General features: G+C 36.8%; 7 protein-coding genes and 3 long non-coding RNA genes across 12 annotated transcripts in view; 5 read left to right on the forward strand and 5 right to left on the reverse strand.

The window, feature by feature from the left end:
* Positions 1-2,802: 2,802 nt before the first annotated feature.
* LOC135078134 (uncharacterized) lies at positions 2,803-9,830 on the reverse strand. The gene is made up of 5 exons (XM_063972720.1): positions 9,558-9,830; positions 7,926-8,020; positions 7,119-7,292; positions 4,312-4,465; positions 2,803-3,663 (listed from the first exon to the last, which is right to left on the reverse strand). The coding sequence occupies exons 1-5, from the start codon at positions 9,592-9,594 to the stop codon at positions 3,548-3,550; spliced, it is 576 nt and encodes a 191-aa protein (XP_063828790.1). The 5' UTR covers positions 9,595-9,830; the 3' UTR covers positions 2,803-3,547.
* A 369-nt stretch (positions 9,831-10,199) lies between these two features.
* On the reverse strand, positions 10,200-11,755 carry LOC135077871 (tetra-peptide repeat homeobox protein 1-like). Its single transcript, XM_063972411.1, has 2 exons — positions 11,698-11,755; positions 10,200-11,482 (listed from the first exon to the last, which is right to left on the reverse strand). The coding sequence occupies exons 1-2, from the start codon at positions 11,713-11,715 to the stop codon at positions 10,781-10,783; spliced, it is 720 nt and encodes a 239-aa protein (XP_063828481.1). The 5' UTR covers positions 11,716-11,755; the 3' UTR covers positions 10,200-10,780.
* Positions 11,756-23,776: 12,021 nt separating this feature from the next.
* Positions 23,777-28,328, forward strand: LOC135078133 (tetra-peptide repeat homeobox protein 1-like). Its single transcript, XM_063972719.1, has 4 exons — positions 23,777-23,876; positions 26,313-26,609; positions 26,889-27,038; positions 27,380-28,328. The coding sequence occupies exons 1-4, from the start codon at positions 23,865-23,867 to the stop codon at positions 27,596-27,598; spliced, it is 678 nt and encodes a 225-aa protein (XP_063828789.1). The 5' UTR covers positions 23,777-23,864; the 3' UTR covers positions 27,599-28,328.
* Positions 28,329-56,241: 27,913 nt separating this feature from the next.
* LOC135078167 (uncharacterized) lies at positions 56,242-58,270 on the forward strand. Its single transcript, XR_010258576.1, has 3 exons — positions 56,242-56,345; positions 57,550-57,618; positions 58,164-58,270. It is a non-coding gene; the product is annotated as an uncharacterized LOC135078167 (long non-coding RNA).
* Positions 58,271-58,357: 87 nt separating this feature from the next.
* On the forward strand, positions 58,358-59,617 carry LOC135078168 (uncharacterized). The gene is made up of 2 exons (XR_010258577.1): positions 58,358-58,434; positions 59,311-59,617. It is a non-coding gene; the product is annotated as an uncharacterized LOC135078168 (long non-coding RNA).
* A 930-nt stretch (positions 59,618-60,547) lies between these two features.
* Positions 60,548-71,016, forward strand: LOC135078145 (neprilysin-4). The gene is made up of 15 exons (XM_063972729.1): positions 60,548-60,807; positions 62,547-62,643; positions 63,034-63,128; positions 63,480-63,601; positions 64,013-64,196; positions 64,372-64,633; positions 64,710-65,004; positions 65,708-66,004; positions 66,430-66,630; positions 66,809-67,145; positions 67,498-67,546; positions 67,618-67,685; positions 68,205-68,335; positions 69,957-70,121; positions 70,680-71,016. Exons 1-15 carry the CDS (start codon positions 60,756-60,758, stop codon positions 70,851-70,853), a joined length of 2,529 nt encoding a protein of 842 aa, XP_063828799.1. The 5' UTR covers positions 60,548-60,755; the 3' UTR covers positions 70,854-71,016.
* Positions 71,017-71,239: 223 nt separating this feature from the next.
* On the reverse strand, positions 71,240-78,844 carry LOC135078144 (tetra-peptide repeat homeobox protein 1-like). Its single transcript, XM_063972728.1, has 2 exons — positions 78,709-78,844; positions 71,240-72,616 (listed from the first exon to the last, which is right to left on the reverse strand). The coding sequence occupies exons 1-2, from the start codon at positions 78,730-78,732 to the stop codon at positions 71,432-71,434; spliced, it is 1,209 nt and encodes a 402-aa protein (XP_063828798.1). The 5' UTR covers positions 78,733-78,844; the 3' UTR covers positions 71,240-71,431.
* Positions 78,845-83,642: 4,798 nt separating this feature from the next.
* LOC135077872 (neurogenic locus protein delta-like) lies at positions 83,643-93,837 on the reverse strand. 2 transcript variants are annotated; one of them, XM_063972413.1, is made up of 6 exons: positions 93,590-93,837; positions 91,167-91,317; positions 89,857-90,015; positions 89,281-89,472; positions 85,897-86,088; positions 83,643-84,151 (listed from the first exon to the last, which is right to left on the reverse strand). In XM_063972413.1, the coding sequence occupies exons 1-6, from the start codon at positions 93,674-93,676 to the stop codon at positions 83,892-83,894; spliced, it is 1,041 nt and encodes a 346-aa protein (XP_063828483.1). In that variant the 5' UTR covers positions 93,677-93,837; the 3' UTR covers positions 83,643-83,891. The 2 variants fall into 2 exon arrangements, with proteins under 2 accessions (XP_063828483.1, XP_063828484.1); XM_063972414.1 differs by having other exon boundaries at positions 83,646-84,151; positions 91,167-91,305; positions 93,590-93,836.
* Positions 93,838-99,749: 5,912 nt separating this feature from the next.
* Positions 99,750-136,593, reverse strand: LOC135078165 (alpha-(1,6)-fucosyltransferase). The gene is made up of 13 exons (XM_063972750.1): positions 136,329-136,593; positions 135,061-135,246; positions 133,473-133,592; positions 131,022-131,237; positions 120,436-120,601; positions 114,929-115,115; positions 114,582-114,681; positions 113,877-114,014; positions 112,092-112,245; positions 110,976-111,149; positions 109,761-109,922; positions 102,958-103,032; positions 99,750-101,203 (listed from the first exon to the last, which is right to left on the reverse strand). Exons 2-13 carry the CDS (start codon positions 135,195-135,197, stop codon positions 101,096-101,098), a joined length of 1,737 nt encoding a protein of 578 aa, XP_063828820.1. The 5' UTR covers positions 135,198-135,246; positions 136,329-136,593; the 3' UTR covers positions 99,750-101,095.
* Positions 136,594-143,933: 7,340 nt separating this feature from the next.
* The window catches only part of LOC135077874 (uncharacterized), a 6,846-nt gene continuing 6,600 nt past the window's right edge, over positions 143,934-144,179 (forward strand). Inside the window, exon 1 of one of the 2 annotated variants that reach the window (XR_010258529.1) lies at positions 143,934-144,179. This exon is cut by the window's right edge and continues 144 nt beyond it. This is a non-coding gene — a long non-coding RNA (uncharacterized LOC135077874). The other variant, XR_010258530.1, reaches the window with a different exon arrangement.

Genomic DNA, 144,179 nt, shown 5'->3' on the forward strand with positions numbered 1-144,179 from the left:
GATATTAGCCAAATATCACTTTGGTTAAAATTGTTAATTACTCTTAAACTAATAATGATGTATTAAACTTTCTTAGAAGAAAATATAGCTAAATAATGTAGCTTAAGATACAATTAATAAAAAATAGCGATTTGTAAGTATATAAATATTTATGAGCACTTTAGTGGAAAGCGGGTAAACTCTCCCGGACTCCCCCTACCTACTCTTTATAGTAGCAAGTTCTTAAGCGCTAGCTAACAGTAACCAGTCTTTTATGTGGTGCCGAGATGTAGTTACTTTTCACTGAAAAGTTGCACAGAGGGCAAAAAGAGCCGAAACTGCAAAGTGTAACAACAACAATTGCCTTTGCCAGTCACAATGATTGTTACTTATATTATTTTACAGATATTTAATTAAACATGTGGAGATATCGTACTTGTTAACAGGTATGATTCACCAGTGAAGCGCTGAAAACTTGCTAGATAAGAGTTCGTACATAGATTTAAATACTAATAGGATTAAGTCAAGAAATGTAGAGTCATGTCAAATGCCGTATACCTAGTTGTGATGAGTAGGACCATTTACTAACACACATTTTATTCATAACTAGCGGCCGCCCGCGACTTTGTACGCGTGGATCCCGTTTTACCCCCTTAGGGGTTGTATTTTGCAAAATTCCGTCTTAGTGAGCACCTACGTTCTAAAAGGAATCCCCATGCAAAATTTGAGACTCCTAGCACTTGTAGTTTCTGAGATTTCGTGATGAGTGAGTCAGTCAATAAGTGACCTTTCGCTATTATAGATATTGTAGATTGCACCTATTGATATTTGCTTCGTTTCCCAATTCCAGAAACATGTGCTACTGATGAAGGTGTACCTCTACTTCGAGATCGTGTACTCGGTGATCGGGTTCATCTACGGGATCGCCTTCATCACCAGCGAGTCTGCCAGCGAGCTGTTCCTAATACTCTTCCAGCTAAGTGAGTATTGCGTCTTCTCAATTGGAACAATTTTCAGTCGACTCTACAGAAAAGATTACACTTTGTTGAACGTTGAACAAAAGAATGTCTGTATTTGCTTACTCCTCCAAATAGCACAGGGAGAGCCAAAAAACTAAGTGTAACTAATAGTGTAGATAGACCGATGAGACAGCAAATTCTAGAGTGGAGGCCACATAACAGAAAGCGTAGGACGGTCACTCGCATCGCAAGGTGGACCGACGGCATCATAAAGGTAGCAGGAAGGCGCTGAATGCAGGCTGCTAACCAACCGGTCATTATGGAAATCATGGGGGAGGCCTATGTTCAGCAGTGGACGTCCTATGGCTGAAATGATGAACCAATAGTTACAAACTAATGTGTGATAAACTGATGATACTCCTCTAGTCATGGATGCTCGCTCATTATTGGATATCTACTTAATTATCTACTTTTTACTAGCATATTAATTCATTGACGTTGGAGATAAAATAAAAACAGCCAAGATTGCTGTTAATTATTCGAATGGTTTATTCGATTTGCTGCTCTATTAATTATTTAGTTTAATAACATGGCATTAGTTAGTTTTTATTTTATCCGTTCTCGATGTCCTAATTGGAATGAATTAAAAATAGGCCTACAATAATCATCTAAAGACGCGTTTTATTGACTTTATTAGGAACTCTATATTCCTAAAGAAGTTCTCAACAGACTAGTTGTAACTAACGCCCGTATTCACAAACGATGCTTGCCTAAGTGAAGCAGCAAATCGAACGCACAGCGTTAAATAGAGCTCTGTGATTGGTTCATGTGTCACCCTGTGCGTTCACGCGCACTGTGAGACCTCATAGTAATGTTTGTGAATACAGGCGTAAGTTTGTTTTAGAAACTTTTTGATTAGCCAACCAAGAGGCTTCAAGCCAGGCTTTTTAGTTTAAAATTTGGCAGATGATTGGATGTGATTTTTTAATTGATAGGTAATTTGTTTTTATTTAATTTCTTTTTTTTTTCATTTCAGTGTGGCAAATCTACCTCGCCGTCTTAATTTGGAGTTCCGTCACAAAGATGGAAAGGGACGATACGGTCAAATACGTGCGCGAAAGGGATCCCGTATAGTTTATACGGATCTTGTTTGTACGAAAAAGTAGTATTAATTATGGACAATTTATTAAAGTTATTGTGCGCAATTTGTTAGAGGAAATCTCTTACATGAAAGGAGGCTGGAAGGTTTCTTCTGTGAAACTTGGAATTGATCAACAAAATCTACACTATTATTACAAAGATGAGGTAAAACTTGTTTCAAATGTATGTTTGAGTTATCTGCTATATGTTAAAATATAAGTACTTCAAATTTTCAACATACTACCTACCTAGAAACAAGTAGGTAATGAACAAAGTAAAAAAATCGTTTTAGAGGAGACGTGATGACAACTTACCAATATTTGTTTATGAATTAAAATATTTATCAATCGACACGATAGGTTAGGTAAGTTTTTACCTTAGTTATCTATCGAAACCATTAATGTTAACTTTAAAGATATATTTTAGAAAGTATTTCCGTGATATCGTATGATTGTGAAATGCGCGTAGAATTAAATTGAACGTGTAGACTGAGATTAAAAGTGACTGCAACATATTTTTTCATAAAATTACTAAATTAACTTTTAATACCAACTTTTTTCACCTGTCCAATGTCCATTAATATTGTACAGACATTAATAAACAGATATACAATTTTATATTAATTAATATGAGTAGTGAGTGCCTTATTCCAGTGAGATTTTGTTAAAATAAGATGAGTGGAGTGATAGATCTTATTATAGCACTATGAAAGTTACCGTACATATATTTTTGGAAAACATTTATTAAAGTAAAAACATAATGTTATGTAATTAAAATTGTGCATATTGTATTTAAGTGTAGAGAACTTGTATTGTCCAAGAGTACCAATTAAAACCTAGTTGTAAGTACCAGTTATATATTTTACGACTTTTATGCCAAATAAATATATTTTAATTGTAGAAATATTTTATTACTATACAACTTTATACAATAAATACATTGCAATTTTAGTAACAGCTGTACTGAATATAAAAAAAATCTCTAATCCTTATAAAGAACTTCATTATAACTTACACTTTCTAAGAAAGCTTAAATATTATTTACAACTAACAAAAGATTTAGCCTACAAACTTTATGTCAGCCGATAGTTGGGTAGGGCTGTTAATCAGTATGGACATAGATGAAAGTGCGCACATCGGAATTGGCCGATTCTTCATACAAATTAGAATCGGGCCCAACTATGAAATATCCACGAAGACGCGCCCCACTTTGGTGTGCTTTGGTCGAGGGAAGCGCGGGGTGCGGGAGGTTTGATCCGAGAAATCCGAGCGTCATTATTGTAGTGTGCGTGTGCACTCATGGATTGCGAGTGTCAATTTAGCGTGTACCGATAACACTCAAACATTAGCGGAAGAATGGTGGGGCGCGTTTTCGTGGATGTAATGATCTATATCAGCTGACTAAAAGTCTGTAGCCCATGAAGAGTCTTATATCACATGGTTGTCTCTCAAAGCAGTCGGTGCCAGTGGTCAGGCGTTGTACCAGTCGCTGTTCATGAGCTTGACCAGTCGCTCGGACTCCCCGTGCTCCTCGACTAGCTGCCTGTAGTAGTTGCCCACCGTCATCAGCATGTAGATGCGAACCACTGGAATTTAGATTAATTTATAAGCACACAACATAATTGTATTATGTATGTTTATATCAATTTTCTGGTATCCATTACATAGTGCAAGTTTAGCTTAGTTTAGGAGAAATTGCGCAGTGTAAAATGCATAAGGATGAAAAGAAATCGTTGTAATGAAATGTACTTAGTAAGTGTGTCATTCAGCATTCATGATGAGAAAGATGATCTTTGTTATGAAAGCTACATGTTTATAATAAAAGAAAACTTTGAGAATATGCCACTTTGTGTTCAAGTTAGGGATGAACATCATTTTGTTCAGGCGCCGTAAATGCGCGTTTCATATAATCGTAACTATGTTATCGCAATTTATACAAATTCACGCCACAGGCACAGTGACCCAAAAAGTGCCTAAGCACAGAAATTTAAAACAATTATAACTCGAAAACTATCAAAAATAGCGAAACATACATGGGGGTGATTTGGATAGCCCTAGTGATGCTCTACCTCTGGGCTTCTTGACTTGACACTACTTTTTGGGACACCCTGTATAAAAGTGAAGTAGACATATTATGCCCTTTCATAAAATTGTAATCTAATTGTTTAATTTTATTGTCCATGATAAATAAGTACAAGTATAATAATGTATTATACTACAAGTATAATACTTACGGAGAATAAGGAACTCAATGATGTATATCAAAGGCGTGCTATCCTGGAAGTGGTTGATCATGTTCATGGTGCTGTAGAACACGAACAGCAGGATGGACACCATGACCTGCACCGACATCCACATCACCCACGGCCTGATGAGGTACGCCCGGTCCTGGAATAAATGGGATTGATCTATCGTGAATATCTTATAAAAGGTTCACTCGAATTAGGGCAAGTGACCCGGTTGTGGCCACCGACCCCTTTGTGGCCATTTAGAACTTCAAATCGTTATAACTAAGGCAAAGACTAATATATTACTCTATGGTTTACGGGAATAAAAATATCTAATATTAGCAACACTGATAGCGTTAACAGCTTTGATGTGTCAAGCTTCACTTCAATCCAACAAGTCATTATTTTTTGAGAAGCGTTAATTGTTTTAATTCTTAGCAAAAAGGCTAAGGCGAGCGGGTGAGTAAACAATCATTATTTTCTAAATCCTTCTTATTTTTTTAAATGTTTATGTTAAACCTTAATAAAGAATACACTGTCTAAGTGGTACTAATGATATTTTATCGCTATTTGTTTATTAAGGGGTTTATGAGAGGTGGCCACTAATGGAGCCAGAATGAATGAATTTTCCCATCTTTGGCCACATGAATGGCCAAAAGCGGTGCACGAAGAACCCCACTTTTGGCCATTTAGTTTTTATCGTGATTTTTCAATTTAATTACTTAGCTATTTTGATATAAGTAATCGATTCATTTTCAGAGTTACGATTATAATGCCTCCATCGAAACCAAATTAATACTAAAAAAATCGGTGTTGTGAAAAGAAAATTGTTCCAGTATTAGTACTGTTGGTATTAGTTCCCGTTCCCGTGGGAATTTCGGGAATTCCCGTTCCCGTGGGAATTTCGGAAATTCCTTGTAACTTAGCTTTAAGTTTACTAAGGTACCTACCTACATACCAAATTTCAAGCGTCTAAGTTAAGCAGTTTAGATTTTTCATACAAAAGGATTTTCCCGATAATTCCCATTCCCGTGGGAATTTCGGGAATTCCCGTACCCGTGGGAAATTTGGGAATTCCTTGTTGTAACTAAGCTTTAAGTTTACTAAGGTACCTACATACCAAATTTCAAGCGTCTAACTTAAGCAGTTTAGATTTTTCATACAAAAGGATTTTCCCGCTAATTCCCGTTCCCGTGGGAATTTCGGGAATTCCTTGTAACTAAGTTCTAAGTTTACTAAGGTACCTACGTACCAAATTTCAAGCATCTAACTTAAGCAGTTTAGATTTTTCATACAAAAGGATTTTCCTGCGAATTCCCGTTCCCGTGGGAATTTCAGGAATTCCCGTTCCCGTGAGATTTTCGGGAATTCCCGTTGTGGGAATTTCAGGAATTCCCGTTCCCGTGAGATTTTCGGGAATTCCCGTTGTTGTGGGAATTTCGGGAATTTCCGTTCCCGTGGGAATTTAGGGAATTCCTTGTAACTAAGCTTAAGCTTTAAGTTTACTAGGCTACCTACATACCAAATTTCAAGCATCTAACTTAAGCAGTTTAGATTTTTCATACAAAAGGATTTTGCCGCGAATTCCGGTTCCCGTGGGAATTTCGGGAATTCCCGTTCCCGTGGGAATTTCGAAAATTCCTTGTTGTAACTAAGCTTTAAGTTTACTAAGGTACCTACCTACCTACATACCAAATTTCAAGCGTCTAACTTAAGCAGTTTAGATTTTTTATACAAAAGGATTTTCCCGCTAATTCCCGTTCCCGTGGGAATTTCGGGAATTCCTTGTTGTAACTAAGCTTTAAGTTTACTAAGGTACCTACATGCCAAATTTCAAGCGTCTAACTTAAGCAGTTTAGATTTTTAATACAAAAGGATTTTCCCGCTAATTCCTGTTCCCGTGGGAATCCCTAAGTATACTATAACCTGCCCAGGAGTATGAAAAATAATTGTACCAAGTTTCGTTAAAATCCGTCGAGTAGTTTTTGTTTTTTTTTATGAATTTTGATGGCCAGAACTGGCACATGACTGTGGCCAGAAATGGGGTAAAGCTGGCCAAAAATGGCACAAATTCCCATTTCTTTTTCTTTTCTACAGGATTATTTTTCCATTGAATCATTATGAAAAAAAAATGTATCCTTAGGCTAGATCTAAATATATTTAATCACTCTTTACAAGAAATAAGTCCGTGATAACAAAAACTGTACAATGATATAGCCTCAAAGTCTAAAAAATTCTTAAAATGGCCAAAACCGGGTCACCTGCCCTACTGCTTTCATTTCAGCTCTACAGGGTCCATTGTTTTTTAATCTACGGGGAAGCTCATTTAATAGTAGATTAGGCCGAAGAAGGAAACCAGCATCACCTTCCATACCATTTGTAATCCTTCGATACATAGGAATTACCGTACCTCCAACGTCGAAACACATCAATGCTGTTCGGTTGTTTCGGTCACAGTTTAGTTTAATATTCTGGTAGATACCAGAATGATACCTGGCTAGAAGCCAGGTGAATTTAAAACAACCCCGCCACTCAAACCGAGAGAAATTTTATCCACCACTGGGAATCGAACCCGGGATCTCTAGTTTCAATCAACGGCATAAACTTCTTAGAAGCGCCTAAAATAACTTATACGGTATTACGACTTGGGAGTAGGTTTAACATACGTATTCAAAGTTGCTTGCAAATCGAACGCACAGCGTAGAATTGAGCTCTGTGATTGGTTCGTGTGTCACCCTTTGCGACCACGCGCCCTGTGAGACTTCATAGTAATGTTTGTGAATACATAACGTAGGCGTAAGATGTTTACTTACACACAAAGCTCCAACCAGCATGACAGCGCTCAGGAACAGCGTGACGGCGTGGGTGATGGTGATGACGATGATGATGCCAAACATCGCCATGCTGGCCACGTTCTCTGCCTCCAGCTGGTTGGGCAGCATGCCCAGCGCTGCGGCGCATTGTGCTAAAGCTAGTACTGAGTATAGCTGGAACAAGAAAAAATGTTGTGGATAACCCCCTCTTGGCAAAGCCGTCTTTAACCTACTAGGGGCTCTGGGTATTTCAGGATCAACGGGGCCCTCATAATCTTGAAAAAGGTTTTCTTTGAGAGTAGTCGGGGGCCCTCTAGTTCGCAGGGCCCTGGGCACGTGCTCAGAGTGCCCAGTGGTATAAAAGTGCCTCTTGGACTTTTTAATGCATGTCAAACTTTGTTCCAAAATGAATCAGGATGTTAGGAACTATTACCAATATCGGCTCCAGGATCAAGCTGGGAAAAACCGTTAAACACATTATAGAAAAATCTGCCACAGTTGAGAATTTAAGCCTGCAGCTTGAATCAACTTATTTGCCCAAAAATTAATATGGTTAAGACTTTGTGATCCGATTGAGTTATGGCAAAAGCTTGGTTCTTAAGCCTGAAACTAGAGTTGTAATCACAATACTGTACTATAGACGACGAAAACTAATATTTCTAAATACTAGAATCACGTTACTTTCCGAATCTAAACGCAAAGCTAAGTCTGCAATGCCGCGAATAAAGGCCACAGCAGCGATATGAGTCATTTTGCAATATTAAAACTAAGAACTGATTATTGCCTGTAATACGTAAAGATACTCACTATAACAGTTAACGCTGCAAAAATACTGCCAAACTTGAGAGAGAGACAGACAAACTTCTTCTGCCGTGGTAAGCTTTCCATTGAGAATGGGAACTCTGAAATATACAAAAAATATCTTAATTAATGGATGAATGGTACGAAATATTACTGCTTGAAATGCGTCATCATCTAGATAGATTGATTTTCTGACAATAATTAATGTAGAGTACATTGAAGTTACGGGGGAATAACCGTAAGCTTAAAGGAGATCACCCCTTGTTTTGTTGAAATATGTTATTCGATGACTTTGTAATATATTGCAATTTCAGCAAAGCTGGAGGTACAGTTGGAGTCTGGTGGGGCACTGACACAAGGATAAGGTAATCCAGACAAAATGATTATAAAGATTCTTACCTACCTGCATCATCATTTTACCTAACGATTACTCGGTCCAGTGCAGTGCTGGCTTACAAGTGACAGCCAGTAGACTGTTTTCAGTCTACTATGAAGATGAGTCAAGGGTTATCTCTCCATATCAAGTACATGAACCCGACTGCATAACACGAGTGTTGATTAACTCGAGTATTAACTATAACCGTAATCTATAGTAATTTATTTAGATAAAAGCAGATGTCAGCTAACAGCTCTCTAGTGTGAATAACTCTACTAGTGTTAAAAGGAACTCGAGTCTTGGAGTCTCAATAAAACTTTAGCTAAGCTTATTTTTGAAGATTCGAGTTTCTTAAAACACTAGTATAGTCTCTACTTTTTATATTTTTTTTTTGTGTTGAGCGGCTATTCTAGTTCATAAAGTCCTAGCATCACTGCGACCGGTACCGATCTATTGTGATCACCGCTATTTTCCTTACAGTTCGCCTCCGAGTCCTGTATCATTAGGAAGTGCAGTATCTTTTGGGAGGCGAAATGTTTTTCAAGTACTTAAGCAAATTATCATTGTACACTTAGGGAGGAGACAATTACAATCAGAATACCGATCGATATTCAGAATAGGCAGTGTTGTACTTCGCAAAGATCTCCCTAACATCGAGGGCACATCAAGGTAACCACTATGGCACCTTATGTTGTTGTGTTTAGGTGTTATTTTACAACAACAATTAACGCATAATTACATGGTAATTGCCAATTACGGCAAGGCACAAACTAGTAGATAAAGAAGTACATAAATGTAATTGGTATGATAATTCAATTAGTACTCTTAACGACGGGCGTACTATACCTACAATAACGCCCGTATTCACAAACGATGCCTTGCTTATGTGAAGCAGCAATTCGAACGCACAGCGTTAAATAGAGCTCTGTGATTGGTTTATATGTCACCCTGAGCGTCCACGCGCACTGTGAGACCTGATAGTAATGTTTGTGAATACGAGTGTAAGTTATTTTTGCGATAAAATTTTAACGACCTACAATAATTGTTATAATATCTACGTTTAAAACAGTTCAAAGTTCAAACGCCTGGTGCAACCGAAATTGTAAAACATACAACATCAAACTGTCTCCCTAATTCTATACAGGCGTTTAGCTCTACAGAAGCATCGCGTTCATAGATTAGAGTACTTAGGTACTAATTTGTCACCGGCAGAAAGAATAATAAAACCCTTATCAAGCCAACCTAATAAAATCCAAACTCACTTGACGTCATTTTTGTGTCGACCTTATTGTACTCCATGGTGTATCTCACAGTTAACACTTTCTTAACTCCGAATTTTTAATTAAATGCACTGTGGAGTTATTTTTTAGCTTTAAAAATCACCAATATACAACCAGCGGATGTCTAGAACGCACTGATACTGTTTATCAGGGATCACGTTTCAGATAGCGCGGATCTTATCACAGTATCAAAAATTACAAATGGACGGTCTGATAGCCGAGGTAAACACGATTATCCTCGACCGATATGTTTTTGTAACTGATTTGTTTTACCAATTTAATTGGACTCGATTCTGTAAGATTTTTTGAGTGTTTGCGTAGTAGAAGATGTCTACCAAGAAATAATTTGCTATCGTATCTGTACCAAGTGTTACGCAAGTCGTTAAAAATAATGATATCTAAAAGTGTAAAATTAAATAATCCTCCTTCTGGTGCAGTGGGGTAAAAATATAGATATTTATTATTAAGAGATATCTGTCTTTATCTATGTTTCTTTTCGTCTTTGTTTCAAACATTATCTTTCAGCTGAAAAACGATGGTTTCAGGAGGGCTTACTAAGAAGTTTCGTAGGTTAAAAAAAATCCCAATTAAACCTAGTCTTGATATTAATTAAAACACGCCATGTATTTTCTTATTATTTATTTTTAATTAACAGGTTACAAAAATTAATTACGAGTATCTATTAAATATTTACAGGTAATTTGGTGGTATGATTAACTAGGGCACTAAGTTTAATTTTCAAAACTTCTTAAATATATTAAATCAGGCTTTAAAATAAATTAAAGTAAAAGATATGCGTAAATAAAAGCTACAAAAATAACTTAGCTGATATTACTAGATGTTTATGTTTGTGCAGCACATCAGTCTTCACATGTTTGTTGCAATATAGCACTTATTACAACTTGTATAAGATGCTACAGCGTTTAGCTTGATATGCCTTCGTGCATATAATCGAACGTCTTTCTGGCTAAACTGATTAAAATTTTCGACAACAACAACATGGTTGCACTTGGACAAAATAAGATAAGCAAATATATGTATTTTCAGTAACTTTAGACACAGCGTATCAAGTGAATAGCAGATAAATATTAACATCTAAATTATGGCTTATTTTGAATAACTAACTACCTTCTATTGGCACCGGTGATTTTGTACTAACTCATAACAAAAATAAATACTAAATTACCCCCGAACCTCTAGTATAGTTAATAAGGATGTTGGATGGCATGGCCATGGGAAGCTACTACTGTATGACCATAACTACTAGCAGAAGAACCGTGGACTACGGCAGACGAGCCCACCACTCCTGCCGTTGCCACTCCCGGTGACGCTATAACGGCCTGACCCACGACGGCTGAAGGCCCGACTACAGCTGACGGCCCGACTACGGCTGACGGCCCGACTACGGCTGAAGGTCCCACTACGGCTGGACCGACTACGCCTCCACCACCGACCACCCCAGGCCCCCCTACTAACACAGGGGAAACCGGCACAGGGACCGGTTGTGGCACCCCCACTGGTACCGGAGCAGGTATACTAACTGCATACGGCTGGGGAACCGGTATCGCGACTCCCTGAGTAATAGTGACCGGTACGGGCTGAGCTACCGGATACGGGAACGGCCGGTCGACCGGCACTGCTACCGGTCGGTGGATGATGTGAGCCACGGGGTGTGGTACCGGGACTAGTACTGGACGAGGCTGGTCAACCGGTACGCCTACCGGTACGGTGTAGGGGACCGGTCGCGGGACGCTGATCGGTATCGGTTGCGGGACCGGAACGGCTACGCGGGTGTGATGCTCAGAGTACGTGTGACGGACAGGGTAACCAGACGCGATCGCTCCGGCTACTTCTCGCTTCTCTTGTGACGCGCTTTGGACATGGTGGAAGCACAGGAATAGTAGTATCTGTAATAAGAGAAGGCGTTTTGTTATTAAAATTTGTTGATCATAAAATCTGACTCAAACTTTGTTTGATAATGTGAGACACTTTAGTTCACGGGCGAGTTTATTGCCCACTTCTGGCACTCTATATTTTTAACACGTTCGCGGCGCGTACATAAAATACTTGCATGGCAATTTTGTTAAATCAATAATCTTTTGCTAGGTTTATTGACACTCACATAAGTTAATCGGATCATTCTCCGTATCGAGTGGACCAGCCCGATGGAGGCGAGGAAGGAAAGTGGAGAGGCGAGGAAAGTAAATGTATTTATAAACGTCACACATGCTACACATTGGCGGAGCATGTGCGGAACCCAGTTCAGCTTACACCCTGCACCAGAAGAAAGCTGAACGGATTTGTATGGAGTTGATAAAACCATAGAAGTCTACATAGATTAGTCTGAGTATTAGTTCCAATTACAGCTGCGTTTACAATAGTACGAACGTTTATAGCATTACGTCATCCCTCTGACATACCTAATATCAGGAGAATTTGTATTAAGTACCACCTTTATTCGTGGAAAAAACATAATATACAGATAAGAAGTAATGTATTTGGTACTTCAGCGTCTCTACTCGTCATAGTTCATATGCTTAGTTTTTAAAGAGGACGACTAGTGAGTAACGAGGGTGGAAAACAAAGAAAAAAATATAACAGATACTTATTTAAATTTTAAGTAGGTATATTTTACTTACCAAAAGTCATTTATAGACTGTTTGATAAACCTAGTGAAAATATAAATTTTATCATCGCGATATAGCAGTCTTACAAGGTCTTAACAGCTCTCAGTATTTACTTTCTACAATAAAGGCTCAATCGAATGAACTAGTAGGGTGTGCACTTAGTACTAATGCATAGAACTAGATCTGGACTAGACCTCTACGTAATCTGCCGACAAACCGCTGTTACGCAACGACTTATAGAATCGCTAAGGTTTAGTACAGGATTACCTCTGAATTTATGTGTGGTTACGAAAGAATTGAAAAAAGGCCTTTTCATTTTAAAGTATAATTTGAATAGGTCTGCTATACTGCAATCATAAGGTACCAGGTAATGACTTATGTTCTTGTACGCATTTTCTCAGCTTAAAAAGTTCTACTTATCCATAAACAAAAAAACAAAAATCCGTTCCCTATGCAATTAGTGTACAAACCATTTTCTTCAAATTTTTCATTTCACATTTAAGTAATTTAGTTAGCCTAGCTAGGTAAGCTATTTTAATGCAAGCTCTTTTCACAAGCCGCTCAATTAAAACAAATATGTGATTTTTGAAAAAGCGACGCCCTAAAGAAGCTATGTTACGCGACAGAATATCCGCGGAGGAATGTGACGTGTGCGCACTAATAAGACGGAGTTATTTTCCTCGTGAGATTTTCCAAGTTAAGCTCAATGTTGTTTCAGGCGATAATCGCTGCGAGCATTAAAAGTTTGTTTATGCTTAGACTCAAATGCTCAATATTTGTACGAAAATAAACGGTAGGGTGACGGCACCAGTAATGGACACGGCACCAATTATGGTCATTTTTTCGTTGATCGAATTAAGCAACTTTCTCAACATTTTGAACTGGCAACACTAAAATCACAATCAATAGACGTTTGGGCTATCATTTTGACACACGTCACCAAATATCTTTGGACAAATATCTTTAACCAAACCAAAATCGGCCACTTTGTTTTAAGATAGCTGCGAAGTGAAATCTCGTTCCACGCGGTGGTCATGAAAATCCGTTTATCTATTGAAATCGTTAAGGAGGTGAGTACATTTGTGCATGGTGTTATCTTGTGTTGTGTTATAATGAGACTTTATGTTATTTTTACTGAATAATAATAAATAGCATAATAAATAATATTTTTTTATTGTAAACTGTTTTTCACCATCCTGATTTATTACAAATCTTCTCATGGAAGAATTAGATTAAAAAGATCATGTAGCAATTAAAAACAAGGTTTATTATACAATATTTTTTGAAGGTGGGCCTATTTTGTCCATAATTTTATTCTTTTAAGAATCTGGGGGCACGGCAGTGCCCCCACCAAGTCGAGCAAAAAAGCGGCACGGCCGTACCATCCTTTTCTCGAAGCAATTCAGGCCATTTTCGACTGCCTGTAACTTCTTTGTGGATAAAACTAGAAGGCTGAATTTTCATTAGCTATGCAGGCATTGTAAAGACACGGTATATTTAAAATTTCATTCAATTTGAACCAGTAGTTTAAGAATTATAACGGGTCAAAGTTACTTAATTTTGTCACTCACTGACTCACTGACTCACTGACTCACCGATCATCAAAACTCTAAGGCACTTCTAGCAGACCTAGAAGCTTCAAATTTGGAATATAAGTAGTGTTTGGTGTATGAATCAAGGAAAAACTAAAATATTTGGGGGCACGGTAGTGCAACCGCCAAGTCGAGTAAAATTTTTCAATTTCGGTCCAGTTTTCTAAATACATAACTGCTGTCTACAAAATACAAAAAAATCAGATTTGGGGGCACGGTAGTGCAACCGCCAAGTCGAGTAAAATTTTTCAATTTCGGTCCAGTTTTCTACACTCGGCATCAAATAAATCGCACCTCCCGCGACAAGCACTTATCAAACGTATGCATCCCCACTTCCCAACAACGTTGGTACCATTTGAAAGCCTAGTTCTAAACTTCATTTCATTAAAGGAAAGGTGTTTACCCCAAAAATGTGTGTTTACAAGGATCCAGAGTCACTTCTTCAAAAAATAGGTAGTTACGCTATAGCCATTTTTTATGACTATAAAACTGTTAAGTTGGGATTAATCGCTATCCATCTGTTAAAGAGGATACGTGAGATCTTTATTTGGTTTAATAACCATAAAAATTGGTCTAATTGATCCCAGAGGTGAGCCCAAAGTGAGGTCTATTTTCAAGTCACATTTATGGTATATGTTAATCATTTATTTACAAATAAAATGTATTTTTCTTAAAGGATATTTATTGGGCTTTCAAATAACACCAATATTGTTGGGGTACCATGATTGTGTCAGAAGAAAATCTTTAAAGTTCGCGTCGCGGAAGGTGCGGTTTATTTGATGTTGAGTGTAGATACATAACTGTTGTCTACAAAATACAAAAAGAAATGAGATCCCATCAAAAACAATACTTGTCAAAAAAACCAAGTCTCGCAACTCAGTTGTTCTACGGTAAAAAGTTGTGAGATCCATGTAATACCAAGTCCAGGCCAGGAAATCTTTAACGTTTTACATAAATATATTGACTTGGCCATCGCATGAAAACACGTGTAAATTAAATTATTTAGTGCGATGGCCAAGTCAATATATTTATGTAAAACGTTAAAGATTTCCTGGCCTGGACTTGGTATTACATGGATCTCACAACTTTTTACCGTAGAACAACTGAGTTGCGAGACTTGGTTTTTTTGACAAGTATTGTTTTTGATGGGATTAATTTTACATATTGAGAATTGGGAAACGATACGATTTGCGTTTCAAACAACATTGCACTTTACGATTTAAGTTAAGCTACTAAGTCCGATTTATTGCTTGTCACAAATCTAAACAATGCGTAAGAGTTGAAGCCGCCTGTTTCATAACAACCTGTACATGTGAAGACTTTTTATAAAATCTTAAAGGCTAAATGATAGTTAATTGGGTAGGTTACTTAAAATTACGTCCTTAAACATTATGAGATGGGTTTGCCCCCAATATCTTTCCGTTTTAAGTTCGTTCGTTCGTTTTAGCCGAAAGACGTCCACTGCTGGACAAAGGCCTCCCCCAAAGATTTCCACGAAGACCGATCCTGCGCCGCTCGCACCCAGGCACCTCCCGCGACCTTCACCAGATCGTCGGTCCACCTAATGGGAGGCCTGCCCACGCTACGTCTTCCGTCTCGTGGTCGCCACTCAAGAACTTTCCTGCCCCAGCGGCCATCAGCTCTACGAGCTATGTAGTAGAAAGTATGTGTAGAAAGAAGTGTGTAAGAATCCAAGATATTATCTCAAGAGATGTCTCGGATTTGTAGTAAGTACGTAATCTTAGTAGGTCAATGTTTTAAAATTTTGTTATCAGCTTAAACGCACAAGAGTTAGGGACGGAAGTGCTCTACTTAATTATCAGTCTTTCAACTGTCTTTACATAAAATTATCTACGCGCTATTACAGCGCCTTGACCTGTCGTGAAAAAAATTTATTCTACCTTTCAAAATTCTTTCAGGAAAATAACTTTAGCTATTGAATACATTAGTTACCTACTTAGGCTGAAAATTCTGAAAAAATACTTTTTTTTCTAAAAACTTCATCCATCTCTGATTCAGTTCAGTACTTAATATGTAGAGTCAAAAAATTAAACATATTTTTATTCAGAAAGTAGGTCAAAATTTTAATATCTTCAAACATTGCTATAAAGTGCAAAAGTTTCCAAGGAAGTAAGGAAGGATTTTAAGCGGATTCCAAATAGCGCTTTACACTTTTATTTATCCTGTCCGCTGACGCAACGGACAATCATGTAACTTTATCTGGCACGTCCGATAAATACTTCGCTAATCTGTTTTATAAATCCTACGAGTATAATCGTAAAATTCTTAGAAATGTCTAGGATGTAAAGAAAAAGTGCGAAAAGATTTCCTCCGCTTTAATTTATAGCATCAAAGAATGAGCTGTTTAGAGCAGTTTCGCTTTAAGGCGGATTTTAAAAAGCATGGGCACCTTTTAAAAAGCTTTTTAAATTCGATACTAAATTGTTGTCATATTAGGTAGAGTTCCAAAATAATGGTGTGAAAAACATTGTCCTTATTTTCAAAGTTTGCCACTGGTTTCAACGGTTGTTATGGGTAGTTTTTACCCATAAGAACCGTTGCAAAATTTGCAAAAGCAGATAATTGGGGGAAAATATATAGTGTGACTTAAAAATACTGAATCATCGCCTTTTCAAAGCGAGAGTGAATAGGAACTTACAGTGCAGAAAATATCATCCTAGACTGCATCCCACTTACACCACCAGGTGTGATTGTGGTCAAATACCTGCCTTATTATGCGTAAAAAAAAGAATTTGCAGAAGCAGATGTTGAGTGTGACTTGTTAAAAACCCATCTCATTCGAATGCAGTGTCATCATGTGACATGCTCCAGTGAAGTGTGGACAAACGTGACGGGTATCTCCGTAACATGCCGGGCAGTTTGTAATATGCAGTTGTGAATAACGCGACTTAGCATACCGACCGCGTTGCGATTGACCCAGCACTTATTGGAATACAGATTTATGACCTGGATTAAGACCTGCACTTGCTACACGGTAGTACTCTGTAATTGATTTGGCAATTTATTCCCAATTTAGCCTTTCTGTGGCGTCAATCGTTCTCAATATCAAGTCAAGATATACGATGCTTTATAGCCCATAGCGGTCACCTATTCTATTCTCTAGATTAGTATTTTGGAAACACAAATTATTTGTATGCACTTACCTATGTGGTTTTAAAGTTGATTATTTATTAATTAACAAATAATAATATTTTATAATCATAGTGTCTTTGATAATTCTATGTTGAGCAGAAAAGCGTTCCTCTAAAAATAGGTAGGTAATCAATTATCTGTTCAAAAGATAATATAAATAAGTATTTAACATAGTCTATTTACGATATTTATAATAAACGTACCCACTTAATTAAATAATTAGCTAACTAATTATACATAGCTAATTATACATTCTAATTAAGCTCCACGCACGTAAAAACGTTATGAGGACGTCTCTATTGCACCGAACCAAATACGAGAGCTGTTGGTATGATCGGATTATGTCATTCGCCGGTGAAAATGTAATAAAAACGATATGAAGAGCCGCACCTAGCCGTCTGCAGTTTGACAAACTTAACCATGCAGCTAGCTGCACCCTAAAGTTGGAAGCATAAGGTTTGCATTAGAGATTGGGATGGTAAAGTTATTGTGGGAGGTTATCTGATTATTATGTGTGTAGGAAAACTTCTGGACATTCTAGGAAAGTCCTAATCCAGTAGCCTACAGTGTGATCGTGAGGCGAGCGGCATTTTTGTCTGGCCCACTCGTCACTGATGTAATGCGCGTGCCCATAACGTCGGCATAGACGTGTTGATTGATGGCATTCGGATTTTCGCATGGCTAAACACTTGATTGAATGATGCAATTTATATTGTGGTGGCATCTACCTACATGGAAGGACTTTTTCACTAAATTCGTTTAGTGTATTGAAATGTAGGACACACACAATTACATTATCTGATGCTGATAAATAATTGTATGCGTCTGATGCAGCTGACGTCTTTACTACTAATCGTAAGAACGAATAGTCCTTATTACATGAAAAAATGTATTGTTAGAAATTATTTATTTAGTTAATTACTATACGAGACGAAATGGAGAGCTCTCGCGGACGCAATCTTCGAACATAGCAAATATTTTTCAGCGTGAACATTACAGGTATACCTAATGCTATTTCCTCTTCCTCATAAAAATAAAAATAAAATATTTTAAAAAGTTTTTACATGTGTGTTTTACTTAATTGGGATTTGATAACGTGGTAAAAATGTCCAAAGGGAGTATTGTATCAATAACAAATACCCTTATTATTGGCAACGGTTGTAGAATTCGTGACTGTTTCAAGCAGAATGAGGTCTTGTCTTCAAATACCAGCAAATTAAATTCCGCATCCATTTATACGAATGATCTTTCACAACTATTACCAACCTTATTTACATGGCAGACCAGTCCGACCACTGTGTATTATTATACATAATATACGTATACAATAGTATACATAGGACTGAGTCCTTGGCTCCGAAATGCCTATGAACTGTGGAAAGTAGAGCGTCGCAGCATTCTTCTTATAACCATGGATTCTTTACCGCAAAAGAAAAGCTACTTTATCACAAACCAATTAACTTTAATTTCCCCTAAATTTAAATTAGAACTTAAGCTCTTTTGGACGGGACCTTGTTATTTAATCTAGATCTAGGAACTGTGGGAACGGTGTCCCTTTCAAACGGTGTAGTTTATGTCTCCAATACTATAGATTAGTCATTTTAGAGTGTAGGTCGTACTTAAAGACGTTTGGAAATAAATCTTGATTTACGTTTACGTTTTTACTATTACAAGATATTATAAGATCCATCAACTTATTATAGATCAAAATGATATCGATAATGCTATTCTCGTCAGTGACCATAAAACACTTTTTGTGTCTGAAAGTAACATCATAATAATATTTTTTACCATTATGTTAAGCACTACACAATCCATAAATATATTTTTTTATCCACAACGAGGAAGCTCTTGGCCTGTATCTCACCTGATGGTAAGTGACGATCAGGCCGAAGGTGGAAGCGAGCTTCACCCGGAATCCTCAACCACGGAGGAACTGGCTATCTTACCTCTAACTGCCGGAACACAACAATGCAGTTAACATTGTTGTTATGGCGATAGACTTAGGTAAGATGGTGGTATAGCTAGCCAGGTGGACTTAGAACAAGCCCTACCACCAACCAAACCGAACAGAAAAATCTGCCCCCACTGGGAATCGAACCCGGGACCTCTGCGTCTGAAGCAGGTGGTCTTACCACTAGACCACAGAGGCGGCAATTATGTAAAAAACAAAACACCAATTTTGATAGTTTTGACCCAGGCTGATCACAAGCTTTTGTTTTCTCAAATTATTTACATGATATTATAAATAGTTTCGTGTTCTTCTAGTAATAATCTTTCGTCATGTTATTGCTAGTCTTTGTAGAAATCCAAATATGTAAATGTAGGTGTATTTTTATTGCCTAAACTAGATCTAGCCCTAGATAAATACAAAGCGGCTAAGCATGCAGCCCACGATCGTTACATAAGCCGTAAGCTCCTATTGTGGCTCATTACTCAACTTACAGGATTTAGGTGAACTTGCAGACAAAGCGTTCATGCTAGACGTGCCCGAGATTTAAAACAGCCCTTACATAAGTTTTAAGGCATTATTTTGCGCCATGGTATTTACCTACTAAAGAACACAATTAATAAAACTATACCAACCTAACTCCTCCTCCTTTTTAAGTCGATTAATGATTCTACATGTTTTATCTTTGATCCCCTTTTAAAAAATGTACACGTGCATATCGTACAAAGGCTTTCCTATTGCAACACGATTTTTCCAAATATTTGAAAAAAGGTAAATCACTCGTAGCTGCACAAATTGAGCTTATGATCTGTCTTCGTGCTTTGCTTTAAATTAATCTAGTTGGCGTTAAATGGGATAATGACATTTAAGCTAATCATCAGATGAGATTGAAATTGAGACGCAGAACAATCAAAGTCACAACAAAGTAAATAAAAAAAAACGAATGTCCTTTTTCCCTTGCACGTGAAAAACTACCATTGTTTTTATTATTATTATAATTCCAAATAATCATGTTAGCGCTTGCAACTAGCCCTTACATCACGGATATCGGATAGCGTGGCCGATAGCTGCCACCGGCCACAGTTGCAAACACCCTATATTTCCTCACCAGCGCTGGATTGAATCTACTTCGGTTACTTGTAATAACTGAGGTCACAACCCTGATGTGGACGCCATAGGCGTTTAACAAGGCATGTCAGATCGATGGCTTATTAAATGCCATACGGAGCAAGGAAGCTTTGGTAAAATGAAATAGTTAAAAGCCAGCAGTAAGCTAGCCTAGCTGAGGTTATTAAATCCTTGTTTGTCACCTGTCATCCGCACTGCAATGGAGGGAAATCGAACCTTAAATTCCAACTCCTCCCATGTTCTTCTGATTAATTACGTTGCGGGTCCAACGACAGTTTAACTTTTCCCCGGGACAAAATTGACCTTCACTGGTTGGGTTTTATTGGCGGTCAAGCTGTAGATCCTGGCTACACAGGAATTGCAGCGGTGCGGTGGGGACAAGAGGTGGGAATAGTCCCGTAACCTAACTGAGAACATACACAAAGTGTGTAATCCACATGGGAATTGAACCCTGAACCTTCGAATAGAGAAAGTACCTATTACAATCTACGAATATGACGTTATCATAATATCATCCTTCAATATTGATAACAGAGAGATTGCAATCGTATTAAACAAAGCAGGTAAAACCCATTTTCTCGTTAAATTGTCATTTTAAGCTATAGCATAAAATATGCCTTTTTCAATTGTGATTTGTAACAATGAATCTCGTACTTTCAAAATGATGTAGGTAAACGTCATGATACTTGCTTCAACTTAAAGAAGTCATTAAGTACTTTGTTATGATGTAAAACAATAAGATATGCATATCCACAACGGCATTAGATTATATCAGCAGGGATCGCCGGACCGCACGGTTGCCACACCACTCAGGATCTGTTACATTTCGCCAGCTCCATTGTGAAACTGGTACTGGTGCCATTAAATCGTGTACAGGGAAATAAGCGCCGCTATTTGATGAAATAGTTATTGTGATATTTGTATAAAAATAATAAGAAGAGATTAGGAAAGGGCAAGAAAATAGAAAAATTGTTTTCATCTCATACGGCAAAATATAAGGCTGGAGACAGACTGTGCGTGATGTGAATTTCACACGCATGACGCACCGCAGTGTGCAGGCAGTCTTGTTGATGCGTGCACTTACTCGTACTTAGTGGTGCAATAGCTGATACCTATCCTTAAAATATCACATTTTTTACTACATAATTCTATCCGCAAAAGACTTATTGTAAATTTTTCAGGATATATTTCAAATTCGGGAAAACTGGAAAAACTTTACATGGAAATGTATTTACAAGAAAAATACTATATAGCGCAGCCGCGTTAGCGGCTTCTCTAGCTTAGCCGGCTAGAACGGACTTCTTCCTCAAGATTGAGAACTAATTGGATAGGATAATTAATCACCTCTACAACAGTGCAAAGGCAATTTTGTATCGTAATTACAATACATAGGAGATATTCAAATAAACGGATGCTGACGCAACTCTGACCCATATTTCGAAGTAGCTTGGATTTATGTCCAAATTATGCAAGAGTGTGGCCCGGCAGACATCCCATTAGCCCTGCAGCAGGCCTATAATAATAAACACTATTTGTATGTCCGCAATAGTTCGCCAGCAGTTTAACGGGTATCCGTCAGTGGCTCAATAGTTAACTTGATTATGGGGTTAGCAACTAGCTAAATGAGCAATTATCACATTTATTACTGTACCTATGTAGTGATTGGTAACTTAGACCCTAGTACTTATTTAAAAGTTACAATTATTATTGACTCTATTTATGTTAGTAGTATTGCGATAACGTCTAATAAGCAGGCAGTATTTTTTTTTACCAATAGACAATAAAGAAAAAGTTGTTTTGGTTTTAAATTTTCTCATTTTACATAAAGTGAAATACTAGTTAAGTTTCATAACATAATCTTGCTATTTGTATTTGTTCCAAAGTTGCATAAGGAAAATATGGAAATACTAATGATGCACTACGACATGCAACAGTCAAAAAAGCTTCCAAAGCTTTCAAACGAGTACTATAGTGACTGTGACGCTGAAGTAAGTATGAGTACAATAATTGAAAGCTTTTTCAGCTCGTGACAACATTCACCCCTCGCCTTGAACCGTAATGAAACCTTTGCTTGCGCGTGGGCTCTGTCAAGAGCGAACGGGTTATTATCACGTTCACGACAATACTGTACTCAGGTTTCAAAGGCTGCGGCCACACCACGCGCGGTGTGACTTGGTGCGACATGACTTACTTGACTTATGGTCCTATGTCCCCTAGATGGGGCAGAGGGCGTCCACAACAGTCCTCCATCTCGTTCGGTCTTGAGCTTCTCGCTTGATCTCGCTCCAGGTCTTGCCGATCTTCTTCGCCTCGTCCGCTACAGTGCGCCGCCAAGTTTGCCTGGGTCGACCACGTTTGCGTTTTCCTTGGGGATTCCAATCCAGAGCCTGCTTAGGGATGTGATCGGTTTTTATTGGTTGGATTGGTGCGACATGGTATGACAATAAAGTTTTCATATTGGTATGAAGCTGAAGTCTTCTAATTAATACAACTTTGTATGAGTAGCTCTGTCAAGAGCGAGCGGGTTATCACATTCACGACAATACCACGTACTGCTCAGTTTCAAAGGCTGCGGCCACACCATGCACTGTGCATCGTTGCGACATGGACTTCTTGAAAATGTGTGAAAACGACATGAAAACATTAATTTATGAGTTTAAGATCTAATAGTAAAGATAACTAAAGAGAATCACAATGTTTTTATGGCGGTTTTTCCGTGCTAAAATCTTAGCGGATTCAGCAGGTATATTTTTTTAAATCAATCCCCAATAACTGAACCATTAGCCAATGACGTTTGATTACGATTCAATAAGGCTTCACGTGATTTCTAAAGATTGAAATCATCATGGCAGATTATAAAGTTGGTTTAAAGACTTCTATTAATCGTGCTTGTTTATTTCAAATTCACATGACGTACCTACAGTACCTATCGCCTATCTATTCTACCTAGCAATATAACCGGGACTTTATAGGATATTCTGATCAATTAACCAAATATTTACTTTGCGACATTTCACTGTCGCTATATTCACTTAACAGTGACGGGCCAGGATCTTGCGCCGATCCTTGTTAAAATTTATATCACTTTACTGTCCAATTTACCAAGACCTCCTTACTTAGTGAGTGATCCCTGAAATTGTATCAACAATGTTCAGAATACTGTATAGATACGGTTCAGATTACAATGGTCAGGGAAACGGCTAAATGAGGTTACATTAGACTCTCGCTATCCGACATTACATGAAATGACTAAATATAGCAAGAAATCAATTTGATTTCTATAATGCACTTTTATTTACACTGATTATTTTATTTAATCATTTCTTCAGATTTTGCTCGATATGGGTAACTTATATTTATGGGATACTTAAATCGTTGTATAAGAGTCATAATTTTAATTTCCATTGACCATTATTAGGTCATAATAGTTTTATTCTCTTTTTTTTTTTTTCACTTTTGAAAATTTCTTGTATTGTTTTTTTTTTAAGTTTATAAGTAGGATTTGCGATCGTACGTTGATTGAAATTTTAATTGTTAGTTAAAAAATCTGCATCATTTTTCGCTTAATATAATATTAAGGCTAAAATAATAAACGCTAATTGTTTAACCTAAAATGCATAGTCCCGAATTGGCCCAATAACCGTAACTCTCAGTTATAGTGCAGTGTCGCAAATACCTGCGTTTGGCAAAATAGCATAGTGGGGTCGTGTACGGTGTCCCTTATATAAGTCCCGGGAGTGGAACGCGTCACACATGACCAGTGTGCGTCGCAGTGGACGGTGATCCTAATTACGTAATCGATTTTGTAGTGTTGTGCGTGTGTTACATTGTTTTGAAAATGAAGGTATTTGTAAGTGTTAATGAGTTATGATATTTTATAAAATTAGTTTATGAATTAGGTAATAAATATTTTAGGGATCTGAGGATTTGTTACGGACTTTACGTTTAAGCAAATAACATCTGTTGATCTTGCATGGTGATTTATTTAAAGCTTCATAAATGCGTGTGAGTAGACAAAAGAAGATTAATAATTTTGGCCCATATTATTGAGCAAAGGTCCTCCCATAATTTCAGTACAAGATACTTAACTAAAATCAAAAGTTGGTTGGGAGGTACCTACTCTAAAAACTTTAAGCCATAGAACAAAAAATGATTGATAAACGAAACAATGATAATGATGAAATATTCAAGATCTCTAGGTACTTACAGGTCGATCGATGAGTGCATGTTGATGTTCCTACTTAAGTTTTTAATTTAAAAACAATTAAGACACAATATTTTAATTGTTGTAATATGTGTATTTACCTACCTATCACCTATCAACATCCGCATATAACGTTTATTTTTTAATTAAAAATTATGATTTTCTAAACAAAATTAATTTCCTTCATTTAATTTCAATTGCTAATTTAATTATATATCAAATCCTATTTTATTTGTTTCAAAAATAACGCGTGGATGTTTGTTTTAATTATTGTCGATAAGAGAAGGCAAAGACATGATCCATGCATTCACACTAACGACGCTAGTACGCTACGTGCGGATATTTTTTCACGCAACTTGTCCAAGCGCAGATTAGGTAAACCGAATATAACATAAGTGAGATTGAATAGAAGTGCCTACAGCCTAGTTTTTTATTTTTTCTCTATACACAATGTCATATAAATTATTTTAAAAAATACTTAAATAATTACAAGATTTTTTATGTATGCCTATGTACTTTCATAAACTACGTTTCATGTAAAGTAACATATTTTATTGCAAAGTTGACTTTCATTTAAAAGTCATTGTGGTTTTAAATGTTGTATATTACATGTAAAATGTATTTAACATAAACAAAAAATAATTTGCATACAAATTACTTTTCAGTAGTCTTTCCTATCTAGTCATAACTATTAATTACCTACTAGTACCTACCTACAGTCAGCGCCAAATAGTTCGCTACACCCAACGTAGCCAAAAAGTTCGCAACACGCCTTTGTTACAATTGGAATAAGGTGTTTTCAACTTTTTGGCTACTTTGGATGTCACAAACTATTTGACGCTGACTGTACCCTCAATACCACTGCAGTGTCACCAATAGGTTACAAGTCACGACACCGAATACATAATAGCCATAACCTCACCATAACACTGCCAAAACAAACGCCAAAATTATCCTTTTTGTTACCCAATGCACGCACGAAATTTCGATTTCGTTCCGCCATGGGAATATCAATGGTGCGATGGAGTCACACCACGTAACGAGTAAAAGCGATCCTGGTGCATTGTCTGCCAGTAATTATGCGATTGATGCAATGCAACCTCAAGTTTTGGCAACGGAAGGAAGTCCGCTTGTGAATGGAATACTTGTTGAATGAGCTTTCTTTTGAGAATGTAGCTAAAATGCTTTTGGAAACTATTATACAAGTATCTGTTTAAAAGAAACATAATTGATCTCTTTAAGATATGCCTATTACAGATTTATTTAATTTACTAATACGACCGTGAACATAATCTTCCATGCAAATCTATTTTCTCTACATAATATGGCGTACTACGTACGTACAGTGTACACCCCATTACATTACTCATATTATTTAATCCATATGAGTAAATAATAAAAAAAAAGATCTTTGCATGCATGGATGGAGACAGTCATCTATACTTATAATAAATCTGTAGAGAGGTCAATTCTGTACATGAAATATATTTTCAAAATAACTATCAGGGGGTGATTAGTGATCGATACTGATGCCAAAAATGCAATCAGTAAAATTTTTGTCTGTCTGTCTGTCTGTCTGTCTGTCTGTCTGTCTGTATGTTCCTTATAGAAACAAAAACTACTTGACGGATTTTAACGAAACTTGGTACAATTATTCTTCATACTCCTGGGCAGGTTATAGTATACTTAGGAATTTCCACGGGAACGGGAATTAGCGGGAAAATCCTTTTGTATGAAAAATCTAAACCGCTTAAGTTAGACGCTTGAAATTTGGCATGCAGGTATCTTAGTAAACTTAAAGCTTAGTTACAACAGAATATTGCAAAATTCACACGGGAACGGGAGTCAGCGGGAAAAAACATTTGTATGAAAAAATCTAAACCGCGTAAGATAGATGAAGGGGGTAAAACGGGGTCCACGCGTACGAAGTCGCGGGCGGCCGCTAGTCACTCATATATGTATACCGATACTTCTTCTTAATGAATATTATGTTATTTTAACCGACTTAAAAAAAAGAGGAGGTTCTCAATTCGAGTGTATATTTTTTTTATACACGTAATTCACCCAGGTATTCTTTTTCAGGTGGCAGTCCTCTTCCTGACAGCGTCGGTTTTGGCTGAACCGAGCAAAGTCGTGCAGAAGCGAAGCGGCCTGGTCGGCCATTACGGGGTCTCTGCGCTAGGCCACGGCCTGGGCTACGGGCACGGCTACGGGCACGGCTACGGCTACGGACTAGGCGGCCTGGGCTCAGGCCTGGCCTTAAGTTCGGGGACTATTGTAGGCGCGGACGTCCATACTACAGTCACGAAGCATGTCGGCGTGCCGGTGCCAGCGCCGTACCCTGTAGCCGTTGACAGGCCTGTGCCTTACCCCGTTAAGGTATGTCGTTGTTTTAAAAACGAACTGTTTTTATCATCGGGTTAAATTGTAAAACAATTCTGGATAATTCATTCATTTCATTGTCACTTTCAGTGTTAATTTGTTGATCCAATTTCTTGTAATTACCATAACATTATTTTGTGAATTTTCATTTACATTGAATGAAGTGTTATCAATAAATCTTATATCTTACCATCGTTCATTCATTATCCTGATTTTTTTAAAATCACGAGACTATTTTAGAATCTTGAATTAACACAACTACTATGTCTCTTTCAGGTCGCCGTCCCCTACCCCGTAGATAGGCCTTACGCCGTCCCCGTGCCCAAGCCTTACCCCGTGGCCGTTGAGAAGCACGTGGCCGTCCCCGTCGACAGGCCGGTGCCCTACCCTGTACCACACGCTGTACCCGTCCCAGTGATCAAACAAGTATGTAACTATTGCTAGTTTCAAACTCAAATTACATTGAAGGCCCATTTTAGAAAAGTTATACAAATAAATCCTAAATTCACTGGTGCTGAGATTGGCAAAGGAAACTCGGTCACATTTTTCAGCTTTTTGTTTCAACTTGTCATTAATTTCAGCGCTAATTTACTACCTACTGGAGCTATTTCATTCAAGTTTAAAACGGTTGCTAAATAACGTTGCCTAAAAATTTAACTTAACTAATTAAGTATGTTTACCAATGTATTCGCCAAACCTAAACTATTTAGGGTTAAATAATTGAGGTAGCAGTTAAAATGATGCTAAATATAATTTTTGTTTTTCAGGTCGGAGTGCCGGTTCCCCAGCCCTACCCCGTAGCCGTGCCCAAGCCCGTAGCCGTGCCAGTGCCTCAGCCCGTAGCCGTCCCCGTAGCGCACGGGCCCGTAGCCGGTCCATACTTGGCTGAAGGCCACGGACTCGCCCACGGATTAGGCCTGGCCCACGGCTTAGGCCTCGGACATGGATTAGCGCATGGCTTCTCTTCTCACGCTAAAGTTTGGTAAAAGATTTACGAGTAGCCACTCGTTTATATTTTGGGGTAACGATCTGCAATAATCTCGACTGACTGAAGTAAAAAATTGAAAAATTTTGTAAGATGTTCAATTAATATTGCAGAATAATTAAAAAACGAGTGTCTACGAAAGAATCGATGTATGTAAAGGCATTTCTATAAGGAATCTAAACAGTCAAACGATTTTACTTTATGTGATGTAGGTTAGCCTAGTTGTAAGCTGGTTCGGTGACGATGCATCATAGTTATTCTTCCGTCTGGAGGTGGGTAGAGTGCAATGAAAGGTCGCTATAACCGTCCTTTTTTTAAAGGGAGTAAAATGTAAGGTCCATTAACACTAGAATTGTTCAAAGCTTTAACGAAAATGGACATGGGATCAAAATTAACTATCTGGGTGTAGCTTTCGACTGATATTTTAGCAGACTCGTATTATCTATCATTTGTTTTGTATTCTTTTTTGGTTAGCACATTATTTTCGTTTTTGAATTTTAGTAGTTGCCAGTATTTTTTCAACTGTTTCATATGTTTTCATTTGATCTCTTTTGTTTAATTTTGGGGCAATGACGGGACGTGGATGTTTGTACCTGGTTATACGTACTTTTGTATATAGATTTTCTATTTCTAGTTTAAGTTTTCAATGAATGAATAAGTTTTTTCGACCGCAGTCGACTAAAAACTATTTAATAAACGACGACTTTTTTAATAAAATATATGACATTTAAGACGCATTTTCATTTGTTTTCCTATTGTTACCTACTTTCAATTTAATATTTACCCAATTACCTAATACTCTACTAGTTTATTCCAGTATTGAAACACCTACTTAAAGGGAACTAGAACAATCGTGGCAGGTTCTACTATCTAATGTAAATAATGTCTCAATTCCCTTCCTGCTCTTGCAAGCCCATTGTGCTCAGCCATTGCTTAAATCAAGTTGTGGGTCAAACCTCCATCGTGCATTTCTAATTAACCTATTGATATTATTACTTACTAGCTTTTGCCCGCGGTTTCACCCGCGTGAAATTTAGTTTGTCACAAATCGTCATAAATTATAGCATATGTTATTCTGGGTTATAAACAATAATACTGTAAAGTTTCATCAAAATCCGTTCGTTTTGCGTGAAAGAGTAACAAACATCCATCCAGACATCCAAACTTTCGCATTTATAATATTAGTAGGATTTAAGCATGGTGCTCATTGCTTTAAGGACTGGATTTATAGTAATCTAGTTATTTTTCAAGTTTAGTGTAGAACAAAATAATTATGTGGAAACATGACTTTTGTTCTTAAGCTTAACGTCCAAATTGGTGATTTACAAAGTGAGTGTGTAAGTGCGACGCTGAAAATAATGACGGCAAACTTCTAACAAAATTGCTAACAACCATCGTAGCACTGATACTCATCAAGTACCTAATCTAGACCAGATCAAAGACAGCCATATCATTTCCCCTTCGATCTAGACCGGCTTACGTCATCGTTCCTGTCCAATACCGGCGGCTTTCTAGACAGGAACATACTGTGGGCTGACGGCTCTACCAGTTTAGGGTATACGGAAGCTGCTACTGGTTGGACAGGTGACGGCATATGAAGCGGCATACTGCGGCATCTTAATGGCGTTGTGATAACTGCTATTTTTCAACGAAAATGTAAAACCTAATGTGCTGTTAACTGTTCATACGACAGCGTATCAAGTTAAGCTCTGCGGCATGTTAAGTAATGACAGGACTATGACAATAGGACTAAGTAATGACCATCCTAGACTGCATCCCACTTAACATCAGGTGCGATTGTGGTCAAATACCTGCCTTTTTATGCATAAAAAAAAGGATGGATTTGTGAGAGATATCTAAATTATCGATGAATAGGGTGTCGTATTAAAGAAACTTTGCTGTAGCGCTATTCTTGCCTAATTGCCGCATTTCATAATTATATTCAATTTTTATGACTGCCAATTTGGTAGTAACGGGTTGGAAACTTGATGGGTGAAAATGTAGAATGTAATGAGTTTGAGAAATTATAGATAGGTAATCGAAGCCACAATAAAATGACGTTATAATGATAAGCACATAAATCTGTTGTGTGGGGTCCGCGACAACTGGCATCGAATCCGAAAACTCTGCGTTTACTAGGTTTCGCTTATGGCATTTATAACCATTGAGTTGAGATTAATATCATAAACATCGAAAGATTTACTATAAATATTATTACATTTTTAAAATTTTAATATGTAGTTGGCAAGTAAGTTGTATAATACTATTGCTATTAAAGATCTACGATCAGTATGGCACAATATCAACCTTTTGTCCTAAATAGACACAACACAGACCCTAGGGAAATGATAAGGCAGCGAATGACATAAGGCTTGATCAACGTACACGAATCTGACATTTGTAGTCGTGACCATATTGCCTTTACTTTGTGGGCCCCGTCAAACTAAAACACAGCTTGAGTATGATTAATTTAAAATATATATTGTATGCCCAACCCTTGGATAAAGCATAATATGTACTGTTTATACCTTACATAATTATATGTACATAATACTTATGTATAGAATTAATATTGAACATAACATTCGTATGAGCTTTAATTGGACGTAGTTATGCTACAACGTTCCAACCCACAAGGTGGTAAAAATTGAGTTTTTGAGCCCAAGCTAGGTATTTTGGGTGGCCCTATCTAGTGCTGAAGACACTGACTATCTTACGACAATAATTAATGAAATAATTAAGCGGTCCAAATGATAAAACGATCCAAAAGATCTAAATAAAATCTTAAAATGTTACATTCCATTTGGAACGTTATGTTTTAATTCGTTTTGGACTGAATACAATGAAAATAATGATCCAATCATTTTGGAACGTTTTACAAATAACTAATTTTAAATGTTAAAAAGTGACATTCCATTTGGATCGTATGCTTTTAATTCGTTTTGGACTGAATAAAATAAAAATAATGTTCCAATGTACTTGGAACGTTTTTAAAAAGGCTTTTTGTTTGAAAGTGGCTTTAACTTAATTTGCAAAAACGTTCCAATGTGTGAAAATTGTTATAATATTATTTTGGTAGTTAATATAATTTTTTTTTCTAAAACATAAGTATAACTATATTTTAGCAAAAATAAGTATAAAAATGAAACAATATTATTTTAAAAATTAAAAATATTTATAATAATAATATGTATAATTATAGATAATAAATATTAATTATCGTTTGATAGAATGTTTATGTCCGAATTTACAATGGCATACTTTTAAAATAGCAGAATTTCTTTTGGCAAAATTTCATTCTGCATAATATTAAAGTGGGGTCCCATTGCAGTTGGCATCTTGTTGGTGAATGGGTGGCACTGCTCAGTTTACTCTTGTTTTTTTTTTTTCTTCTTCCATTATTATGTGCCACTGTCATGAGTCTATGTAATTGCCTGCATTTGTGTGATGTCCATTGTAATAAATGTATTTTTTTTTCTATCAATGATGTTTTCAGTTACAGTACACTTAGTACAATTAGTTTTCCGCAACATTCCTGGACAGGATATACCAAATAAACGTCATGCAATCGATATTATGCAGAATATTTTCAATATTGTAGAAATTCTGCCATCTGCATAGTATGCCAAGTGGAATGGTACCAAATAATCGTGTTACTAAATAAAAATTATTCTAATCGATATTATGCAGAATATTTTAAATATTTCAAACTAAAAACTGCCATCTGCATAGTATGCCAAGTGGAATGGTACCAAATAAAACGTTATGCTAATCGATATTATTCTGAATGAAATTTTGCCAAAAGAAATTCTGCTACTTTAAAAGTATGCCATTGTAAATCTAAATATGTAAAAGGAGAAACTGACTGACTGACTGACATATCAACGCAGAGCCTAAACGGCTAAACGTAGGCACTTGAAATTTGGAAGGGACGTAGCTTAGGTACCGTAGAGGTGCACTAAGAAAAGAATTCCCGAAATTCCCACGGGAACGGGATTTAGCGGGAAAATCCTTTTGTATGAAAAATCTAAACCGCTTAAGTTAGACGCTTGAAATTTGGCATGCAAGTACCTTAATAAACTTTAAGCTTAGTTACAAAAGGATATTGCAAAATTCCCACGGGAACGGAAGTTAGCGGGAAAAAGCGTACCACTAGTTAGCGGGAAAAAAAGTGGTATGTTTTTTTTTTGGTAGCGAGTAGAACTGAGTGGTATGTATCACTTCAACTAAATAAATAAACGTTATTTTATTACATACTTGTCATTAAAATTTACTAATATTTCTCATACAAATTTTGAAAAAAATGTACTTGGAACGTTTTTGCAAAATAAGGTAAAAACTAATTTCATACAAAAAGCCTTTTTGCACAAAATAAGGTAAAAACTAATTTCATACAAAAAGCCTTTTTGCAAAAACGTTCCAAGTACATTTTTTTCAAAATTTGTACGAGTAATATTAGTAAATTTTAATGACAAGTACGTAATAAAATAACGTTTATTTATTTAGTTGAAGTGATACATACTACTCAGTTCTACTCGCTACCAAAAAAAAGCGTACCACAAATTTACAAAAACGCGATTTTCTCAGTTCGACTTGCGTGTGGGTTGGAACGTTGTAGCATAACTACGTCCAATTATCAGGAGTGAAATCAGCATAGGACAGATATTTGAAGTTATTTACTAGTTACTCTGGGAACACTTCTGGAGTGGAGACCACGTGCCGGAAAGCGCAGCGTAGGACGTCCACCCAGAAGGTGGACCGACGACATCATAAAGAAAGCAGGAAGGCGTTGGATGCAGGCCGCTACCAACCACACACAACCACAGGCCCTTGTGGAAACATTGAGGGAGGCCTATGTTCAGCAGTAGACGTCCTATGGCTGAGATGATGATGATAAATCTGCAAATCTCACTTCAATCTACATTTGAAATACTTACAATCCTGCAACGTCTATGCAAATGGCCGATAAAATCAAATTAATTAACAAACGTCAATTAAATTTGCTAATAGCTCCTCTGCGACCTACAAAGCCCGGCATGGCTGCATTACCATAGATTAGATCACAGGATTACGTTACACGTGGCACTAAGGACGCTTGCCCAACTAAGCTATGGGTTTGTACGTGCGCGTGCGCGCTCGAAGCCTTAACGCTATGGATTTTGGGGTGACCATAAAATATGTAACAAGAAAGTATTTTATAAGCTTTTGTAAGTTATTCTGGTTTCCGTAGGTAATCAAATCCTATATTGTAATTTGAGTTCAATGTTTTTGTTCCGTCCATACGGACGGGCCTTCTTATGGCAGCATAAAACAGAACGTTCAAAAGTGAATTAAATTTTAAAAATAATCAGTAAATTAAAAGTTCTTCCAAAGTTAAGATTATTATTATCATGGATTTTGATATTTTATTAAATTATCATCATCATCATTTAATTTTGAGAAATAGGACGTCCATATTTTATTAAATACTTTCTTAAAACCCATCGTCATCATTATGACAGACCGATATCTACGTGAACTAAAGCTAAAACTGCTAAACTATAATAAATATCTGATCCAGGTGTTTATCCTACACAAGCATTTTAAACTTGGTCACTGTACACACCTCGTTACATAACGGTGAAAAGTTGCAGTAGGGTTTAGTGTCACTGCGACTGTGTTTATCGGAACGATACCACACTGTGACGTATATCGGTCGAATTCGCACGCCACAATTTTCCGCATGACGTCACACGGTGTCCGAAGACTTCGTGTTTCTAGACTTGAGACTTCCTGTAAATTGGAAAGCAAAATGGCATTTGAGTAAACAGGAACTAGCAAACTGTCTACTACTGATAATGCTTGATGTATAACATGATAAATTACAAGTCCCTATTAAGAATATGTAGAGCCTGTAAATCCTGTAATAACGTGTAAATTAAAAGTATTTACTCATAAAGTAAAACATGTTTAGTAATTACAATGTTTATTTTTCTTTTAGATAACGATCTAAAGCATTGGTTCCCAAACTTATTTGAGACGCGCCCCCTTTCGAATGCATTCGCTCAGCGGTCGCAGGTTTTTTATACTTAGTAAACAGATGGCCCACGCCCCCCTTTAAAAGTCTTTGCGCCTCCCCTGGGGGGCGCGCCTACCATTTTGGGAACCAATGATCTAAAGAGTCTAGAAATAAATAAATTTATCTGGGGGCACGGCAGTGCCCCCACCAAGTCGAGCAAAAAAGCGGCACGGCCGTACCATCCTTTTCTCGAAGCAATTCAGGCTATTTTCGACCGCCTGTAACTTCGTTGTGGATAAAACTAGAAGGCTGAATTTTCATTAGCTATGCAGGCATTGTAAAGACACGGTATATTTAAAATTTCATTCAATTTGAACCAGTAGTTTAAGAATTATAACGGGTCAAAGTTACTTAATTTTGTCACTCACTGACTCACCGATCATCAAAACTCTAAGGCACTTCTAGCAGACCTAGAAGCTTCTGGAATATAAGTAGTGTTTGGTGTATGAATCAAGGAAAAACTAAAATATGGGCACGGTAGTGCAACCGCCAAGTCGAGTAAAATTTTTCAATTTCGGTCCAGTTTTCTAGATACATAACTGCTGTCTACAAAATACAAAAAGAAATGAGATTTGGGGGCACGGTAGTGCAACCGCCAAGTCGAGTAAAATTTTTCAATTTCGATCCAGTTTTCTAGATACATAACTGCTGTCTACAAAATACAAAAAGAAATGAGATCCCATCAAAAACAATACTTGTCAAAAAAACCAAGTCTCGCAACTCAGTTGTTCTACGGTAAAAAGTTGTGAGATCCATGTAATACCAAGTCCAGGCCAGGAAATCTTTAACGTTTTACATAAATTATATTGACTTGGCCATCGCATGAAAACACGTGTAAATTAAATTATTTAGTGCGATGGCCAAGTCAATATTATTTATGTAAAACGTTAAAGATTTCCTGGCCTTACATGGATCTCACAACTTTTTACCGTAGAACAACTGAGTTGCGAGACTTGGTTTTTTTGACAAGTATTGTTTTTGATGGGTAATATTTTACTTGATAAATTGTTACTTATGATTTGGAAAGAATCAATCTCACAGATGAGTTCAATTATGGCCTCTAAATTATGACTTTTATCCAATTTGTCATATAAAGTGATAAACTTGTCTTAAAAGCTCTCTGTTACACCTACTTTATAAAATTCACTAAATAAACCACACTCCAAAATTAATGAAAGATAATTCAAAGTCTTTGATACAGGATTGTTCAACTATAAATACTCACAATAAGTTATTCCGCCATCTAGCAGACACTCGATGTTTCATTCATTCACTCACTCACTGTAAGGCAACTTACTTATTATACCTAAGCCCTAAATTGAAAGGTTCTTAAGCACCGTATTCGTTAGCTCGCCAGCTGTCCCTAGGTCTTATGAGGTGCCTTATAAACTTCACAGATGTCGCTCTATGTGGCGCTTGTTTGGAAAAACGTTTTAAATCATAGGAGTAGAGAGCTTACATTTAATCGGTATTAAGTAGGGTAACGGCACCAGTGGTCAGCCAGGAACCAGTGATCAGCCTATTGCGTTGTTTATTGGCCATAAATATCGCTGTAATCAAAATAACCAAATCACGTGCACTTAAATAGAAGCTCTGTTTCCTTATTGGTTCATGCATCACGCGATAGGAGCGGCAGGGGGTCAGGGGAGAGAAGTAAACAAGTTCATACAGGTGCTGTCCGCCGACAAGAGCAGAAGTGTCATGTCCGCCATATTTTTTGTTTCACGTGGTGCTCTTTTGAAATGTGAGAAATAACATATTTTAGTATGAAATGTGATTGTGTTTTATAGATAATAACTTTATACATTACTTAGTGCATTTAATTTTATGAAATTTGATAAAAAATATTGTTTTTTTACTTAAAAATTTGAGGGGCTGACCATTGGATACTGATTTTTTATGAAAGATCCAATGGACAGCCCCCGGGGCTGATTACTGGGTTTTTCTATTTTTTTTAACAGTAAAAGCAAAACGACCCATTAAAACCGTTAAATTTATATTTACATATTTAGTGAGACAAGTATTTCCTAATTGTTAGAAAACCCAGTGGTCAGCCGCATTTCAAAATATTTTTTCAAGCGGCTGACCACTGGGTCTCAATGATCCAGTATTCAGCCACGATGTTATTGAAATAATATTTTAAGTATAAATGCGAACATATTATTATATACTAATATCGTTGATTTTTTTTAAAGAAATATTGCTGTTTTTATGATAAGTAATAAGAAGTTCCTAGAAAATAAGAAGATACAAAGAGATTGTAATAGTATGTTTAAAATAATATTTGTACAGGGTGGCCCAGAAGAAAGTTAACTTTTGAAAATTCAAGGAAACGAAAACTGTACGTTTTTATAGAACTTTAACTATTGCAATTCAAAGGAAATTTAATGCAATTTATTTTTAAATTTACCTTTATTAAATTACATCGCCCAGGAGATTTCCTTGACGCTTACAACATTTGATCAACATACATCAAAATCTTGAAATGCGTTCGTTAGAATTACCTCGAAACCTATTTTCAATTTTTTGCCGAATGCTCAGCTTTAGTTGTTGCATGGTTGTTGGATTATAAAAGTATACTCTATTCTTTATGTAACACCACAAAAAAGAATTTTCTGGAGTGAGATCAGGGCTTCCTGGTGGCCAGGAGATGTCAACCCTGCCTGAAATTTTTTTTTGTGGGAACATGTCTCTTACCATCTAAATGCTCTCATTTGAAGTGTGACACGTAGTCCCATCTTGATGAAACTAAGTGCTTCGGTCATAGCCTTGCGAATCTTGCAGCTTTGATCTCAAAAAGCTTTTCAGCCTACCAGTATAGCGCTCTCAAAAATTAATCATCCTTTCAATGCAACAAACCAATTATGCAGGGGTGAAATCTCACTGCCTCTAAGAAGCGCTAATCTCATTCCAGTAGACTTCTCTTTGTGGGGTTACCTTATGAGCAGAGTGTACTCTCATAATCCAAAAACTCTGCAGTATTCATTCATCCTGAATCCATTTCGAGGCAACTCTAACGAAAGTTTTCCAAAATTTTTATGTATGTTGACCGAATGTTGTAAACGTCAAGGGAATCACAATGGTACAATAAAATTTATAAAAGAAAGTATATTTAAAAAAAATTGCACAAAATTTCCTTTAAATTGCAATAGTTAAAGTTCTACGAAAATTTACAGTTTTCGTTTCCTTGAATTTTCAAAAGTGAATTTCCTTCTGGGCCACCCTGTATAATGTGCGATATACATTTTTGTGTGCTAAGTGAATCGTTGCTATAAAAATGTGATTAATATCGTTGATTTTGATATAACATTGTTTATTTTGATCTCATTATTAGTTATACTTACTATAGGCTGAACACTGGGTTCAACAAGGCTGTTTATTGGTTTTTAGAGGCTGTTCACTGGGACACTGGGCCATTTTTTGTTTAAAATTAATTATATATTTTACTAAAAGAATTATTGTTTTTGATAAACGTTGATTCGAAACTACAATAAACAATAAATCCATACATGTTGTACGTTTTTTTATTCGACGATTGTTGTAGAAATGGCAATTGTCAAAACTTCAAAAAGCTGTTATGAGGCTGACCACTGGTGCCGTTACCCTATTAATTTAATAAGAATAAAAAATCATAGCTAATCTTAGATAAATTCTTAGGTTGTGTAATTTGTAACTTTTATAATGTAGCATTTTCTTCAGTTAATACCTAAGGCCTGGATTCGATTATGTTAGCCGGGTGGGACATACAAAGGTAACATGTCCCAGTTTGGTAATTACACTGCTTTCATTACAGCCTGCTCTATAAATCTATAAGTACTCGAATCGAGTCAAAGCTTTTCGGCCTCTTAATTTTCCCTAATTAACTTCCTTTTTCGTGATTTTTCAAATATTTTAATTGTATCTGTAGCTAATAGGTAAAGTAAGCCCACACGTCCGGAAAATCCCCTGTCTATTTTTTGCCAGCCTCTCCCATTGGAAAAAGACATTTCCACAAATGGTATCAATTTACTGCAGCTCGAATGTAGAGTGGATACTAGTCCAGCGACCCTCAATCTGCAGCCTGCTGAGTTTTTGAAACAGGCCTATTTTGTAAGATTCTTTTCGTTTCTGCCCAGAAACTCAGATTTTTTAAAATTTGATTTTAGTCAAGAAATCGAACGTAGAGCGTGTACGAAATTTCTAGTAGGTGTAGGAAATGCCTACTCCCGAATCAAAAAATATTTCTAAATCGACATTTATAGAGTGAAATATTTCAGAACTAAAAGCTGCATAAAACACCTAAAACACCTTGATGGCTTCTACAATAGTTTGAATATCATAGAACTAGACAATCTAGAGTCCTAGTTGCCCAGACGGACGCTAACGATGTACAGGCCGGTTTTTAGGTAACTTCTAGGTCGACCAGTGAATAATTTAATGGCAAAAGACCTAGTGTGCCTGGATCAACTGTCCATCTCAAATACTCTTTAGATTTCATGAAAATACGAGTTCTAAGTGCACTTGGGGCAATTAGGATAATTTTAAAACTATTCGAACCTTTAGGCGCGTAGATTTGAAGGTGTAGAAACTCCGTTGGGACATTTTACACTGCGCCTCTAGTCCCAAACTAAGCCAAGCTTGTATTAGACGGCGGATATAAACATACTTTGAATTTCAATACTCAATATGTTTATTGCTTCCATAATAGTAAATTATAGTTGTAGATCACCGGCCATTGTGGAAATCATTGGGGGAGGCCTTTGTTCAGCAGTGGACGTCCTGTGGCTGAAATGATGATGATGATGATGATGAAGGCGCTGCAAACTTAAAAGCTATTTCTCATGATTCTGTAAAAGATTCCCTCTGTATCTTATTCGTACTCGTAATTTCATTTCACTTTAATTTGATAATCGAAAAATTTTAAGTTTGGTTAAAAATTATACGTCCCAATAACTACACCAAACATTTCACAAAGCATTTGAATTAATTACCGTAGACCATGAAATAGATTTTACAAATCGATAGTATTAAGTGGGTCAGCATAAATCGATGCTCATAAATGATGCACAGGATATCGACTGGCTGGACGGATGATTGAACTGTGTCACGCTATGTGTGCATGACACCAGGTCTGGTGATTAGGCTTATCTAGGTTAAATTATATCCCTAGGGCTTAACCCTGATATTGTATTTTTTTAAAACGGCATTAGTGCTTTGTAATTATTGGTTTACATTGCATTTTGCTTTGGTTAGCGTAATGGCAAAGATTTTGGTATTCTTTACAGGTACATACATGCAATTAGAGCAACGAGCTTTTTTGCCAAATTATAACAATTTGCGGATTAACAAAAATTAGGTAGGTATTGCTGATGAGAAAAAATATAGATTTAGTTCGATAGTGAAGTAGGCCATAAAAGTTCCTTCTCTCGATAGATAAACGAAATAGAAAAGTATCATGTAAATACTACAATCACACAAATTTCATATACATATTACAATAAAAACTCATGATTCTTATAATTTAGACTCATCAAGCTTGAAACTGACACTCAATTAGTGTTTTGTTAGGTAGGTAACATTAACTTCAATGTAGAGCAAAGTATCTTTCGTTTAGAGGTAAGTTTATATTCAAGAGTGAAGTAATGCAAATTTTATACTAAATTTACCTTAAACCGTCTCACGCGCAGCAACTTGATACCATAACGATCGGGATGGGCGGGGTCGACAAAAAATTGGACTGATACACTTTATAGAGCGAACTATTAGAAATTCAAATCGGCGACTTAGTTATTTATCTAATTAACATCAGTTGGTCTGTATCTAGGATTTATAGACCCATATTCGGGAGTAGCTGAGTGAGTCGAATGCTAAAGAGTTTCGGGATTTGTCGCAACAGGGCGTTGCTGATGATCCGATCGTTTATGGTAAAAACTAAAACATTCTTAAGAAATAGGCATTCACCTAATTAGGGATGATTAAAATCTGTCACTTGTTTTTCACTTTACCAATAGAAATCTCTAAAATCAAAGATTAGATAAACGTAAAGAATTAATTTAATTGATATTTGTAATTAAATAGATTATTTTCTATTAGCTACTATTATTAATTGAGTACTGGGTGAGTTATATCAGTAAAAAAGCTTTAACAAGCAGACAGCAGAAACTAACTTTTTATAAAACTACTTTCACAAAAGACACAAAATAATTATATCTATTAAGTATCCTTTACAATTGGCAACAAGTCTGATCGTGATGATTAGATTATTTATTGAGTTAACATCTATTTACACAAACCAGTTAATATAATCAAAGCACCCATTAATTAGTGGTTCCAACATAAACAAGCCGCTCGCGTCGGCGCTTGCGCAGCCGGATTGATTCACAAGTGATCGCTTGCAATCACAGATGTCTACATTTACGGATGACTGGGGTATAAATATTTAAACTTGCATTTACCTACAAGCTGCTACAAGCTAAGCTCGTACGGTTTATCGCCAAAGTTATATGTCCATAGACAGAACTGTTAAAAGCAGTTAAAATTTCGGAAAAATGCTGGCTCTTTCCTTACAAAAAGGCTTAGTATTGCTATCCAGCGAGGAAATGCAGCTAGCATCCTCGCCATTTTGCCTCACGGACACACTTTTATTTTTGAGTAATAATTAAGTTTATATTTTTTTTCTTTGAGTTAAGTTTGCGTTAGTTTTAAAAATTTCTGTTTATTGTAAATAAAGATTAAGAACATGTTATTTTGCTAGCAAATAGGGAGGAAAATTTGGTTAAAATAATAATGCCTTTGGGTACTTCTCATTTACACTCAAATTTGATGGTCACACAATAATAGTTCATAAACGGTATAAGTTAGAACAATAACTTTGAAATCAGATGATAAAATATCTATTTAGCTACATACAAAATAAATTTTATCGTAATAGAAGCAAAAATAATACGAAAAAATCACATGAAATGATAAAAAACGGGGTCATTTTTCGCGTTCTCATCGTGTCACACCTTCGGTTGCAATGAAACATTTGGTTACTGCATTCACAATTTTAATTCAATTTGTGTGTAGCATATACTAAAATCATCGTAATTAAATATACTTTCCACACAATAGTCATAAAAATATCTTCTTATAATTATTTTGAATTGAGAAAGCGAAATACGTTGGTCACACGATTTTAGGTACCTAAAATTATGAGTAATAATACAAGATTGTCGTTAAACCGATCACCAGCAACCAATCACAGCGTTCTATTCGGTTAACGTCAGTCGCGCTTCGACCATTGGGGAGGTGAGATAGGTCGATCGTCCCTCCGCGAAAAAAATACGTAACTTTTTGTGATTATCCCGTAGACATACCGTTGCTTGCATGAACAATATTTTCTACCTCTAAAATTTAAACAATTTAATTGAAACTTTGCCATTGAAAACTTAACATGTTAGACTTATTTGTGTAGTATTCGACTTGAACCGTTAAATTCAAATTTAAGGATAATTCATAAAAAACTAAAATTTTCGTCACCTTCGTGGTGTTTTATACACGAAGGTGATTTTAGGCCACGAAAGTGATTTCTTGCTTTGGTTAATTTTAAAATATAGTGACTGGTGTTTATGTTTTTACAATATTTTAATAACTAATAAATTATACGTGGTAAGTAGAGATCAGTACATCAATAAATAAATAAGGGTCTCGTATTTTTGTTATCTGTCTGTACGACTGTATGTATGTCTGTATATGTGACTGTGTATCTGTTTGTAAGATAAATTTAATCTGAAGTTTGAGTTAAAAGTTGTACAACAAAAATACGAGGCCTAAATAAAAAAAATATTTTTGTTGAGGGACTGATAATTAGTTAGAGTTCTTTTTATATTGAGGTACTGATAATCCGTTTTTTGCTTCTTTAGCATTTCAGAATGCCACCAGTGTCACCCTTAAAACCAATTGCGTAGAATCTTGTAACTTAGTAGGTGACGTCATCAGTAAAATTTTATCTTGTATTTAAGTAGGTACCTATTTATATTATGTTATTGCTATTTATCTATGAAAATAAGACAAAATATATGTTTTATAAACACTTAAGAGTCATTTACAGTAATAAAGTTTTAAAAAAATATTGCTGTGAAGTACAGAATCACTTTCGTGGCATCAAAAAATTCAAAACGTTAAAGCTTCCAAACGGGACTCACTATTTGACTGATTTACTGAGAATACAATCTTCACATCAAGCGCTACAATTTTTGTTTACAAAAAGTTGAAATAAGTTAAAAATAAAATTCGCCACGAAGGTGACGATGAGAACCGTGGCGATGAGAAATATCCCTTTACTTATCTAAAGGCTGAAAACCGCTCTATTTCCAGCATCAGGCAAGAGCAAGCGCGCGCGTGAGCATGAGGTGTGCCAAATTGTAGAAAAACGACAAAAATGACGTTGCAGTCGCGCTGAAGTCACGCGGCATGTGTGCCGGGGGCTTAATTATGTTGAAGAATTTGAGTATCATAGTTTTCTATGATATTAAAAATCTAAAAAAAAAATCTATAGTTGATATTTGCATTGAGTAAAAAATAAACGACATTCATGAATATTAAACAGCAAACTGACTCCCATTGCAACTTAATGAACTAAAACCCAGATTGGACATCCGGAGGAAACCAGCCTCTCGACACTGACGCTGTTTAGACTTACACATAACTAATTAGTTAATTAATTGCCTATTTGATGTCACTACGAGATAACATTTGCAGTAACATTTCAATATTTTAGCTAGACTTTTTTTTTTACTTATATTTAGTAATATAGCTATTATTTAAATGTAATAGTTTGTAAAACCACTTTGATGGTGTTATGTGACTTTGACAATTAAATACTTAACTCAAGAAAAACTTACTAGGATATCATATATCCCACAGGCTTTTTGTATAGGATATTCCTGATACCTTTGTAGAGTATTTGTAAAGTACCAACATCTAGCATGTTGCGTTCGACTTTCGGTAGAGTTAACTCTTAATAAGTCTATAGGAAAGCGAGAGGAGTGTCATTTTAGGCCCCAGAGGGGGCTGCTGTGACCAAAGATATTACGAATAGTTAATAGTAATAGTTTTTATCTACCAAAGACTATAAATTAATTACTCAGTATGTGTAGGTTATATAATTTATCAAATAAATGTTTTCCGTGGCCATATTTGACTTCGGACAGATATAGATCGCTGTGACCAAGTCAATACAGTGACCGTGTTTCAGCCAGACTTACAACAATTATAAGAACATTAGTGCTAATTCACGTCTAGGCTGTAACCCAAACATGGTCATACAATTACTCAAGTAAAACAGTAATTGTCCCCAAGCTGTCTACCGATATGAATGATAATCATAAATTGGAATAGGTTTCACGGTAGCATATTAAGGATATGCCTTGCAGGAAAACTCCTAAAAATGAAATAATAAAAAAAAATATGGGCGGAAAGTTTAATGCCTTTGTATGACCGCTTACAATGAAAGTAAGTACATACAGGGTGGCCCAGAAGAAAGTTCACTTTTGAAAATGTAAGGAAACGAAAACTGTAAATTTTTGTAGAACTTTAACCATTGTAATTTAAAGGAAATTTCATGCAATTTATTTTTAAAGGACAATGGGCAAAATGGTACCCGGCTCCAATAGATATGTGTCTAGTATCGTTTGAAAGGTCTTACCAAGATGAACAACTTTTACTATGACCACCAGCCTTAGATCTGGTTGTGTACGAAGATATACATACTTTTTTGCAGAATGGTACCCGGCTCCAATAGTTATGTTTGTAGTGTCATTTGAAAGGTCTTACCAAGACGAACAACATTTACTGTGGCCACCAGCCTCAGATCTGGTTGCGTTCGAAGATAAAGATACTTTTTGTGTGACCTAAGTATCATTACAGTATGAAGGGGGACGCGCTCAGGGCAGGGCATCGACGAGATGGTCGGACGCGGTGAGGAAGACGGTGGGCGGGAGTTTACATCGTGCGGTCCACACAGCTTATGACCGCAGTCTGTGGAGGAACACTATCTGTGGTCGCGATCCTCATCAGTGAGGGACCGAGGAAGAAGAAGAAGAAGAATCATACGTGTCCATCGTATGGTACTTAGGTTATGCGAGGCAGGAAGGGTTTACCTACTGCTCCAGCATCCTTCCTTAACTCTATAATTATTGATGGGGATAATTGTGAAATAAATATTTTATTTAAAGAAGCCCCCCCCCCCCCTTATTAATAAAAAGTTACACCTAGGAAGAACCTTGGATTAAAATGACATTTCCATACCAAATGACAATTTAAGCCAGAGTTCAACTAGGGTGTAACTTTTATTAATAAAGGGGTTAAAGTTTTATTACTTATTAAGGGTTTTATTATGGGTTGCTAAAGCGAATAAACCCACAAGACCCAATAAGTCCACCCACAAGATGGACCGACGACCTCATAAAGGTAGTGGGAAGGCGCTGAATGCAGGCCGCCACCAACCGGCCATTGTGGAAATCATTGGGGGAGGCCTATGTTCAACTGGACATCCTATGGCTAAAATGATCATGATGATGATGATGAAAGCGAATAAAGGGCTAATAGCTTGGTTAGTTCAACGTAGGTATAATCCTTTCCTTTTCAATGCTTCTTTTCGTTATATTAATAGATTGTAGTCATAATACATACTCGTATACATGGATGATTGTGTTATACTTTCATTATAATACTTAGTGGAATTACTGCTTTCAAAACGTGAATTAGAACTGGCCCCATAGCAGACATTTTCCTACATCTAAAGGCCTTTTAAAATATACATTGGTTATGGCTATTGGAGCGGGTACCACTTTCCATACATTTGTGCCCATCATCCTTTACCTTCTTTTTTAAATTTCATCGTACATGTGATTCCCTTGACGTTTACAACATTCAGTCTGAACAGGTCTGTACTAGGTAGCTACAATAAAACCGTGGACTGTATGTACTATATCATTCTATTTCGCTTTCAAACTAGTTCTACTACATTGTTCTACTTTGATAGACCTAGACAGACACATAATTTTGGGCTCCTCTTGACCCAAGGAAATGGAAAAAATCAAATTGAACCGCGTGTTAATCTACCCTCAGTGCCATCTAGTATCACTTTGTAACAACTAAAACCCAACATAAACATCAGTACTATCTTTTGATACTAGATGTCACTTTATACACATATGTGACTTCAACATGCCGCCCACCAAGGACAGAATGTCCTTAACTATGACCCATACATGTCTAGTAAAAAACCTCTCGTATAACAAACAACACCTCGCGTATAAAAACCCATGTTTAAGAACCCTTCGTATAATAAACCCTTAACATATTAAAACCACTCGTATAATAAACCCTTTACATATTAAAACCACTCGTTTAACTAAACCTTAAAACTAATAAATCAAATAATGTAACATTCCTTAACAGTTAATTACTTATTAACCAGTGAAAAACCAATTTTAAAACTACACATTTTACATTTACAAAATACAAGTCATCCATCAGTTCAGGGATTGTCCTAGAAAATCTTGCCAAACAACCACGTACTTGGAGACAAGTTATCATCCTACACCAAAATTGTATCCCCGACTGCCGGCTCAGAACTTTTATGAGCCTGTTAATAAACCTTGTATGAAAATTGTAAAATGTCTATAAAATATCAATTGAACTTATTACCTACCTACCTAAAAACCACGAACTAAACAAGAGAGTGAAGAACTCTTTTCTAACAAAGATTGGTCTACCGTACCTATATGAACATAAAACTCTTATTCTTTTCGAGTTTTTAACACATGCTTGAGTCTCCCAGATCTAAACACAGCTGAACACAAGGAACTAAGCGATGAAATCAGCTTCCTAAAGACACAGCTAGCAAGTGCTCACTTAGAAATTGATAGATTAAACTTGCAGGTTACAGATCTACAAAGAAAAATAGACGACCAGCAAAGAGAGAAACAAGTATTGAAACAATTGCTGAAAGAATCTACACCGTGTAAGTCAACCCCCATAAAACAATTTAGTAATACTCCACTATCAAGAAAAAAGAAGAAGAAAAACAAGAAAAGTATTCAATCAAGTCCAACAAAACCTTGTTCGACGCAACCTGAAACAAAGAACCTAGATAGCCCTGGGTAAAGAACTGAACAATCTAGTAATAATAACAAGAGAAAACTGTGCATTTTAAGTAATAGACATTACTCAGGCACATTTAGCTCCATCCAAAAGACATTTTCAAGTGACTTCAAGATTTGTAGATACCTATTACCTAACATTAGAATTAAGCTACTCTTGACTAACCTGAATGACAAATTATTAAATTTTACTATGAATGACTACTGTATAATTGTACTAGGTGATGCTGATGTAAAACACATTAACGGTATTGAACTGATAAATACAATTAGCAAATTAATTGAAAAAATTGACTATACTAACCTGATATTCTGTACCCCTACATATGTACTCGGGGCACCAATTCATAACTACAAAATTGAATTATTCAATAGTTTACTCTATGTAGAATTACAAAAATACCATAATGTTTATTTTTTTGACTCTAATTTGAACCTAAATTATGAAATGTTCTCAAGTTTATCAGGTAGGGTAAATAACTTAGGATTACAAAACATTTACCAGAATGTAATGAAGCAAATATGCTATGATTTTGAATCATTTCCTTTGATAACCTCACAAGTTGACTGCGACATAGCCATCGAGAGTAACAAATCTGACTACAATACAAACTCTGGTGCTGGAAAAATACCACAAAAACACAATAAAAAAATTATAACCGACTATTTTCCAACAATTAAACCTAAACAATCATTTTTTCGTGTCTCAAAGTAATAACTCTACCAAACCATTTACGATTTTTCACCAGAACATTGCTAGTATTGTCTCAAAACGGGAAATATTGGAATTAACTTTGGAGGAACTTCGAGAGTCGGGTACCGACCCGGATCTTATTTGTCTTTCCGAAACTTTTGTACAAACTGGTCATGACAGGTATGTGAAAGTTACTGATTATAATTTAATAAGCGCATTCTGTAGAGACAAACAGAGAGGAGGAACCTGCATTCTAGCCAAGCTAGACTGCCTTTGCACTGAAGCAACCTTCCTTAAGAAGTATGCTACCCAAAAGAATTTCGAAATTTGTGGTATTGACGTCCCCCTGCATAAACTGTTAGTCATTTGTCTTTATAGAACACCCTCATCAGACCCGAACATATTCTTAAGCAAGTTAAACAGTGTTCTTCATGAAATATATAGACGTTACAATAATAAAAACACTAAACTAGTAATTGCAGGTGATTTCAATATAAACATACTAAAACCAGGAAAAATTATTGACTATCTTACAGATATTTGCAATAATTATAATCTTAAAATCCACATCAATACTCCCACACGTAAAGATTCCTGCATTGATCAGATCTTAAGTAATATACGAGATGCCTCATCGTCAGTGTTATCCCTCTACTTATCCGACCATGACACAGCACAACTATTATCTTTTCCCGTCGAACAAAAAAAACATATACCAAAAACACAATTTATCTACAGAAGAAACTACTGTCTTGATAATATTGGTAAGTTCAAAGAATGGCTTAATGTTTACTCGTGGTTTGAGACTTATCAGGAGGATAACCTAAACAAAGCATTTGAAAATTTTCATGATTCTATATGTCTGTTTTATGACTTATGTTTCCCAAAAATTAAAATTAAAATTGATAACACAAGCATAAAAAAACAGAAATGGATAACCAAGGGACTAAAAATATCTTGCAAAACAAAAAGGCAATTACGGTACCGTTATTATAAAAGTAAAACAGTATCGGATAAAAATAAATACTTAACCTACTCAAATATACTTAAAAAGAGCATTCGTCTATCACAAAAAAAATCAAACACAAAATTTATAAAACAAAGCAAAAATAAATGCAGAGCAACCTGGGCAGTTGTACAGAGGGAAGTCATGGCCACAAGGAAAGATGACAACATAACGAGATTAACACTAGATAACGAAACATTGACAAATCCCAATGCCATAGCCACAGCTTTTAATAATTATTTTATCGACTTGACTAATGACTCGACATCAAATTCTACAACTTATGACATTAACATTGCGCCAATTACAAACTCAATATTCCTATGCCCTGTGACAGACGAAGAAGTAAGAAAAGAAATTATGACACTTAATAATACCAATTCTGAGGGATACGATGGTATAAACACGAAAATACTAAAATCCTGTGTTTATGAAATTGCTGATGTCCTGACGTACCTAATAAACTTGTCATTTTCCACGGGTACATTTCCAGATAAACTAAAAAGATCAATCGTGAAACCTTTGTACAAAAAAGGGGATCCAGAAGATATTCAAAATTATCGTCCTATCACACTCATACCAATCCTCTCGAAGATATTCGAGAAATGTATGTTAAAAAGGCTTAGAGATTTCTGTTCCAAACATAAAATTATCAGAGAAGAACAATACGGATTTCAAAAAGAGAAGTCTACCACACTAGCTATGTTTAATTTAGTCGACACTGTCTTAACTAGTCTTAACAAAAATCTTTTGACGACTGGTCTCTTCTTTGACTTATCAAAGGCCTTTGATTTTGTACAGCACAAACTTTTATTGGAAAAATTAGAAAGAATAGGAATTAGAGGACTTGCATTACAATGGATAGAATCTTACCTTAATTGCCGGCAACAATGCGTTAGTATTAAAAATATGGTAGGGGAATGAGATAAGGTCTGTGTCATCTGATTTAAGAGAAAACTGGTATGGTGTCCCCCAAGGTAGCGTACTAGGACCGATCCTGTTCCTCATTTACATTAACGACATAACTCAAGCAACAAATCATAAATGCACTTTATTTGCTGATGACATATCCATAATTGTGACTTCCAATGATAAGACTAACATACTCAATCATGAAACTGACATTAACAATACAATTGACAAAATAATTAAATGGCTTCATCAAAATAATCTAAGAATTAATCTTGACAAATGTAACTATATTCAATTTAATAAATCTAAACATGAAAAATACAATTTCACAATGAACATTGCTAAAATAAATAAAATAACACATTTGAGATTTTTAGGGCTAATTATAGACGAAGATCTTAATTGGAAACTTCATCTAGACAATATCTGCAACAGAATTAATAAATTCGTTCATGCTCTTAGACAAATAAAAAATGTAACGAACCGGAAAACCGCCATAATGTCTTATCATGCTTATGTAGAATCCATTCTGCGCTATGGAATTATTATATGGGGCAATAGTACTGACACAAAAAGAGCATTTATTGCTCAGAAAAAATGCATCAGGGCTATATGTGGAATTCGTCCTGATGAGTCATGTAGGCCACTTTTCAAAGAACTCCAACTTCTGCCACTTCCATCACTCTACATATACGAAGTTGCCGTTTTTGTCCACAAAAATACAGAACTTTTTAAAAAATCTGGTAATCTCCGATTAAGATGTCCTCAAAGACTAATACATAAAGACATACCGAGATCCACTAAATACGGAAATAGCTGTCTTTGCATGGGGATCCGTATTTATAACAAAATCCCTAAAGAAATAAAAGATCTTAATATAAATATGTTTAAAAATCGACTACACAGGTGGCTTATGAACCATAGTTTTTATGAAATAAAGGATTTCTTGACATTCAAATATGTATAAATGTAATTTTTGACATAGCTGACATAATTAATTTATTGGACATTTTATTATTGTAAAACTGTACTGTACTGTTGAAAATTGATATAATTAGGTATAATGACATTGTTTCTTTTTTATGTATTAATATTCAAACTTGCATGCTTCTTGATGTAGCAAAACATGTGGACTTATTTTATAGCTGTAACAACTGTATACCATGTTTTATGCAAATAAACAATTATTCTATTCTATTCTATTCTTATTTAGTGTATGATAGTTTGTTCTCTTAAAAACCCTTGAAAAACTTTCATACACACTACTAACAACTTAGTCATCCAAACAGCTCCACAAAACTCAAACTGTGGTATACCTACTCATTTGTCAACGGAGTTCTGACACTAGCAAACTAGCCCAACGGGAATTTCCCTGATGCAGTGATTACGCGTAAATAAACCCCAGCAGCGTAAGCAATGTTAAAGGCATCTGAGAATCCCTGCAGCTCTGCAAGCATCATCTGATCAATTGCATACCACCGTGGATACTTCAGCTAAGTGGTAACTCGTTAAGTAAGGTAAGTATTCCCATCTTTAGTTAACTCCCTTAAAGGTTCTTCATCCCACCCTTTTCCAGCTATCCACACTGCTTGATAATTTCTTCGCTTAAGTAAGTTGCTATGCATCCTAATGGATTGAATAGATGCGATACAATACAACCAATATATTTTTTCTTTTTTTTTACAGGTGCGGACAGCGGCGGCAATTCACCAAGTACTGAAATTCATCATTGTTCCTGTTCCAGGTAAGTCCCTCTTTTATTTTATAGTTTAAATCCCGGTTGTCCTTCTTTTGTCCTTTTATTCCCCTTTGTTCTAATAACCATAGTAACTCTTCTCGGTTACATAACTATTTTTGTCCTATAAATCCCTAATCTGTACTATAAATCCCTAATCTGTACTATAAATCCCTAATTTGTACTATAAATCCCTTTTTGTACTGTAATTCCGAATTTGTTCTAAATTCCTAATTTGCTCTATTCTTTCTTCCCCAGTTTGACTCCACTTGCGGATGCGTCAAACACCACTTTCACAGTTGATCTATTTCCCTTCATAACAGCATGTGGTAAGTATACTGCTTGTTCTTTATTGTACTTAGTTTTCTGTATTAACTTCTTGTGTTCCAGTTGTGAATTATCCTCTGTGTATCTTCTGTTCTTTAGCTTGTTGTATCCGTAATAAATCTTCGTTCTAAATGTTTTAAATTTTCTGACAGATGTTTCTTCTTGATTACAGGAAGGCACTTCTTCGCGGAATGGCAACTTCACTCCACATCTTCCATCTGCACTCCGACGTGTGGTTGCTGCAAAGATTTCTTCGCGTCGCTGTTCTTTTGATGTTAACCTTTTTGAAGTAAATAAAGTTTCCATATCCAAAACCTTAGAGCGTTTTGAACTAAATCCCTTTACACGCGCATGCAACACTGTAACACGATTTTCATCAGCAGCTGTATTTATCGGTCCAGATATTATCCACCCAAGTGTGGTGCACTGTGCCACTGGTGAACCCATAGGTCCCCGTAACAACCCATTCCTTAATATCTGACTACATACGTCTGCTCCCAGAAGGATATCAACCTTGTTCGGTACGTCAAATTGCGGATCCGCTAAATAAACCTGAGATAGTTCGACCCAATTGTCGAAAGAAACTCTCTGTCCTGGTAAGTATGACGTAATGTCGCTAAGAACATACGCCTTCACCTCGATTTCAAAACTCGGGTCTCGTTTCGATTTTAGTGTAAGTAAAACCATAGATCTAGATAACACAGAAGGTTTCTCATCACCCAAGCCTGATATATTATTAGTCACATTTATTTTCTTTAGCCCCAAACCTTGGACCGTAGCTTCTGTCACGAACGAAGCTTGAGAGCCTTGATCTACTAAAGCCCTACATACGTGATATTGGCCTGTCCTAGACTTAACGTCAACCAATGCTGTTGCTAATAACACATGACTGCTCTTAGTCTTCGCGTAACATGCCATGTGATTTGCAGTCTCAATTGGCTGCGTACCATGTTCTAAATCTTTCAGATTGTTGTCCTTCCCCGCACCTTCTTCTACTACTTGACCTAAAAACCCTGAACCAGCAGTCGAAGTGGGGGCTTGCCCTGAATGAAGCAAAGAATGATGCCGTTTTTTGCAAACTCTACAATTGGTGGGTGATCGGCAAAACTTTACACCATGGTTGCTTCCTAGACAGTTATAACATATTTTATTTTTTATAACAAAGTCACGTTTGTTCTCATAACCCAAATTCGCAAACTCCTTACAAAAACATAACTTGTGTTCCTCACCACAAAACTCGCAAGATAATTTTTGAACATTAGTCGTATGTAAAGCCCTAGTATGACTAACATTCTGCCCGGTATGCACATTGGGAGCTGACTGTCTACTGAAATGTTTCGGTTCGATACATTCCAAAGCCCGAAACCTATCGTATAAGAAATCTTTCATTTGATCGTAAGTTGGTAAACAATCAGACGCTACTGTTCTAGCAATGTGCAGTTCCCACTCCTTGCGTGTCTCGGGGTCTAGTTTTGAACTCAACAAATGTATGATCATTATGTCCCACGTAGAGACATCTATCCCTAAATTGATCAAAGCATTTAAACAATCTGAGGTTGTGTCAATAAAATCTTTCAAAATGCTTGCAGATACAATATTGGCATTTCGTTGGCCTAAAAACCGTTTCAAAATGTTGTGTGCCAAATACTTTTTATTATTGTATCTTTGCTCTAACAATATCCAACATTGATCGTAATTAACCTCAGCTACAGGTATGTATCGAATAAGTTGTTCTGCCTCTCCCGTCAAATATCCCTTCAAGTATTGTAATCGTTGAACATTATCGAGAGATTGGTTCTTGTGTATCATTGAAACAAATAAATCCCTAAAAGTTATCCATTCTGAGTAGTTACCTCTAAACTTTGGAATATGAATCTCAGGTAACTTTACTCGAGATTGGGATGGATAGTTTGGCTTACTATTGTCTACTGACTCTGCGGGTGTTGACATAGCAGATAGACATTGTTTCAATGCACCCTTGTAATTCAAAACCACTTGTTCTGTTTGATCATAAACATCATTAACCATGTAATCTGTCTTTTTTAACAATTTTGGATCTGATATCTGAAATAACCCCTTATGCCCTTGTCTAAATTCAGCCCACATCTCTATCAATGCCTGCAATCTGTTGTCTATGTAATCTCTAGTCAAGCGTTCCTTGGGTGACTTTTTATAATTAACTTCGGCTTTGAAAATCCTGGATGATAAATCATCCTGATAGTTAATTAGAGATTCCATAGTAGCCATTGTTAAATAAATGATTACAAAGCAAAAATAAAGTAAAAAATTAAAACCGAAAAAAATAACTTGTAAAATTTTCATGAAACTTCATGAAAATTTTACAAGTGTTTGAACAATTCTGTGGAAAATTGGGCATAGAGTCCCCGTACCTTCGTTTTTTCCACTTAAATTCTAAGTCCTAACTACTTATAAAATTATTCTAAGTTCTAAATAAAATCCTATGAAAATAAACTAAAGTTCCAAATATTTTAAAGTTATAAAGTTCCTTGAAATAAGGTTGAAATTTGCCTGCTTAGTAAACGTCAAAGTACTCACGGTTCGCACTTCACTCACACATAGATTGCACTAAAAACCTTCTTTGTCGATGTGTAGTGAAGCCCGTAGATCCCGTTGTCCTCAGTCGCTGATCCAGCTGAGCCTGCAGCAGGCCACAACCAGGAACTCCTTGCTTGCCTCAGCTCGATTCAGCTCCTCGTTCCACCAACCAGCTCTTCATCCAAGAGCTGTTCTGCACTCCATGAACCAGCTCTTCTTCCAAGAGCTGTTCTGCTTCCCAAGAACCAGCTCATCATCCAAGAGCTGTTCTGTTCTCCAAGAACCAGCTCATCATCCAGGAGCTGTTCTGTACTCCTCCTACCTACCACGTACTCGGTTTGTTGCAGCGATCCACTGCGAGTACGGGTTACAGCGGTTTTCACCACTGTGCACTCAAAAATAGCCTTTATATTCCGGCTCGTCAAGGACCATGAACAGGTCTTTACTAGGTAGCTACAATAAAACCGTGGACTGTATGTACTATATCATTCTATTTCGCTTTCAAACTAGTTCTACTACATTGTTCTACTTTGATAGACCTAGACAGACACATAATTTTGGGCTCCTCTTGACCCAAGGAAATGGAAAAAATCAAATTGAACCGCGTGTTAATCTACCCTCAGTGCCATCTAGTATCACTTTGTAACAACTAAAACCCAACATAAACATCAGTACTATCTTTTGATACTAGATGTCACTTTATACACATATGTGACTTCAACACAGTCAACATACATAAAAATTGTGGAAACTCTCGTAAGAGTTACCTTGAAATGGATTCAGGATGGATGAATGATGCAGAGTTTTTGGATTTTTAGAGTATACTCTGCTCATAATGTAACCCCACAAAAAGAAGTCTGCTGGAATGAGATTAGGGCTTCTTAGTGGTAACGAGATTTCACCCCTGCTTAATTGGTTTGTTGCATCGAAAGGATGATTAATTTTTGAGAGCGCTATACTGGCATGCTGAAAAGCTTTTTGATTTCAAAGTGGCAAGATTCGCAAGGCTATTACAGGAGCACTTGGTTTCATCAAGATTGGGCTACGTGTCACACTTCAAATGTGAGCATTTAGATGGTAAGAGACATGTTCCCACAAAAAAATAATTTTAGGCAGGGGTGACATCTCCTGGCCACCAGGAAGCCCTGATCTCACTCCAGAAAACTTATTTTTGTGGTGTTATCTTAAGAATAGAGTATACTTTGATAATCCAACAACCACGCAGCAACTGAAGCTGAACATTCGGCAAAAAATGGAAAATAGTTTTCGAGGTAATTCTAACGAACGCATTTCAAGATTTTGATGTATGTTGATCGAATGTTGTAAGCGTCAAGGAAATCTCCTGGACGATGTAATTTAATAAAGGTAAATTTAAAAATAAATTTCATTTCATTTTCTTTGAATTGTAATGAATAAAGTTCTACAAAATTACACAGATTTTTTTTCCTTGAATTTTCAAAAGTGAATTTCTTTCTGGGCCACCCTGTACATAGGTACAATGAAAGAAACTAAATACTTTGGCGAGCCAAGCAGAAATAAGAGTATTCAAATAGGAAAATAATCGGTATGTAACAATATTATTCTAAAGATCAATTTGCAACTTATCATAGTCTGGATGTACATATTTACAAAAAAAAGTATTTAAGTATGTTTATATCCGCTGTCTAGTACCCACAGTACTACAAGCTTTGCTTAATTTGGGACTAAAATGTAGTGTAAAATGTCTAAAGATATTTATTACTATTTAATGATTATTATTTATAGTAATAATTTGTGTTATGATTTCTGAACAATGAATAAAAATTTTAATCAACAAAAACTAATAATAAATCTGAAAATGTCTTGTCCACACTATTAATGATTATAATAACGATTGAAGAAATCATAGCCAGAAAGAGAAATAAAATGCAGCCATAAAATTCGTGTTCCAGCTCATTTTACACATACCACTAAAAGTAGAGTTATGTTATTCTACAAAAATTGATTACACGAATGTCAGGATTTCAAGAAATGCACTGAGAATTTTTGTGATAACTTTAATGGTTTGACATGGAATTTTATTAATTCGCTAACCTTCCGTCACCGGTTTTGGCTCCTCGCCAGTGTGCAGTGTTACCAAACACATTTATAAGCTTTTTTAGATTATTCGCAATCTGAACTTGAAGCGGAGAAAAAACCTAACTTTGACCGTAACTATAACGTTAACCGGTATTTTTTGTATAAAGTTTGACAAAGTTTTGACGTTTGTCAAAGTTAAAGCTAGATGGTGCAACCCATTACCACACCATTACCCAGCTTATGAGTACAAAATAAAGCTTTTAGTCATTATTGAGCTTTTAGGATGCTTCAACTCTGATCACTAAAACACCACAAATTTTATTTCAATCAAACAAAAGGCATTTCTTAAAACTAAATAAAATGTATTTATTTATTTTTTGTTTGAAAGCGACAACTAACAAAATACTATTGCTTTATTAACTACGAAAAATGTTATTAAATGTTGAGCATTTAATGTTCATGAATGATTTAATAGGGCCTCGCTTCACACGGACCATCAAAATGCGCCGACGAATTTACGAACATCTGCGCCTTGCCTAATACGTCGACAGACCTCATAAAGTGCAATTTTCTTATGTGGTTGTAATTTTTATTGCATTTTAGTACACTAAACTTGGTCATGCTACAATATACGGCCATCCATCCTCTAATTTGTTTACATTAGTTAGACTCGTGACTTTGCTTGGAAAAGAACGTCACTGACTTACAAACAATAGATGTTCTTTTGTTTTTCTACTATTCCTACCAAAAACTTCACGTGAATTTATCTAAATCTAAAAAAAATTTTCGTGAAAAACTTTTTGTTTTCTGTAATTTATTTTAGTTTTTGGTAATATTTTGTGTTTGTAATTTTATTTTGAAACTTAAGTTATTTTAATACAACCTATACTTTTGCAGTACCTACCTACTTACTTAAGAATAATATACCAAAATGTTTCAGCGGTTAAACTTTTTATTTACTCAAAAAGTTAAGCTTTTTTTCTTACGTTTAATGTTAGATGGGCAATGGACATGTTATAAAATAAGATGAAACCTTCGTTTTTCTATCAAGATCAACCTCTTCGCCTTAATAGCCTTTCATAATCGTGTAAAAATAGAATAAATAATCATAATTAGTTGCGCACACATATCACGTAGGCCCAAACTCAGGATGCCTAGACCTAGGCAGGCCGATTTAAATTCCTACTTAGTATATAAGGTGGCCACTGGCTGGTAATTGGCCAGACGACATTCTTACTTCAGTAGTAACGGTTCCCGAAGCCATGCGGTCGCTAGTGAGTATGAATTTATAGATATAAAAAAATAAATAAAAAAGTACGTTTATTTCGAACCAGGGTCCATATTATAGTGTTAGTAACAATGTAAGCTTAAACTATGTTATAAAATGATAAATCAATCTTTTGTAAGCCTGCCCGTTTTCACCATCACATCCCTAATTTTTAAGTGACCTCTATGAAAACAAAATTCCTGTCAAGTGTTACAACAGGGGTCACTTAAAAATTAGGGATTGATGGTGAAAAGTCCTTAAACCTCGTACCTCCTGATAGAATTATCAAACTTTATATCCAGCTGTTCTGATGATAAACCTATAAATTGACAAAATCAGTTCAGCAGTTTTTCGTGAAGGACTATAAAACGTTCATTAATAATCACAAACTTTAGGGCTTACAATAAAACAAGTACACTCGTAGAATAGATTTATAGATTCGTAGACATTCTTCGTAGATTGCTTTTAGCTGCATCTGATCTAATTCGAGGGCTATTTCGTTTTCTAGTAAAACTCTATGGGGTGTTATCGTACAACTTAAAAGCATGTTAAAAATCACAGAGGCAGCTAATTTTGAACAAGGTTGAATGTAATAACACGGTAATTATTAAAAGCACGTGGCGTCACAACCTTATTACTTTTCCATGTATTGCAATAACACGTTATAATTTATATTTTTATGCACACAACTTGCATTAACGACGATAATATCAGCATATTTTCTGTATAGCAAAGGTTATCATGATCATCAAAGTTTCATGTTACAGTCTTCAGGATCATGCTATGATTTTAAAAATATCAAAATAATACATTATTTTCTTGACTCTCATATTATAACTCACATCACGAACCGCTAAACATAATCTAATGGTACCTACTGATCTAATGTTATTTTACAATTTAAAGTATTTAATTTAACTTTATTCATAATTCATCATTTAATCAGTGAATCATCATCGTATTGTGATCATCAATCAATCATTATCATATTGTGATTCGGGAATGTCGTAGCTGCTACGAAATCTCGTAGACGTCGTAGTCAACTTTTTATCACGCTGCTTTCTTTCGTAGCATATTTATTTACTTATTGAATATAATTTTTTATTTTATTTATTAGGACAACCAACAAGACAAACACGCATACATGAAATTACTATGACTAAAAGTAAACTAATGACACATGATTTTGTAATTTTCAAATGTGTTTCCAGGTACTTTTCGCCCTTCTTTCATTGGCTGCTGCCAAGCCTAAACCCGGTGGTCTGTGGGGAGCACCAGCCGTAAGTATCTATTGTAAACTATATTTTGATTGTTTAAACATACAAGGCAGTGATTATTTCGATATTTTTTGCAGATTTGATTTGGCGATTTGTAGAGACCATAGAGATATAGAGAGATGTCAACCAATGCGCTGAGTTCGAAACTCAGTGTCGCATTAGAAATTCACACACACATAGTAATCAAAATATGTGCTCATTATCCACTGCGTGATCAGTACTCTACGTTCAAATAATCTTTAGTACTACGCAAGCAATGTCAACTATTTACACTATGACGTCGCTGCTGTCATCATTGCTGTCACGAGCAATGTGTTCTGTTTTTAGGCATATTGCTGCGACACCGGCCCCGCCCCCTTGTCACGTCTCCCTATAGTTTCTGTGATCTGTGGTAGAGACAGTTAAATTGGCTCTTACCCGCAATATCTCACATCTCCTTCCTCCTCTCTTTGCACTCTTCATGTCCCACCTACGAGTAGTAATCAAATATTTATTCTTTCGTTCTTCATGTGTCATTCTGCTCTCTGATCACGTATGTCCCAATCCAGGTCTCATCTCTGAGCTATGTGCACCAGCCCTTAGCCGTAGCCCAGCCGGTGGCGGTCGCCCAGCCCATAGTGCACGCCGCGCCCGCCGCCGTCATCGCCAAGCCTGCTGCCACCAGCTACGCCTCTTTCCAACAGGTATAAAGGAAATTAAACTTTATTTTAAGGACATTAGGGACTTACCAAAAGATCGCTCATCCAGCCCATAGTGCACGCCGCGCCCGCCGCCGTCATCGCCAAGCCTGCTGCCACCAGCTACGCCTCCTTCCAACAGGTATAGAGGAAATTAAACTTTATTTTAAGGACATTAGGAACTTACCAAAGATCACTCATCCAGCCCATAGTGCACGCCGCGCCCGCCGCCGTCATCGCCAAGCCTGCTGCCACCAGCTACGCTTCCGTCCAACAGGTATAGAGGAAATTAAACTTTATTTTAAGGACATTAGGAACTTACCAAAAAATCACCCAGCTTTTAAATCATGCAGCCCCCGCTGCCGTGATCTCCAGGTCTGGTGCCATCAGCTATATACAAATTATTTATTTAAAACGAGTTACATACCATTTCCAAATATTATTAATGACTTTTGACGACGATGTCACAAAAGCCAGTTTTAGTTTTACCGTGTACCGCTGATTCGACATCAGACTCAATCATTCAGAGCATAAAGTTAATTCTTCCAACATTACAGAGGAAATAAAATCTTATAAGGATGTAAGTGATCTTCCTTAAAGATAATTATCTTTCCAGGAATTATTACGGTCATCCTGTAGTAGCCTGTCCAATCTGTAGAGCATGGCATGATCACTCATTCCAAAAAAGAATTAATGACGAATTGAAACCATTTACCTACTTTGGAGAACTCAAAGATCAGTCATCATACATCGCGGTTGATTCATCTACAGGTTCACTTGTATTAGCTTTAATCCTTTTCAATCCGATCTTCCATTTGCGATGCAAGCAATTAAAGTCTAAGAATGGTGCCTAGAATCCATGAACAGCGCCTAGCTTATTAAAACTATGGATCGACTTAACTGACCTTGGATTTTATTGGTTCATGGTTATTAGTACAAGTACCTACAAAGACCCTGCATTTAATAAAACTCCTCATTAAGTTCCTATCAACTTGGTCATCCAAACTTTTTTTTCCAGATCGTCCACCCAGTGGCTCAACAAGTCGTCCACGCTGCCCCAGTGGTTTCCCAACCGATAGTCCACGCTGCCCCAGTCGTCTCCCAACCGATAGTCCAAGCTGTCGCCCAACCGGTCTACCAACAAGTCCACGCTGCGCCGGTAGTGCAGGCCTACTCGCAGCCGATTGTGCAATCTTATGGCCACGGCTGGTAACGCATCTAATAATATGAGATTGTAAATATTTTGTTCTTCCTTATTTAAGCGTTGAGATCATGTCCGTGCTGTTGTTGTGGTGCTAATAAACAGTTTTACTATCAGTATTGAACATTTGCTTTTTTTTTCCTTAAAATCACACTAGAAATTTCATACGAAAGTAACCTTTTTACACATAATACTTACCTACCCATAACTTTGGTACAGAGATCCAGGGAACACAACGCAAAATTTCACGCAGGCGAAGCCGCCGGCAAAAGCTAGAGTTCCCTGAATACATAACCCTTTAGCAAATGACATTACACGAAAAAAGTGGGTCTTAAAACCAACAGTTACGACCACCATATTGCTGTGAAAAAATCGTTTAGCGATGACCTTGAGATTACGTAGGAACACAAAAATAAACCGTACGAATATGGAGCAGAATCGTGCGTAGGGAGCGCAAAGTCACGCTATGAATGAGAAAACACAATAAATCGGAAAGGTTACGGTTTTCCTGTTGAATCGATAGCGCAGCGGCACATCACTAGCCATCGCGTGACAAACGGAGCATCACTGTGCGGCTACTATCTTGTGAATCAACTTTAGAGTAGAGTGACCACAATTTTTTAAAGAATACACACTTGATTGTCGATTTTAACTATGAACATATTGTTTGGCTCTACAATTTCCCTTCTTTAATAGAGTTGTCAGCAGCAGGACTTCAGTAATCTTTAGGGTAAAAAAACTCTATTCCTCTAATTGATATTAGCTATACCCACCTCCTCTTTTGTTAGGTTTGTTTTTAAAAGCGATAATACTCGTAGCATATTAAATTATGCTATAAAAACCTACACCGTATTAAACGATTAATCAAGAAGGCATTGAAGGTCACTTTTAACAATTCAACCAGGATAATGCTGTAAGTCATTATTAAAAAACAATTTAAACAAAAACACTATTAATTATCCTACACGAAAGAAAACAATTTGGTCACCCTACCAGAAATATGGACACGTTTCAGTACATAAGCCACAGAAGGCTTTCAGTGAGTCCAATGCTATGGAACCAGACGGAGTGAAAATCATAGATTCTAGGTTCAAAATAAATACGAACTTTTTGATCGGGAACATTTTTTATCTGTGCAACGATGGTTTTGGCGCTAAAAATGGAACCTAACGGCGGCGAAAGTTTTAGTAAATCAGAAAATTAACAAAATTAGACGATAGTTTAGTTGAATTTGTAGATAAGTGAAAATTTTATGAAAAGATATGCACGCGTGGTCAGGTGAACTTGGAGATATAATGGGACCAACAGTCACAAGTAAGTAATCGTAGCGATAATAAGTCAGTGCCCACTATGTAAGTTCCATTCAAAAGTTTATGCCTAAATAGGCAAAAACATAAAATCGAGATATCGCATAGACCTTCACCACTCAGTGGCCGTTGCCCCTGACAAATTATGTGAGTACCTACATTAATCCTGCGTGGCCAGGAGGAAGAGCAGGACTGCTTTTTGAACAAACAAGTGTACTTATAACCTTTGAACCTGAATCTCTTAATAAATTAGGTAGGTACTATTTATTAATCTCAAAGTAACTTAAAATATCATTCATTCGAAAATTTTCAGGGTTTTCAGGGCTAGATGTTTGGTTAGTGTTAAAAGCATAATTTATTATAATACTTGCTATTCGAGTAATCTATGAACCTTAATCTCTCTCAAATCTAATCTCAAAGCAACTTAAAATATCATTCATTGGAAACTTTTCAGGATTTTCAAGGCATGGCATTATTGGTTAGTGTCATAAGCCTAATTTATTAAGAATACTTATTAAATTAGTCAGTTTTATAACAACGTTTAGGCAGAGTTGCAACACCTTACTTTAAACGTAACTATAACCATAATCAGTGTTTTTGTATGGAGTTTATCAGATACAACAGCTGACAATAGTGACTGACTTTCTTGCGCTACTTCTTCTCAGCACTGGCTCATTTATTGTCCCGAAACAGTGGTAGGGTTAATACTGGTATGTGTAAAAGTGCTTTTTAAAAGCCTATTTGCGAAAATAAATGAGTTTTGAGTTTTTAATGAGTTTTAAACAGACTACTGACGTTTGTTAATGTTGAATTGAGGTGGTGCAACCCAGCCTTTATTAGTACTTACGCTTTTTAAAGGGTAAGATATTCTTAACCTCATTCTGTAGCGTTTGCGAATAATTTCCAGCCTTGACCGGGCCCGGGCTACTTTAAAAACGGTCAGATAAGACCTGCATGATGCCATAAATTCAGGCAAACGTTAGACCGTCTTGCGGATGTTATGATTAGTTATAGTTAGTTAGTGAGTCAGTTTACCTCTAAGTGCGGATACAGCACTTAACCTTATGACGGGGTCATTTTGCATGATTTGTAGTTCTCTGAAGATGTTAATCTTCTAGTTTACATTTTTAGCAAAATTTCCTTATTATTATAGTATAATAATTTTAGTCTTATTTAAGTTTCTATTTTTCCCAGTCCCATGTGAATAAGTTACTTACTGTCGAGAAAATTATCTTGCAATCTTCGTCTTCTTGAAGCCATCGTCTCATTTTTCAGGTTTCTCTAATCGATCTATCACTTGTGTTAGGTTTCTTTAGGTAATTGGTTACGTAGATCACTACGTGTTTACTTAACCGTTTAGCGATGTGACAAAAATAGATTGCAGATATGTAAAGCTAGTTGACTGAAGTCTAGTTTGTTTTCATACTACATAGACTTACGCCCGTATTCACAAACGATCCTTGCATAAGTGAAGCAGCAAATCGAACGCGTAGCGTTGAATAGAGCTCTGTGATTGGTTCGTGTGTCACCCTGTGCGTCCACGCGCACTGTGAGACCTCATAGTAATGTTTGTGAATACGGACATGATAATACTGATTGAGTTTCTTGCGCTAAGCGGCTTCTTCTCAGCACTGGCCCACATCACTGGCCAGAAACAGTGATAGAGTTATATTTAAAGTGAATTCTAATATAAGGTATTCTGTAAAAAGGACTTGTCAAGTAACTTTTTAATTCTGATTGGCGTAGGAACAGGCAGTGCAAAGGCCAGCACTCCCCCACTAAAGAACGGGAATGACTTGCGGGAATCAGGGTACTTGATAGCTGTCGGCTCCAGAACTGCTAGGTAAGACCATTAAGTATATTAGTATTGATATAAATAGGTTAGTAGTCCAATCTTTTTGTAATTCAGATTCTTATCCTAATGTTTCTATCGTTAGGTTTGTGACCACAGATAAAATCTAAAGGAACTAACCTACTTCATGAGCTTTGTTAAGTGTGCCAGTAAAGGTGTAGTACCTACCTAGTTATTGCTTTTCAAATAGGTAAAAATTGCAATTTGTATTTTTACGGCTTACAAAAATACAAAACCCATGTACTTAGTTCTCAGTTATTTAAGCAATTTTGCCCTTTAACTGAAGCTCGACTACCTTCATTTATATTTTGAGCACGCGATTCTAGAGTCTCACAAGTTTGTGTGACGGTTAAATTTTCATTGTTTACCTTTTAATTTCAGGTTTCGCAGAAAACACAAAAACAAAATGCTGCTTATCGTACTGCTATTTTTACTTCTACTGTTATTATGTTTAGTAATAGTTATGACAGTTTTATGTAAGTTTCATTCTACTTTCCTTATCTTACACCAAACATTGCAATGGCTAAGCTCTAAAATCATGTGCATCTACTTATTTGTAGTTAGCTCTTAATGAAATTAGTCTGATGCTCGTATAGTCATCTTAAGGCAACTTATAAGTTTTAGATAGAAGCATTCAATTTATACAAAAAAGATAGATTAAAAAAAAATCATTTATTCACCGAGACAAGGTAATACTAAAGTAGAGACTTCTAAATTCTCACCAAAATGAGTATTACCAACTCTTAATAACCAAGCATGTGGTAATTTCTTACTTCCCTAAACGTGCGAATTCCGACTACATTCTTAATTATTTTTCATAATCCTAGACGTGAAACAAAAGAGGCACAAACCAGCCAGAGTGTGTGAAACGAAAGAGTGCCTGCGGTCCGCCGCCAACCTCGCGCTCTCCATCGACAGGACTGCCGATCCTTGCCACGACTTTTATCAAGTAACACTTAAAAATTATATCTAATTTTCTGAAAAAGATCATAAAAACATTTCAATATTATTGTGCTGTTCATTAGCTTTCACTTATGAGTAGGTACTCTAGTAAAAGACATGCAACGCTTTAAATAACAGACATATCTTTCATTCGTTCGTTTCAGCCAAATGATGTCCACTACTGGACGAAGGCTTCTCATAAGGATTTCCTCAACGACCGGTCCTGCACTGTCCGCATCCAGATACATACTTCCTGCGACCTTCACCTGATTCTGATACGTCTGCTTTCCTTTCATTATTATTTAATCAAATAAAAGTTTATTAAAGTCATTACGTGCAATAGGTAGGTACCTACAATAATTTTTAATCCCAAACTTTAGCTCTCCTAACTTTAGCACTTAAATAACTTGTTTCTCAGTACTCGTGTGGCAACTGGGCCGAAGATCACCCGCGTCCAGACACATACAGATCCTACGATTGGTTTAGAGACAAACAAAGCAAGGTGTACACAGTGGTCAGAGACTTTCTTACCAGGAACATCAGTGGCTTGCCGAAGCCTGTTGCACAGGCTAAAGACATGTTTGCGGCTTGCATGGACACTGGTGAGCAATATTTTTTACGTCAGTGGATATTGACATAGAACAAATACAAATTCGCATAGAATCTTAGCCCGGACATCTTAAAACTACAAAAAAACTTATTCAATGCTCAAAATCAAGTTTCTTTAAACGTTAATGTAGACGGCAATGATTTTAAATACTGCTCTTACGATTTCAGACACATTAGACAAACTGGGTATAAAACCAGTACAAGAAATATTAGGGTTATTGGATTTTCCACTTGTCCCAACGTACGTCAACATCACAGATGATTTTGACTATGACACGTACAATTTTGATTGGATAGAAGCAGTTATCAAAGTTAAAACAAAACTGAGGATGGATGTTCTGATTGGTTTCGAAATTTTTACGGACCCCAGAAACTCTTCCGTCTACAGATTAGTTATGGGGTCCCCAGAGACTACTAATCCCTTTCCAAGGTAAATATCTCAATATTTTTTAATGTAGTTTCTTGTAGCGATAAAAACATAATTAAAACGAAAATAAACATTTCAGCATGCACAACGAAAAGAAAAGACACGTTCGTACCCCCCAAAAATCATTCAAACTATCTACAAGAGAGTTCGATGAAACTTTTTTCTCTCCGCATGTTAAAGTCTCGGATAGTAAAAAAGATGATGACGACGATGAGAAAATGGCTCAGATATACAGACTCTTCTACGCAGAACTCATAAAACTATTCGCTTTAGAATCTGGGTATCTCAAAGATAATGTGAATGAAACGGAGTTGGATCTAAAGCTTGTGAAGGCTTCTACTGATTATTACTCTATGTACGACGATCTTTATGAGGTAAATTTATTGTAACATATTTATAATTAAAACTCCTAATAATTTTCATTAAAGAAAACCTACTTAGGTAACGCTTTCATATGCCTGAAGTTATTATAGGGGACAAAATTTAACAAAAGGTTAACAAGCAACTCACAAAATAAATGTCGTCACATCATGGAAAAATGGCTGTAATGTATTTTTAAGATAATGACTGTTTGTGTTATATAAAACTTAGATTTATAAAGCTTGCTCTACTTTTGAAACTTACTAAACATCACAAGTTACTAAAATATTCAAGCTATAAAATATCAGTCTTTCGTGATAAATAAGTTAGATAAAAAGTTTCAATTGTATTGAATGCATGAGTTTCATGTTTTGCCTCTATTAAAGCTTCGCGATACCAATCATTACGTTGATTATAGAAATGTTGCAATTAAATATAAAGCAATGGTCAAGTAAGTAATTAATCATGGTGACTTTTATTATTTCAATTTAATTGTACCTCTAGATTGAAAAGAAAATAACAATTACTCTTATGACGTAAACTTACGACCGAATCGTTACTAAACAAGTAGGGCAGTTATTTTCCAATACCTTGGACAATACCTTGGATATTATCAAATATTCGATAAGTCACCTTCGGACTACATAACGACAAATCGATACTTAGAAAGAGGACATGACATTTTTCGTCGTTTGAAATAAAACGAATGATTTTCAGCTAGAAGCTGATAATAATACCGACACAGAGAGTGAGAGTGCATATCTAAATATACCAGAATACACAGTAGATGAAATACAAGCTCACACTGATGCTGTATTCGAAAACAATAATGGAACAGCTGTGCCTATTTGGAAGAGATACCTCGAAGGGATCTTCAAGATAAGCGACGTGACGCTGGACTACGAGAATGATAAGATTCTCGTTTCGAACCCTGATTTAAAATACATGTCGTTGATGGCAGCTTTCTTGTCTAAAGTACCACCAGCTAAGATAGAGCTGTATATTTGGGTTAAAGTAAGTTACCATTTAATATTATTGCTGTTCTTTCCTGAAAATTTCAGTAATAACTTTTGTATAATATTTCTGCCGGTAATCAATTATGTAGGTAAATGAAGTTGTTCGTGAAACATCTGAAATTATTGTGTAAACTGTTTTTTTTTTTTGTAAACTACATCAGAATAATTTTAAGGGTCAGCTCCTCCGATTTCTGATAGTTTGAGATAGTTAGAATAGAGGCTGGTGGTTACCGGTGATCTGCCTGCTATCTCTATTTGAGTTCTATGAAATTATTAGTAGTTTGTCCGACATTTGTAAAATGTCTTAAATCTATTAAATACTCTATCTCTATCAGCAAACCATAATTCTTGCAATAAACATTCTTAATTTATCAAGTAAAGGACTCTATCAACAAATAAACAGTCCTAAATCTTCTTAAACAGGTGGTAGAAGTGATGGCAGCGCACACGACGAGCGACCTTAAACAGATGTTCCTGCGCTCGTACGAAGAGATCCACTCCACCGGCAAGACGGTCCCGGTCCCGCGCAGCCTGCAGTGCGCGAGCGCGGTCAACGACCTCATGGGCATGGCGGTCTCGTACGCCATCGCTGACCCGTACTTCTTTAACGTCACTAAGCCCAAGGTCAGTCTTAAGTCACGGGTATTTGAAATAAGCTTACTTAGGGCTAATATTTCAATCGTCAAAAATTGTATTAGATTATGATTGAAATTGTCCATCTAGCTAGACGTGACTCTGAAACATGACCTTTGGCCTATATTCTTGACACCCTGTATCGTGGGCTATGAAATCAATTTTTCAGGTTCAAATAATGCTGCATGAAATGAAAAATGCCTTAGCACACTTAGTAGGCAAAGCAAAATGGATGGACGATGACACCAAACTTGCTACATATCAGAAGATCATTCAGATGAAGACCCTCATAGGTTTTCCTGACTGGTACCTCGAACCAGGGAGGCTGGAAGAATATTACCAAGGAATAGACCTAAAACCTGATACCCATTTGAAGAACATGGTGAGCTTAATGCAACTCAAAATAAAGAAGGCATTGAACAAGTTCCGCGAAGGGAACAACTACACTTGGGCTACTGATCCTACTGAAGTCAATGCATATCACACTTTTCAGGAAAATACTATAAGTAAGTGTATTTTTCCTTGTACATTTTCAAACTGCTTCAATTGAGGTCACAAAGAAAGGTTTAATCAAGAAAATAATAACATTAAATAACGTCCAAACCACCTACCTAACCTAATTTTAAAATTACTAAAACCAAATTTTTAAATTATACCGTAAGATTGTTTGGAATTAGCACGCGGAATATCAGCGTTTTCGAAATTTTCATCAAGCTGTTAATCAATAACACCATGCTAATTCTATTATAGGCATTTATTTAATTAGTTGCTTCAAAATATCAGCTGCCTACTGGTAACATCCATAGCTTATATGCTTCGGGTTTATCTTGATTCACTTTTGTTTTTTCTTGGACGCAGCCGTACCCATGGTAATGTTACAGCATCCTTTCTTTGATTTGGGGCTAGAGTAAGTATCAAAATCGTATAATTAGTAGATTTCGATTCAAATTAATTATGAGATAATATTTTCTTCCACAGTTCTCTCAACTATGGTTCATTAGGCACTGTGCTTGGACATGAAATAACGCATGGATTTGATAATTTTGGTAAGTGTATTAAATTATTTGGTTTGGACTGTACTAGCTATAAAAAATATCCGGTAATTTTACCCGTGCACGTAAAATGCACGCTCTGTCATAAAATAAACCTTATGATAGAGCGTGAATTTTAGTACGAAATCTTGGCTATTTAGCTCGCAAATCATTTGAATTTTGACCTAGATTAAAATAAATGCTCTTTACTCACTTCAAAATCCATTTGGGATTCTATTATTCTTCATATTGAATTACACAGCTTTGTGTACCTCTTCCTATCATCATGACGCAGTGCTTCGTCGACCACTACCCTCACTACTGAGCCTCGGTCAAATTGTCTAGTTTCTCACAGTCAAATAAATACCATTGACAGGTCGCAAGTTCGACAAGAACGGCAACTTCCTCCCGTGGTGGTCGAACGAGACGGTGGAGTCGTTTGTCAGCATGACGCAGTGCTTCGTCGACCACTACCCTCACTGCTGAGCGTCAGTCAAATTGTCTAGTTTCTCACAGTCAAATAAATACCGACAGGTCGCAAGTTCGACAAGAACGGCAACTTCCTCCCGTGGTGGTCGAACGAGACGGTGGAGTCGTTCGTCAACATGACGCAGTGCTTCGTCGACCAGTACTCTTCGTTCCGGCTGCCGGAGCTTGGGGAACACGTGAGTCTTAACTAATACCTACAGACTCTATCAAAGCCACTATGGTATAGAGCAATGTTCCGCAAAATGTTTGTGTTCAAGGTACATCTAAGAAAACGAACAATTTGGAGGTGGTGCACACATTAAAAATCAATTTTTAAGTAATTTACCTTTATTAGTCTTACCCTTACATAGTTCCTAAAAAATATGTTTACAACATAATCTTATTTTTCCGAGGCACCATCTAATGACAATGGTACACCAATGTGCCGCGGTATACCATTTGCGGATCACTTGGTATACAGTGTAGAGACTGGCGAAAACTTAAAAAAAATTACATTCACGAACTCTACATTATTTTTTTACCAACATGGCCCATTAAAGATTTGACTACTGAAAATTTTTAGGCATGTAAAAACTGTTATAGGGCTAAAATGATGATGGTAAGTGACAATTAAGATTTGTGTTAAACTTAATAATTTAATTAATTAATCAACGCATTTGTTGCAACTCACCACTACTGTCACTGTTATTAGTAATTTACATTAACAGCAGTAACAAGTAACAAAGCAATAATCAAGCTAATTTACATTTGTAACATTGTATGTTATCATACCTACTATTGATCAGCATTGATCACTCAATATGATAAAGCTTAACTGATACTCATGTCCTGTTTGCTTTCATGTAGAACTTCGAACTACAAACACAATAAACGTAACTATATTAATGTGTCTGTGGAAATATTGACTTGAGATGGGTGGGCATGATTAGATCTATTTAGGTTCTGAACTCTGTCTCTATCAGACTTATATGGTTCAAAACTAGCCCTTATTACGACTTACATAAGATGCAGTCAATACTTAGTTTGATTATAGACTTTACCACGAATGTTTGTGGACAACATGGATATGTTAAGGTGATCGTAATGACCGCGACAAAGTGGGACGATCGATGAGTGCTCGTTACAGACCATTTTCCACGTAATCTGAAGTCGATAGTTTGAAGGAAACACTTGCTAGTACTTACATAAATTATGTCCATTTAGGCCCGATTCGACCAAAGTTTTATCAGCAAAATAAGTCCTGGTATAACTGGCACATTGACAGTTTCAGTATAGAAAATATGTCAAAATGTCGCGTAACTGTTACTGTCGATTTATTCTGAGATTAATGTTTACTCTTGTTTAGTCGAATCCACCTTAATGGAATAACGGACTATTAGGCTATATGCTGATTAAGTTGATTGATTATTATATTTTTTATTTGGAATAATACCTACATAAACTACAAGCTAAGACCTGAACAAATGTTCATAGCAAAGATGTAGCCACAGAGAAACTAGCCGCGATATTTTCAATTTTATTAACTTGGCTACATACTGAAAAAATCTAAGTACCTATCTAAGAAGCACTTAGCACGAGATGAGTAATTTTATTAATCTCCATCATGAGATTTAGGTATAATATCTTCAGCTGATTTAATTAATACCTATTAATTTATTATTATTAATTAATACCTATAACACATGGATATCAAGTTTAATTAATCAAATTATTGTTTGATAGAGATCTGTAGACAGATGTAGATCGTTATCATTCAGATGTGGTCATAGATGATGTAATACTATGCTATCACTATAGATCGACGGCAAGAAAACCCTGGGCGAAAACATAGCTGACAATGGCGGCGTGCGAGAAGCGCTCGCGGCGTTCAAGCACCACCTGCGCAAGAGTGGCCCGGAGGAAAAACTTCCCGGTTTTGAGCACATGACTTCTGAGCAACTGTTCTTCTTGTCTTATGGGAACGTAAGTAGACAAAGGGTACCCATTCGCATTTCTTTCGTCACTAATTTAAAAATGGTCATTCATTTTTTTCTAAATAGTTTCTAAAAGATAAAAGTTGCTGAAAATTTTCAACCTACAAGTTGAAATTGATTTAAAAATGGTAGGCTTTAACTTCGGTAACGGTTTGCGTCAAACCCGGTTGAGAGCATTAGAGAGTCGACCTTGCAATATTATTTTTGTTCAGTGACTGAATAGGTTGTACATAGGTATACATAAAGAGTAGCGTCTTTTCCATGATCCCCGAAAAAAGTTCTGGATCCTTTTTGTTTAATAGTATTTTTTCTTTTTCGTTTCATAATAACTTCATGAAGTATTCAATATTAGCTACGAGCGATACTTCTAATATTAGCTACGAGCGCCAAGCACATGAATTTTAACTAAAATCTGATCACATTTAATCACAATAACTTTTATTAACGGCATGTAGGTATGTTGAACAAAGACTAACAATTATTAAAACTCTAGGTAATCCATGGTCATCAATCAGTACACTCTTGCTTACCCTCAAATCCCTTTCAGCTCTGGTGCGGCATATCCACCAAGGAGTCCCTGAAGGCTGACTTGGATGACGAGCACTCTCCGCAGCAGTTCCGAGCCAAGGGTGCTCTCCAGAACAACGAGGAGTTCGCGCGAGCCTTCCACTGCCCTCCCGGCTCGCCTATGAACCCTCACACCAGGTGCATAATATTCTAATTACATTTCTGGAAAATTTTCTTTGAGATTTGAAAGAACGAGATTACGACGATTTCAGCTTTATTATTTTCCAAACTATAATACCGGCTGAAGAAGCGTTCGACTGTTTTTTCGATGGAGATTTAACGAATGAAGGAAAATAATATTGTACACAGTATCCTGTCTATAATACATAGCATATCTATTTTAAGTCTAGTGTGTGTCACCTTTCTTTTTCAACAGTATTTTTTATTTTTATAAGTATTAAGTAACTAAGCTATTTGTGATATGATTTTTTTTCTATGTGATCCAGTATTAAAAGATATTACAGTATTTTTTCTGTGGTATGAATGGTTTTAGTGCAATATATGTTAGGATGAATAAGTCTAAAATAATGACAAAGTGAATAGGTAGGTATATCAAAAAACATTTTTAATGTAAAATACCAAAAAGTAGAAATAGAAAAAATGTGATGAAAGTACAATTTATAACTTAGTTAATAACAATTTTAAATAAAGTTTTACAATATATCACTTGTTTCAATTGCTGTCTGGGAGACATAATAAAATATATATTAATACAAATAAATTAATACATCTTTAACGTTTGTGATAACCCGGGTAGCCAGAGATCGAATTGGATACAATTGTTTTGGAAATTCCGCTTGAAATGCCACCGTATCCATAACCGCTCGACAAACCTCCTAATGAAATTCCACTTGATAAGCCTCCAACTGGAATTCCACTCGACACGCCAAGACCACTCGCTAAGCCTATACCACTTGACACGCCAATACCACTTGACACTGCAACGCCCGAAACTGGAACGGCTACTGAAGACACTGCTGGGACGGTTTGTACTGGGACTGGAACTCTCCTCTCGACCACCACAGGTTGAGGGACGGGAACTGGTCTGTCTACCACCACAGGCTGTGGAACTGGCACTGGCCTGTCCACCTGAACAGGTACCGGCACGTTCACAGGGCGGTCTACGTATACAGGCTGCGGTACGGGCACGGGACGGTCTACGTATACAGGACGATCGATCGGAACGTGCTTCTCTACGGTCACAGGGTAGGGCACCGGCACTGAAACCTTCACGGGATATGGCACTTTCTTTTCGTAATACACGGGAACTTGTCTCGTCACCTCGACGGGGACTCTGTGGATGACCGGTACGGGTCGATCGACAGGCACGGGAACGTTAACCCGGACTGGTACAGGTACTTGTCGTTCCACAGGGTATGGCACCGGTACTTGAACTGGCACTTGGACGTCTCTGGTGATGGTGCGAGTGATGTACCTCGGGACTTCTTGCCGAAGCACCACAGGGTTTGGCTCCACGGACACTGATGTTTGTACTGCTGGTGCTGCTGCTACTGCCACAGGAGCGGAAGCTACGGCTGGCCCGACTGCTACTGCGGGACCAACTGCTACTCCAGGGCCAACCCCCACTCCTTGTCCAATCCCAATTCCTGGTCCAATACCCACTCCTGGTCCAACCGCCACTCCTGGTCCGACTCCTAAAGAGGGTCCTACAGCCACGCCGCTAATTCCAGAGCCAATGGAAAGTCCTGGTCCAATACCAAAACCAGGGCCAGATATGCCACCATATGGCGAACCTCCATAAGAGCCGATGGAGCCCAGGACACCAGTGCCGTAGATGCCCCGTTTCACGCCCTTTTCTGGGGTAGCATTGTCTTTAATTCCATTTGATTCCAACAATTCAGACACCTTACTTTCAACTTTCTTTGAAGCTGCAAGACTGCTTATGATAAGCAACACCTGAAACAAATAACAAACTGCGATAAGATAACCAATTATTATACCAAGAAAAAAAGTTCAATACCTTTAAAACGATTCCCACGATATTAAACTACTTTACAATAAAAGCCAGGTGTGTTATGTGGTGCATTATATCAACGTCTTGAACAGGTCAAGGCGAAGTAGCCTAGATCCAAGGTGCCCTGATAGCTGGCTAGCCCATGCATCGTGACTCAGCTACCTTATGGCTAAGCACCTAAAGGTATTAAAGCGTAACGAGCCTAAATGTTAAGTAAAGGTCAGGGCTTAAATATTTGGTCAGACTAGAATACCTGCGACTATACAGTAGGGCTACCCTTTGGCAAAAACTGTCTAACTTAATAGGTACTCGTACTGAAGATAATGATAATAATATTAAATTAGCATGATAATAGATCATTGCTATTCAGTTAGATATAAATGTTACTACCTACATGTCATATGCCTAAAACGCAAGCAGATTTTTTTTTCAATAATTACTCAAGCTAGAAAGCTCTTCTGATGGGTACTAAGTATTTTGTTGTTCTACTCTACTATACACACTATACGTAAGTACCTCTTAGAATAATTATTTTAAAACGTGCCTATATTTTTGACCTAAGTATTGTCATCATTCACTCAATATTTTTCCATATCACCCATAAACACCATGTAATTAATTATTTCAAGTAGTTGCCCTTCGAGCTCTACAAATTCATTGGAAAGCTTACATTGTATATTCTAAAAGAAATTTCCTATTATGGAAATTCAGTTTGCATCCGATTTTCCACATATCACAAACATAAAAAAACCAATTTGAACCAACTACACCTCTAAACTCGAATATTTAGTCAATCATAATTTATACATTTTCCAAGTTAATACCTAGTACGTTTCTTATGACCTAGGTTGAATGTTCTATAACTTCAAACTTTATTACGTTGACCTGAACACACCTGGTAGGATACAGCCATTTGATATAGGTAATTTCGCAAGTCTGTCTGTGCAGTGGTCTAGATTTATCACATTCGTCCTGTCGCTACGTTTCCTCATGCCTCGCTTAATCCACAGCACAATCTATGCCCCGTTTCAGGTGCCATTTACATGTTTATGTATACATTCTCTGCGTATGTTGCAATGGATGATTTGGGTCAATTTCCCAAACACATTTTTTGAGCGGCGTAGCTGAAAATCATATGTTTTTTATGACATAGAACTTTGATTTTTTTTTACACGAAAATATACAGAGGTTCCATTTTGAGGACAACATTATTAATGAGTATTTTCTTTTACAAATTCGACAAAAAATAATTGAACTAAGCGTTTCTAATTTTGGTGCAGTGTCCACATCCTTAATTTCTTACAATATGTATTTTTTTAGCTGAAGATCAAAACAGAACTTAGGGAAAAAGTATATTTTTGGATTATACAATCTATCTATTATCTAAGATTACCAAATTAAGCAAGTTTCCCAAATAACTGTGATTAAGTCAAATCCTTAAGTTTTGTCCGCGAAAAATTTATGATTTTGGTGTCAATAATGAAATAGCTCGTCAGGTTCTTTAAAGATCAAACAGGATTTAAACACTCCCATCATTCGTTAGGTTTAGTACCGCCCCCGCGAGCAGTGACGGCAGACGGGTGCAAGACCTCTGCGTCTTCCCGCCAAAAACGTAAATGTGTTGTTTTTTTTTAAACGGACAACAATTCTGCAATTTTGGTGTCTTTTTGTATAAGATTTCTAAGCTATTCTTTTTAGTTGAATTCCTCGTATAATGTAAAGGAACTGTTTTCATACCATGTGTTAAAATGTTATTGTTATATTTAAAACAGATTTCATATAATTTAGCTTTTTCAACGAGAATCTAATTTTGGTGAGTCAATTTTGGTGTTTTTGGTGGTGCACCAAAGCATTTTTAACCGACTTAACTCGGTCAATTGAGAACCGATTTTCAAAATTCTTTTTTTGTTCTATAGGGTACACTTATGTGGTGGTCCCATTGTCACCAAGTCAGGATCTGATGATGGGATCCTAGGGAAATCGAGAGTAAACCTCAAATTTTGTAGGAATGCAATACGTTTTCTAAAGTTATTCAAGTAGTCATCATCTAATGTTGATGAGGTGATGATGGAAGGTAAAACTCCTTAACGCTTAGGAGTTGGAGGATAATTCTTTAAATATTTTAGGTAGGTATGTACATACAGTTGTATTATTTCAGGTATTTAAGATGAGCTGATGATGAAAGGTCAAACAACATAAGTTAGGAGTTAGATGATACTCAATACTCATTTGTTGATACATACATTGACACATGATACATTGATACTTTTTAGTTGCCGATATTTAAAGTAGGGAGCCTGTATTTTGCTAGGAAGATTATTTACACTTGGATTGTGATTAAGACTATAATTTTCCATTACAAAATGGAAAATTATAGTCTTAATCACATTAAACATAGGTACTGTCCCTCTTCAGTGACAATAACAAGGACTAATCAACTAAAAAGCATGAAAAAAAATAATTTTAACAAAAAAATTAAAACCGACGCCAACAATCACTTAAAAGTAGAAAATTAGTACGTCGTTATTTATTTATTAGGACAATATACCATGATTAATATTTTTGGAGTCGGTGCTGGTAAATTTAAAACCATTTCTTGAGCTTGGCACTAAGATATGACCGACTGACAGCATATTTTCTAATTTTGGTGCTTTAATATAAATTTTGGTGTTCTCTTAATTTTGGTGTAAGGAAAATCTAAAAAACTACTGGACAAAATTTAATGTCTTAATCATTTTAGAAACAGTATAAGTTTCCAATAAATTTGATCTATAATTAAAGAATAAAAATACACAAATAACAATTTCCACCAAAATTAGGCAAAAATATGCACTTGTTGAAATTCACCCATTTATTAGAAACCTATAACGTAGCCCTCATGTAGGTTTGATTTATAATTATATTTGTATACATTATGTACATTCGTTTATGTAGAGCTACCAAACTTGCATACGAAAACTACATATAAATTCGGTGATTTCATGAAAATAAATAGTTACATGAATAATTGATTTCATTTATTATCCAAAACTAAAAATATTATCTTCTAACATATTAGAAGTTACTAAAAATGTCTACGTGTAGGTAATCTGGGGGCACGGCAGTGCCCCCACCAAGTCGAGCAAAAAAGCGGCACGGCCGTACCATCCTTTTCTCGAAGCAATTCAGGCCATTTTCGACCGCCTGTAACTTCGTTGTGGATAAAACTAGAAGGCTGAATTTTCATTAGCTATGCAGGCATTGTAAAGACACGGTATATTTAAAATTTCATTCAATTTGAACCAGTAGTTTAAGAATTATAACGGGTCAAAGTTACTTAATTTGGTCACTCACTGACTCACTGACTGACTCACCGATCATCAAAATTCTAAGGCACTTCTAGCAGACCTAGAAGCTTCAAATTTGGAATATAAGTAGTGTTTGGTGTATGAATCAAGGAAAAACTAAAATATTTGGGGGCACGGTAGTGCAACCGCCAAGTCGAGTAAAATTTTTCAATTTCGGTCCAGTTTTCTAGATACATAACTGCTGTCTACAAAATACAAAAAGAAATGAGATTTGGGGGCACGGTAGTGCAACCGCCAAGTCGAGTAAAATTTTTCGATTTCGGTCCAGTTTTCTAGATACATAACTGCTGTCTACAAAATACAAAAAGAAATGAGATCCCATCAAAAACAATACTTGTCAAAAAAACCAAGTCTCGCAACTCAGTTGTTCTACGGTAAAAAGTTGTGAGATCCATGTAATACCAAGTCCAGGCCAGGAAATCTTTAACGTTTTACATAAATATATTGACTTGGCCATCGCATGAAAACACGTGTAAATTAAATTATTTAGTGCGATGGCCAAGTCAATAATTTATGTAAAACGTTAAAGATTTCCTGGCCTGGACTTGGTATTACATGGATCTCACAACTTTTTACCGTAGAACAACTGAGTTGCGAGACTTGGTTTTTTTGACAAGTATTGTTTTTGATGGGATTACTTACTACATCTAAAAGTATACAGAAGTTAGTCGTCATATTAGTGCATTTTCCAAAGTTACTAAGTAGGTACTCGTAACTACTCGTAAAAACTAACTAATCGGTGGTTTCAACATGGCTATTTCGCAACTTTACTTTTTGATTGATTTACATTTGCAGAAAAACTAGAGATGTTTCGAGGTATGATTAATTATTGTGTTACGTCCCATCTCTTGATCGAATGATTATACGAATTAAATGGATAGATGTAGCTATCAGTGCGTAAATTTCTGCGTAACAAAGTGCATAAAAAATTGCCGGCGTGCCAGTGCAGCGTTATCGTTAAAAGAAGCAATAATTCAAATATGTAACGTTATGCGATTAACCGCGATGATATTATTAGCAAAACAAACAATAGTTCCTGAAATGATTACCACTGAAATAAGAAGTAGCACTCGAATATTACCTACTTAACTTATTATTTATTTAACAGTACCGAACATTCAATATTTTATGAAATCCCTAGCTTATAATATGCAAGATAAAATCCACCTGAATCCTATACTGGGTGTAGTTAATATTCATATGTAAAGTAGGCAAGTAGGTAAATCTTAGTACCTAGTTATTTTCGACTCAAGGCTACCAAGTAATTATTCAGAGCCGTTAAAGCTTGTCTCTTAGTATAGATAACTTAAAACCACTTTTCATATCATAACTTAAAAAAAACAAATTCGATGGATTTGCTGTACTATCTTTTATAGAAATTTTTTATTAAAATATAAACGTCCCTCACATCAAGTACTTAAAAAGACTACTTGCAACCCTAGCATATACAGGGTGGAATTTTGTAATGCCACCTGGAGGGAAAGTACTCTTAAAATTGTAGATAGGAACTTTTTCTCTAAGAAAACATTCCTTTATTTTTCAAAAGTAATAGAACTGCAATCAAAGATTTCCAAAAATTTGCTTGCCACACCCGGGAATCGAACCAACTAAAATCTGCAAAAAATTACACCCTGTATTTTTATTACATCGATCGTTAGGGTTAAGTATAAGGATGAAATCTCTCCAACAAACTTGATAAATCAAATGAAAGGAAAACCATGAAATCTTAAATTAGGTATTTTAATTATTTACAGAAAATTGTATGGTACCTATGGTAGTGAATTTTCGAAAAAAATTCGAAAATCTTTGAATGTAGTTCTCTTTCTTTTCAAAAATAAAGGAATGTTTTCTTTCAGTAAATTTTTCTATCTACAGTATTGAGAGTACTTTCCCTCCAGGTGGCATTACAAAATTCCACCCTGTATTTCAAATACTAGGTACTACGTATTGATTACATACTTATCGATGAGAAAATGACCGTCTTTACTTTTTTCCTCAATAACTTTTCATGTGCATGTAAAAATATTACGTGGGGACTATATTCAGTAGTAGGTATACTTATCAATTTTGTGCAAATAAAACTGCAGTTTATTGCGATTAATACTAGGTTTTCGGTTGAATGAGTCCGATTGAACTGTAGATATATTGTATAAATGGTGAAGATATTCCACATAACAGTCAATTTACCAAGCGATTTAACCCTGGCGTTTCAGCGATGAAAATGTTTTGATTAATGGCTGAAAGCTTCCGTATACCTACTTAATAGTTAAGTAAAATGTCTGAAATTAGAAAATGTAGTCTAATCAAGAACATGTTTATTTCGTTATTTGTAATCTGGGTACACTATTAAATATGACATAGGAAACTATTAAAACAAAGCCTTACATATTAGTAAGCATGTTAAAATATAGTTAATTTTTCATTTAGTGTACTTAGGCCCATTGGAACTATAGCTTTAATACGAGTAAATTAATTCTGGGCAGAAAAAGTTACCACTACTCTACATATAACTTTGAGTCTACTTAAAGCTTTTTAATGGTACACTTTACTGGCAAAGTTAAAGCTAAGTTATACGCTAATTAATTGCACTTTTATTACTTTGTAGCGTACTGCAAAATAAAACCAATCAGAGAAAAATCCACACACTAAAAACACCATAACAAAAATATAATTTTCCAAAAACTTACCGTAAATATTTGCATAGCAGCCATCTTAAAAAATCCTAAAGCCGAGATCACAGCAAAATCACATTACTCTCTAATCGATTAACGATCGATACAATCGATCGGACGGAATAAGTGAGGGCTTATGTTTCCCGGGCTGGCCGGCCGGCGCTTATATACGACTACATAAATCGTAACATTCGCTCGCTGCTCCATTACCTAGGACCAGCTATGTATTATTTAAACGTAAATATAGGTACAGGTTGATGGACGATTTGTAGGAAATGAATTTTTCATATTTTACAGCCGTTACGCCAAATTAAGTATGTTTATTTCTTTTAGCAAGAACATTTTTTAAAATTAGTAGATATTATACTTAATAGTACTCCTAATTCCTATCCGTTTTAGGTTTAACATCTATGAATGAATTTAAATAGAGGTGTCCTGTCCTACAATAAAGTTACGTTAAAAAGAGCCTTTCAAAACAATGCTTAGGTAATAATCTTAGTGAAGTGCTACGAGAGCTCTACGAAGATTCAGTGAAGATGGCCGCACGTCTACGACATCGTCTACGAATTTCAATAAACGTAAACTATTGTTTCATCGTCATCATCATCATCATCATTTCAGCCATAGGACGTCCACTGCTGAACATAGGCCTCCCCCAATGCTTTCCACGTTGATCGATTGGTAGCGTCCTGCGTCCAGCGCTTCCCTGCTACCTTTACGATGTCGTCGGTCCACCTTGTTGGTGCTTAAACTATTGTTTAATACCTAATAAAAGATTTTTATCAAGATTACCAAGTAAAGAGTAAGAGAGGTATCGCCACAAAGCGATCAATGGAGTTCAAATTAACAACCTCGGAAAAGATTCGGCAGTCCGATGCTAAAACTACTTACCTACTTACTATTGTTGTCCCTACGCTGTCAATTAATTTAATTGTATTTTAGTGTAGAACTATACATAGGCATACATACACCTCACACAAAACACCGGGCCGGGTAGCCACATGGCATTCGTATATTGCCGCTCGACATATTTAGCGACAAATTAATCAATAACGATCGGATTCCTGTGGTCATTTTTCTTACCTATGTCATTGCCTGTCTGCCTGCAGTGTATTGCGACCAAGCTGGACGTAAGATTTCAAGATAATTGATTTTTTATTTAAATATATGTCTAATTGAGATTGAAAGCCAACTTATTATTGTGTTTGCTTTTCACCTTACATAAAATATGCTGCATGTATGCCTACGCTTTTTCAATTAACCTTTTCATTATTAACCGTTGGACTTTCACCCAAGGTGGACAGATGACCTTATGAAGGTTTCAGAAAGGCACAGGATGATGGCCACTTCCAGCCTGAAATCCATCCACAGCCAGCTGAAAATCATTGAAAGCCTAAGTTCTGCAGCAGTGGGTAGACGTCTTGTGACTGATGATCACATTAGTCAACATTTCTATGAAAACTATTTGTGTCTGATATGCTACGAGTAGATATAGTATTTGATCAATCAAGATCGCATTCTTTTCAACAAGATTTCAGACTTAATCAATTTTAAAATATGGGCACCCTCAACTCAATTAACGAGCAGTCTAAAAGTCTAGGTATAAATATATTTAGGCCTATCCGGTATTGCCTATTGATACCTAGGTTGTCTCATATGGTTTTGCATATACATTTTCGTCCACCTAATTTAAATTAATCAGGTACAATTCCTACATGCTTCGCCCTTACATTTTAATAATGTGTTCAATTAAATGTTATGAAATGGTCATAATTTCAACCAATGGTAGCTGTCATCTGCTGCTGCCGGACGTAAAAAGTCAAAAGGAGCATCCTTCCTTTTTTATAGCCAGTCGGTCGTCGGTCCATCGAGTAGGTAGATCACGTAGGTAGAAACCCTAACAATCACCAGTGATTTGTGAAGCTTAGCGGCTCTACATACGGCGTTTGTTATAGTTATGGCCAAATATCAACGAAACTATTATAATATTGACTCTTGCCTTGAAAAGGACGTAGTTTGAAGAGGGTCTTAACAACAAATAGTGGGTTTATTAATGACTATGCCTGTACTTCCTAATGTACCTTACCATTAACTGCAATTTCAAAAACTAATCAGTAAAACGACAGTTACTTAAACAAAAACAATCCATTTTAGTTTATAGGTTTTATTTTACATCTTATAAAAAATTAAGAAAATTAAGAATTCCCGCTAGTAATCCCATAAAGAGCTATAGGTACGTAAGCACTTGCCAAGTCATCGGCCCATCACCAATGGGATATTAAGTACCTATAGGATATTACATGATAACGAACGATCTCGTTACTAGATTTAAGCCCTTTTATGTGGGTACATAAATTGCCAGGCGAGCAAGTGGGCAAGTTTCCTAAAATATAGATCACCTCGATGAATAAACATTGGCAGCTCGCTACTCATTCTTGTATAATTAAACGATTAGATAATCTATTGGTTAATGTAAATTTAAAGGGTGGCTTTATAGCCATCTTAGAGTGTCGTTTAACGGTACTATTCCTACCTCTCAACAGCACAAATACAACTGAACAACTTCTGTAATACCGAAGTGTATCCATTATAGATCCTGAAAATTGTAGACAGGCTGAAACTCAACCACTGAAGGCTAAGTTGAGTAAAACTAGGTTAATAAAAAGTAGTGCATAGTTTGTGGAAAGATCCTACTAATATTATAAATGCGAAAGTTTGGATGTCTGGATGTCTAGATGTCTGGATGTCTGGATGTTTGTTACCTTTCACGCAAAAACTACTGAACGGATTTTGATGAAATTTTACAGTATCGTCATAAATTATAGCCTATACGTTATTCTTAGTATGTATTTATTTATTATATATTTTATATATTATTTATGTATGTGTATTTGTAGCATATTTGTTTTGCCGTCGCTTTGTTTTATTTAATTAATTAATTTTAATTATTTTTTTTTGTTATACCGCCAAACTAGGGGTGTCCACTTTGAAAAAACATCGATGTTTTTTTCGATTCGATATATTGAAATTGTACATCGATTTCTTTCGATGTATTGGAAGAAAACATCGATGTTTTGTATAAATCGAGTACTTTTTTAAGATTTTTTATAATCCACTAATTTTAAGCATTGTATTATTAAAAAACAGTAAAAGCCATACATGAGAAAAATCTTCATTATATTAAAGTAATAACAAAAAAAACAACCGCATTTTTTTTTCTTTTTTTATAAATCTTTGGACAATTTCACACAGCGCCAGCTAGCCCCAAAGTAAGCAACTTAATGCTTGTGTTATGGGTGCTAGCTTAACGGATATACTACTTATATACTTTTTTTTTAAATACATACATATTATACATAGTCACACCCAGACCCGTCACAGAAATTACAATTCATCATTTCAATTTCTGCCCGGCCGGGAATCGAACCCTCTCGGCATAGTAGTCCGTTCTGAACCACTACACCAAACGGCCGACATAAGTTTGTTATATCCTAAGTATTTCCAGTGTTCTTTTGGAAGACTTAGCAAAAACAACAGTTTATTTAAACGTTTCAGTCTATTTCTTTGTTGATTGACACAAACAAACTCGCCAACCGACACGCGTGACGTGACATTGACATAACAGTTTTTTTTTTATTGTCACTAGAGACACTACTCACTGCACGCACTCGTACGCAGTGTTGCCAACATTTTTAAAATACAAGTTGGGTTGTCCGTATAAGTATTTTAGTGGTCAGAGTTGAGTTTTGTGAAATTTTAATTGGTTATCATCGATTCGATGTTTTAACACTGAAAACTTAAAAACATCGATACATCGAGTATTTCAATAGCTTTTCAAAACATCGGATCCATTCGATGTATCGCATTGTAAACATCGATGTTTTCAATACATCGATGTATATCGAATATCCCTACGCCAAACTAATTTTTCTGCATAACCCAAAGGTAAACTGGATGAGAATGCCTTATGGCATTAAGTTCGCCTAATGTTAATATTTTTGGCATTAAAGTACCTATAAATAAATAAATAAATATTCTGGGTTACAATAATAAATAATAATCTGAGACTCTGAAAATGAAAAAACACTGTGGGGAAAACCGAATATCTTAAGCAGAATTTAAATTTAAATATATTTATTTCTCATAATCAATACACGTTACAATTATCTATCTTAATAATGTAATTAAAAGTGCAAATTTATATAACTAATTAACTAATAATAAATTATGTCAATACAATCAAACATTCAATAAATAAACTCTCAAGCTTTCCAAATAAATAAATTACTCACCGATTACAATCACTCACATATTATTTTTGCAAGCTACGTTCGCGTTTAGAAATTTCAGCATAGAAATTTGGCTTCAGATTCCAGAAATAGTGTAACAAATGCTACCTTTATCGCGAAGTATGAGCATAATATAACGGAATCACAACCTTCATTAATATTTCCAAGCTTTTTCTGAACTTCAAGCACTACAAAGATTATTTCAATAGAAATAGAGATCTTTTCAATAGAAATACTTTATGTATTTATTTACACGACTTCAAGATTTTTCTAAACGCGAACATATTGATCATTATTACACAACACAAGAAATCTTCATGAATGAAACTACAGAACAAATCAAGTTTGAACCTATGTAGTAAAGTAAAATATGTTATAGCGAATGAAACTTTCCACGAGGCTCTACATAGCCTCACTGTCTGCGGACCTATGATGTACACAAACATGGCTTACACCTGGGCATACATCTTAGGTCCAGACGAAGTAACCAACCGGGAAGTAATGCAGAACCGGGACTACTGGAAAACGAACATAGATCACAACAGTGTGCTTACCATGAGTTTACGTTAGGTGTGCTCGCTAGCGAGTACGTCAAAAATATCTATAAACATTTTATTTCTTGAAAGCAGCCGCTAGGGGCGCTGCACAATATGTCATACATTTAATGACATTTTTTTACGCAGTCGCTAGCGAGCACACCTAACGTAAACTCATGGTAAGCACACTGATCAAAACCGTTCGCAGAGATATAGGACTCTACTGAACGTTCACATAGTAATGACATACTACTAGTTTTCAGTCTTTACAGTTTTAGACGTGTCATAAAACCACATAGCACATGACCTTAAATACAAAGTGTGCCAATACGAAGGACTAAATGCGATGTCAAGGCCAAATAGCCAATAAAAATTACTCAGTTTCATTGTCAACATTGTCAGGTTCGGTGGCGGTTTCGACGCTAGCGGGGCTGGTTTCCACGTTCGCCGTAACGGTATCGGTAGCGTCGGTGACGTTCTCCGGTGTGGTCGGAACGTCCGGCGTCTTCTCGCAGTTCCGACCGCTGATGCCGGCGGGGCACTGACAGCGGTAGTGACCGTCACCAGCTTCTAGTGACTGACACTTGCCGCCGTTTTTACACGTGTCCGGGTTCTTGTCGCAGTAGTTCAACTCTGGAAGGAGAAAGAACACGTCATTAAAATATTTTTTTATAAAGATATGTAATTTGTTATTGCACAAATTACTATAGTCCCGTTAGCCCCTCATACTAAGCTAAATATGCTTGCGAGTGAGCTCACTACAATAGTCTAGCGGCGCGGCGGTGTGGGGACCGAACCCGCGTTCCCCGGATCACGAGTCGGCCAGTCTGACCACTTCACCGTTCGGCTATCGTGGCTTCATTATTTTTTTCAATATTGGGTATTGAAAGCATTTTTATAGTTCCAGTTACCGGTGATTGCTAAGTAGTTCAGGTGGTAGGTCAAATCCTGATAGTGTAGGGGAGAATGTTGCTAGATGAAACATGATATAGTACATAAATACATTAATTACTTACCATTTTAATATGTTATCTAGTGTAGTAAACTCTATATTTAGTTTGGTACTACGAGTAAGCGATAGTTAAAACCACTTTTAGCAATTTGATAAGATGTTAAATTATGTGGGTCGCTAAATACTGGTTTTGCTTAATTTAATTATGTATAGGTAGATAGCTCCTACGTATACATAACTTGATAAATGCCTTTACACCTCCGTGATACTACGTAATGGAACTTTTTAGCCACCAGATAACCCGTCGATCGTGAATATCCCAACAAGATTATTCAACGAGAAGTCCTCAGTCATATTTGGTCCTAAAATCCTAATCAGAAGCCGATAATCTATAACGGAAACCCATACCCGAGGCGCGATGTAACGTATGCCACAAAATTACGTATATTCCTACCGCTAAGGGAATATGTGTTTAGTTTACATAAATGTGGATTTCTAGTTTGTACGGATTTAGAATCATCTCTCCGGGTGGCGGAGCCAGCACGCAATTAGTGCTTATGGGCTGGTACGCAACTCGTCAATTTAAAACTTGCAACTGTAACACATAAGACATCCTGTGAGAATTTGCTAATTGGATCACGATTGGAATTTGATTTTAGAGTTTTTTCATCCTTGAACATGAGAGGTGAAAGCAAGCGGTTCATTAAACAGAGTTATCCGATAAATAATAACCATAATCATTCACACTTTGAATGCTAAGATTTGTATGACAGTTTAGGTATCGTATTCTAAAAACGGCCCAAATTCTTAACCACAGCAGGGAAGCTCTTAAATTGACCTGCACCTTTATTTCACAGAAATTCACTGTACTTAATTAACACTAACAAGGCTGTGAATATGTCAAGCATTGGACCAGAGGCAAAGAATGCATTTCGGCAAAAATGGTGTGATGCCTTCTCTCTAACTCGGCATGGGGCACACTGAAAACCAGCGTCGTGGCCTTCCTCACCGTGAGCCACGGCATATGCTGAGTGGGGTCCCATTGAGATGGGCATCGCTGTGCGACAGGGTGGTACTGCTCACTTTACTTTCCCTTCCATTGTATGTTTTGTGTTACCTCTGTCTTTTTTGTTTTTTTTTATGTAGGTACCTCTTTTGTCTTTTGTGATGTCCATTGCAATAAATATTTCTTTCTAAAGCCTGGTCCGTGAGCACGTAGAATCCCGGCTGTCGCGCTCGCACACTCACTGCGGACGCCCGTCGCACAGTCGCGACAGCAACATAATTACGCGCGAGTGATAGGGATGGGTAGCTTGGGGTCATTGGACGGGATTCTACGTGCTCACGGACCAGGCTTTAATAATAAGTAGGTACTAAATACTAACTGCTGAAAAAAACCTTCGGCTCTAACTTATTGACTACTGACCTTCATCACACAGCATGCCGCCCCATCCCGGTTCACACGTGCACTCCCAAGGCCTCTCACACGTGCCATGCACGCAGCCCGGGTACGGGTGGCACTGGGCGCACGACGGGCCGGTCCAGCCGACCTTGCAGCGGCATTCGCCCGGCCGCCGGCAGTAACCTCGCTCGTTGTGGCAGCCGGCAGCGCAAATTGCTGGGGGAAAATTAACCGATTGAGTTCCAGACGGCATTAATTAATGTCATAACAATTGATTATCTATTGTGTCTAGATTCGCGGAGCTTGAAGGATTAATAAAGACAACCAAAATTAAAACATTTCGTTTTAAGAGTAAAAGGTGCTCAGAGAAACCGTCAGTCTTAAAATCGATCACGCACAACACATGGCGGAAAGCCGAGCGCAATAATCTATGTTTGTTTACGCAATTTTACGTTATACTTCTACACAGTAACAATTTAAATGTGAGAGAAGTGGTATCAGAACTAGGGTAAAAGTCTGTATGCCAGTAGTCTCCCCTCTCGATGGTGGTCAATAGCATAGAGTAGAAGGCAGATAACAACATTGGAAAAAGCTTGCTTAAGTTGAGAAACAATAATAAACATGGGCTGGTAGGGCCCAAAAGATAAGGAGACATGTAAAGTGCCCCATAAGGGCTACCTTTTCTTTTTTTATTATTTTCTATTGACGTTCATAAGTGCCACTTGTGGTCTAAACTGAATAAATATTTTTGATTTTGATTTTTTGATTTCAAAGGAAAACTTTCGCCTTTTAAACGTACCTTCTAAATAGCTGTCATATTTTACAGAGATCCAAATCGGATTACATCTAGAGACTGCATCTTGTAATTAGCTAGAATCTATTACGTTAATTGGGAATCTAAATTAGGATGATTAGGATTAATTGAGTACAAATGACAGCTGTAAATTATAGTAATTATCCAAAAAAGTAACGCGATCCGAGGGATCAATACGTGCAGTACCGTGCAGTAACAAGTCGCGTTCCGCGATTACTTACGTGGTTAAACTACGATAGTTTTTTTTTTTGGATCGTTAGCCCTTCGTGATAAGCTAAATATCCCAAGTAACATTTTACTCCATTTAAGAGTTCACATTTAGTTCCAATGTGTACTTAAAGCATTAGTACAGTTCACTCGTGATGTATAAGCTGTATTATTGCAATTAATTACACCTATACCTGTCTAAGGGACTTATAGGAGTGTAGACTAGTGTAGAGTTATACTTTTATATGATTGTTGGTGTTATAATACTCTAACAACTATCCTTTAGTCAGCCGTCTGACTAAGAGCATTATAGGAGGGTAGAGATACGGCAACCGCTGTTTAACGGCCTACTTGTACGATGTTATAGAGCTAGCATTTTAATAGAACACACGTGGTCATTTATAAAGCCAAAGGCTGTTATGTTTACTTGTTTTAGACTGTTATACAGCTAGTAGCTGTAGTAGGACTTGTTTGTGTTAATAAAATAACCTTTTTTTACTATCTGTACAAAAGTGTTTCAATGGTTCGCATGTGCACTGTAGGCTGTTAAAAGGACTATATGTGTTGTCCATTAACATCAATAGCAGTTTATTTGTCCACAAGTACTACTCTTATTTGCTTTAAGCTGAAAATGAATGTGAATGTGATATTCTATTACACTTTTCCCCAAGCCTGTTTTTAGTTGTATTTATGGTGGTTCTGTACATGATGCAGAGGAAAATATTATGCCTGAACCTGAAAGTTCCCTTCAAAATATACAGATATCAGAGTGTGATGATTGCAGTTCTAGTGATAGTGAATACAATTTTGATTTAGACAATTATTTAACCTTTAGCAAAAAAATAAGAACATGGGCTATTGAAAATCGTATTCCTCATTCCGCTTTGAATAAATTGTCAGGCATAATAAACGAATTTAAACCGGGAACACTACCGTCTGATGCTTTAGGTATTCATACTTGACTATTAGTACCTGGGCTAGGCGATTTAACGGACATTAATAATTTTTATTGCGGATCTCTAAAATTTCAGTATTTGAAAGAATTAAAGATACACAATTGACCTGAACTAGGTACATCTTAAAGCTGTACATAAGTTCACATTAGAATAAATTTATAGACATTAGCGCTGTAGTGGTACAAATGTGGAACTTAATAAGATAACAGCATTCTAACAGAACACATGTGAACCTAATATGCGCTCACCGCATTAAATTGGAGTTATAACAGTTCACATAGCCGTATTTCATTTCCACCATTTTGTTCTACATAACCTAAAATATTTACCAAATAAATCTCCAAAATTAATGCAGATTTATCACAAAATTCGCAGATAGAGCGATTGAGTTTTGGTTTCATGTTATAATTAATTACCGTAGTATAATTATAATGCCAATACAATATCAAAAACTGAAAATTGTAGATTTCCTCTCAGCCAGTTTTAAATATTTTAAAATGAATATCGCGTTTTTACAGAGGCGCGTAAATATTTTAGCTGTAAATATGTATACATTTCACGATAAAGTTGCATTCCCAATGGCATTAACATTATTAAGTATTTAAAACCCGTGTTATTATTTGCATAAATGATTATATTATCCGCCCGAGTTGTTTCCTCTTGGCACTCACGTACAAATACCAAACTAATATTAAAATGTGGAAATAATTTAGGACACACGTGAACTTTATGTAGCATTGGAGTACTTTTGTCGGACTTTATAACTTTGAAAGCTGTGCATTTAGCCACTTGTTACTCTTTATTGTCCTCACGTACGTTGTATGGTTCACACTGCGTCCCATATAGTGCCGTAAGTCAGCCTTAAGTACGATGTTACTACTTAAACTGCTATTATAATGCTATTATACTGCTAATGTACAGCCATAGTGAACTTAAAGCTGTCTAATTTGTGCCCAAACTGGTTCTATAAAAGCATTATAGCAAGCTATACAGCTCGTATACAGCTGACATACACAGCTTGTGGAGTACATGTGAACGACTATTGAACTCTTAAATGGAGTAAAATGTTACTTGGGATGTTTGTGTTACTAGTGGGTAAACCACAATAAGCGACAGCGGGATTTGAACTTGCATTCCTCAGATCTCAATTCAGCCAGTCCGACACTGAGCCATTGGGCTAAGTCGCTATTTAATACTTACGAGTCTGACACAGCAGTCCAGTGTACCCTGGCGAACACTTGCATTCCGTAGCCGTGCTGACAGCCTGGTAGGGGCTGGTAGGCGCGGCAAGTGGGCTCGGACCAGCCGAGGCGACAATGGCACTCCCCGGGCGTCTCATAGTACCCGCGGGTGTCTGAGACAATAACTCCGCGGGTGGCTGAGACTCTAACTCCGTGGGTGGCTGAGACATGATAAGTATTTGACACTTACGAGTCTGACACAGCAGTCCAGTGTACCCTGGCGAGCACTTGCACTCTAGAGGCTTGTCGCAGTAGCCGTGCTGACAGCCTGGTAGGGGCTGACAGGCACGACACGTCGGACCGGACCAGCCGAGGCGGCAACGGCACTCGCCGGGCGTCTCACAGTAACCGCGGGTGGCGTGGCAGTCGGAACGGCAGATTGCTGAGTGAACAAAGGATAAATATCACATCATCAAAGATAATAAATATCACATCATCGAATTAATTATATCCTTAGTCTACTATCCTAAAAAAAACTGTCTGCCAAGGAGTTGGAACTGTCAAAACTATCTGGCTGATGTGGAAACAACTTCTAATCGTTGCCCAGATATTATACATAAAAATCAGATAGCTGCCAAAGCCACGATGTCCCAAACTTCATGATTCACCAACATTCTATCCTATATTGAAAGCATACCCTGACAAACTTTCAGCTTTTATAAAATGACGTAGCTCTGGCGTTCACTAGCTCTTAGTCTATTAAAATGCTTGCCATTTCAGCATTTGATGAAATGATTAACAAGTAGGTAGATAAAAAACCACTTACGTTCAGAACAGAAGAGTCCGTCCCACCCCTCCCTACATATGCACTCGAAGGAGACGTTGCAGTAGCCGTGCTGGCAGCCCGGCAGCGGGATGCACTTGTTGCACTTTTCCCCGTAGAAGCCCAGCTTGCAGCGGCACTCGCCCGGCCGCTTGCAGTAACCTTTACATGTTGAAGAAATGTTATACACAAAGCAAAGTTGAGATTTTAATTATTTTTCGTGAACTTGTAGATTAGCGCCTTTCACATGTCCCACTATGTAATGTTAGGTAGGTAGTATTTACTCAACGAAGCCTTTTTTAAATCCACAATGATCAAACCCTTGGCCTGCATCCCATCTGATGGAAAGTGATGATCAGGCCGAAGGTTGAAGCGAGCTTCACTCGGAATCCTCAACCACACAGGAATTATAAATTGGCTATCTTACCGCTAACTGCCGGAACACAACAAGGCGCAAGTAGATACTTACGCCATTTAGCATTTCTATGAGGTCTCACAGTGCGCGTGGACGTTGTGAATACGGGCGTATATTTACTAGTATAGCACTAAGTTCTGTTTAAGCTAAGTGCCTACTTCTAGGTCAATATTTATTACAACATTAACATTAGTAGATAGAGAACAGAAAGCTCTCTTGTTGTAGACTTTCACATCGAGAGTTGCTTGCTCATACACGGTAAAGCTTTTGTTCAACTTCTTTGTCACTTAATGAGGACAATGACTAATCCGGGGAGAATAAAAGATAACAGTTACCATACACCGTTGATTTATCAGTGTGCCATTTTTATGTAAACAATACAAATGGCGACCAACGTGGGGTTTGTAAAATTTTCTTGGATTGAGCAAGTTTTTTTTATGCAGAACAAAGCAGATATTTGACTTCAATCACACCTGATGTTGAGCGACATGCGGTCTAGGATGGTACATACTTGCCCTGTATGTGCCTATTTACTCTCGCCTTTTTGCATCTATCTAATGGCGGACAATATTCCAAATGTTATTTTGGTAGGTACTTAGAACAATGACTTCTGCTTTTCAGTTTGTGCAGTAGCAGGGCAATCCGAGATCATAATACCTACTTATAGTCTACCTCTACCTTCAAGAGAGTCACTTTCGGTCATGATGATGATGACGAATGCCTCCAAAGAAACATGTCTTGCTTTTACTATGTGGAATAGTTCTTACCCTGCAGAGGATCGCATCCCTTCTTGCATATGGGTACGTCGCAGAGATCTCCCTGCCAGCCAGGCAGACACTTGGGCTCGCCCTTCTCGTCGTATACAATAGTGTCCGCTTTATAGAACAGTAGCCCTTACCTTGCAGAGGGTCGCATCCCTTCTTGCATATGGGTACGTCGCAGAGATCTCCCTGCCAGCCAGGCAGACACTTGGGCTCGCCCTTGTCGTCACACACGTAGTGGCTGTGCTCGCTCTGAACCGCCGGCAGCTCGCACGCCTGCAGGGCACTCTTTGGAGTATACACGGAAGGTGTGAGTGAGGGTACGTGCGAACAGATGTGTAGCTAGAGCTTATACAATGGTGCGTGATTCGTGCAAGAAGTAGAGTTACAGGACGTATCAATACAATATTTATATGACTCTACCTACATACATGAAATTGATGTTACTAGTTTTGTTTCTTGTTAGCACAAAGAAAGACTATCATTATATTAGTTTAATAGGATGGAAGGTTAGGCTACTAAAAATGTTTTCCTTTTATCATTAATCGTGGTAACCCGCCATTAATCATGCGTAAGTGAATTAGTTATTCGTCCTTTTCGTGCAATTTACTGTTATCAAAATTACTAATAAAAATGCTTTTATTGAAGTAAGTAGGGTGGGTAGTCGAACAGTGAACCAACCAGATACGCTGAACCACCGCCATATTTCAAAAAGTATGACGTTGCCAGTTCCACCGAACGAGTCACTTCGTGTCTCGTGGATGCCCTTACCCTCTCCCGTAGTGCGCCGGCGACTGTGGCTAAGGTGTGAAGTATGGCTGCGAATTCTTTGTTTCTCGACGACAAAAGATAGTTTTTTTAGTTATGCTTTACGATTTTTGTATATTTTGCTATTTATATTAAGTACGAAATCTATTTGGTATCAAAATTATTGTAGTTTTATCTGTATAATGAGCACATTCCGTGATGACCATTCCGCGTACTTCTTATTGTTTGTGAACTCATAAGTTGAATAGTGTATGTTTTGAACAGTGAACCAGGTTTTCAAAGTACACAGTGAACCGGTTGACTGTTTTTTTATTTAACCACCAAACGGTTGATTAATTACCTAAAGGCTTTAAGAGGCAATTTTCAGTTATTTTTGTTTAAAGAAGGATTTTTCTTTTCAATTGTGTCTTGTGTTATTTTTGTTTTCTGTGATTTTTTAAATGAAGACTGTTTGTTTACCACCAAAAAGGTTGATTATTGATTACTTAAAGGCTTTATTAGACAATGTTTAGTTATTTTTGTTAAAAGAAGCATTTTTCTTTTCATTTGGGTTTTGTGTGAGTTTCGTTGTTATTTTTGGATTCTGTGATTTTTTATGAAGACTGTTTGTTGAAATAATCATTTTTATTTCTATTTGATTTTTGTGTTGTAAAAATAAAAATAAAATTATGTTGTTTATTTTCCAAAATCATAATTTTTACTCGTAATTAACTTTATGGTTCACTGTTGAAATATGGGTGGTTCAGTGAAAACTACCCGTAGTACACAGTGAGCCAAATTTCATTTTTTTTTAAAACCTAATTTAAGTTACCTTTTTATTGCTGAGGCTAATTTTAAGCCTAAAAATTAGAAACCTTATTAAATTACCTGACTGATAAGACCATAATGACATTTCTAGCTTCATTTTCCAGCTAATTAGAGCATTTAGAAAAAAGGCCGGTTCACTGTTCAACGATGCACCCTACATATACCTAGGTTTTATTTAGTCATTTAATGTAGCCTACGTAGTTAGGATAAAATATTAAAAAGGCTCCACTTTCGTTCCATCCTATCGCAGGATCTGGTTTGTATGCGCGATCTCCGTGACTCAGCGGAACTTTCTAATATCGAGAAAGCCGCGCGAAAGTCGGCCGCGAGGAAAACCCGGAGAAAATATTAAATAAACATCGCAATATTAAATTATACAACAAATTACAATACCTCGCAACAATCATTTACATATTATACAAAATTAACTATTAGTTTTACTGCAAATTTTTCCACTTTTCTTACCAAACGCAAGATTGTACAAACCCGCGCCTTTTGGTAAGATCTAAGACATTTTTTGTTAAAGCACTTGTCCTATTCAGTGCAAATTGCGTAGAAATTCTTACAAAAAATAAATTCCTACTTTTAAGATGTAATTTCAGGGCAGCTATGCTGTTTGCAATTCCAAATACACACAATAAGTATGTGCTAGCAATGTGCGGTCCACTGTATCATAGACGGTTAAATTTTCTGGAAAATTTTTAGTAATGATACCTGTCGAGTTACCGCGAATTAATCCTACAGCCATTTTCAATTAAGAAACAATTTCACCTGGTATTTGATACATTACATCGCTGAGAATTTCATACATTGCATTGATTAGTTTGATCAGTTTTGCGCCTATTGCTGTGTTAAGACATAGTAATTAAATCTTTTATAGAAATAATCAAACTTTTATTGACTACACGAATAGAGCACGAAAAATAACTTCTACGTAAAAAAGCGAAAGCAGAAAAGTCAGAGTTTAAGTTGATACGTGACTTACCTGTTTCTTCCACTTGGGTATGTACTTAGCCGGCAAAACAACTGGCGCCACACAACATATTACGAACAAAATTATTATATTCCTCATTTTGGAGCACTAATCCATCTACGTTCCCGGCACGGTACTTATGTCGCGAATCGTCAAGTGCAAGCTGTATATTTAACGGTGTATTTTTTATAGGAATATAGACACAAATGCAGCGCGCGCGCACTCTCCGCTGGTACTGTTATGCGTGTTATTGAACTTGAGTCGGATGGGCAACTTTCGCCGCGGTCGCTTTTTACGAGGCCACGAAATAGGCGAGCGCGAGTCAGTGGTTACAAGTCACAAGAACTCTTGGACACTGTGTGTAAACAATCAAGATGGGCAATTAATGACAGATTACAAAAAAATAAATCTTCGATGGAACTCAGTTTAAATATTAGTTAAGGGTACTTAAAATTGATTTTTTAATAGAAATAAAATCCCTAGACAGGAACATTGCATAATTGAAGTTAATATGAAGATAAGAAAAACGCTGTTCTTATGGCCACACTAATTCTATTTGTGACATACCTATTCTATACTAGCAGTGACTGACACTTCTAACCCAGTGGAAATACTAATATTTTCATAATTATAATATATCTAGGTATTTAAGGGAGAGCTCTAACGATTTTTATGATACTCTTCCAACATCGGAACAACATGTTCCAGAATAATAGAGAAAAATAAAAGTCAGCATTACCTCGTACGTATTTATTACTGTTTGTTTATATTATTTTTTGTGTTCTATATACACTATAATGTAGTTTATAAAGCTATATACACATAATTTAGGTCCATGTTACATGATTTTACATTATCGAAGCTCTGAACATTATAATAGTATTATAAAAGTGTTTTACAACAAGAGCATAATAATAACAACCACTTACAATCAGAAGGAATAATAGGAAAAGCAATGGTTACAAGAATATTTATAAAAGTCAACTTCAATATCCATTAGAAAAATACACTACTTGTATTGCGTCGAATACACACTTTCAATTCGAATATTAATAGTATTTAAGTTAAAACATCACGAATTAATTATACTGTGAAATATCTAGTAATTAGCCATCTCCATTCATTAATTATTATGATATTTCTTGAAGTTTCGATGTTTCTTGACGGTTGAATAAAATTTTATAAAAATCACGTCGTTAGATATCATGTAGTAACATTAAAAAATGATAGGTAGAAATCAGAATAAAATTAGTTATTTTCTGAATATCAAACATAATGCATTTATAAGAATTATTGGCACAAAACGTTTTTTCGACGGATCTTGTTATGGGATCAGTTAAGTATTGCAACTATTTTGATAACGACTACTATTAAATTATTATTATTATTTACTGACCATTGCAAAAGTGAACATGATGCGTATGTATAAGTCACACTCACTTTTCATACCATTATGCATTCACAATACGCACAATTGACATCGAGACGTATCATATTTTCGTGCCACGCATTACAATTGATGCTAAAACTCGTAGATTTTGACTCATTGCCAAGTAAAAAAATTCAGAGAAAGCGGATTTATCTGAATATTGTTTTAAACGAACTGTACAAATCTGAATATTTTAATAATACGTCTCCGCAACTCAAATCACAAATACACGAGTAAATTCAATTTGCTAGAATGAGTTGGTCGGACTTCAATGAACAAATTGCTTTTCCTAATTATTTTTGTTTACATAAATATTTATAAATAAGTAATACATACAAATGGATACAGTACCACACGCATGATAAACCACGCGGCGTTAGTACACTTTTACTCAACATTTAATCATAATTTAAGCTAAATATGTATTAGATACATTTCAGAAGTAGACATGTTAATTTAAATATTTTCATGTCAAAGGATTTAAACAATATTTAATTTTGGAAAAGCATTGCTATAATTAAAAATGATTTCTAATACCACCACGTCACTTGGCGTGTTAATCCAGCTAGAGCAAAATAGACCTTGTGTCTAATACACATATAGTATGACGAAACGAATATTTGTACAAATAGGCGATAATGCAGTAACGGAATCAGGAAAAAAGTTCCATTCTATGAATTTACAGTAAAACCTAATGCTTTAAAAATCAGCATGGCATTTCCCATAGATTTAATATAAATTACAACAGTCTACGACATTATAACTTAAGAATAGTCCATTTTTATTCGAGTCTGGTCTCAACATAATCTCATCCAGATATAAATATGGTTTAGGTACATTATACACCTCACAGACTTTTCGGGCTAAATAAATAACGAGTTTCATAATAAATAATAATATAATTAAAATTGAGATAGTTTTAGCTTCTTGCCATCAGCCGAGGCATTTTTTTGTCAAATTACGAAGTGGTGCCTATATCAGCTCAAATTGGCATGCAGCTATGTCATGGGAACATAGCTCGTATCAATATGCATGCCTCGCCGAATCCGTGCCAGCCTTGTTTAGCTAGATCTACATGCCAGGCGACACATATTAGTAATTTATTTTGTATATTTAGTACGACCGCACCTTTCCACACCATCTTACATTATACAAAATTACACCTTACACCACCGTAATAAAGATTGCGATCAACGGCGACTATTCGCCTGCTAAAACCAAATAAGCACCGAATCGTTCCAACTTTTATCGTTGTAACCCCAGTTGACAGTTCCTCTATAAATATTAATAAAAATAAAAACGAAAAAGAATAAATAATTAATATAAATATCTTTCTTCGAATAATTTGCGACATGCATGTGACTAACTTAAATCAGATCGTAAGAAGTGGCGAATAACACATCTAATAAAACTGCTTATATCACTAAAATATTCTAGATATGAATCAAGCCCTGTGTATATTGCGTGTTTAAACAAATACAGGGTGAAACTATTGCGATGATTTTTTTATAATTATTATAATACTCACTGTTATATGTAAATTCTTAACGTTTATGTTATTGCCTAATGAAGTGTTTACAAACCATTTTCGAAGGTTAGGTTAAAAGTCGCAGTTATACAGAGTGGATTACTGGAGTAAGAGACATTTTGGAGATATTCAAACCAACATTCACAGATTTGTAAGAAAAAATCAATGATTAAGAAATCGAGTAACTTACACAGGTTTAATGCCAATCGATCCCGTTTCTGATAAGTATCAAAAGTTTGAATGTTCGACTGATATTAAAGTAAAGAAAATCTCTAATGTAAATATGAGTGTAGATAAAAATTTCCACAATTAAGGTGTCGTAAAAAGAATTCATTTATCAAGGTCAAATCCACCCTATGTCGTTCCATTAGAATTCATTAGATGATACTTAACTGCTTGTCACGTAGGTTACAAAACGGATTACACACTGTGTCCACTTGTCAACATATTTGTCGTATTACGTTATATGACACATCAATATCTTGTTTACCACAGCCCTAGGTTTTCTATTCTATTGTTTCCCGACTGTTGAAAAGAGGCTCGTATAATCCATTTCATACTCCTTGTATTAATGAACTTTTAAAAACTTTCAGCTTTTAGAATACACATCACCATTTTGACTATTAATAAAGTTATAGTATTTAAAAACTTGTTGGATAATGTGACTTATTTATAACATCTATACAAGGTGATTAAAGTAGCAATAATATTAAGAAGGTATGTAAAATGGTACTCCAATTGCATTTAATCAATTAAAAATATCAAAACACACAACATCCACACAAGCAATATAAAAATTTAAAATACCAGTGAAAGTTTTACTCCATAAGTATCACAATTTGAATGTTACAAAATACTATTTTTGACTAAAACTGGTAAAACGTTACTACTGATACAAAATTACTGTAATTTGTCACATCAACGAGGCCGGCTCTATAGTCCATGGATCAGTTCTAGACTCTACGTTTAATTTTTATCGTATGCTTATTATATAAATGCAAAAATATATTTTATATTTTTTTGATAAAAGACGGAAGTACTATCGTGATCTAATTTTTTTTCAATGGTGTATGTTTTTCGTAATTTTTCATGTAATGTGGTAAGTTTTTTGGCTTACTTGATTCGGGAATGTCAAATGGTAAGAGATTAAAATCAACATCTAAAATATGGACAACACATGGGCTACAAATAAATAAACTATTTTACATATAAACTTAAATAAATATCACTATATTACAAAAGATGTATGTATATGACAGCATGAGTTTTATGTGTCAGAACATAACCATATTCAGGATAACCAGGAATAAATACCATCTCCTAATAAACTTCAAGACATATTATGCTGTTTCATTTTGTCACGTTTCCGATATTCATAAAATTAAGGAATAAAACAGGTCTTTGACAGAAACCATTGGAATGTCAACATCAATGGTGGAAAAATAGTATGGAACGTATAAAAGGAAAGAAATATATTATGTACACTACTTTTAATACATGGACATACACACGAAGGGTTAAATGTTTCACGTACTCTGGACATAACCAAAAAACACCTACCAAAACCTATAAGAGTAAATCGTAGAGAATGTTATTTTTACATGAGTTATCAAGTAAATAATAAAGAGAATTTATCTTCAAAGCTTTCCGATTTGTCATGAAGATTTATAATATTTATGCAGTTACATTCCTATTAATACGTGTTAGAGTAGGCGCACACCGTTGATTTTTAGTTGGCCGATAGTTGTGCCCGATTTTAAATTGTATGAAGAATCGGCCAAATCGAATCGGCGTAGTGTGCGCACTCCCATACATGCCCATACTGATCAACTGCCCGACTAAACTATCGACCGACGAAAAATCAACGGTGTGCGCCTACTCTTAAGAGCCATTTTACATTTTCGTGCGAATTTCTAAGATTTTGGAAGCATGAATTACTATCTTAAGCAACACCCAGAGATTATTTAATAACTGCGAAAGATAGGTCAATCCTTGGTGTTGACCATTAATGAAACGGATTTACTAAAACTCTTTTGCTTACTTCACAGTGCCCCATCTCCCACAACCATTTTACGGAAAAATTGCCGCAGACTCATTTTCAAAGTCCTGTATCTATTATTTATGCTCATATAATAAGCTTAAATATATACACCGTGTTACTTTGCATTCTTGCCATATTCACAGAGATAAAAGTAGGGAACAATACCTATTATTTAAGATAAACAAGAGACTCCCATAAATAAAGGACACTAAGATTTTAGTAAATTTGGTTTTTCAGTACAAATTGGAATAAACCAATTTTGTCTCGCACGTTAAATCAAGTCTTAATACGGTCACGGCTCAAGATTTTTTTGTCCATTTCAGCGTTCTTTTTACTCTTTTGACGTTGCGTTGACAGCTTTTACCTAAATTCGCGCGGAATATTTTTGTGAAATGGCTCTTAACATTGACCATAGCAGTACTGAAAGAGCAGTGAGCCTAGGAATTATTGAGTCATTTTTACTGCCATACCGTAAATGCAAAACCATAGGAATACTAATATTATCTACATGGCAAAGATCACAAACTATATCGTATGCTCATTGACTCAGTCAAATGCCAATTTCATCAAATTCTTGAACATATCACATGAAATAAAGTGTTATTTTTGACTTACCATTTTGTATATGATGTCAGTAAAATTTAGATCAACATTTCTGGTAACTTAGATTCACGTAAAGACGGCCATGCTTCCTTTGAATTCTATTAACAGTATTTTTTTTATATTATTATACACTCGACATCAAATAAATCGCACCTCCCGCAACAAGCATTTCTCAAACGTATGCATTCCCACTTCCCACCAACATTGGTTCTATTAGAAAGCATAGTTCTAAACTTCATTTCATTAAAGGAAAGGTTTCTACCCCAAAAAGTGTTTTTAGAAGGATCCAGAGTCACTTCTTCAAAAAATAGGTAGTTACGCTTGAGCCAACTTTTACGGCTTTATGGCTATAAAACTGTTAAATTGGGAATAATCGCTATCCATCTGTTAAAAAGGACACGTAAGATCATTATTTGGTTTTATAACCACAAAAATTGGTCTAATTGTTCCCAAGCCCCAAGTGAGGCCTTTTTTCAGGTCACATTTATGGTACCTGTTAACCACTTGAGTCCCAGACGGCATTCATTAATGTCATAACAATTGATTATATTATCTATTGTGTCTAGATTCGCGGGCCTTGAAGGATTAATTGTTTATAAAAAAAAGTGTTTTTCTTTAAGTTTATTTATTGGGCTTTCAAATAACACCAATATTGTTGGGGCACCATGATTGTGTCAGAAGAAAATCTTTAAAGTTCGCGTCACGGAAGGTGCGATTTGTTTTTTATGCTAGGCAAGGCAGGTATTTGGTATTTGTATGATTTATTTGATGTTGAGTATATTTATGCTGCTGTTTATTCTTCAGTCTTACATATCGATTTACTTAAGAGTAAGAAAATCCTGCTATCACCTGACAGTGGTAGCCAGGCGTCAGCAATAATATCTTATCAACAGCTCAATTCTTAATTCTTTCTTCTTCTTCTCTCGTGATGTTTCTGTTGATTATAAGTTTTGACTGCAACATTTTCACGTTTTCCAATGTCACGTGAACAAAGAATTTCTTAATTCATTATCTTTCGAATTCTCTAAGCTAAGGCTTCTGCCGATAACTTCTTAATTGATTATTAAAAATTGTACTCATGTTTTTACTTTTTCATAACCGCCAAGATTGTTAGGAATTAGTACATTCAAAGAAAGCACGGTCGAACTGTTCGCTTACTGACACAAATTTAAAATACACTAACAACAAAATACAGTGCAGTAAAATTCAGATCACTTTTCAAGATTCCAATGCGAATAAACCTTAAAATGAATTTTAATGTAACCAATATTACTGTGCGTTCTAAGCATTACTTTAGGGGTCATTTCATGTGTCAATTTGTACACTAAACTGTTAAAAGGCGCGTACTGTTCTTTCAATAAACATAAAAACATGTTTTAAAATTGTTTTATTTAAAGTAGTGTGAGTTTTCAATACTAAAATAGATTTGGAAAATAGATATTAATCGAACAAAATGATCGTATGTTATTTTAATGCCTAATCGTACGATCAATATCATAAGATTCAAAATCGCCTGGCTATACACCTATTTAATACGTCTCACACATTTATTGAAAGAACTGTACACATAATTACAAAAATTTCGTCGCACTCCACGTGAAGTCTTGAGCAAAAACGTAAACTACAGTCGACAGCACCTCAGACGTACATTGTAGTTGCAAAACAGCACTTATTGCGACTACATTAGGTACTGTTTAAAGTCCGGTCGCCGTGCAGATAGAGCGCGTAATAATATTTCTGTCGCGCTCGCACACTCACTGCGGCCGCTCGTCGCACAGTCGCGACAGCAATATAATTACGTGCGAGCGATAAGGATGGGTAGCTCGGGGTCATTGGACGAAATTCTATCTGCTCGGCGTCCGGACTTTAGCTTGTCGTGCCGTAGTCTGTACCTGGGTTGTTCACAGCTCGCTAGTTCTATAACTCCTTCTGTCGCGTGTCGGAGTACATGGGGACTTCCTTGTACTCCGGGAACGGGTATAAGACGAGGTGGTCCGCGGTCTTATACCACGGGACTAGGCCGTTCTGAAATGGGAAATTGGATTTAAATAAATCTATGATATAGACACCAAAAAATTGTATTTATTCTTGAAAAATAGTTCTTATTATAACTCGACAAGACGCCAGTGTTTAGGCTAGACGCAAGTGTAAGTTAGTTTCATTTATCAAGAAAAACTTTCATCGGAAGATGAACAAAATAAAGGATAGTGCCAGGGTCTGGACCAAGTGCTGCCCAGAATCAACCCATAGTGCATTTTGTTCCTCAGGCCAATACTAATGTGTAAACCGAAGCGCACTGAAATCTATCCCTGGAGTTAAGAGAAAAAAAGAATTTTGTTTTTAATTATTTACATACAAAATATCATCGATATTATACGTACTACGCATAATATTTCGTGATTTTGGCATTAAATAACACTCGCTATGTTAAACTTAACCATACTGCATTCGTACACCTTACTTTAGTGCGACTTAGACATTCTTTATAAGCGATCTAACGCTGTTGCAATAGTTTGGTTAGTTGACAGAAATCATTATTTCCAAAATAAAGCAAGAAGTTTTTAGTTCTCTATCCTTGCGAAAAATCAAATTTATTGGTGTATTACAATCGATTATTGAAGTTATTGTAAGCTAAAACTTCTTGCTCCATTTTGGAAATAATCAATTTCGGTCAACTAACTAAACTACTGAAACAGCGCTTGATCGCTTATAAATAATATCGAAGTCGTACTAAAGTAAGGTGTACGGATGCAGTATGGTTAAGTTCAACATAGCGAGTGTTATTTAATGCCAAAATCGCGAAATCTTATGCGTAGTAGGTATACATCGATGATATTTTGTATGTAAATAATTCAAAACAAAACTCTTTTTTTCTCTTAACTCCAGGGATAGATTTCAGTGCGCTCCGGTTTACAAATTAGTATTGGCCTGAAGAACAAAATGCACTATAGCACAGAATAATAATAAGTACTACGTACAGAAGTTTTACTTCGCGAAGGTATTTAAAAAAATATATGCTCAATGTCATTAACAATATGGTGTAATTTAGCCTGTCTCAAGAGTCAAGCACCATTTTGTTGACAAACGTCAGTAATCGGCACTGCGCCGAAGCTATAGGGCTGACTTCGGTAAAATGATGTGACGTGAGGTGCCAAACTGCGGAAAATGGCGGAGGAAATACATGTTTTAGCATGAATTATCATGAATAATATTAACTACTTATTTACCTCTCAGTGTCTTGAGGCAACTTAAAAAAGTACATTCTGTGTTTTTATTATTATTTAGGCAGTTAAATACTGCACAGTATTTAGTACACCATTTTCTTTATTTTCTTCCATCATACACAAGAATACGCGTGCGTGAGTCAATGTTCGCTCGTATGTGAGGCCTTGTCGAATAGTATCCTGTAGGTGGGCCCTCGTGCGTGTTTTGTTTTCGATGTAAACTCGCGGAGATGAACAGGCCTGACTATAGTTTCATTCTGGGCAGCACTTGGTCCAACTTCCATACATGGATTGGCACTGTCCTTTGTTTAAATGATTTGCTTAGGTTTTATCTTGTATGCTTCATTGGATATGTGTTATTTAATACAAAAGTGAAACGTCAGTATCATTTAAGATGTATTGACGCGGTTGGTAATCGGAAACAGCTACTCTTTTTAGGTGTTGCAGTTCAGTAAGCAACCAAACTTGTATTAACAAAAAACGACCAAATTTTTCCCAAACTCAATTTCATTGTTATTATGTTATGTTTATTGTATTGTGACGCATGCCACTCACCACATTAGTTCGTTTGTTGGTGCCCCGACCGTAACCGTTCCAGTGGTTACCCGCTATGCCGATTAGGTCGCCCACCTGAACAAATAATAATATTTATAAATACAAAACATCGTAATGTAATATCTGTATTATTATATTTTGGATGTGATAACATTATTTGATAATATTGGCGAGTAAAATTGCTAAATGCGACTGCTTAAATTGCAGCCGGGTTTCGCTGCGAGATCTTAGGAGAACCAAAGTAACCAATATATCCCGCGGTATTGCATTTGCAGTGGGTGGAGCACATATCTTGCGGGTAGCGTATGACCAATATCTATGGAATTACTAAGGGAAATCCTTCGTCCAGCAGTGAACGTGTTTTGGTTGAAAAGAAAACGATTAAATAACTAATCGTCCTCCCACAAGGTGAACCGATGACATCGTAAAAGTAGCAGGAAGGCGCTGGATGCAGGCCGCTACCAACCGGGCAACATGGAAAGCATTGGGGGAGGCCTATGATCAGCAGTGGACGTCTTATGGCCGAGATGATGATGATGAACTAATATACCTGTAGTGATATCTCCTGTCTCGCTCCAGCTGTGTGGGGCAGAAAAGCGACGCAGTCGTGCGCGTTCTTGCCGCCGAAGTATTAGATGTATTGCCAAAGAAATACCGACCGTAATAACCAGCAACATGGTTCAGTTTGCTATAACACCCCTGTAGTGAGATCTCCTGCCCCGCCGACTGTGTGCGGCAATACAGATATAATGCCAAGGCATTATCGACCATAACAACTAGTAATACGATTCATATTGCTATATTATACCTGTAGTGATATCTCCTGTCTCGCTCCATCTGTATGGGGCAGCACTGCGACGCAGTCGTGCCCGTCGAAGTAGTAGATATATTGCCAAAGTAATCTCGACCATTACTACCGGTAATACGGTTCATTACCTGTAGTGATATCTCCTGCCCCGCTCCAGCTGTGGGGGCAGCACTGCGACGCAGTCGTGCCCGTCGAAGTAGTAGATATATTGCCAAAGTAAATTCGACCATAACTACTTGTAATACGGTTCATTACCTGCAGTGATATCTCCTGCCCCGCGCCAGCTGTATGAGGCAGCACGGCGACGCGGTAGTGTGCGTTCTGGCCGCCAAAGTATTAAAGCCTGGTCTGTGAGCACGTAGAATTTTGTCCAATGACCCCAAGCTACCCATCCTTATCGCTCGCGCGTAATTATGTTGCTGTCGCGCTCGCACACTCACTGCGGGCGCGCGTCGCACAGTCGCGACAGCAATATAAATTACGCGCGAGCGATAAGGATGGGTAGCTAGGAGTCATTGGACAAAATTCTACGTGCTCACGGACCGGGCTTTAGGAACACGTATCATTTTGCTAAGTACCTGTAGTGATATCTCCTGCCCCGCTCCAGCTGTGTGGGGCAGCACAGCGACGCGGTCGTGCGCGTTCTTGCCGCCGAAGTATTAGATGTATTGCCAAAGAAATACCGACCGTAATAACCAGCAACATGGTTCAGTTTGCTATAACACCCCTGTAGTGAGATCTCCTGCCCCGCCGACTGTGTGCGGCAATACAGATATAATGCCAAGGCATTATCGACCATAACAACTAGTAATACGATTCATATTGCTATATTATACCTGTAGTGATATCTCCTGTCTCGCTCCATCTGTATGGGGCAGCACTGCGACGCAGTCGTGCCCGTCGAAGTAGTAGATATATTGAAAGAAAGAAAGAAAGAAAGAAAGAAACATTTATTGCTATGGACATCACAAAAGACAAAAGAGGTAAAATGAAAAAAAAAAGCAAATAAGACAGAGGTGACATAAAACATACAATAAATGAATGAATAAACTAAGCAGTGCCACCCTGTCGCACAGCGATGCCCATCGCAATGGGACCCCACTCAGCATATGCCGTGGCCCCCGGTGAGGGAAGCCACGACGCTGGTTTTCAGTGTGCCCCATGCCGAGTGAGAGTCACGGACACTAACCTATACTGCATAAAATATACATACATAAATAATAATAATAGTGCGCGTATAAATTTTAAATGTATATACAGACGTAGTAGAAAATAATAATATACGATATAGACGAAGTAGAAAAGATGTGATAAGATATTTATAAATAAAAAGATAATATTTAAAAAACAAAACTGTGTGTGTGTACATAATAATAATAATAAAGTGTAATGTATTAAAGTGCGTTTGTGTATACTGTGATTGTGTGTGTCTCGACGTCCGCAAAACAGTCTCGATCGATCGAATCATTCTGCGTGGTTGTGGCTATTCATAGCATCAGTTAAATCAGTTTGGCCCATAATCTTGAGCGCTTTAGTCGCATACCCACAATACAAAAATAATAAATAAACAAAATAAAATACATCAGTGTCAGATCAAATTAATTATATAAAATTCATTTACGCATATTTAAAAATATAATCATGTCAGATAGTTGTTATTACGATGTCAATTAATTGTATACAATCATAGTGGTGCTTAAATGCTATGTCGAGAGGAGAGAGTCAGTTCTATGAGAAGTCAAATCAAGTCAAGCTACTACAGTCCTAAATACGATGATCGGTGACCTACCTACCCCCGTGATCGTTTGTCTGGAAACTTGAGGTATGGATACAAGTTACCTACGTTAATAATTGTGTACTAAAAACGTGTTCTCTGTACTTTTTTTTAAAAGTGCTTATTGTTTTTAGACTACGCAATGGCGGTGGCAAGTCATTCCAGCACTTGGAAGCGGCAAACCTGAAACTACCCCGGAAGGCAACGGTTCGGTGCGGGGGAAGGATGAGAGCGCTGCCGGAGCGACGGGTCTGGTGCGAGTGGACTTCCCGAGTCCAAACTAGTTTCTCCAGTAGATAAGTCGGAACATTGTGTTTTATTGTACCAAAAAGCAATGTAGCAAAGTGCAACGCCCTCCGTGAGTTCATTTTTAATATTTTAGAATTGTTTAAATATGGCGTAACGTGTGCTCTTGGCGGGATCGAGAAACAAAAACGAGCACATGAATTTTGCACACGTTGGATAGCTTGTTTGGTGCGCGACAGCAGCCGAGGTCCATAAACCACGTCCATGTAATTAAATTTAGAAAGAACTAAAGAGTCGCACAACCTAATACGATTTTCAATGGTCAGATATTTACGTATTTGGTATAACACTTTAAGTCTATAATAACAGTTCCCTATTGTATTATTGATATGTTTCTCAAAGCGCATTTCCTCATCCATAAGGAGTCCCAAGTTTTTCGCCTCTGTAACCCTTTCTATTGATTCCCCCTTAATCAAAACTCTAACTCCCCTGTTTGTGATCTTTCTTATCTGATCTTTAGAACCCAATATCATATATTTGGACTTACTCCCATTTAATACCAGGGAATTGCACTTAGCCCAACTAGCTATCCGATCAAGATCCTCATTTAGATTGACAACAGCTTCACAAATATCTTTTGGTTTACTTGATATATACAGTTGAATGTCATCAGCGTAAATGTGATATTTACAATTCTTAATATGGTTAGTTACGTCCGCACTGTAGATGATGAACAGAAGTGGGCCCAAAATTGAACCCTGTGGGACTCCTCGACCAACAGCCACTTGGTCCGATACTCGTGTAGTACCCCCATCATCTGAAATCTCGACACACTGTGTTCTGTGCTCAAAATAACTGTAAAACCATCTCACCGCATGTGGACTGAAACCATAGTAATGCAGCTTGGCCAATAGCAGCGGGACACTTAAGCAGTCAAAAGCTCTCGAGAAGTCTAACAAGGTCAACACAGTGCCATCCCCCCTGTCCTGAGCAGCCAGCACATCATCGACTACCTGGAGCAGAGCCGTTGCGGTGCTATGAGCCTTACGAAAGCCAGATTGTTTATGTGGAAGTATATCATTTTGTTCCAAGAAATTTTTCACTTGATCCGACACAACTCTCTCCAGAACTTTAGATAAACACGGCAGTATACTGACAGGGCGTAAATCAGACAAAGATGTTGGCAGCGTTTTTTTTGGTATTGGCTTGATTAGCGCTTTCTGCCAGTCCCTAGGGAAAACACCTGTGGTAATAGAACAGTTCACTATAGCCGTTATCGCTGAAAGAGATTGCGGCAAAGTCAGCAATATCATGTCAAGAGAAACACTGTCTAATCCTACGGCATTTGATTTTAAACTTTTCAATACTTTTAGAATGTCGATTTCCTTTACAGGTTGTATGTCAAATTGATTCGCAACGATACAGTTAAATTCAAAAAAAGTCAGTTGGGATATGTCAACGCTATCATCACCAGGCACGTTCAAAAAATGATTATTAACAAGATTGGGATCGCTACAGAGAGAGCCTGGATTGTCAAGTGTTGTTTTAAGACGTACATGTTTTTTTATATGGGACCATACGACTCGGGGGTCATTAGTTTTGTTATTGATGTATTGATCAAAATAAACCTGTTTCTCCCTGTCCATTGCCTGACTCACACAGCGCTTAAGATCCCTATAATATTCTTTATGCTCGATGCGTCCAGATAGACGCGCCCTTTCCCAAGCCTCATCCCGCCTTTTCATCATCAATTTAATATTATATGTAAGCCATGGATATTGATGAAACCTCACATTAACAGTTTTCAACGGCGCATGTATGTCAAACATATTTATCACAAGCCAATTAAATACCTGAACCATTTCATTCACATCAAACAGATTACATATGCGATCCCAATTTAAACCTACGATTTGTTCTCTAAATAACTCCTCATGTATATCCCCAATAGCTCGGCGTCTCAATTTTATTGGTTTTGGTTTGAATTTCCTGACGTTTACACTACATACTATAAATGCGTGATTACCTAGGTCATGCATATGATCTACTAGGACACAACATCCCTTCATATCAGTACAAACCAAATCAATCAAAGTTTCACTGTGCGATGTAAAATGTGTTGGGTTCTGTACACATTGAACCAATCCATTGCATGTCAAAAAATTACTTAACTTAATATAATTATTGTCATGTAAACTAAGCATATTAACATTAAAGTCCCCTAATAATATAACATTGTCACACCATGCAAATGTTTCCAATGACAAAGCCACTGCATCGAGAAACACATCAATAATAAGCCACGGTGGTCTATACGCGGTCCCTATAACTAGCTTCCTTCCACTCATAGTTAGGCATAACCACATCTGCTCGACATTTTCCGAAGGAGGGTGGGACAGAACCCGCGCGCTCACTCCTCGGCGCACGTAAAAACCTACTCCTCCGCCGCGCGAGCGCACGGAGCTCGGCCGCGGAACGTGTCTCAGTCTGTATCCCGGCACCGCCGGTGCGCGCGCGTCCTGTCCCTCACGCAGCCACGTCTCGTTTATTGCCAGTAGGTCGACGTGATGCTTTTCCACAGCTACTATGAACTCATCGTGACGTGTACCGAGAGAACCAGCATTAAATAAACCCAATTGAAGATTACGTTGCTTACTCGCGCCCGGTAATATTATTATTGTAAAATGAATGAATACCGATCGGCACACGTCGTATTTTAATCATTATTCGATGCGTACGTATTGTAGCTGTTGAACTGCGGTTAGTAGGCGTAATTCGACTGCGACTCGAGTGACAGAAAATAGCAAACCGGTTTTGTGAGTGCGGATCTATGTGTAAATTGTAATAGTGTGTAGGTCTAATATATTTAATAGTGAATGTGTAAATAAAGCGGAATAAATGTTGCGGGCGAAATGAAATCATAAATATGAAAATAATAATATGCAGTACCAAGTATGTGTAGGCGAAAAGATAACACTGCTCAGTCTCAAGAATAGAAACGACCACACAAATCAAAAACAAATTAGACAGTAAACAATAAAACAAATAAACATCGATTGGACACAGTAATACGATCAACAGAGAAAGGTTTAGGCTAGGTTTCTCAAACCGTTTTCCCTCCAAAAACCCTCCTTACATCTTCTTCGCACCTGATGCGCATTGCAGGCCCGCCGTGCTCCTGGCGGGCGTAGACCCGGCCCTCACGAGTCCAGACAAACCGCCAGCCGGTCTTCCTGGCTAACTCCCGAGCCTGGTTGAATAGCTGGCGGTTTTCCCTTGTTAGCCTCTCATTAACATACATAGGCCGCGGAGATGAACGCAAACCTAGTCCTTCCGTGGTTAAGCTTCTCCGAACCCGAGCTGCCTTCAGCACTTGGTCCCGGGTGGAACGTCGTGCCAGCCGCACGGTGATTGCGCGAGGACGTGGCTCAGCTTCTGTTGGTTGCCTGTTCAAGCCCACCCTCCGGCAGCCCACAATGTCCCTCTCATCCAGAGAGACACCCAGCTTTGCCAAAGTAAATTCGACCATAACTACTTGTAATACGGTTCATTACCTGTAGTGATATCTCCTGCCCCGCGCCAGCTGTACGGGGCAGCACAGCGACGCGGGCGTGCCTGTCGAAGTAGTAGATATATTGCCAAAGTAATATGGACCATAATAACTAGTAATACGATTCATATTGCTATATTATACCTGTAGTGATATCTCCTGCCCCGCTCCAGCTGTATGAGGCAGCACAGCGACGCGGTCGTGTGCGTTCTGCCCGCCAAAGTAATATATGCATTGCCAAAGAAATACCGACCGTAATAACCAGCAACATGGTTCAGTTTGCTTTAACACCCCTGTAGTGAGATCTCCTGCCCCGCCGACCGTGTGCGGCAATACATACAAGACGCGGTCGTGCGCGTAGATATAATGCCAAGGCATTATCGACCATAACAATTAGTAATACGATTGATATTGCTATATTATACCTGCAGTGATATCTCCTGCCCCGCTCCAGCTGTATGGGGTAGCACAGCGACGCGGTCGTGCGCGTTCTGTCCGCCGAAGTAGTAGATATCGTCGAGCGAGAAGAACGCGTTGGACGCGTCCACGCGGTTAGTTTGCATCATCTCATACGCCACGCGGCCGACCTGAAGACACGAGTAAAGTAATGAGGGCTATCGTTTTAGCGCTCACCAGTTAGCGCCACTGTAGAGTAAGGTCCTGTCACTTGCTAGTAGCGAAGACAGTGGCACCAACTTGTGAGCGCTAAAGTGGTAGGAGGACTATCGCATTTGCACTCATCAAGACGGCGCCACTGTAGAGTAAGGTCCTGTCAATCGCCAGGGGTGCCAACTGTTAAGTATAAAAACGATAGCCCTCATTCACCTACTGGGAAAACACTGGCTCCTAAAATACAGTTTACAGTAGGCAAAACCAAAAAATCAAAATCAAAAATATTTATTCAGTTTAGACCACAAGTGGCACTTACGAGTATGATCGTCAAAATATAGTAAATAATAAAAAAGAAAAGGTAGCCCTTATGGGGCACTTTACATGTCTCCTTATCTTTTGGGCCCTACCAGCGCTTCGAGACAAACATATGGCAAGTGCTGAAAAGAAACGCCGGAACAAACCGAACAGCCGGAAAAACAGTTTAGGAGTCGTTTCAATATAAAATGTTACAGCGTATTTACATCAATACAGATAATTATTCTTATTCTTAAGTATTAATTTAATGATGAGTGGTGAACCATAAAAGGTGCAATGGGAACGGCTTTCCTACTTATTCTCAACTTTAAATACTTTATACATAAAAATAAAGATGACTTTCTTTTAGACACTCATCAGACAGCTCCTGTGAAAACTACTTATGGTATGGTAGCATGTATCCAAATACCTCTACGAAAGCTTTAACCATAAATTTTTTTTTAAGCATAAAGAGTTGCATTTTATTAAGAGATCCTTAACCATATTGTCGTTCACTTATCAGGCAAGTGATCATGTTAATGAATAGTGCAAAGTATAAATACCCGTATAAATCCATATTATTTGTCTATAATACTCCTCCAAGTTTACGCATTGTAATGCTCGATTCTCTTCCCTCACGAATGTAGGTAATGCTCAACTCTCTTAACGTTTCATTACAGGCAACTGCTCCAGGGGAGAAAGCACCTTAAGTGATAAGTTTTAATATCCCTTACCTGGCTACTGAAAGTGCAGACGATATAATCGCACATAGACAACATGTGCAAATCCACCAGCAGTCCTGTAAGCGACAGCGGCGTGTAGCGGCGGTGCGTGGCCGCCGTCTTGGCGATCGACGGGTCGCCGAGAAACTCATACTCGGGGAATTTCTTACGTGCGTCTTCTAGCACCTGTAATAAGACATGATTTTACTTGAACAGTGGCTAATTATTGACTTAAACTCTAAGGTTGACAGTAATATTCAAGGATCTTTTTGCGTGCGTCTTCTAGCACCTGCAATAAGACATTATTTCCAAAGGTTGACAAGCCTTGTCGGTCATTCAAGTTAAATCAAATCTAATTTTAATCTGAATTAACTAAATCAGAAACAATACAATGTATTTTAGTAGTAGTCTGCCACCGGTTAGATCATCACTTTTCATTATGTGAGATGCAGGAAACTCGTCTTTGTCAATTAAAAAGAAAATGTAATCAAATTATTACTTTTTTTTTCAGAATGAATGCGTAAATGTACTAAAATTAATTAATATACAATGCCATAACTACCATAATTATCATTAGTTATAGCAATTAAATTTTACGCAGATCATAAGTTTAAATTTTTGATTAAAAATAAACATATTTGCAATATAAATTGGACTTTAAAACATTAATCGATTAATCAATAACACGGTGTTGCAAATAGGCAGTAAAATCCATTATGCAAACGATTTAACTTTTTATGGCCGATATAAACACAATGGAGTGATCGTTTACAATGTGAAATAGTTAACAATGTTATGTCACATTCCATGATATGTTACGTTAAAAAGTGACGAGCATCAATTAGCAGTAGAGCTCTTTTGTTTTTGCGATTATGTGACCTGTATGATATTTTGATTGAAAGGTATTTTTCCGACTGTATCCTGTGTGATTTCTGAGCGGGGCGTTAAGAGAACGCTTACCGTAGTAATCTATCTCTATCTCTGTCGCTTATGCTGACATCTAGTTTTGCGTGAGAGTGATGGAAACATTCGGAATTTCGAATAAGATTGTAAGCAGTGGACCCGCTGATCCTGGAGTTCGATATGGTATAGGGTTGCCTAATGAAAATCTTACTAATTTCCACTTACGTTAGCGTCATCGGTGGCAAGGTAGACTCGCCTCACGTCTATAGTCCGCGTGAGCTGAAGCTGGTCGTAGTAATCCTTGACATGTGTCATATATTCGTGGATGTGGTGGAACGCCGCTTCGGTGCCCACTTTATCTGTCCTTCGTATATGTACGCTGCAACAAGGAATTTAGGTTGAAAACACGCACGAGGAAATATTTTTAGGTATTGTTTCAATTTGCTCAACGGCAAAACAGCTCGGTTGACTCATTCGGCATTTTTTACGTATCTGTTGAAGTCCGAAAAAGGTGTAACTAGGGAAAAATATAGAAACATTGCTTCAATCTCTATTTTTGTGTATGCCAACCAACCTCTTTTTGACAGAACAAGGTAATGTTTGAGTAGTTTAAAATAAAAATATTTTACTTTGAGAGAAAGCTACTCTTAAAATAGGTTCAGAAATATATTTCTAGATATTTATTTATCTTGTGTAATGTTACGTAACAAAGTTTCGAGATTTGATCTATTCTGATCGTATGACCAACTCAAACACATTAATTTGTATTAGATTTGCACGGCCATGCACAAGTGTGTATGACTAACTCAATAAAACGCGCTGTAAACCACACGGCGCGTTTATTGCGCTGATTGAGCGCGGCGAGCAAATTAAATAAACGAGATGAACGCTAACGTTGAACTGATTAAATTGCTTGATACGAAAACACGTTCAGTTGTTTTGGAAACTGACCTATTTATTATGAGGAAAATAACAAATATTCCAGAAACTGTTTCCTATAAAGGCCTAAACTTAATACAATCTATTTTAGTTAGTGTCTGTTTTTCTGGCGACTTTCTTTACAATAATTTTGTCAAGAAACCTCAGTGTTAAAATTGAACACAATATAAAAACAATAATACATAATGAGACTGCGTCCTTGAATTTATTTCAACAGCTGCAACTTGAATAAACATAGGAATTGTAATGTAATACTATCCGGCCACTGTATAATCTTCACCAGGCAGACAATTTTAGTGTAGATTTATGATAGATGATTATTAATTAATTACATATTCAAATATCTTTTTTTTACGAAAATAATATTGTTAGTTCGCATGGCTTTCGGTAGTATGAGGAATCGGTCGAAACCAAATCGGTGTAATGTGCGCATTTTCATACTGATTAAAAGCGATTAATCTGCGGAAAGTCTTTGATTTCATGTAGCAAATGACACGTTGTGGGACTCTATAAACTACCAAAAGTTCTATATCAGCGTTCACTTACCCCACTATAAGGGTCTTGAAGTACACCTTGGCGACGGTCTCGTTAAATATAGCAAGTCATCGTCTTAAATTAGCCAAATACTATGGCGCTGGCAGGTGAACACTCTTAGGTCAAGGAAGTGACACATTGTTGGACGCGTTATAAGACCAAAAGTTCTATAGCAGCATCCAATCACCCCCTTATGCAACCTAAGGTTCTTTATCAGTGTCCACTCCCGTCTTGAAGTTCATCTAGACAACGGTCTCATTGATAGCCTTCTGCAGCGAGGCGCACAACTTACGAGTGTAAACCTGCGAAATACTATGGTGCTGGCAGGTTTACACTCTAAACCAACAAAGTGAAACATTTTGGTGCGCGTTATGTAACCAAACTCGTAAAGGTAGCAGGGAAGCGCTGGACGCAGACCGCTACCAATCGATCAACATGGAAAGGTTTGGGGGAGGCCTATGTTCAGCAGTGGACGTCCTATGGCTGAAATGATGATGATGATATGCAACTAAAGGTTTTATAATATTATCCACTCACCCCACAATGGGCGTCTTGAAGTTCATCTTGGCGATGGTCTCGTTGATGGCTTTCTGCAGCGAAGCGCGGGGCTTGAGCACGTACTTCAGCATCTGGCCCACCCACCACGACGCCGGGTCGCCGTTGAAACGAACTATCCTGGACACAGCGCACGCATTACAATGGACACATAAAAACGATATCAAAAATTAGTGTAAAATATAAAGCCGTGTGGTGACGACAGAGAATACATTTGTCAACAACCCCTACTCTTCCCGCGGGTGTCGTAAGAGGCGACTTAGGGACTACACTTCAAACAGAGAACGGGCAGCAACGCTTTCTGAAAAACATCAATCTTATAAATTGCGATCTCCAACCCGCCTGCCAAGCGTGGGGATTATGGCCTATGGACGAGGCTCAGGCCAACAGTGAACTGTAAAGGGCTGTTGATGATGATGATGAGTATCAAATATTCAAATGAGGAGATCGTAAGCGACCCATAAGTAACCGACATAGTCCGCAAAATTGCACTTAAGTGGCAATAGACGCGCCACATAGCTTGTAAAACTGATGGCCGTCGGAAGAAAATAAAGTACTCGAGTGGCGACCAAACAGGAAGAAGTGGACCGACGACTTGATGAAGTGAGTTGTGCGCAGGTGATATCATAACACATTATAGCTTTTTTACAAAAGTTAATTTAATAAATATTTCGCATACAAGCTTACCTATGTGCTAAGTCTTTCGGTATGGCTAGCGGCAAAAACTTGGGCTTCTGCGATATTGAATCTATGAACGGCAGTGACACCACCTTTGCATCGTAGGACACTGAAATCAAACAATACAAATATTATAAACCTTTTAAAAGAATCCTGCACTAAGAATAAGTTAATTCATTTATGTCATGTTATATCTAACTATAGTACAGTCGACAGCACGTTGGATAAACACCTTTGTATCAATATAGCACCCTATTAGAATTGCAATAAACAGTGATTAGCTCGATGTACCGTCATCAAGCAAGAACTGCTGAAAGTTGCTTTGATAGACAATTTTAGGTAACTTGTAAACTTGCCTGGCCACTGTATGACTTTGTCATCATAAGCCGTGGTGCAGCTGTCCGATATGGGATGAAACACGTAGTCCCAGCCCTTGTTGTTGTACCGCCATCCCTTGGAGTTGAGGATGAGCGTCCGTTCCGTGGCGTACGCGAATATCAGGCAGTACACTATGTGGTGAAGCTGGCAGCCGAAGCCGCAGCCCTGGAACGAAACGATAATGTGAACTTTAATGCCTGTGAAATAAGATATAGTTGCAGAGAATCCCTGAAACGATAGTATCTTGTCACCTTTCTGCTTATAAGATAGAGCTGCAGTATTTTTGACTCTTGTATGACTTTAATGTATCTTGTCATTCTACGATGAATCACCTCATTTTATACTAGAAATTACCTATATCTGTTATACCAATATAAGTAAGCTTATCAAAACAAACGTCTATGAAGTGCACTTGAGAATCTAGTCTGATTACCTTGAAATAAATAATATTACAACATATTAGTACAATTTAATAGTCAATACACGAATCATTGCATGAAAAAGACATCCAGAAATTAGGTGCAAACACTGAAGGGCAATAAGACCTTGTAAAGCCCTTCAGGAGCTAGATATACAAAATTTGCATAGAATAATAAACATTCGAAACGAGTTAACAACAAATTAGGTAAACACATGTCATGTGATGCGTAACTAGGGTTGCTAGGTGTCCGGCTAACCGGACATGTTTGGCTTTTTACGGTCGTGTCCAGCCAAATATTCTCTAGTCCGGACTGTCCGGATTTGTTAGGCTTTTAGGTTTTTATGTGGCAGCAACCTTGCTGCTACATAAAATAGTGTCTTATGTGCTAAGTTAGGGCATCACGTATTGGGTTGAGACGCAACAAAAAGACCCCAAAAAATTCTTTCTTTTCGGGGCTTTTGTGTTTTTGAACCTGGCAGCCCTATGCGTAACCCTCGATCAGTCGCAGACATATTGCAGTGCATCGTCTTCACAAACAGATAACAGCGTCTGTAGGCACTGCTAATTAACAACAAGTCGCTTGCAAATATTGGATTATTCGTTTATTAGTTCATTTGACAGTACACTTGAAGTACTGTTACGCGTATCATAAACGAGCCTGGTGTATTCTAATTTCTATCGTGTGTTTCATATTGGATTTTCATTGACAGATTCCTTTTCACTCTATCCATTTATTATCCCGAAGCAGTGGTCGGGTAAAAGTAAACTGAAACGTGTAAAAGAGCTGCCTATTTGAAAAGAATAAATGACGTTTCGGAAAACGTAACCATAAAAAAAGCATATTTCACTTTACGTCTCACCTGAACAGAGCTTTTGCCTCAACAGTCAACACCTCTTCTCTCACAATAGCGAAATATGATTTTTATTAAGATTTTTATAAGAGATACCTAAGATACAAAATCCAGTAAACTTTCGGGCCAAGTCCACTTCTCGTTGCGAAAGCCTCTAACAGCGCTAATCATTGCACAAATGTGGGAATTTCGTACCAGAATCACACAATGCTAATAACAAAAAGTTCAAAAAGGACGTTGTTCCGACACATAAGAGCCAACACATTTCAAAACTGGCTAGTTTTATCTACGATTAATATAACCCTCATAAGATTATTTTTGCAACTCAAAACAAGTATTATACAGATCTCTACTAATTACACACATCCATACGTATACTATACGATGGATAGGTCCAAAAATACGAACAAACGGATGCGGATTCCGATGATCTTATACAGAACAGCTGGAGGTGTAATTTTAAAAGAACATGTTTATTTTACTTTAAATAAGGTAAATAAATACTATCTTTGAAAACACGTTAAAATTAATTATATCCATGTGTTCATGTTATAAATAGATCACTGAATGAAAAATACTATTTATTTATTACCTACTGTTTGAATAATTCAGAGAAGATAACAGCAGTGATAACATGTACAATGACCGAGATTCCGATAACAAGGTTAAAACTATGTTGTATTAAGGGTTATCAACGCTGATTGTTAGAATCGTAATTTGATTTTTCGCACAAAATTAGGAACATAATAAATAAAATATATTGCTACATTGTAAGCTCGTATTTACTTGCGCCTTTTTCTTCACATCACATAAAAAGCTAAATGATAGCGTTAATTATTTTTTTCATGAATTAGGAGTATACCAAAAGTGGTCTGTTATGTTATAAATAAATATTAATTTTACATACAAATTACTGTAATTTACGTTAAAACAGCTGTATCTATGTATACGATATGTGCGTAATCTTTTTATTGGACATTCACTGTTGAATCTAAGTACGCAAGTGCGAACACCTGTTAATGAAGAATGTTCACTAATTTTGTTTTTTAGCTTTCTGTATTCTCTGTTAAAAATAAAAAATACACGTGAAAGAATTATTTCGATACGTCAATTAGTTTCCAAGATATTGAATTTTAAAAGTGCGGGCGGCGGCCGGCCCGCCATTTTATGCGCGTGACGTCATATTACAGTGACTGGCTCATATTTGTATGGGTGGAATCTTGCAAGCTGAATTAAGACGCACTTCCAGGCAACCGATTAAGCTGAAATTTCGCAAACACATGTGATTTGGATGACCATGCAATATTATGATGACATGGAGCTGATCTGATGATGGAACTGGAAGGTGGCCATAGGAACTCTATAATAAAACGACTTAAATGCATCGAGTTTGGGCTCGTTCGTTTTGTATTGATGAGTATTTTAATTCTATATAGTAATCGGGGTCTAATGATGGAGCTGGAAGGTAATTCGCAGTAAAACGACACAATCGCATCAAGTTTGGGTTTGGTTCAATTTTAATTTCTGTGATGGGTCTGGGTGTTAATATGTATAATAAGTTTGTATTTACAAAAAAAAAACATTATTTAAGTATGTTTATATCCGTTTTCTAGTGAGCGGACGCTGTGAATGTACGTCACACGGGGTCACGTGACCGTCGGCGGGACTCAATATTTAAGCGAACTTTGAATGCCTATAAAATCATAACTACTGGGTATTTTTGAATGAAATAAAAACTAATGTATTTGTAAATGTAAAAGCTTAACTGTAACATAGGTTTCAAGTGATTTTGCATACCTAGTAACATTCTCAATTTGTTTACACGAGTACACATTATGCAAATGTCAATGTCAATTAAGTTTATAACAGACTCGTCGAAAGACAAAATAGTGACGTAGGTACTGTATGTTTTACTTTAGAATCTCATCGTGCTACAGATTAGGCTGCAGATGGGTATAACTGCTCTTCGCCGCTCAATTTCGCCATCTCAAACACAGGTTTGGTTAAAATTCTTCTTTAAAATGAAGGATGAAGCGAGAAAAATCGAAATAAGTAATTTATATGAAGGGTAGAATGATAGAGAAGTACTGATATTTATATTTATAAATTATACAGCTTCATTACGTTTCAATCAATTTCAGTTCAGATCAGTTATGAGTTAATTAAATAAGCCGGCGCAACGAGCTGCGCCAGAGTTACTGAGTTGACGCCCGAATTTCTTCTGAGTTACCATCTCTACATCGCACTATATTAACTATGCGATACACTAACCGGACGACTAACCACATGGGCAGTTGGTTACTGTTACGAAACAAAGTCGACGACCGACATATTTGCGTAGCGTGACAAATGCGCAGCGGGTGCATTTGTTTGTCGAGATAATTATATCCAAAGTGAGCCGTTTGGTGCGGGAGGTTTACCTTACTGTATCAGTGACAGATATACCGGTGCGTTTGATACTATTCTATTAGGATTACAGACATACTACGGCTATAAACTTTATTTATTCTTATTGGATTTTTATTATGTACTTACTCATGGCTATGCATATTTTTACTTTTATTGGTATTTTTGTAATAAACCTCCTACAAGTAGTTGATATTCAATGTAAGCTCAAATAAAAAACATAAAAGAATTAAACATTCAGAGCACATTCTAAGTAAGTACGTAGTTGAGATAACACAAGGAAGTAGTCGTGGTCCTAAAGTGTATTTTAGTAACACAGAAAAGTTCCTAACACAGAAAAAATGCAATCATAAACGAATCAAGAGACACGGCTATGTAATGGGCCGGCCACAAATGCGTGACGGGACGCACAATTACGTGGTGATAAAACGATTCGACGTTACGATAACATCACGCAATGTTACCGGCAGGAATTACATACGCGATGCAGAGCAATTCAAAACTCATTCACAGAAGAGCGCAGGTCTACAGAGAAACTATAATTCGAACCTTTTCAAGGGGAGAGTGAAAAGGCATTTACAGGGCAGAAATTTACCATTATAGACTGCATCTCACTTAACATCAGGTGGGATTGCAGTCAAATACATGCCTAGTTCTACATAAAATAATTTAAATAAATCTAAATCTGTGATAATGATACGACAGTCGAAAGTTTTTGAAATGATCCGTTTATGTAACTTCGAACGTTAAAAACAAAACTACATCGTTTTACAAACTAAATTTTAATTATCCTACTCACTCATCATTAACAATCCTTAAGTTACTCGAAAGTGAGTCTAGTTCCGAATTCGATTGAAGTATTGTTTGTGGTACGACTAAAACTAGAATTTAAACGATATTTGATTGCTTGCGTTAAAGTTGTTATTAACATTATTATACCTAAGCCCTGTAGGGCACGGCAATTAGGCTTTTTATTTGTATTTTATCATATCTATCGTGTCTATCACAATGTCGTAGTCTACCGTAGATAGACCCGTAGAGGCAAATTAGATCAATAATAGAATTTGAAATCAACTACTTCAATCGAATAGTTTACATCCCACGCGTTAAAAATGAATGACACATCAAGTCCCGAGGGTCGGGAGTCGGGTTCAAGATCTCTCGCATTAGACAAGCAGAGAAATTATACCAGAATTAATTTGTGTCATACAGTTAATGATACAGCACGGTCGTTGTAATGAGTTCTGTCGCCTAGTGCAGTAATTGCATGTAATTACAGCGATCTGTCATTAGACGAAACCGCCTTCTTTTATTATCTGGTTAGCCAACTTTAAAGGCGGGGTCGCAATTCTATATTGTGCAATTTTATTCATCTCATCTTCTAGTTCTGCATGCGTAAACGAAAACAAACGAAAGAAACACGCATACTAGGAAATAAATCATTAGCCAAAAGATAGGCTAGGAACTAAGTGTCGTCTAAATTAAAAGCCGCCACGGTCAATTTCTTCAATAGATTTTGAACTTTAATCGAGAGACATGAAGTCCAAATCCCTTTGGCGAAATTTTGTGCTACGTCCGCTGCTAAAGCCTGGTCCGTGAGCACGTAGAATTTTGTCCAATGACCCCAAGCTACCCATCCTTATTGCTCGCGCGTAATTATGTTGCTGTCGCGCTCGCACACTCACTGCGGGCTCCCGTCGCACAGTCGCGACAGCAATATAATTACGCGCGAGCGATAAGGATGGGTAGCTTGGGGGCATTGAACAAAATTCTACGTGCTCACGGACCAGGCTTTAGTAAAACTCACCTTATTCAAGTTGCAGATGAGTTTTCTCGCGTCCCTGCAGTCGGGCGGGTTCTGCAAGTGATGGAGCCTCCTCTGCACGAGGTCGGAGACATTTGCCGCTTCCAGCTGCCGCCACTCGTGGTAGCCGTCCAGTTCTGGAAGCTTCTCTTGGTCTGACAGCAAAGATCTGCAATGGATGACTTATTTCAAAGAACGTCTTTGCATAAAAACATTATTTATTTTCCTAATTTTAGACGACGCTAAAAGACTGAAAACACATTAAAGAAAAAACAGCTTGCATGTTTATCCTGTGTCTAGTCGTCGTAACACAAACAAGGACATTATGGAGTCTTTTAAGAGGTAATAAGTGTGGTATGGCAACAAAAATGTAGTGTGATGTGTTTTGGGACGTGTAAAAGTGTTTTTAATGGCCTACTTGCAAAAATAAATGAGTTTTTATAAGTTTTGGATTGTACTGGTTAGTTTAGTTTAGAGACAGGTAAAATAATGAATAAATTGAAATGACAGTTCGGTTGAAATTCTTTCTTCTTCTTTTCACATTAGCTTCTAGGTTTTAATCATGATGTCATTAACTTGTTTTATAATAATATGCAACTCGCTTCACACTCTTTATGATACATATTTTTTCTCAGTTTCACCAATATTTTATATTTTGTGGTGTAAGAGACGGAATGGAATATACCGAGCACGAATGATCTATCGATTATTCTCGCTTATACGGATTATATGGAAGCAAATCTTCTACGCAAAGTAATATTCCATTACCGTGACGTCAGTTTAACATTAAATTAAATTTTAAATTAAAAATTCTTTATTTCAGACAATTTTAAAAGTCCATATTAAACGGGTTCGAAAATAAACATACACACAAACAATAACAAATTCAAAAAACTTGTACCCTGTGCAGAGACGGACCATCATGGGGGTGGATAAGGCCCCGTGATCAGTCTCTGCACAAGACACTTCCATAGCGGCGATGTGTATCTGTCCGCTAGGGTCCTCAGAATGCTGTTGCGACTGGCTCGCACCCTGGTAATAAGGGATACAGATTTCTTATGTATTATGGCGCTAAACCCGTCTGTATGATAATCCGCAAACATCCCTGATGCGCTACAAAAACGAGGCAGTCTCAACAGCATCCTGAATATATTATTATATTGGACGCGCAGGGCCTCAAGCAGTGTTGGCAAAAAGTTAATCTGATTAATGATTAAAAATTAATGATTAAAATCGTAATCAATTTTTTTTTATTATGATTAGTTAATCAATAATCAAAAATTTTGATTAAGATTAATTAATCATAATCATTAATCGTTAATTTGATTATTTGATTAACTATCTACTATTTTCATAGGAAAAGGGTTGGGAGTGTATGAAAAGGTACCCGCGACTTATAAAATATCTAGCAAAGGGGGGATCTAGAGTTGTACTGTCGTTTTCCCAAAAAACTAAATCAATTTTCACTACTCTAAACACTTATCGCACTAGTTTTGTTTCTCACAATTCCTTCTATTCTTCCGGTATCCTCCAGCAAAATTGGGTCAGGATAGAAGTTAAGCGGGCTGGCTGACGATAGGGGAGAAGTCCCCCCAAAGGTAGGCGCAAGCGTGGGCAATTCAATGGAAAGGTGGGGTTGCTAAACTAGGACGTTTTGTGTGTTGGGGAGGTGCAGGAGAGTTCGTAACAGAAGTTTCGGGGGGAGGGCCACGCGTGGGCAATTCAATAGAAGGGTGGGGTTGCTAAGCTAGGAAGTTTTGCGTGTTGGGGAGGTGCAGGAGAGTTCGTACCAGAAGTTTCGGGGGGAGGCCCACGCGTGGGCAATTCAATAGAAGGGTGGGGTGCAAGAAAGGATTTTTTCCTGGCGGCTTGGTGACTGGAATTGAACCGCCACCGGTGCAGACTGAGAAGATGGTGAATTGTCTGCACGTGGAAAAGAGGTTGTCCGGCTTGCAGAAATTTATATAAGTTACCGTTCCTTGTGTGAAATTAGAAAATGTAAATAAAACAGCTCCCTCTCAATTGACACAATTTATTTTTATCTCGTATGCAGTTAACAATTACGATATTATAATAACTACTGTAATAGTGCCAATCTCAAGGGATTCAGGGTCGTTAATTAGGTTCGGTTTGGTGAATATTATTGCCACTACAAACTTCTTAAAACTCAGCCTAAATATTAAAAGACTCTACTAGTTAAGATAACTGCGCGATGTCAGGTCGGAAAGACTCCTACTTGAAGGATGGAAAGGTGGGTACCTTGGAAGCCATGCGGTTATAAGCCGTTACCCTGAACGTTCCTCTCTTCTTCCGGGGTCCAACGGGTCTCGCACACTTTTAGGTTACAAGCAGCGTCCTCCACGGCCTCAAGCGCGCAGTGCCAGGTGAAGCTCTTGCATCTCTTTGACAGGTAAGCGTTCAAACTCTTGCAGAGACAGAGGTTTGATGACAAGGAGGAAATGCGAAGAGATCAGCAGTTTAGAAAGGACAAATATTTGATACGAAATGAAGAGAAATTAAAATATATGAAATATCAAAATGTAAAATATGAAATTGTAAAATACGAAATTTGAAATGTTTGAACTATAAACATTTGTAAAATTATGAAATTATTGTTAAAGGACATCATCCACGTTTCATATATATTTGGTCCAAAATCAAAAGTGCCGGCCAACAAAAAAAAGTGCTGTATTCTGACAGAATACGTCTGCCTTAGCATTTGTTACTATGGCACCAAAGCCGTAGCTCCACTGTGCGTCGAGTATTTGAGATCTAAAAGTCATCGATTATTCATACATTTTTTGTTCAAAATCAAAAGTGTCGGCCAATAAAAAAAAGTGCTGTGTTCTGACAGAATACGTCCGCCTTAGCATTTGTTACTATGGCACCAAAGCTGTAGCACCACTATGCGTCGAGTATTTGAGATCTAAAATTCATCGACAATTCATACATTTTTTGTTCAAAATCAAAAGTGTCGGCCAATAACAAAAAGTGCTGTCTTCTGACAGAATACGTCCGCCTTAGCATTTGTTACTATGGCACCAAAGCTGTATCACCACTGTGCGTCGAGTATTTGAGATCTAAAATTCATCGACGATTCATACATTTTTTGTTCAAAATCAAAAATGTCGGCCAATAAAAAAAAAAGTGCTGTATTCTGACAGAATACGTCCGCCTTAGTATTTGTTACTATGACACCAAAGCTGTAGCACCACTGTGCATCGTAGTATTTGAGATCAAAGTCAGTCGTTTCATATATTTTTAGAGCTCAAATACTACGATGCACAGTGGTGCTACAGCTTTGGTGCCATAGTAATAAATGCTAAGGCGGACGTATTCTATCAGAATACAGCACTTTTATTTTTTGGCCGGCACTTTTGATTTTGGACCAAAATGGATGATGTCCTTTGAAATTATGAAATTATGAAATTTGAAAATCTGAAATATTTGAACTATAAAATCATGAAATTTGAAATCCCGCATCTGAAACGAAAAATACACTGTCAGCATCACATGTGGAACGTGGCATTAGGTTATGAAAAACCCCGCAATGGGAAAGAAATACTTACGAAGGCTGTTCACTAATTTGAGCTTCGCTCGCAGCCCTCAGCAACCCAATACCCTCATCCGAATAGAATTTAGGGAATTTCTGAAAGAAACCATCACATAAAATACCACGTACTGGAATACGAAAAATATCAATCACGAAAAATAAATAAATTCTCCGACGGGAACTTACCTCATGTGTGATTATTTTAAATTATATTATGAAATTATCGTGGATGCATTCTGCAACACACGATTTAAAACACAGGGGATTACATCCCCGAAAATAATAAAATTGCGGTTGCGCAAGATCGACCAAAATTCCAAAGTGATTTGACAGCTCAACTGACAGCCTGCGAGTCATCGACATCGCAAGACGTTTCGTTTCGCCGCTTAGGTAAAAAGCAAATACTAATAAAAACCATGAATCTCCTGAACACTGAAAATATTCTATTAAAAAATAGAATAATCAAAACAAAAACATTAGGAAATGTTTCAATAAAATATATTTGAATTGACCGAGCAAAAAGCGCCATCTATTGCAAATTAATTCAAAATCACGCCAATAGATGTCGCCAGTGGTATCCTAAATCCAAATATCGAGAAGAAATATCAATTTGTGAAAACAGCCAAAACTGCAACGCTACAATACCCTCCCCCCTAGACATTCGCACGGAGAAAGAATCTGAGCTGCCCTCAGCGAACTACAAACTGAAAAAGAAAAAAAAAATGTGTCTAAACGCAGAAAGACCTCAAAAGAAAAAACGTTCCAGCAGAAACTTCAACTGAAAAAAAAAATCGGAAAAACAAACAACGAGTTGTAGGGTATGCTGACATAACAGGAACAAAAACAAACTGACTTTTCACTAAGCAAAACAAACCAGATGAAAACCAACTACCAGGACCGATGTTCCTCAAACCTAAAACAATCTCTGCTGTCCGAGCATAAATAAAACCCAACACTAACATACAATCATCTTTCAAACCTCTCTTTCATACCTGTAAGCATCAGTTTCAAATTACACTGCTTGCCACCTGCATTCAAAATTCCCCATAGAGGCCCAACTGTGAACCAGTGGTACTCGAATCCCCAGTAACGTTGTAAGGCTATTTCGGCCATTACGAACATATTTTCTGGAATAGCCATCCAGTGGGCCCTAGGGAAAGTGTATATTTCAACACATGTCATCCCTAGAAAAAATGTCTGGGTTAAAAACCACAGAACAAAAATGTCGCTGGCCACAATATAAATTGGACGTCATCGCAACAAAACACAAAACACAGGGAATAGTGCATAAAAGCACATGATGTCATCCCTGGAAAAGACAAAACAAACGAGGCATGTATATAGGAGATACATAGCACTCAGACAAAACAAAACAAAAACACAGAGATAAAATCTCTGGAAAAAAAAATATATCTGAACTTTAAGTTACAGATAAAGCACCGAGGCAAAACTGTAGCAGATACCCGACAACTCGATTGTGTCCAAAAAAAAATTTTGCTATAAGAATCTACCGTTAATAAATTCCTAACAGTAAACTACACAATACGATTGTGTCCAAAAAAAAAAACTAAAAACTAAACTCAAGTTAGTTATGAAAGTAAAGTACCTACCTACCCAGAAAAAAAAAATCCTAAGTCCTACGACTGAGAACCTTGGTATAACCACAGTATAACCATAATTTAAAAAAAAAACTTCCTCGAAGAAGGTAGCTTAATAAAAATATTTTTGAAAAAAAAAAAAAAAAACTATGTGGCAAAAATATTTTCCAAAAGTTATAAGAAAAATTATTAATCTCATTTATACAAATTTTAGAGAATGGCACTTTACTAAGAATTAATAACTTTGAATTGTTATCAAAACCAAAAAATAATCAATTAAGTTATTCCCGTATAAAAATTAACAAGTTAGCAAGTGTACCCACAAACAACTCACTAGCCAGTAATAACATTAAGTACCAAACCCTATAATACACTGCAGTATAATGCCTAAAACTAATAGGAATATCCGCATTAAGTTATCAAAATTAAGCCAAATTAAATTAATTAATTTCAAATAAAAGTTACAATATTGTGCTAACATTATGTAATACTAAATAATGCAATGTGTACTAGGCAACATGAAATAAAAGTTATATGTCCATAGTGACACAAAAGCAAATTGTTACCTAAGTACATAAACAATATTAAAGATTCCAGTTAGCATTATGTAACAAAATATCTGGGTAGGTACTTTAAAATACATTATGTACTTAATGAGTACAAATGAATAAACACTAAAATTAAAACTAAAACTGTGTTTGTCTTGTATGAAAAAACAAAATAATTAAAGTAAGTAACTAAAAGTTATAAGCTATAAAGCCCAAAAACAGTGTAGGTATAAAATAAATATAACCTAACCAAAAAAAATGTTACTTACTTGTCCCAACATAATTACTAAATAAGAGTTGCAACACAAAAAATATGTAACCTAACATCATGTAAACTAACCTCATATAGAGTAGTACGCTCTGTTATAATGGTTAACATAATAATATGTAAAAAGTTGACAACCTAAAAAAATTTATGTGGGCATCACAAATAAAATAAATTTCAAAAAAAAACAAGACAAACAACAGCACACACATGAGAGACTCCCTAATAAAAAAATATTTAACAACAAAATAGAAGTGTATGAGCGGATAGTCAGCACACACTGTTGCTTCTTTTATTGGCTTTCCACCCATAAACTTCATAAAAAATAATGTGGCAATAATAAACATCAAAAGATGGGCGCCACTGCAAGAAAGATCCCCATAGATTTGGTGAGTAGTATTGCCACTGAAAATTTCTTAAAAACTCCACGCTGGGCGCCACTGCAAGAAAGGATTTTTTCCTGGCGGCTTGGTGACTGGAATTGAACCGCCACCGGTGCAGACGGAGACGATGGTGAATTGTCTTGGAAGCCATGCGGTTATAAGCCGTTACCCTGAACGTTCCTCTCTTCTTCCGGGGTCCAACGGGTCTCGCACACTTTTAGGTTACAAGCAGCGTCCTCCACGGCCTCAAGCGCGCAGTGCCAGATGAAGCTCTTGCATCTCTTCGACAGGTAAGCGTTCAAACTCTTGCAGAGACAGAGGTTTGATGACAAGGAGGAAATGCGAAGAGATCAGCAGTTCAGAAAGGAGTAATAATTATAGAAATCAATATGAAATATTGAAATATCTAAAATATGAAATGTAAAATCGTAAAATATGAAATATAAAATATAAAATTTGAAATCCCGCATCTGAAACGAAAAATACACTGTCAGCATCACATGTGGAACGTGGCATTAGGTTATGAAAAACCCCGCAATGGGAAAGAAATACTTACGAAGGCTGTTCACTAATTTGAGCTTCGCTCGCAGCCCTCAGCAACCCAATACCCTCATCCGAATAGAATTTAGGGAATTTCTGAAAGAAACCATCACATAAAATACCACGTACTGGAATACGAAAAATATCAATCACGAAAAATAAATAAATTCTCCGACGGGAACTTACCTCATGTGTGATTATTTTAAATTATATTATGAAATTATCGTGGATGCATTCTGCAACACACGATTTAAAACACAGGGGATTACATCCCCGAAAATAATAAAATTGCGGTTGCGCAAGATCGACCAAAATTCCAAAGTGATTTGACAGCTCAACTGACAGCCTGCGAGTCATCGACATCGCAAGACGTTTCGTTTCGCCGCTTAGGTAAAAAGCAAATACTAATAAAAACCATGAATCTCCTGAACACTGAAAATATTCTATTAAAAAATAGAATAATCAAAACAAAAACATTAGGAAATGTTTCAATAAAATATATTTGAATTGACCGAGCAAAAAGCGCCATCTATTGCAAATTAATTCAAAATCACGCCAATAGATGTCGCCAGTGGTATCCTAAATCCAAATATCGAGAAGAAATATCAATTTGTGAAAACAGCCAAAACTGCAACGCTACAGGGGTTGCTAAGCTAGGAAGTTTGCGTGTTGGGGAGGTGCAGGAGACTTCGTACCAGAAGTTTCGGGGAGAAGCCCACGCGTGGGCAATTCAATAGAAGGGTGGGGTTGCTAAACTAGGAGGTTTTGCGTGTTGGGGAGGTGCAGGAGACTTCGTACCAGAAATTTCGGGGGGAGGCCCACGCGTGGGCAATTCAATAGAAGGGTGGGGTTGCTAAGCTAGGAGGTTTTGCGTGTTGGGGAGGTGCAGGAGACTTCGTACCAGAAGTTTTGGGGGGGAGGCCCACGCGTGGGCAATTCAATAGAAGGGTGGGGTTGCTAAGCTAGGAGGTTTTGCGTGTTGGGGAGGTGCAGGAGACTTCGTACCAGAAGTTTCGGGGGGAGGGCCACGCGTGGGCAATTCAATAGAAGGGTGGGGTTGCTAAGCTAGGAGGTTTTGCGTGTTGGGGAGGTGCAGGAGACTTCGTACCAGAAGTTTCAGGGGAGGCTAGGGGTGGGGGGCAGGTGGTGGGAGTGTGGGGTTGCAAGTAAGTGCTGGAACGGTAGGGGAAGTGGACTGATATCCTCCTACGGGAGGTCGGAAGACTGCACCGGAAGTTTCAGCGAGGGAAGGGGGCGGGGGGCAGTCTAGGTTACCTTATATTTATCTAGGTATGACCTGTCATAGAATTGTAGCCTAAAACCAAACATCTAATATTAGAATTCAATGTTTTAACATTGTTTTCGATAGAACATTTAAGAAGTTAATCAAGTTAATCAAATTAATGATTATTGATTAATGATTAACAAATTAATCATGATTATGATTACTTTTTTAATCATGATTATTTTAATCAGGATTAATTTAATCATGATTAAAATTAATCAAATTAATTAATTGATTAAAAAATTAATTGATTAGTGCCAACACTGGCCTCAAGCGATCTTTTAGTATACCTGACCCACAGGTTCCCCGTGTACATGCTCTGGCAGTATGCTTTAAAAAGTGTAACCTTTACTTGGTCTGCACAACGGGAGAACCTGCGAGCCAACATGTTACCCCTTACCGCCAGAGCCCTGCGCTCCCTTTCAATGTCTGCATCATCCTTGAGGTCACTGGTAATAATATGTCCCAGATATTTAAATTTAGTGACACGTTTCACGCTCAGGCCACTAAGGGTAACATTATGTGCAGAATTGAGACATTTACCAGCGGCCTCAAAGATCATGTACTCTGTTTTTTTGACATTGTATGTGAGCCCATGCTCCGCAGCATACGTCTCACACACCCTTAACATTTCTCTTAGGCCACCCACCGTCGGGCTCAGCAGCACCATATCGTCAGCGTAGCTTATATTTTGATGCTAACGCCGTCTATGCGACATCCGACGCGCATGCTGCTCAGCTCCACGATGAGGTCATTCACGTACAATAAATGTTGAAGAGCTTGGGAGACGTCAACCCCACCTGTCTCACCCCGCACTCCAGCACGTACGCTTCCGAAAGGGAGTCAGCCCACCTTACAAGGTTGGTTTGGTTGGAATACCAAAACCTAAACATACCCAGCAACTCCGCCGGTACACCCCCACCCGCTAACTTTCTCCAAAGTACTTCATAGGACACTAGGCCAAAGGCCTTGGAGAGGTCAAGGAAGCAGGCGTACCTACACCGGCGTCTTGCGATCTGTGTAGTACTGGACAGTGTGCTTTAGACTCAGGATCGCGCTTTCAGTAGAAAGTCCAGGTCGGAACCCAAACTGCGCGTCATGTATGTTTGCATATTTGCCTAGCTCCAAGTCAAATACACTGTCCAACACCTTAGCAATTGTTGTTGCTAGTGATATAGGGCGGTAGTTAACCTTGCTAGAGATGTCACCGGTCCTGTCCTTCACGATGGGCACTACGATGGTCTTGATAAGTTCATGTGGTAAATAAGAGTGATTTATGCATAACGAAAAGAACAGGGCCAGTACTCTCGGCAGGTGAGGCCCCGCATGCCTAAGGTGTTCTACACTAATGCCGTCATGACCGGGAGACTTGCCGCCGGTCATTCTTTTTAGAGCCTCTCTAACCTGCTTTGCAGTAACGCGCATCAGCGGCACGTCCCCCTGAAATCCGGTCTTCGCATTATTTACAGAGACTGATTGCCTCAGTGGGGAATGCACTTTGAAATGTTGCGCAAACATATTTGCAATATGTACCGACTCGCTCTCCCCACCTACGCTCACCGGGAGGCCAGGCCTAACATCACATCTCTTGGTAGCCTTCCAAAATTGTTTAAAGTTTTTATCCAACCTATGCTTTGCAAGTGTGTCCATTTTCAGTTGCTCTTGGTTTCGTTGACACCATTTTAAACGACTTTTGAAAATTTTTCAAACATAAATCAAAACAAGTTAGTACTCTACTGCATATTACAAAACTGCAAGGCGAAGCAAGTCTTACTTTTTAATTTGACTATTACACACGGTCTTATCTTTAACAGATTACACATTTACCCATTAACCTCATAATTATGTATATTAGGAAGCACATTGTACTACCTGTGCGTCGGTCCCGGTCTCTGCCTTCGATAATGTTAATAACAAGACCGAAGTACGACGCTTATACCGGCTTATTTCACAATAATTAGGTGGGGAAATTCTGCATGTAATCATTAAGATAAAGAATTCGCGCGACATCTTTCACATTAAATTAAAATGACGAAGAAAAATTTTTTAAATACAAAAAACTAATTTGTGACATGAATAAAAATTACTGCTCTACTGAGGTCTGTGCCTCTAGCACGAAAAACTTTCATCTTCGAATCGCTTGCATATGCAACATAATTTGGTATCCGGCCTTCGAATTCAACGATACTTAACGTGCGTGACGATCTCGATTGTCAAAATTAGTTTCGTGCTACCATTTCTCATACTAAGTTCAGTTTACGTCACATTCACAGGGGCGCTAGTTAAGTTTTCATACTAAATCTTTTGATTTGCGATTCGCGTACGCAAACAATTCGAAGTCGAAATTTTTTCGTACTAGAGGTACTGTATTATGTATATTTTATGACGATCAATCTTTTATGTAAAATTATACACACCTTTTTCTTTCAGCCACTTGGTCCAGTATCGTTTTAATCTTCTCCGCCTTGTTGTCGTCATATAACACTTTGCTCAGCTCATGGTTTATGTAGTACCATAGTTCTTTGGTGTTCGAATACACCCTCCTTCTGATATTCTCATAGTCTTCTGTTGGACCGTGGCCTGTTTCTAGGAACAAGGCCCCGGTATCGATGTCCTTCAGGTTACCATTTAAACTGAAACCGTAGGAATAGTTTAATCTTTTGTATTTCATTATACATATTGAGTACGTAATTTGAGTCAAGTCGCACAAATCGGATCGATTTGGATGGGAAAATCCCACTGGATGATAATTTTATTTGGTTCTCCCAATTTGTTGATCAGTGTCGTGTTCACCGAGCGAGATAAAAAAATACCCATTAATCTAACGCAAATGTCAAATTTTATTTTAATTGATCACTTAAAAAATATGGTTAAACATTAAACTGCTACCAAAATTGAGATAGCACAAGGTAAATCACCATGAAGTTGTTCGTATTCATGAAGTATAAAACGAAATTTCCTAGTAGCTAGAGGCAAATTAATGATTCCTGATTACTTAAATTAGCAAACGTGCTTTTAGCCAATGTTTGTAGACTACAAATATCCAGCCTATCTTTAATTCCAAAGTTTACTAGGTAATTTGATAAAATCCAGTTACGAGTATTCGTCCAATTCGAAATTACACTAGGTATTCAGAAGTTTAGCATTACTATCTAAGATTTATCCACATTTCCCATTTTTTGCGGCATCAAGCCGAAATCTATACGTGTGGACTCGCAAAAACTAGTCCGGTAATAAAACTGATGGTGTGATATAAAACCATGCCATTAACGCTCGCTATTTATCGCGCACTATCGGAATATTCCCTTTTCTTATAACATCGTTAACCTATTTTCCTTCCAACTTCTATTGCATCGATAGAGAAACATTACCCAACTCAGCGAAATCTCGTAAATATCTCACGTGTGCGTGCCAATGTTATATGATTCATGAACCTTTAATTAATTTGATGACAAATCAAATTAATTAAAGGTTCATAAATCAGAAGATTATTCACCTAATGACAGATGTAATTTATTAAAACAGATATTAATCAAGACTTGTTTCAATACTACCTAATATGATTTTAAAAATTGTAGTTAATAGTGCCATTTGTAATAAAAAATATGATTTTGCTTTTATTACGCGGGCTATTTTGGAATTTAACGAAAATAGAAGCTTTGTATTGACAACAAAATTCCGGCATTCTGAACTCAATACCTCAATCTCTCCAAAACAAACAAACTGAAGAATGAAGAATCTTTCGTATAGATTCGTCATAATTCGATTTTATAAGGAGGTAATTTCGGATAAAAGAAAATAATAGGAAACAGACAGATTCGAATTAAACAAATTGTCGTAAGTATGCGAATTTGAATTCGACTTCTACGAAAGACTTTAATTAACTTGAAATTAAAATTACCTACTGTAAAGTTATTTTACACTTTATACCTAAAAAACCGGCCAAGTGCGAGTCGGACTCGCGCACCGAGGGTCCGTACAAACCTGCAAGGTTTACAAAGTTCGTTCATTACGACAATCGAGTCATAACTATGGTATTTTTATTGCAAAATGAAATTCATAAGTTTATATTTATTAAAAAATATATATTTTGTAATGTAACTAAAAATTTAAGGTTTTCGGAATTTTTCCTTTATGTGTGCTATAAAACGTTGCTTCATGCCTTTCAAGATTCTAGGTCGACTGGAAGTACCCTTTAGGTTTTGATTCCCTTGCGAGTACTTGCGAGTTTCAAAATATGCAGCTTAAATTGCTGTTTCTTTTGATTGCGTTGACATAGAAGTTTGATTTTGTTACAGCTTAAAGGTATTATAGACCTGAGTATTTGGTATGAATTTCAATTTAATACCTCTACGCGTTTATGAGGAAATGGGTAGTAAGTTTAAAATTATTAAAAAAATATATATTATGTGATGTAACTAAAAATTTATGGTTTTCGTAATTTTTCCTTTATCTATGCTATAAGACGTTGCTTCGTACTAAATTTCAAGATTCTGAGTTCACGGGAAGCACCCTGTAGGTTTTGATTCCCTTGCAAGTGTCGAAAATTTGCGGCATAAACGGCTGTATCTTTTGATTGCGTTGGCTTAGAAGTTTGATTTTTTCACAGCTTCAAGGGACAGTAGACCTGAGTAATTGATATAAATTTCAGCTTCATACCTCCACGCGTTCCTGAGAAAAAGGGTCTTGACAGACGGACGGACGGACAACAAAGTGATCCTATAAGGGTTCCGTTTTTTCCTTTTGAGGTACGGAACCCTAAAAATTGACGTTGATGTCGCAGTAGGGTACTAAACTACTAGAATGCGAAAAATCTGAAGAACAGTTAATTAGCAATTATTATCCAAAATTATATAAGTAACACTCACCCTGAGCTCTTCCTTATCTGCGCAATAAGGTTGCTGTGCTGTTGCCTTAGTGTTTCTAATTGGGATGAGACCCTTCTCAGTCTATCCTGGAACTCCAGCACTTCATCTGAGCCGTTGCATCTAAAAACAAAATATTTTTAGCAATCATGTCCGTACTTTCAGGAACGCGCTAATCTACTCAGGAACTACTGCTCAGATTGAAAATTTTTTTTTATGTTGGATATCCCGTTTATAGAGTAAGGCTTTCATCACCCTAAGCCAGGGATGGCGAACCAATGGCACGCGTGCCATTGGTTCGCCATCCCAATATTTAGGGCACGCCCACCTATCACAAAATTCACTATAAAATAATGTGTTTTATATAAGGGCTATCGTATTTGCCCTCATCAGTTAGTGCCACTGTTGAGTAAGGTCCTGTCTCTCGGCAGTGGCACCACTTGTACTATACCCCTCATTGATAGCATTAGGTGATATTTGATGGCACGTCTAAAACTTTATCAAACATTTTTTTCGGAAAAGTGGCACGTTGATACATAAAGGTTCGCCATCCCTTTTTTTTTTACGGGGAAAAAAATGCGTTGAATCGCATACCTACCCTGCGGGGATTTTCACGCGTACGAAGTCGCGGGCACAGCTAGCCCTGCTATAAAAGGGCACGAAACTTCGTAAGGGGGGTTGACAAACCTATTAAAATCGTAATGAAAGCGCTGTGTGTTTTATTGATATGGATCACGACCATTAATGAGGAACACAACTAATAAGAAGAAATACCAGATATCAATAATACATTCTTAACCAATATTGGGGCACGCGATGCGTTGATTAATAACCGAGTAACCTAATTGTATCGAAACTCTAATAAAATAATAAGTCAGTTTCTTTTTCTAACAATGTAATAACTGACTAAGCTAGAAAGGTGGGCATGATTTAAGAAACTGATTTGAAAGGCCTCGGAGGAGACGACAAATTAATCATCTACTCTATTTTAGTGTGAAATTCCATCATCAAAGTTTAATATCATAATAGCTAGCTAGAAATTAAACTTTTTATTATTTTCAGACTTATTTATTCTGATTTCGGTAAATAAACTTGGGGCAAGACCGCGAGACGGTAGACCTCGTTCTGCTCAGCACAGTCAAAAGCTTTGAAGTGTCCAGCAATGAGACTGGCAGCCTTGGCCTCCAGTGTAATGCCGGATTAACACATAAGCAAATTCAGCAATTGCATAGGGCATTAATAGGCATCGAGTGCTAATAATCCGGCACTGCTCCTGTGAAACCGTCCTGTTGTAAAAGGGAGCCGCGGCCCTCGCAGCGAGAGCGCGAAGACGTTCCAAACACGCCAACAATCTCTGCGGCGACATCGTAGGAGTTAGAACTGGTTACAATACGATCGCCTTCGGGCTGGAGACGCCCTCGCCTGAATTAGACAGGCTACTACAACATCCAGTACTATAATATCGCCTCCCGTACAGGAGAATGTGTAGGCTCCACAAATATCACTCAAGTTTTGTATGCGATGTACAAATTCAACAGTCTCAACCCTTACATACATAAATGTACTAATATCAATTTAATATAATGATTACCTGAGTGGCGATATAACTAAATATGTTACACCAATCCAGACGAAAAGCAGTACAACCGCAGCACGCTTCCATCTCGCCAGATACATCATAAAATAGTCATTGAATGTCATGTGACCGTTGGAGAAATGTTTCGTCATTGTTGAGGCTTCATAGCGCTACAGTATGCCAATAGCATTGGTAATTTACCTGGAACAATTAAATTAAGGCAATAGATAATTAAATGAAGATAATGGCCCTTTCATTGAAATGCAAATTAATTAGCTGAATGAGTAATTATTACACAGTAACAAGTTATGGGCAAATAGAATGAGTTAGACCTAAAGGACAAATAGAGTGTTCCATCGTTTGTTTCAACATCCATAATTTAGGTCAGATGAGAAATAGGAAAATAGGTATGTAGTTATTAGAACTACGTTTAATATGTTTTCTGTGCGATTTGAATTTTTAGTTCTTTTATGAAATCTCTAACTTCAAGTTAGTCATAGTGATTTGTCATAATTGTCATATAAGTTGTAATAGTGCAAATACAATATTCTGTAATACATCAATTCTGGCCACATTGCTAGAACAAGGTATTTTGATAGAGGTTCTGTATCTATAAGGATTATCAGGGCAGTCTTACTTTTCAAAAACAATTAACATTAACTAGGAGAATATAATAAATAAAATAAATAAATAAAATAAAATAAAATAAATAAAAAATAAAATAAGGAGAAATAAATAAAATAAATAAATAAAATAAAATAAATAAAAAGAATTCATAAAATATGTATTTTTTTTTTATTCAAGTAAACAGTTTAATAGGTACTTAAATATAAAATTAAGTAGGAATTCAAACAATGTTGTAGAATCTTTTTATTAGATCTTTAGGAACATTTTAATAAATATATGATTTTATAATTTCAATTGATGAAATATTAATAATAATAAATTAGTAATAGTAAGTATGTTCAAACACCTGTGTTAAAAATTATGATAAACTTACTATGATACTTGACCAAGAGCATGTTTAATATCATATTGCTGTACAAATTCTGTGATTCGACCGCAACTAACTACTCTAGATGCTAGCTCAATACTTCGCCGGATATTGATAGTTTAGAACAGATACATACAACACACGACTTTACTCTCATACACACGTTACACACTTGCCTATTCTACATTATTTTAACTACCTATACTAGATGCCCACCAAGCCCTTCGGTTCAGTCTGAAAAACGGCAGCAGTTGAATGTAATTGAACAAATAAAAACAATACTACATACCAACAAACTATTCCAATAGAGGTAACAGAGTAACAGCACACAAAAATACTGTAAACTGTAAATCACAGGAGGAAAGCAATTACTTTATGTAGAATAAACGATTCACAGCAATCACTTTCCAAATAAAACGTTTGATAGAATACTCATAAACTATGTAATAAATTCAATTAGTAATCACATTAATAAAAACACATCCCAATTTCTCATCACCATGAATCGAATTAACACAATCGTCGACGTCGAAACGCAGAGCGAACGCGAACGAAATGTCAAAAAATTGCAAGATTTGCTTGCAAGAAGGAGGCGCTGGCGTATGTCAGTCAACCAACTGTCAATATTTTAGTGTTGTCGCATGAATCGACTCGACCGTTTATGAATCACAATCGAATTGCATGCGTCTATTTTCTTCTTGTCGTGTCGACAACATGGTGTCGATGTCGGTCGACAACAAACAAACTTATTACAGCGTCAGCGCAAAACTCCTGACCTGTGGGTCTAGTCAAAATGCACTTTTAAATCGCAAACCCATCGCAAACCAGTCGCAAACAAATAAATAAATCGCTGAAATCGCAAAAGTGGTCGACAAAAAAAGGCTTAGCCAAACGGCAAAAAATCGAATCGCAAAGGCCTACCTATCGATAATCGAAAGACTGGATTGAAATTTCCCATACAAAGGCTTAGCCAACATGCATTTAAGACTCAATCAAAATCGAATCGAATCGCAACACCCGCCATTTTCATTGCGATTACTAAAACCCCGGTGATAAGCTTCGATTCGATCGAAAACTAATAGGGTGAGTTGCACCACCTAACTTTGACCGTAACTATGACGTTAACCGGTGTTTTTTGTATGGAGTTTGACAGATTTTAGACGTTTGTCAAAGTTAAACTAAGATGGTGCAACCCACCCTAAGGCTGTTTTGACAAATATCCATATCGCGATGTCGTTTTGACAGCTAGTTTAGCAGCGAAGCATAGACGTAAACAGAGAGCAGAAAGAAGGAAGAAACTAATTTAAAAAAAAAAGCTAAAAAAAGTAAAAACAATCGCAAAGTCATAGACATTTTTTAACTTTTATTCGATTTTGAATGAACTTTTATATCGCCGCGTCGTTGGTGGTTCAATATCATGAAGCTACAGATAAAAATGGAGGCCACACTCCGAATACCTACTTGAAGCACAAACTAAGTATCACTATCTCGCTCTCTGTGGGCAGACTCGCTCTTTCTAAATAAACAAAAAATATAAAATTGCTCAAATTCAATGAAACCAATGTAAAATCTTTATTTCTTGACATAGGTATCATTAAAAATGATAAGTGTAATTACTGGTAAAACGTTTTAGGAAGAAATTACTGTAAAAAATGTGAAAAATGTTTACAATGATCCAATGTCGGAAATCACGAAATAAACACTTACACGTGGAATCTTATGTCACTTCCAGGACACCACGTACTACCGCAACCACGCACTACAAAATTTTGCACCATTTCTTGTGATAAAACAATGATTATTTCCTGTAAACAATCTCAAACGAAATTAACTGCATAATGAACAAAATAGTAAACAACCGCCATGATGGGCCGGATTGGGCCGATGTTGCCACATGGTACCGATTCCCCAGGAATTGGGATTGTAATTCCCTGATTCGCCAACACATTAAACCTAAACGGCCGACAATTTTGTGATTTTTAATTCAACTAGGTAATCGTAGTTCAAATATTTAATTATTTATTTGTTTAACTTCTGATTTGGTTAGTGAATTGGCTATTTCGAAGAATTTACTAGGAGATTTAAATCAGGATACTACAGTCCACACTAAAAAGAGAGGTCGGCCCACCTCTGTGGGCAGCGAGATAGAGATAAATAGGTATTTGACTCAAGTTTTTGTTCCAAGTCTGGCCTCCATTTTTATCTTTAGCTTCATGTTCAATATGCATTTTGCACAGATATGGAGCAACTTGCTGTATCTACTCTAATCCATATCTGTGGCATTTTGGCTACCATTTTCCGATCGAACGACTGACATTAGCGAAAACTTCCTATTGGTTTGCGATGGCATTTTGACTAGACCCACAGAAAGAAGGAAGAAACTAATTTAAAAAAAAGTAAAAACAATCGCAAAGTCATAGACATTTTTAAAATTTTATTCGAATTTGAATGAAATTTTATATCGCCGCGTCGATGGTGGTTCAATGTACATTTTGGCTGCCATTTTACGATCGAATCGAATTACTGGTGACACGGCGACTGACATTATCGAAAGCTTCCTATTAGTTAGCGATGGCATTTTGACTAGACCCACAGAACCTGAATGTCTCCAACTTCCTCATTGGCCCTAGAGCAATTCCAAGTATACCATCAATAAAAGCCTAATTAGAGTCATTAAACCTCTCAGTCATTCAATTAGAGCCATTAGAACTTCATAACTATGAGTTGTTTTCTATGTGTAAGCTGAGGACACGTGTCTCCAGCTGACACATCTGTATCTTCGTAAATATTTATGCTACGATAATGTATTATACCTCAAAAATTACAGTCGAATCCAAATAGTAGGCTTTCCACTTTTCAAGACTTTAGCTCAAATACTGTTAAAACCACGATCAAAAAACTATGTGCGAGCTGGAGTACCGTGTCTCCAGCTTACACATCTGTATCTTCGTAAATATTTAAGCTACATCAATGTTTTATATCTCATAAATTAAAGTCGAATAAAAAAACCCGACTTCAATTCTTTCAAAGCTTTATTTCGAACCGTTTTCGAACTACGAACCGATACGTATGTGTAAGCTGGTGACACGTAACACACGGTGGATTATTAAAACCGTATAAGTTAGAGTTGCGTTTTAAAGATCAAATAATTCGTTATAATTAAAGTACACACGAGACATAATTTCAAATCTCTAGGCCTCTTAGTTTCAGAATTAAAAGCCAAAAACTATTTTCCCGCCAAATAATTCAAATAATATGGGTCGACTGCGACGTTGCCGTTCCGTGCGTCCACTAGAGCAGTCGAATTTGAACCTAAAAACTAGTACTGTTTGAATCATTTTTATTTGTAGTTTAAATCATTTAATTTCGATTATAAGAATTTTAGACTAGGAGCCGGCTGACTTCTGTATTGAGTACCTAATAACCTATAAAATATTTTGATAATAAGTTTTTATTTTGATCACAATGTTTTATTTAATCGAGGCAAAAACATTGCATCTATACTAATATTATAAATGTGAAAGTAACTTTGTCTTGCTTTCACGCCTAAACCACTGAACCGATTTTGATGAAATTTGGCATAGAGATGGTTGAGTCCCGGGAAAGGACGTAGGATAGATTTTATCCCAGTTTTTGAAATATGATAAAGATTTTCATCATTATCATATTATCATCTGAAAATTATAAATAACTTGAAAAAATCGAGTATTCGTATAGCCCTAGTGATACTCTACCTCTGGGCTTCGGCTTGACAGTACTTCAATCAATTTTTTCCTCTCTATCATTAATACAATCAATTCTTTCCTCTCTATTATTTTAGGTGCCTTATGTACGTATAGATTACGCACATTCTTTTTATATGAACGTAAGGGTGGGATTTAGGGGGTCACAAAACCGGTTTTACCGAAACCGAAAAAAAAACTGTATTCAGACATGGCAAAACCAGGTTATTCTTGGAAATATAATAGCTAGAATGAAATACTAAAATAACAATCAAAAACGTTTTTATTCAGCTTGATTATTATCACAGATCAATTAACATTTTTAATAATTAAGGTAGATACACTTTACTAGAAATCCGATGATCTACGTTCTTGTCGGGTATCACTAATGAAATAAAATTCCTACTTCATAAAACTAATTAATCAGGTAAATATTTATCACAGATCGATCAACTTTTAATAACCTAGGTAGGGTAAGGTGGGGCACAATGTTACACGGGGTACAATGTTACAATGCATATTTCTCCGTCCCTTTCTATTAGTTGTATGATGAGCTCTCTTATGAGCTTGACAAACGTGTATACCAACATCATACAACTAATAGAAAGGGACGGAGAAATATGCATTGTAACATTGTACCCCGTGTAACATTGTGCCCCACCTTATCCTATACTTTACTGTGTAGTAGAATACTGGTGATCCACGGTCGGGTCGGGGAGTTTCCGGCTTTTTTTTTTTTTGAAGGGACGCGCGCTGGTAGCTGGAGGAGCTTTTCCAGCTTCACCGGGCAGAGTGGCGAGTACAGAAGGTACTCTAGCCGTTTGGCGATCGTCGGTGCGCGTGCCGACGAGGCCGAGTGTGGGCTTCGCGAAGCGAAAGCGAAGACGTTCGCGATCGGGCCGTAGATTCCGGCTACTGGGACCGCAATTAACTGGGACAGTGGTCCCAGTCGCTGGATCGATAAAAATTAAATATTTTTCTTCCAGCGACTAGGTTCACTCATAGATAACTTAAAAAAATATATTATTCAAGCCAAAATCGGTATCGTACTAAAAGGACAATGACCAAAAGTGGTCCAAATGTCCACCACTAATGAGACCTATATTGGCTTATGGTCCATTAAATAGAGATTAACTTTCAGTATGGGACGAAAAATAAATAAACTGTCAGTAAAAAGTTATGACTGTATGAAAAATTGTAGTAGTTTACGCGCTAATCTCAGGAACTACTGGTCCGATTTGAAATATCTTTTTGTTATGGATAGCCCATTTATCAAGGATGGTTTTAGGTTATATAACATCACCCTACAACCAATAGGGGCGGAGCAGCGACCACCCGACCATAATTCCAATATTGTTGTCTTTCTTCTGAGTTTTCTTTTTCTTTTAGCGAGAATCTAACACGGCACACTAAGCGACATGACATAATATGCATAGATTAATCCGAAATGTGCGATGGATAGAATGATATCAAGAACATTAATTTTCAGATGAAAAGGTAAAAACATGACTTTTCATTCAGTCATAACTTTTTACTGACAGCATATTTTTGATTGCGGTTTGGTTATAATGAATCAGTATTTAGTAGACTATTTTACTACATAGGTGGTGGTTGACATTTGGACCACACTCCATACATTTTTGGTCATTGTCCTTTATGAATGGTCCCAGAAAAGTATTTAATTTTTACTGATCTGGCGATTGGGACCGCGGTCCTAGTTGATTGCGGTCCCAGTTGGCGGAAACCTCGGGTCGGGTATCACTCATCCATCAGAGATTCGTAAATCTAATTAATCTATTTAATTACCACAGATAAATCATATTTTACTAATTAAATCACCTAAAAGTAACCTTTTCATTAGTGTAACCTAAAAGTAAACCAAAGCAGTTCAAAAATCAGCTAAAAGGTTACAAAAGTAACCTTCTGGCAACACTGACTGTTTCTCAATATTGCAGTCAACTGTCATCTTTTTTTTTAATACAAGTTTTACGGCTATGGATATAGATCCTTACGGCCAATTCTGTGCAAATGCTGTGTTTCGTCTATTTTGTGATGTCTTATTTAGTGATTGTGATTTGTGATGTTAATGTTGTTAATTTTTTTTTTTTCAACAAAAGAAGAAGAATTCAATGAGGGCTTTCGCGATTGGAAAATCCGCCAGATGGCAATACGTAGACGCGAGGTCCAAATGCTGCGTGATTGGTGGATTTTGACATATCTGTCAATGTCATGCAAAATCTGTTTGTAACCATAGAGCAAAATACAGGGTGGAAACGATAAGTGATCTCACTCGATTATTTCTAAACTATACAAGATATCAATAAACTAGTTATTGATCCTGAAAGTGCTTCATGAGCTCTATCAAACGGTATTAATAATAGGTTACAGAATAAACTGGATCTATCCGAAACTTCAATGTTTCCAGCTTCCATACATTTGGTAAAGTCACATTATTTTAAAAACTACATATGATATCGTAAAACTGATTACTGATTCTAAAAGTGCTTCACAAGCTCTATCCAATGGTATCAATAATAGGTTACAGAATAAACTGGATCTAACCAAAAATTCAATGATTCCTTCTTCCATACATTTAGTACTACCACAGTCATGACACTCATCTCTTGACAATATTATAGCAAGTAAAGCCTAAAACCAATGTTTTTATTTAAAATAAGAATACAATTTACGAGTTTATTTTAAGTATTTATTATTAAATTAAAAAAATTACACTTCTAATATTGTGTGTCTGGCATACATTTAGTATGGAAGCTAGAAACATTGAATTTTCAGATAGATCCAGTTTATTCTGTAACTTATTATTGGTACCGTTTGAAAGAGCTCATTAAGCACTTTCAGAATCAGTAACCAGTTTTTTAATATCTTGTATAGTTAAGAAATAATCGAGTGAGATCACTTTCTTAACGTTTCCACCCTGTATAGTTGTTGCCCATTTTTGCCACTTGACGTGGCAGAATCGTGGGACTTCACGGTATTTAAATAAAAATTAAAGTGGTTGCGTTTAGAAACGCCACAAATATTTGAGTCTTTGGAAACAAGTTCGTTATTATACTTGTATATTAAAATATAATTTTGTTTTACCTAGCTTTTTCTTATTAATAAAATATAGGTTATTAAGTACTCAATACAGAAATCAGCCGGCTCCTAGTCTAAAATTCTTATAATCGAAATTAAATGATTTAAACTACAAATAAAAATGATTCAAACAGTACTAGTTTTTAGGTTCAAATTCGACTGCTCTAGTGGACGCACGGAACGGCAACGTCGCAGTCGACCCATATTATTTGAATTATTTGGCGGGAAAATAGTTTTTGGCTTTTAATTCTGAAACTAAGAGGCCTAGAGATTTGAAATTATGTCTCGTGTGTACTTTAATTATAACGAATTATTTGATCTTTAAAACGCAACTCTAACTTATACGGTTTTAATAATCCACCGTGTGTTACGTGTCACCAGCTTACACATACGTATCGGTTCGTAGTTCGAAAACGGTTCGAAATAAAGCTTTGAAAGAATTGAAGTCGGGTTTTTTTATTCGACTTTAATTTATGAGATATAAAACATTGATGTAGCTTAAATATTTACGAAGATACAGATGTGTAAGCTGGAGACACGGTACTCCAGCTCGCACATAGTTTTTTGATCGTGGTTTTAACAGTATTTGAGCTAAAGTCTTGAAAAGTGGAAAGCCTACTATTTGGATTCGACTGTAATTTTTGAGGTATAATACATTATCGTAGCATAAATATTTACGAAGATACAGATGTGTCAGCTGGAGACACGTGTCCTCAGCTTACACATAGAAAACAACTCATAGTTATGAAGTTCTAATGGCTCTAATTGAATGACTGAGAGGTTTGATGACTCTAATTAGGCTTTTATTGATGGTATACTTGGAATTGCTCTAGGGCCAATGAGGAAGTTGGAGACATTCAGGTCCCACAGACGCGCTTCTTCGATTCTACGATACGAGTTGACGTCACCGTCAGCCTATTTAGTTCTTTTTCTTACCACGCGAGGCGCTGCCAGCCAATCAAAACCACGGGGTGGAAACGCCATAGTGTTTGACAGATGGTTAGTCAAATGTCATTTCTAGGAGCATCCACATAATCTCAGCAAACATAGCCTGTAGGATTGTGCCAATTAAAAAAAAAAAGAGCATCCTTTACGTCAACTGTCATTTTAATGACATTGACAGGACAGTATCCACTCATTCATTCGCTGATTTTGCTCGCTCATTCAATCAATCATTCATTCACTCAATTCTTTTCGAAATTCCGAGAAAAAAATCTTGATTCCGAAATATTCGGAAATAAAAGCAAACAAATAATGGTCATTTTACCGTATTTACATTGTTTACCGTATAAACAAGATGGTTTCTTATTATCACCAAATGC

The sequence above is a fragment of the Ostrinia nubilalis genome, chromosome 14 (genome assembly GCF_963855985.1).
Source record: "Ostrinia nubilalis chromosome 14, ilOstNubi1.1, whole genome shotgun sequence".
Lineage (NCBI taxonomy): Eukaryota > Metazoa > Arthropoda > Insecta > Lepidoptera > Crambidae > Ostrinia > Ostrinia nubilalis.

Excerpts from the sequence above, each read along its gene's own strand:
- LOC135078134 (XM_063972720.1), bottom strand. The coding sequence starts at position 9,594 with ATGGAGTACAATAAGGTCGACACAAAAATGACGTCAA. Across the intron at positions 8,021-9,557 it reads CGACACAAAAATGACGTCAA|AGTTCCCATTCTCAATGGAA; the intron begins GTGAGTTTGGAT and ends TGTATATTTCAG. Across the intron at positions 4,466-7,118 it reads TGCTGGTTGGAGCTTTGTGT|GACCGGGCGTACCTCATCAG; the intron begins GTAAGTAAACAT and ends CATTTATTCCAG.
- LOC135078133 (XM_063972719.1), top strand. Across the intron at positions 26,610-26,888 it reads CTGTGCCTTACCCCGTTAAG|GTCGCCGTCCCCTACCCCGT; the intron begins GTATGTCGTTGT and ends TGTCTCTTTCAG. Across the intron at positions 27,039-27,379 it reads CCGTCCCAGTGATCAAACAA|GTCGGAGTGCCGGTTCCCCA; the intron begins GTATGTAACTAT and ends TTTGTTTTTCAG.
- LOC135078145 (XM_063972729.1), top strand. The coding sequence starts at position 60,756 with ATGCACGCGTGGTCAGGTGAACTTGGAGATATAATGGGACCAACAGTC. Across the intron at positions 64,197-64,371 it reads TGCGGCTTGCATGGACACTG|ACACATTAGACAAACTGGGT; the intron begins GTGAGCAATATT and ends TTACGATTTCAG. Across the intron at positions 67,686-68,204 it reads GCATGGATTTGATAATTTTG|GTCGCAAGTTCGACAAGAAC; the intron begins GTAAGTGTATTA and ends AAATACCGACAG.
- LOC135078144 (XM_063972728.1), bottom strand. The coding sequence starts at position 78,732 with ATGGCTGCTATGCAAATATTTACG. Across the intron at positions 72,617-78,708 it reads CTGCTATGCAAATATTTACG|GTGTTGCTTATCATAAGCAG; the intron begins GTAAGTTTTTGG and ends TATTTGTTTCAG.
- LOC135077872 (XM_063972413.1), bottom strand. The coding sequence starts at position 93,676 with ATGAGGAATATAATAATTTTGTTCGTAATATGTTGTGTGGCGCCAGTT. Across the intron at positions 90,016-91,166 it reads GGGATGCGACCCTCTGCAAG|GTTACTGCAAGCGGCCGGGC; the intron begins GTAAGGGCTACT and ends CAACATGTAAAG. Across the intron at positions 89,473-89,856 it reads CGGACTCTTCTGTTCTGAAC|CAATCTGCCGTTCCGACTGC; the intron begins GTAAGTGGTTTT and ends TTGTTCACTCAG.
- LOC135078165 (XM_063972750.1), bottom strand. The coding sequence starts at position 135,197 with ATGACGAAACATTTCTCCAACGGTCACATGACATTCAATGACTATTTT. Across the intron at positions 120,602-131,021 it reads CAAGTGGCTGAAAGAAAAAG|ATCTTTGCTGTCAGACCAAG; the intron begins GTGTGTATAATT and ends CATCCATTGCAG. Across the intron at positions 115,116-120,435 it reads TCATCTGCAACTTGAATAAG|GGCTGCGGCTTCGGCTGCCA; the intron begins GTGAGTTTTACT and ends GTTTCGTTCCAG.